We start from the raw sequence: 144,179 nt of genomic DNA, 5'->3' as shown, positions 1-144,179 counted from the left end.
AACAGACACCGCTCATTCTAGAAACAGTGTGCACTGCCATCAATTATTCCTGACCCATTGGCATTTCTTTCATCAATTACAGCTTCCGTGTTCTCCATTTATATGCTCGCTTTATACAGTAAAGTACACAAGAAGAATTTTCCTGCATGTGTTTAAGCACAAAAGAAATGATCAAAGGAAACGATGCTTTATGACTGGACAAGTTTAAATAATTAGAAAGCACCGTAATAAAGCACAGTATCACCAAATGCTTGACATATTTGCTCTGAATTCATTTTTTCACACATATATTTTATTCATTGAAAATAACAGTGCAACTTGTACAATGTCCTAAATAGTCTGCTTTTGTTTTACCCTAGACTTTTTATTGCCTGGCTCTGTTCATATACTTGGAAGCTGAATAGGCTTTAATACAATATTGATAATAAAACCCACCTCAATGAATTCACTTTCTAGGGTGTTTATGAGTCTCCTTTTTTCATTTTAAACACATTCCTGCCGTTCCTTCCTTCTCCAGCGTCCTGTCTATCACAATTCCACTTGTCACGCTTAAGGCTTCATGTAATGTCTTTCATTTGAAACCTGTCATTGACAAAGCAGAGCTCGGGTGCCATCTGCCTTATGTGACAAATTTGAACCAAACAGCTTCACTAAGGTATCACCTGCCCCTGAACATTTATTATTTTCACCAGGTGACCTTGAAAATGTCCCAGGTGGCATCTACATATTTCTACTAGCTATCCAAGTTGTGTAAATGAGTCTACTCTTATGCTAAACCATCTCACACACTAAACACAGGTGATAAATTGAATGAAAACACACTGCACCCCAAATAGCTTCATTCTCCATCATATTCCCTAATCCTTTTGTGTGGGTAGGGTCTGGGATGAGTCTATCCAAAGGGCTGGCAGTAAAGCAGACAGGTGAAGCTTCTGGGCAGAGATATAAAAGCATCTCCCCGGCTATGTTGGCTCCGAAGTGGTTTCACTTTGAGATGGTGAAACTCCACCATCCTGGAGCCCTGAGTGTCTGCTTGGAGTCAGGTCCCACCTGCCACATGGGCGTGAGTGAGAAATAAATGTCTATTCTTTCAAACAAAATGAAAAAGGGTTATTAAGATTAACAAATACACTGTCAGTTTAGTAATTCTCTGTTTCTTTGCATAGATCTTTAGTAGGCATGTGGAGTGTGTATATATATGTAGGTGTAGGTGTGTGTGTGTGTGTGTGTGTGTGTGTGTGTGTGAGATCTGGTAAGTAGGAGCTATTTACTTCTTGTACGGAAGAAGTTTAAGTGTTTGAGCTTTATCACTTTATTCCTGAACTGAAGCAAAGGTCCTTTACTGCCATAAACAATATCAATAAAGAAAAATTAATAGAAGATTATTGTATTTAAATTCCAACTTTTTTCATTCAGTAAACGTTTATCAAGTGACCATCAGCAATGCACTGTCTAGAATACAGAGAGATACAGAAAGAACGAGAGAGAGGATAGTCTCCAGCTATAAGAACATATATCAAATACAAAATATATAAGCTACCAGGTAGAAATAAACGTCTCTCATAATCACGGTGAAACCGTAACTGTAGAAGCAACACTTCTTAATAACTTTCTTCTCTAGACTAATTTAATAAGAATATTTTCCACTAATTCTGTCTACACATGGAAATGGAGATGGAAACAGCAAGAAGCAACAGAAGTAATCATGCTATATTAGAGAATTATTTTCTAGTTCTGACATGAGGCCCCAAATTCACTCCTATTTCCAACTGTACCAAAAGTTATAATCGTGAAAGACCCCTATTAAATGGCACACAAAAGTGGGATAAAGTTATAATTTGCTGGAGGAAAAAGCACCACTGCGAAGATAACAATGTGTGTGAAATTTTCCATTTTGACCAACCATCATTTGTACAGAGGACACACTGAATCATTTCTCCCTTGGTTGTGAACCCAAAAACATTAATTTTTGGAAGCTGGGTACAGACAGATGTAGACATCTATAGTAAATGTTGGTAATATTGCAAACTGGACAGTTTCTTAAACAGTCACAGGGATACACTACAAGGGACTATATTTAGTTGTCTTTTTCAGTAATTATGTAATAATATTATTTAAAAAAATAGTCTCCTAGATGAATGTGATATTAAGCATATGGATAAACATAGAGGCTTATAATTTATTCCTCCATATTTAATATTAACTAAAGGTCTATATCCCCCTTGCTCTTCCTGTAAAAGTATTATAATGCCAAATACTTCACTAGGACTTTTAAAAGGTTTCTTGGAATAAATAAAAAATAATAGTAAATCAAAGTATTTAGAGTTTGATATTTTAGAGGAAATATTTCTCCAAAGGATTGAAGTATTCTTGAGTGCGCATCATGCTTCTAAAAAATATGAAATGGGACTTTCTGATTTATGTAAATATTTGGGAAATACATAATTTGGAATAAATGTCCATTTTGCTAGACAAATCTGGAAAAATCAATATATTTACAATTTATATTTCTACTTTTTAAAGCTAAAATATGAGACTCCCATTCTACTTTTAAGAAAACTAACTTGACCACATAAACTGGGACATGTCGGGAAAGGGAAGCTATGGGTGGAGGATTAAACTATTCTAGGAAACAGACTCAGTCAGGGTGTGAGAAGCAAGAAGACTCGAGGGAGGGAGCATGACAGGCACAAGCAAGAGGACTGAGCACCAGCTGGGCCCGGGAATGGATCCAGAAGAGGAAGCGAAGGAAAATGACACAGCTGACGTTTCTGATAACTGAGCAGAGGAAAACAGAAGTACTGAGTTTTTTAAAAGGAGATACAAAGGAAAAACTCGTTTACGGTAAAGATAAAGTGATTTTTTAAATGAAAAATGACAAGTAAATTCCTCAGGTTGAAATAGTCAGCAGGCCTTGAGAAATGTGGGACCGGAAGTTAGGATTCACTGCTAGAGGCGTGATATCCAGAGAGGGGAGGGTTAATGTCCAGAGATGGTGAGATTTTCCCAAAGATACTGGGGGGGGGGAGGGGGTGAGGGGAGAGGAGGGAGGGGGGAGAGGACGGGGGAGGGGAGAGGGGAGGGTATGGCAGTGCTTACATTATGCCCTACAAACAGGGTGAGAGAAGGGACCCAAAACAGAAAAGGGTCCAGGAAGAATCCTTAGAAGTAGGGAGCAAATATGGGGCCATTTTGATCCTGACAAGGCAGAGGAAGACCTGTCAATACAGAGCGGCTGGTGAAGCTGAGTGAAGAAGGTAAAAGTAAGACTGACAAAAGGATCTGAAAACTAGGAAAATATTTACAGCTTTTAAAAATGCAGTTTGGGGAGAAGGGTTAAGATTAAAAAAGAAAAGGCAAGGTGTCAGGAGTGAATAAAAGACAAGTGATATAGAGTATAGAGTATCTTTTTGAGAAATTTCATAATAAAGAGAAGGAAATAATTAGAAAAGTATCTACAAAACTCAGTAGAATTATAGGAAAACTTCATTTTTGAAAGAAGTTTTACATATTTTTACAGACAGAAATAAAAGATTAAAATTAAAAGTATCAATAATTGATGGCATAAGATCCAGGGGAACCCCCCAATTAACCTTTCCCTGGAGGACAAAAAATGGACAGGCTAGAATGGTTTACTGTGTATTGCCTGACTCTCCATCGTGAAACACTGGAATAACTGAGAAAGTAACTGGTAGAAAGCAAGGACTAAAGTTTGAGACTTTGCGTTTAGCACTATCATTGAGAATTTACATCATACAAACAGGCTGTGACTCCAGGTAATTAATACCCTCCATTAAACATTTCTCTTAAAACAAAGAATAAATTATATCAGAATTTCTACTCAACTTTCATATATGAACCTTCTAGGAAAATCAGGGCTGAAGAAAATACAATTTCTCTGATGTCGTGCATTGTTATTTTTAAAGACAATGGTTGAGAAACAACTGTGTCCCTCCTGTCACAGTCACCTCCACACTGAAATAAGCTTTCAAACACTACACTGAAATCCCTAGATTAAGTTTTTACTAAATTGGTAACAACTGATGATTGTCTGAGGTTAACCGGCGATTACCACGGGCTATAAACTTACTCAGCAAATCATCAAAAGCAAGAAATTGCCTTGAGAATCGATCATTATTGTTTGGACATTGAAAATTCGTTTCTAGGTTAATGATGTTCGATATTTTTTAAAGCCTGAGAAGAAAAGGCAGTGAAGGTTAGGGAAAATACTTGGCAGATGGGCAATATCCGCCCCTGACCCCGAAGCAGAGATGCCAACCATACACGATTCCTGCAGCGGATACAGCAGCTCACTGGCCCTGGTTTTACCTCGCAGAGGAAAGCTGAGGGACAGGAAAGGAGGGGACCACGGGCTTGAGGGGCTGACCCCACGGGAAATAAGAACAGCGAGAGGAGAAAACGCAGCTGAGACCCAGAGGGACTTCATACTTTGGTTCTGATTTCCTACTGGTGGAAGCATCTACTAGGTCACTTTTTCCAGTGCAGTTAAAGCTCTTATAAATTAATTCTGCATTTGCGCACCAGTAAAGTACATGTGAAAATAACAAACTTTACCCTGGAACACCCTTGGTACCAGAAAATAGAAACTTATCTTTCCTAGATAGTAAAAAGAGCAAGATAAAGGAGGTTCTGTATCACCTAAGGTGCTGCAAAGCACATTTAAAGTAAGTTTCTCAACAGAACTGTTTTCCCTAAAAGAAATCCATGTCTTGAGCTTCAACTAACTGTCACTGAGTGATGATAGCCTAGTATGAAAGTATACTTTAATTTTTATTACTGCCTGAGTAATTAGCTGTTACTTTTTAAGGTAACAATAACGTAATATCTTACAATGTATATTGAGGAGGGGGTTCCAGTGCATTATAAGTTAGTGGCAAGCAAATTATGTTTACTATTGTACGATCCAAAATATTCTGAAGTATCTCATAAGTACAAATATTTCTTTATCCAAGGCAACCAAATTATCAGATATATTTCTAGAGGCTGAGTTCATGTAACTGAATGGAAGAAACTAATTATAATTTTCTGCTTACATGAAATATGTAAAATAATCAACTAGAAATTTGAGATTAGATATCCACTTTAGTACTTGAATTATTTAATGTAATAAACTGAATGGAGGACAAAAGAGAAAATCTCTCTCCAGTTCAATTAGACGTTTCAGGTTGCTTTTTATGACCAAAATATCATTATGCACCATGTGAAGTGTATAGAAATAAGTAAACTGCTGTAACCTGCCGAACAAGGACTCACTTATGTGCTAGAGAGACATGTGTACATCAAGAAAGGCAGTGAGAAGTATGATTAAGAGAACGAGCTCTGAACCATGCTTCCTGGGTTCAAATACGGGCACAAAGCAGGTTCCAATGAATGTTCCTTGAATGAATGAATTACCTGAACCGTTGGAACGGAAAGGAGCGTATGTAACAGTTACTGGCTAGTACGTAGACATCAGTAAATATATATAATTTTGACATAAAGTTTGATTCACTGTTTTATCTGAGACATCTTGAGTCTGCCCCCTTTAACCAGTAGGTCCTTTTTGCCAACATCTTATACAAGACCAAAGAGTTCAATTTCCTCTTACTTGCTTCTCACTTACCTTTCTTTTACACTTTTGATCCTTGAGAGATGAGGAAAGATAATGAAAGTGAGACCAATGACCTTGTATTTAAGCATATGCTACAGAGTGGTATGGGGAATAGAAGAAAAAGAAATGAGCTTAACCTTAAAAAGATGAAATCATCCCAGAATCTAGGGAGGACACTTTTGCGTGGACCCATCATCCAATCCTGGAAGTAATAAAAGTCTGCAGGCTGTGGGGTCAGAGCGAGACTGGGAAGATTTGAGCAAATAAACTGTTCCTCCTGAGAGATATTTGCAGAGGAGATTTCCACTTCGGTCTGTAAACTACATTTTAGAAGTACTGGATGGTGTCCTATTTCGTGTTATCAAGTCTTTCTCGTTCCATTAATGCTGTTATTTTGTTGATTACTTTTTAGTTACTTCTATGTGATGTTCACCAAAATAGGTACAGAAACTGCTAGAGTGTTGTCTTCTCAATTTACACTGATGGCATGCAAACATTTTACTATTAATGTTTATTTTTTACCCAAGATTTACCCTGGCTCCTGGGGATAATTAACAAATATGTTTTATCTCATCAGGACAAGGATCATTTACCAGCATGAAATGTCAAAAAAATCTATAATGTTCCAGAAAGAGGGAAAAGAGAAGACAACACTTCAGCACCAGTAATCAGACCATCACACATCTGGCAGCAAGGTAAACACCCTTCCAGGGGGAGGGGCAGCACTGATGAACCACCTTCACTGAGCAGAGTCTTTGTGTCTGTCATTCCACTGAGTAATTTCATGGATTATCCATTTTAAACATGACAACAGCCCTGTGAGGGAATTTGTATCAAATTTCCCATTTAAAGGAGAAAATATTTGCAAATGACACAACAGACAAGGGATTAATCTCCAAAATACACAAACAGCTCATACAACTCAACAACAACAAAAAAACCACAAACAACCCAGTTGAAAAATGGGCAGAAGACCTTAATAGACATATCTCCAAAGAAGAGATACAGATGGCCAGTAGGCACATGAAAAGATGCTCAACATCGGTAATTATCAGAGAAATGCAAATCAAAACCACAATGAGGTGTCACCTCACACCAGTCAAAGTGGCCATCATCAAAAAATCCACAAACAATAACTGCTAGAGAGGGTGTGGAGAAAAGGGAACCCTCCTACACTGTTGGTGGGAATGTAAGTTGGTGCAGCCACTATGGAGAACAGTATGAAGGTTCCTTAAAAAACTAATAGAGCTACCATGTGATCCAGCAATCCCACTCCTGGGCAAATATCCAAAGAAATCAATAATTTGAAAATATATATGCACCCTAGTGTTCATTGCAGCACTATTTACGATAGCCAGGACATGGAAGCAACCTAAATGTCCATCAACAGAAGAATGGATAAAGAAGATGTGGCACATATATACAATGGAATATTACTCAGCCATAAGAAATGAAATAATGCCACTTGCAGCAACGTGGATGGACCTAGAGATTATCATACTGAGTGAAGTAAGTCAGACACAGAAAGACAAATATATGAAATCACTTATATGTAGAATCTAAAAAAAAGGATATAAATGAACTTATTTACAAAACAGAAGTAGAGTCATGGATGTAGAAAACAAACTTATGGTTACCAGGGGATAAGGGTGGGAGGGAGAAATTGGGAGACTGGGACTGACATATACACACTACTATATATAAAATAGATAACTAATAAGGACCTACTGTATAGCACAGGGAACTCTACTCAATACTCAGTAATGACCTATATGGGAAAAGAATCTAAAAAAGAGTGGATATATGTATATGTATAACTGATTCACTTTGCTGTACACCTGAAACTAACATGACATTGTAAATCAGCTATACTCCAATAAAAATTTTTTTTTAATTTTTTTAATTTAAAAAAATAAATGGCTGTAAAATTATAAACCCATTTAAAAATCATTCTATTTTCATTGTTACTCCCCTATTGCTATTGCAATGATAAGTGTCATGTCCAGAAGGTTGAAAATAAATAACTTGGTATTTATTGATAAAGGGAAAAACCTCACAGATTAAGACAATGAAAAAACAAGTCACATACTTGCAGAAAATATTTGCAAAGCACATAGCTGATAAAGGACTTGTATCCAATATATTTTTTTAAAAAACACTTAAAACTTAACAATAAGAAAACAAACAACACAATTAAAAAGTGGGCAATGACTATGGAGAACAATATGGAAGTTCTTTAAAAAACTAAAAATAGAGCTCCCATATGATCCAGCAATCCCAGCCCTGGGCATATATCTGAAAAAAAACATAATTCAAAAAGATACATACATGCCCAAGGTTCACTGCAGCACTATTTACAATAGCCCAGACATGGAAGCAACCAAAGTGTCCATCAACAGAGGAATGGATAAAGAAGATGTGGTACACATATACCATGGAATACTACTCAGCCATAAAAAAGAACGAAATAATGCCATTTGTAGCAACAAGGATGCAACTAGAGATTATCATACTAAGTGAAGTCAGAAAGAGAAAGACAAACACCATATGATGCCACTTATATGTGGAATCTAAAATATGACACAAATGAACTTATTTACAAAACAGGAACAGACTTACAGATGTAGAAGACAAACTTATGGTTACCGAAGGGGAAAGAGAGGGGGAGGGATAAATTAGGAGGTTGAGATTAACATATACACACTACTGCATATAAAATAAATAATAATTTCCTACTGTATAGCACAGTAAACTATATTCACTATCTGGTAATAACCTACAATAGAAAAGAATCTGATATATATATATATATAGTCTGAATCACTGTGCTGTACACCTGAAACTAACACAACATTGTACATCAACTATGCTTCAATTTTTAAAAAATGGGCATTGATATGAACAGACACCTCACTAAAGAAGATATACAGATAGAAATAAGCATTTGAAAAGATGCTTCACATTGTATGTTATTAGATAATTGCAAATTAAAATGAGATACCACTGCACACCTATTAGAATGGCTAAAATCCAAAACACTGACAACACGAAATGCTGGAGAGTATGTGGAGCAATAGGAACTCTCATTCAGTGCTGGTGGGAACGCAAAATGGTCCACTCACTTTGGAAGACAGTTTGGCAGTATCTCACAAAGTTAAACATAATCTTATATGCAATCCAGCCATCGTTATCCTAAGTATTTACCCAAGTGAGCTGAAAACTTATTTTCACACAAAACCTACACACCAATGTTTACAGCAGCTATATTGATAATTTATTCATGATTCAGGCAGAAACTGGAAGCAACCGAGGTGTCCTTCAACAGGTGAAAAGAGAAACAAATTGTGTCCAGACAATGGAATATTACTCAGAGATAAAAGGGAATGAGCTATCGACCCCCACCCCTCCAAAACGGGGGCTACTCTTCATTGCGGTGTGTGGGCTTCTCACTGCGGTGGCTTCTCTTGTTGCGGAGCACGGGCTCTAGGCACGCGGGCTCAGTAGTTGTGGCTCATAAGCTCTAGAGTGCAGGCTCAGTAGTTGTGGCGCACGGGCTCTAGGCACACGGGCTCAGTAGTTGTGACTCGTGGGCTCCAGAGCGCAGGCTCAGTAGCTGTGGCGCACGGGCTTAGTTGCTCTGTGGCATGTCGGATCTTCCCGGACCAGGGCTCGAACCCATGTCCCCTGCATTGGCAGGCAGATTCTTAACCACTGTGCCACCAGGGAAGTCCCTACAATACAAATGGTCTTCTAAATCTCGGTGAAAGGACCTGGGAGGGCCCCGGTGCCATGGTCTCCTCTGAGAGATCAAAGGCGCATCAGTATATTAAACACTGGGAAGACCTGAAGGAAAGAAACATGTTTGAGTCCCATGTTTCCTGGCTTTTTATTATTGAACTCCACTTTCTACCAATAATATCTATCAACAAGCTGCACGGCGCATTTTAGGAGAGGCTGGACTGGACCTTTTAAGGTCCCCTTAAACTGCCTTCCAAAGATTGTCTCCCCTGTGTGCATCTAAACCCACTCAAGCGAAGGAAAATTATCACCCGGGCTCTCCGCTTCCCAGACTACGCTCACAACGGAACCCGCCGCTGTCTTCCTCACCACCGCTCCTTTGAAAGAAGGACTGAAATCAGCATCGACCCTCATATGCCGAATGAGAAAGTCACCTTCTAGCTTCATTGACCGATTTCTCCTCCAGTGCTCTATTCCTTTGTTTCCCCTGATTTTCCTCCCAACTCTGGGGCAGCTCTTTCTCCACATCCTTTACCAACCCTCCTGTATTTAGCCTTTGACTGTTGAAACTACTCAGACCTTTGTGATAAGCTCCCTTATCCTCACCATCTCACTGTATCCTTTCACATAAGTAATCTTGCACACGTTCATAGCTTTTCTTACCATAGCTCTGCCCGTGGCATCCAAATGTACCCCCTCCAGGCACCTCAAACCCAATACGTGCAAAGAAATTCTAATGAACTTCACCTCTAAACGTGGTTCTTCTCCAGGAACTCCTCCTTCAGCAAATGCTCCCACCGTTTCTCCAGTTCCATAAGTGAAATCCAGAACACTGGGAGTCGTGCTCCATACCTCCCCCCGTGGCCCTGTCCAGGGCTCTGTGCTTCTTACCCTCCCACCCACTGCTCCTGTGAAGCCCCTCCCCTGTCACCCTCATCCCAGGGAACACCCCCATTTTTCTCTGGCTTTTACACGGTAGCTTCCTAACAAGTCTTTAGGAATTCTAACCCCAACCTTCACACTTCACAAAGTAGTCTTTTAAAAACATACACTTGAACAAATAAACTCTCTCTTTAAAACATGCATCCTGTACTTTTTCTCAGACTTGCCAATGACTCATTTATGATTATCTGATTAATGTTTCTTTTCACCATTACCTTAGAATCCATCCGAAAAGGGTACATATAGCATTTTATGTGTTTACCTTGCTTAAAGCAGAGTTGCCCGGCTCCCAGTATGTTTGCAGTTAATATACAATGAATTAATTAATAAAAATATACTCTTTAAATTCAGTACATATGTGTGTACCGATCAACTTGAGAAATAAGATTGGTTTCAAAAGGGCCCACCAAAGTGTAGGCAAAGAGCAGAAGCTAAACTAGTAACTATCCTCTCGATAAAGCTGGAAAGGGCAGGCCAGCCACACAAGCATTAGAAAAAAACGAAGAATCTAAGTAGGAAAATCACAGGTATGTAAGTGCTAGAAGGTAAAACAGGCCTTCTTCCTTTTTTGCAAATATCTCTGGTAGCATAAGATATTTATAATAACTGATAACGATTGAAGACTACAGTATTACTACACGGGTGGTAATAATAGCATCGAACATGGAAGGCTGTTGCAAAGATTAAATCATCACAAGTGAAGCACTTAGAACACTGCCTGTCAAACAAAAAGCCTACGCTACAGAGGAGCGGAATTAGAAGGGTCCGCTCGTAGCAGGGAGGCCACTACACTGATTTCACCGCAACCTCAGGAAGCTGACTTTACCTACAAAACAAAAGGAGGGAGATGTTTGCATGGAGAAACATATTTGGCATGAATAAGGAAGTGCTTTTTAGATGTTTTCCTTTAACCAACCCATAATCCTGTGAGGTAGTTTAGTCATCCCCATTTTTCAGGTGAGGAAACTGAGAGTGAATCCAAAGATTAATTATTTTTCCCCAATTCAGGAAAGCAGTGAGCGGAGGAGCTCCACAAAATAGAAAATATGTGTTTCTGCTCCAGAGCCCAGGTTTCCACCTTGGGAATGAGCCCTCCGGTCTGAGTGGCCCCCTTCCCACTGGTGGGTTTCTGCGGCCACGTGACTGCCACCCACAGAGCGACCACTCGGAGGATTTGCAGATCGGAGAACAGTTTATTTTCTCAAGGATTTCTGTTTCCTGATGAAGAAAATGGATGTTATGTTATCAATACTTAAGCCAAAGGCATTCTCTCCTCATTATTAATGAGGCAACAAACTAAACAGTCTTGGAGAGAGAAGAGGCCAGAATTGTTATCTCTCTTAGCATTTAACATAAAGTCACGTTTTGCTCCTAGATTAAAAACAAAGACTCTAGGACCGGTCTACCTGCACTCGCGTCCCAGTTCTGTCATATCAGGCTGTGCGATACTGGATGTTTAAGATATAAATAGCAAGTTCTCATAAGTATTAGCAGGTATCGATGTTATATTTAGCACATGTCACGTTTTCCTGACAGCATGACCTTCTTAAAAGGGACAGAATCTGGATGCTGAGGCAAAGCCGGTGGCTACCATGTAGGTTGCTTTGTAAAAGGTAAAAATACCTGGTTAAAAGCGGAAATCTATGTAAAAGGGCATTTTCCTTTGGCAGATGTAACCCTTTTCATTCTCCCAGTCCCATCACATATCCCCCCACAAAGTGACACATACTCTCCCCAAAAATGACACTTTATTGCTTAGCGCACATGCAACAGCTTATCTTTTTAAAATGCTTTGACCGAGTGAGTATCCATGCTTCCCTAAGATGTAACTCAATTTACATTTGGGAAAAAGTGAGAATTGTGGGACTGAATTCTGAAAACGATGCTCACCCTTCTACTGATCATCTCATGTAATATTTAATTATATGCTAGTTAAATTAATATTTCAATGAACTGAAAAATAATTCCTCCTCTGAAATCTGAAAATACAATAAAAACTAGATATACTCTAATAAAAAAATGTTGTGTTAAACAGTTAAAAACCTCGATATTTATTATTAATTTTCTGCTTTACCCAACAAGAATTATCCTAATGAAATAAATTGGTGCAAGACTGTCATGTGTTCTTCAATGATTTTTTGATTAATGATAATTAATGCATCATTAAAACCTGTAACATCAATTTGAGTTAAATTGTCAGACATTATTAATTAATCTAGTATTCACTACACTTGCATTTAGTCATGTTATTTTGGAGGTAAAATGTTCTTTTGGAGATAATCATTGGTAAATCTGAATTACTTGAAATACTTTAAAATCTCCATTCTATAAAGGTTCATAATTAACAGTTTTTCTTCATTTGGATACATATGCACATCAATGAATGAGCATGTATCTTTTATTACACTGTATCTCTCTAAGTAGTCTTAGGACAGTAGAGCTAATGTCATTAACATTCATTAACACACAGTCATTCTTTGTAATGGTCCTGCTGAGAATGAAACTTTCCTTCAACATTTCAGATGGAATTTGCTATTCTTTCTTTGGAAGATGTGACTGCTCCCTAAATGTGTTTTCAGCACTTCATCGTGATTGGCAATAAGCATAAAGCCATGCTTAAAATGTGTTACATGTGGCTTAACTATCCTTCTATGTATGCGTTTTTGTACTTCATGATGTTTTTAATCATTATAATAGGAGATGATTTTTTGTGTCCACAAATTCGGAGGTTAAACCACCACATGATTTCAACCCTATAGCTTTGTGAATTTTTTATTTCAAATTCATTTTTTACATCAGAAACTCAGCATCAACTTACATTGTATAATTATTATTGAAAGAAACTATGTGAATGTATTTTTATTATAAATTATTAAATTTATTTAAACTAAAAAAATAAAAAAACAGTTCACCCGTTTCTCCCACCCTCATTCCCTGCTTTTGGCAATCACCAAACTGTTCTCTGTGTCTATGAGTTTGGGTTTTTGTTTATTTGTTTCTCGGTTTTTTTGATACACATATAAGAGATACTGTACGGTACTTGTTTTTCTCAGTCTGACTTATTTTATTTAGCTTAATACCCTCTAGGTCCATCCATGGTGTCGCAAATGGCAATATTTCATTTTTTTATGACTGAGTAATATTTCATCGTATATATATATATATATACCACATCTTCTTTATCCATTCATGTATGGATGGACACTTAGGTGGCTTCCACATCTTGGCTACTGTAAGTAATGCTGCTATGAACATTGGGGGTGTATGTATCTCTTCTAGTTAGTGTTTTCATTTGCCTTGGATAAACACCCAAAGTAAGATTGCTGGATCATATGGTAGTCCTATTTTTAATTTCTTGAGGAACCTCCATACTGTTCTCCATAGTGGCTCCACCAATTTACACTCCCACCAACAGTGTAGAAGGGTTCTCTTTTCTCCACATCCTTGCCAACACTTGTTATTTCTTATCTTTTTGATAATAGTCATTCTAACATGGCTGTACAATTGTAAATGGGATTCTTTTCTTAAATTCTCTTCCTGATAGCTCTTTAGTAGTATGTAGAAATGCAACAGATTTTTGTTTGATTTTGTATCCTGCAACTTCACTGAATTCATTTATTAGTTCTAATGGTTTTTTGATGAAGCATTTAAAGTTTTCTATATATACTACCATGTTATCTGCAAGTAGTGACAGCTTTACTTCTTTTCCGATCTGGATGCCTTTTATTTATTTTTCTTGACTAATTTCTCTGGCTAGAACTTCAAATACTATGTTCAATAAAAGTGGGGAGAGTGGGCATCCTTGCCTCCTTCCTGATCTTAGAGAAAAAGCGTTTAGCTCTTCACCATTGAGTAAGATGTTAGCTGTGGGCCTGTCAGTATTGGCTTTATTATGTTGAGGTATGTTCCCTCTATTCCAGCTTTGTTGAGAGTTTTTATCATAAAGAAATGTTGAATTTTGTCAAATGCTTTTTCTGCATCAATTGAGATGATCATATTAAGGTCAAGAGTTTGTAATATTGATGAAGCTTCCGTCATCATTTTCCCACTTTTTGTTTATGGTTTTAGTGTCCTATCTTCGAACTCAGGTTTTAAAGATTTTCTCTTACATTTTTCCTAAAATTTAATAATTTTACCTCTTACCTTTAGGCCAAGAATCCACTGTGAGTTACTTTTAGGTGAGTGTGTATTTTATGGAATTAGGTCTAAATTCAACTTTGTGTGTGTGGATATCTAACTGTCCCAGCACTATTTGTGGAAAGCACTATCCTTTGTATTGAATTCCCTTGGTTCCCTGGTTGGCAATCAATTGGCCATACAGATAAAAATTTTTCTATACAATTCTATTCCATAGATCTAAATGTTTATGTTGATGGTAGTACCACACTGTTTCCATTACTGTAGCTTTATAATAAATTTTGAAACCACAATTTTGTTGTGGCTATCTGAATATTTTTCATTTACACATAAATTTTAGGATTAGCACATCAATTTCTGCAAAATGCCTGTTGGGATTTTTATGGAGATAGACATTCTTAACAATATTGAATCTTCCAATTCATGAACATGGAATATGTCTCAATTTACTTAGATCTCCAATTTCTCTTAACCATGTTTTGTAGTTTTCAGTGTACAAGTCTTGCACATTTTTCTGAAATTTATTCCTATTCAATTTACTCTTTTTGATGCTAATGTGAATGGAATTCTTGGTGTTATTTCAGTATTGTTCATTGATAGCATGGAAATGTAACTGATTTTTGTACATACTGGGACCTTGCAGAATTTGTTTATTAGCTCTACAAGTGGTTTTGTGGATTCCTTAGGACTTTCTACATATACAGTCATGTCATCTGTAAGTAAAGACAATTTTATTATTTCCTTCCCAGTCTAGATGCCTTTGGTCTCTTTTTCTCCCATTGTTGTTCAAGGAGAACCCCAATTTCAATGTTGAATAGGAGTGATAAGAGTGAGTATCTCTCCCTTGTTCCCAATCTTAAGGGGAAACATTCATTCTTTCACCACAGAATATGATTTTAATTGTAGTTTTTCCATAGATGCCTATTATCAGGTTGAGAAGGGTCCTCTGTATCCCCAGTTTGTTAACAGTTCTTTATCACGAATAGATGTTGAATACTGTCAAATTATTTTTCCATTTCTACTGACGTGATCCTGTAGTTTTGTACTTTATTCTACTAATATGATATATTACATTAAGTGATGTTCTGATGATAAACCAATCTTGAATTTCCAAAATAAATCCTGCTTGGTCGTGGTATATAATCTTTTTTATATGTTGCTGAATTTGGTTTGCTAATACTTTGTTAAGAAATTTTTCATCTATATTCATGAATGATGTTGGTCCATAGTTCTCTTATGATACCTTTGTCTGGCTTTGGAATTACTGGCCTCATAAATTAAGTTGAGAGTGGTTTCTCCCTCTGTTTTGTGCTTCTTTTTTTAATTCTTCTCAAATATTGCTGTTCCCCAGGGATCTGCTCCAGTTCTGTTCTCCTACTGTTTTATATGCCCTCCTTCAATATCTAACCCACACCCATACTATCAGCTTGCAATTTGTAGGCTGAGGACTTTCAAATCTGTTTCTCCAATTCAAATTTTGCTCTCAGGTTCTCTATTTCTCTTTCCAACTGCCTACAGGTTATTTGCATCTAAATGTTCACTGGCAATTCAAATACCCAATTGCCCTTTGTTAATGGAATAAAAGCCACCTATTTGTACACAGAGCCAGAGACTTACTCACCACCACATAGTCAGTGAGCCCACCACTTAGAGACACTACTTCCAAAATATCTCTTGAACTTTTCTTCTATTTCTCTCCTCTGGCACAGTCATTATTTCTCATTTGGATTAAACTATTCCCTCAACTGCTTTCTTTGTTCCTGTTTTTGGACCATTTTCAATACGTGTTTTAGCCAGGAGGCATCATTTGGAATATTAGAGGATGTAACTAGAATTTCCCTTAATTTCTAGATGAAATCTTGAATCAACAGAAAGGTACTGTCCTCCAAAGCAACCTGGCTTTTACAGCCCCCAATGTCATACTCATAAAGAGTAATAGCAGGTACCCTATTGGTATTTACCCTTTTTCACCTTATCCCTTGATAAGGTAAAAGCTCTGCCTAAGGTTAATACTGACCTTTTTTCCATTAAGAACGTATCCTCTCCTTAGTTACTTCCTGCAACTGTGGCACAAAATTTAAGGCTTTTCACCCAAACCCTTAGATCCACAGGAAAGTTATCAGGTATATAATAATGTCAGATTCATAACTGTAAATAACCTTATTGCAAGATAAGTTTCTTTAATTTGTTCATTTGAATGTGTGCTCATACCATTTTCCTAAAATCTAATATAATGTGTAGAAACAAATAATTTTAAAAGAAAAATTGAAGAGCCAAATACAAATATATATATATAATATATATATAATATATATATCTGGGGGGAAAGAGAAACATGGCAAATAAGGAAATTATTTTCACACCTATAACCCTCAGAAATCCAAGTGCAATACATTTGCTAGATAAATAGATATTGTAGTTAAAATCATATAAGGCAAATTACGGTGACATTTTCAGCCATCTGCATGTACAATGCCAACAGCACTGAGCTATATATTTAAAGTAACTGCTGTTAATAAAAGTGCCTGTTAGAAAAAAATCAGCTCCCTTTACAAATGAAAACAACAGTTAATACCAACTACCAGTTGTCAAGGTAACAGCTGAATACTAAACGGAGGGTATTTTGCTCCTTTGGCTTCTACAATCTGCTTCCTGGATTGGGGCACAGGGTACAAAGTCAAACGTCTATGAGGTTACAAGGCTGAGGTGAGATATGCTTCCTTTGGCATTTACACACCACCACTACAGTTATACTGCAACACTATTAATTATGTTCGATTGCCTCCTTGTCTAGTTTTTAAAGCAAATAATTACATAGCATTTATATCTTGAAACAATCCTATACTGCTAGTTAGAAAAATATGCTTTCCAATATCGCAAGACTTCTCCTCCTTTCAAAAGAAGTCACTTTGTTTAAAAATTTGAAAAGGTTTTCTAAATCCATTTCACTTCCCTATAAATCACATATAAAATTTTAAAAATCAACACTAATGTTATATATAGGACCTAAAAAGAATCACTTTATGGTGCTTTTTCTGATTTATGATTTTCTAAACTTTAAAAATACAATTACAAAAGAATTTTTGTGTAACCTACTTTTCTTTGGTGTTATTTCGTCTGTAGAATCTTAAATTTTATTTTTATTTATTTATTTATTTTTAAAGGGAAGGAGAAAATATTTACTGTGCACCTACTGTGCACCAGACACTAGGCTTGGTACTTCACAGGTATTATCCTGATCCTCATAACAAAACTACAAGGCTTGAGTTATCTCCATTTTTCAATTGAAAAAACTGAGACTCAGATAAAGTAATATGACCCCAGTCGTGCAGTTGGTAAGATGTGGGACTAAAATTTAAATGTAAGCCTAATCAACTCCAATTCTGCATACTAGAGCTGACAGCTTCTTTCTCAACTAACTGACATTCTAGATTCCTGTCTGTCCAGCCTTAGCTCTCATTATCACTAACTGGTAATTATTAGATGTCCACCTGTACAAAGTGCTTCCTGAACATACAGGTAAAGAGTTACACTGATAAAGATGGAGCCATTTTGTGTAAACTTAAAGTCTGGAATACACTGACATTCTCATGCTATGAAAAAAGTACTTCTGGTTCTTTTTTTTTTTTTTTTTTGACTTGAATAATTTTTTTTTTTTTTATACAGCAGGTTCTTATTAGTCATCAATTTTATACACATCACTGTATACATGTCAATCCCAATCGCCCAATTCATCACACCACCAGCACCACCACCCCGCCGCTTTCCCCGCTTGGTGTCCGTGCGTTTGTTCTCTACATCTGTGTCTCTATTTCTGCCCTGCAAACCAGTTCATCTGTACTGTTAGAATCTTAAATTTTAATTGTGTAAATACGGCACACTTTGTAGCACTTGTTTACCGACGAGTAACATTTAGGCTCCGATTTTCTTATATTAACTATACAAGTTGAATACATTATATAAATTGGCTTTTAAAATCTTGATGTTTGAAAATCTTTAGTAGGTAGAAAATATATCATATTTATTCATAACAATGTTGGCTATGTCTCTATGATGTGCTCATGATTAGTTACCAAAGAATCAGGACAATATACAAGTTTGTAGAGTATGGGTATTAGAAATTATGTAGGGTGGTTCTCTAAGAGTGGTCCCTGGGCAAGTAGCATCACCAGGTAACATGTCAGAAATGCAAACATCAGGCCCCCATCCGGAACTTTGGCATCAGATCTTCTGTTGGTGGGACCCAGCAATCCCTTTGAACTAGTACTTCTGGTCATGCTGAGGCGTGCTTAAGTGTAAGAACTAGTGAACGAGACTAGTGCTTCCAGACGCCTGTCCACCGAGTAACACTGATTCGTGGAAAAATCTCACCAGCTAGCATCACAGAAAAGAATTACAGCCAGGAGCAATTCCTTAGAAAATATTAAACTTTAAGATGATATCTGATTGGAATTTTCTGGTTATAAGAATGCAATCTCTTTATTAAAACAATGGTGACAGCAAGTCTCTTTTTAAGGTCCCTTTGTAGCAAAATTAAAAACCAGGAACTCCGTATTCATTCTTAACATTTCTTATCTGTTGGAGGGAGGGGCAGCTATTGGGTTTGTGGTGAGTAAAGTACAGTCACTGTCAAGTGTTTTTATTCATAGATGCAGAACTGACCCAGCGTGATGAAGGGGCTGCTCTACGTCACACACCAAGTCCATGCAGAGCTGGACAGAACCCCCGACCTCTGCACCCTGAACCCAGCGCCACTGTATCACTGGGCTCTCTAGGACCACAGATGGCAGGACCAAATTTACAGGCATATCATTTGACAGGTTCTAGAAACACAAAGAAGTAGAAGTGATGAATAATGTATACAGTGAGGAACAGAAGGAAGGGTGACGGGTTAGCAAGTCCTCATGGACCAGGCAAGGCCGTGCCGGAAAATGAGACTGGTGGACTGGTGCGGGGATGGCGTACCACTGCGTGGACACCCCGCATACCCCGGCTCCCACCTTCCCTTCACACCGCAGTGAGCCCTCCTTCACGCGCAGCCCCCTCTCCTCACACTGTGGTATAAAGACCACAGAATTCACAGGAAGTGCCTTTTCTTTCACCCTTAGCAGCGAGCATACAGTTTCACCTGAGGTGCAGGAAATCAAGTTGGCTCTACTCACAAAGGCTGAGTATCTCGCAGCACAGTCACTACTGTGCCCCTGGTTTATGTCATGACTAGGTTTTACTTTTAGCCTCCCAAGCACTCCACTTGCTTGCTCCCCCTCCCCTCTGGTCTTTCATCAACCCAACAGAGTCATGAGTTAGAAGGTAAGTCAGATCATGTCACTGCTCTGGACAAAACCTGCACTGTCTTCCGATTCCTCCTAGAACAAGAGCCAAAGGCTCCCTCCTGCCTGCGAGTCCCCGGGGGGGTCTGCCCCCTGCCTCCCCACCTCCACCCTACATCTCCCTGCATCACACATGCCAGCCCTCATGTTGTTAAACACACCTGCAACACTTTACACTTAGAGCCTTCGGCCTTAGCCTACCCTGCGCCTGGAACACATTTCTCCCGAATATCTTCAAGTCATGCTCCCTCACCTCCTGTAAGGCTTTGCCCAGAAGTCATTTTCTGCCACTTTCTCAAAATCCCACCCTATTTATTTATCTATCTATCTATCTATCATCTTAACATCTTTATTGGAGTATACTTGCTTTACAATGATGTGTTAGTTTCTGCTGTATGGAAACTTCCTCAACCACGGCACCCCCTATTCCTCTTTCCTGCTGTGTTTCTCTCTACCGCACGTACACCATCTAACATTCTTTACATTTTAAATTTTAACTTTTGTCAGTCTTCCTCTTCTAGAATTTAACCTTGTGACAGTGGTGATTTCTGTCTGCTTTGTTTGTTCACAGCTGTAAGTTTAGCACCCAAAACAGTGTGTGGCACCTAGGAAGTAGAAAACACTTGAATTCATTATTGAATAAATTATCAAGATGTTTTTGTAAAAGAAAATTCTGCAACGATCTGCCTTAGAAAGCGAAGAAGGGGACATCTTTGTGCAGCTGGATTCAAAGACTTAGAGTCCTCTGTACCCCCTACTGTGCCAGCAATAGGAATATTTTTAGTAACACTATCAGAATTCCTCATCCTATGCAAAACTCATTTAAAATCCTTTCAAGGCATTAACCTCTTATACATGAACATCATTTTAGTTTGTTTCCAATAAGGGTTGGTCAATGACAATGTGTCTACTGCTTGCTTTGAATATGCTACATACAATATACACTCACCATTTTTCCTGCCTCTGTCTCTCTTCCTCCCTCTTTTTCTCTTTCTCTCACCTCCTTCCTTCCTTCCTTCCTCAGGAGCTCCTGTAACATTGCACCAAGTCTAGACACACAGAGAAATGTATCTTTTCAATGATCCTTCCCTTATGCACCAGGGCATCACTCATCCCTAACTGCTCTTAATCACAACTATGTTGCGGTGATTCTTGTTATGGGGCTTCTTGTTTTATTCTAACGTAAAGAGGTTGATCTCTGAGACAGAAGTATACCCCCATGTGTAATCCTCCACGAAGTCTCAAAGGGCATCAGCTGGTCAGGTATCTGTGAGTGAGAACCCTTGAAGTCTCGCCTGCATGGACCACCACTGCTTTAATCTATGAGGAGTGTCAGGTATACAGGATGAACATTTCCAGCAGATGTGAGGATTTAGAGCTTTAAGATGTACTCATTTTTCAATTGATTCTTCATGGACTGGTCTTGGAAGCATAATGAAGAGATCCCTGTGGAGTCTGCAGAAGGATCCTGGTATTAGTTTGCTCAGGCCGCCATAACCAAAGCCCTCGGACTGGGTAACTTAAACAGCAGGAATGAATTTTCTCAGTCTGGAAGCTAGGAGCTCAAGACCGAGGCGCGGGCAGGTGTCACTCCTGATGAAGCCTCAGGCAGCCACCTCCTCACTGTGTCCTCACCGGGTCTTCCCCTGCGCACATGCCCGCGGTGTCTCTGGGGGTCCTAACCTCCTCTCCCTCTAAGGGCACCATCCTGTCGGGCTGGGGCCCACCTACCGGCCTCATTTTAATTCAGCCATCTGTGTAAAGACCCCGTCTCCAAATACAGTCACATTCTGAGGTACCGGGGGTCAGGACTTCCACATGGGAACTTGAGGAAGACACAATTCAGCCCATCACCATCCTGAGGAAGATTTGCCTGTAACTTTCACACGTTTTTCCTTAAAACAATAGACATGCATTCACAGCAGCCAGAGAGAGACCCTTAGCCTTCGTGAAGAAAGTGCATGAATTATATGAGAAGCAGCCTGAACCCTCTCTTGTCTGCAGGTCATTATAAAGATGCTGGTTAGGACCCCTTAGACATTCCACTACCTTCCTCAGAATGGACACTTGGCAATGAGTCAGAATTTAGTCATGCAAATAAGGATTTTTAAAGGACCTTCAGACTCCGTGCCCTTGGCCTGAACTAATCTCTCAGCCCCGCTCCCTCTGCCGCATGCTGGACGTTCTCTCTCACCCATCATGGGAAATGAGCTTTGCTCCAGATGAGCATTATGTCGACTCTCGAACATGCACATACGTAATGTGAATTCACTACTTAGACTTTATCGCTCTTGCTCTTTTACCCTAAAATAGTAACACATGTGCTAAGAGCTCACACACTGAAAATTAAATTAACATGCATCACATTAAAATATTCACTCATTTGAAAATATGTATTCATTAATATGAAAATATCCATGGCACGCCAACTTTGTTTAGCACTGTGCTAGGAAGGATAAAACAGGTGAAAATGTAGTAAGCAAAAATTATAACAAAGACATAAACTCACCGAAAGATGGGTCTGGACTTCGCGCAGCTGCTGGGAGGGACTCTGCCCTCAGAGGGTCCTGCCCGGTGCGGGTGTCCTTGTTCACCTGCAGCAGCCATGGGACGGCCTGCCAGGATGATCTGTGGCTGGAGCTTCACATCCCATGGTACCTGCTCGACCTCTGGACGGGCTGCGACCACAGATCGGTGATGCACTCAACAGACTCCAGCGAAGCCTCCAGACAGCAAGGCTCAGGTGAGGGTCTCTGCTGGCGACACTCCATGTATGTTGTCACAGCCAACAGGAGAGGAGCGAGGCTGTCCTGACTCCACGGAGACCCGACAGGTGGACGCTCCAGGTGTGGCCCTCCCTGCACTCCGTCCCGTGCAGCTTTTCCCTTGGCTGGTTTCAATTTTTGCCTTTAGCTCTAATCAACCTTAACTGGGAGTGGAACAGCTTTCCGGGAACTCTGGTCCCGGCAGATTATCCAGTCAGAGTGGTCTCCTGGCCGATGTTCTCTCTGACTTCACTATGATGTAAAAGTAATAAAGGAATTTAAGTGGCATTTACAAAAGAGGAAGAATACAACAGGTAGGCACAGGGTGAGGATGTGCTAGTTACCTAAGAGAGTTAGAGCTTCCCAGAAGAGAGCGGGGCTAATAGGGAAGCTGTATGGGGAACAATGGAAGGAAGGTCCTTTCTAGCATACGGGATGGGATGCACACAGGCGGTGGCAAAAAGGGGAGAGCCTGTGTGTGCTTTGAGATGGGACAGCAGTGTGTCACACGTGGTAGGAACCTGCCCAATTTAGATGGATGTAATGTAACTACCCGGGGGTGTGACTTCAGTCCAGTGGTACTGATTTTTTCTTTCTCTTTCTTTTTTCTTTCTTTCTTTCTTTTTCTTTCTTTTCCTCCTTCTTTTCTTTACTTCTTTTCTTTCTTTTTTCTTTCTTTCTTTTCTTTCTCTTTCTCTTCCTTCCTTCCTTCCTTCCTTTCTTTCTTTCCATATAGTTCATTTACAAAGTTGTGTTAGTTTCAGGTATACAGCAAAGTGGTTCAGTTATACATATATATACACACATATATATGTATTCTTTTCCAGATTCCTTTCCCATACAAGTTGTTACAAAATATTGAGTGTAGTTGTCTGTGCTGATTTTAGACTTCTGGCCTCCAGAACTGTGAGAGAATACATTTCTATTGTTTACAGCCATTAAGTGTGTAGTGATTTGTTACAGCCGTAGGAAACTAAACAGAGTCCAAGAAATGTACCTAGGATCCTCCTAAAGTCCTTGTCTGAAGACTGAGCTGCACAAGCACAGGATGAAAATGCCCAAGGGTGGGCAAAGGAGAACTGCCAGCAAGTTGTAAGCTGAGAAATTCCTAGAGGTCAGAGAGGGATGGCAGGGGATGGATGTCCAACCTGTCAAAGTAGAGAGATCTGGGTGAATACCTGGGCCATTTGGTAGAGACTCCAAAATGACAACTACTAGGATTGACGAATCGGGCAAATAAAAATACAGGATAGTCTACTTGAATTTTAGATAAATTTTAGATAAATAACATTTTTTTATAATATAAGTATGTCTCAAATATTGCAATTGAAGTTTCACTTTAATGTCCCATTTTCTATTTTTAGTGTTGCACAGGACATACTTTTCCTGAAATAAATGCTTTGTTGTTTATCTGAATTACAAATGTAATTGGACTTTCTAAATTTTAATATGCCATCTCTTCAAACCCATCCTACAAAAGTTTAAGAACAAGCCAGAAACAGGCAATTTGACTACCTGCCAAATCAAAGCCCAAAATTCTATAAAGACAAGAAAATACAGATATTCAACAATATAATAAATGCAATACCAGCATCTGATGAAAAATAATCCTGTAACCCCCCCCATCCAAAAAAAAATACAAACAAAATCTGATCTATAAACTGGATAAAAATTAGTTAATAAAAACAGACAAAAAATGGTAGAAATCTTGAAAGGAGCAGACAAGTTCCTTAAAACAGGTATTGCAAAAATACTCAGGAAACTGAAAGGAATAACGAAAATAAAGAAGAAAAAGATGGGAAATAAAGAGGAAAAATATACAGACATATATACATTAGTAGGCAGACAAATGAACTTGAAAAGCATAATATGAAATGAAAAAATGTGCTGGTTGAGATTAAAAGCAAATTAAACTATAGAAAGAAAGACCAGTGCACTTGAGGACAAAATAATATCAACTATACAAACTGAAACACAGGAAGAAAAAACGGCAGCTAACAATTAGAGTCTGAGTCATTTATGGGATTATATCACCCTGTTTAACAGACATATAGTTGGAGTTCCAGAAAAGAGAAGAGAGAAGCCAAAAACTAGAAAACATATTTCAATAAAAGTGGCCAAATTTTTCCAAATAAACAAAAACTATAGACCCACAGATTCGAAAAGCTCAACAAACTCCAAGCAAAATAAATACGAAGAAAACATTAAGGCATCATAATCAAATTGTTGTGTCAGTGATATGTGTATTATATAAAAACATATTGCAATGTGTAATATTTACTATATATATTTAAATATTTCAGGCCTACAGCAGTTTAGAAAAAAAGTGAAAAAAATCTAGCAGTCTATATAAGAAAAAATTAAGTACAAATTAGGTATGAAGAAAATTTCTCCCTTCATTATTTGTCCCTTTTCTATTTATTTTAGAATAGTCAGTGATCAACAGAACAGCAAGAATCTCACTTTCAGTTTGCAAAGTATAGAAATTGCATATCATTAACTTGTCATCACAAATATTTTATTGTCACCAAAGAATAAGAGTTACAACCACAAATGTAAGGTTGGGAAATATTCAGGAGTCTGTATAAGATACTAAAGCTCATTAGTACACTTGTAATAATTCGATAGTCATATAGAACAATTCAATATTTTATCAATATTATTTTTAATAACTTTGTTCCATGCATTATAATAAATAATAATAATAATTCCGTTAGAGAAGGTCAGTGTAGTGGTTTAGTGAACAGACTGAAATAAATTGCCCAGACATATTCCAGTACCATCATTAATAAACCTCTTGACTTTGATCAATTCCTTGGTGCCTTAGTTTCCTCCTCTGTGAAACGAAAGAAATAATCATACCCATCTCATTGGGTTGCATGAAGATTAGCAGAATATTTAAATCTCTGTCTCTCTGTATGAAGCTGAAAACACCCATGCTGGTCATGATTCTCACATACGGATATTAGTCAATTGTATACACCATGGTCACTGTGACTGACTCGGTGGGAGCCAAGAACTCCTCCCCTCCCCTCCCTCCCCCTCTCCCCTCCCCTCCCCTCCCCCATTCCCTCCCCTCCACTCCCCTCCCCTTCCCCCCCTGCCCTTCCCCTCCCCCTCCCCTCACCCCCTCCCCTCCTCTCCCCTCCTCTCCCCGCTCTTCCCCTCCCTCCCCCCTCCCCTCCCCTCCCCCTTCCCCCCTCTCTGCCCCTCCCCTCCCCCCTCCCCTCCCCTCCCCTCCCCTTCTCTTCCCTCACCTCCCCTCCTCTCCCCACAGCCTGGTTAGGACAAATGGTCTTTAACCTCCTCCAGTCAGTGTCATCATATTTTAATCATGATTTAATACACCTTTTCATGATCTCAAATCCATGTGTGGATCAATGGAAAATACCACCAAGGTGTTGCATTTGTTGTCATAAATGGAAAAGAAAGGTTTTCCTTGCCATCTAATAGGGTTAAATATGATGATTACAAATATTCTAAACAGGACTCTCTCCTGCCCGCAATCCCAGACCCACCTCTGCAGAATGGAAGGACAAGAAAGAACTCAAACGCATGCTGGGTGACCTAATGGCAAAAATGAGCATCTTATTCACTAGCAACTCTCTTACAACAGATTTATTCGGTGCAGTGGCATAAATTACACTATTGGTGTGTATTACATATAGAACCCCTTCAGATTTGCAAGAAATATGTGAAGAAAAATGGGCTAAGCATATGAACTATTCATACAAGGGTAAAAATCAATTAATGTGAAAGTGGAAAATTGACATACACAATATAATTTCAAAATGCAAATTAAAAGTGTAATGAGATACAGTTCAATGCATATTTAATTAGAAAGAAACTAATCCATATTAGCAAGAGTGTCTTGAAAGAATATAGATTCAGTTTATTAATCATAAGATGGCAAAAACTTCAAAAATAATATAAAAATGTTTTATCTTACACAAATAAAAAGTATACTCTTTGACTTAGTATCATACGTCTAAGAATTTAACCCAAGGAACTAATATAAAAGGAAATAAAGTTTATTAAAAGTAATATAAAAGGAAATAAAGCTTAGTTTATTAAAATAATATTTATCATAGAAAGCAAATTGGGAAAAAGAAAATAGTCTAGACATTAAACTAAGGTACAGTCATTTGATAGAATATTATTCAGCCATTAAAATAATAAATATAAAACTTCCTTTGGAGCATGAAAAGTGTGTGTGTCATATGTTAAGTAAAAATATAAAATATAAACTTTTCACTAATTACCACTATACATACAGAATAATATATATTTAACAAGAACAAAACAGGGGCAAAATATATTGTGATTTGATTAGGAAGAAAGATAATGAATAAATGTTATTTTATTCCTTTAAATCCACAAGTAAACAAAAATAAACAAAATATTTGTTCATGAGGACCTTCCATGACAGTTTAATTCTCTGAGGTCTGCCTGCACTGTGGCCAGACCGTCCATGCTCAGGCTGCCTGTGTAAAATAGAGTTATTTTAGGCTTACCCCCTCTATGCTTATCTCGGGGTCACCTGGAAGCCTGGAACTGACTCTTGATCAAGGTAAGGGGAGGCGGTGTTATAACTAATACTTTGTAATGTGCTATTTAAAGTTGAAAACTTCCCTGGTGGCGACAAACTGTTCAAGTTGTTTCTGGCTTACACCTGCTAGTTCCTGTTACACAGCCTTGTTGATTATGTGATCAGGGGTGTAAACCATCCCCCTGGAGACTTTAGGGACGTCTTCCCAAACTAAAGTTCATCACACAATCGTGGGGGTTCAACCTGCAGATGAAGTGTGTCCTGGGCAAACGAGAAGGCTTTGCGAGGCTGCACCTGGACCAGGACCTCACACTTTCCCGTACGCTCTCCACTGCGCTGCTCGTGCCTTGAGTAAAACCTTTTGTTTCTGTTTCATAGACGGTTTCACAAACAGAAACAGACTCCCAAACATAGAGAACAGACTGGAGGTTGCCAAGGGGGAGGGGGTGGGGGAGGGATGGAGTGGGAGCTTAGGGTCAGCAGATATAAGCTTTTATACATGGAATGGATAAACAACGAGGTCCTCCTGTAGAGCACAGGGAACCATATTCAAAATCGTCTGATAAACTATAATGGAAAAGAATATAAACAAAATAATATATTGTATATATATGTATAACTGAATCACTTTGCTGTTCAGCAGTAATTAACAAGAGCATTGTGAATCGGCTATACTTCAGTTAAAAAATAAAATAGATAAATAAAATAAAAAATAAAACCTTTTGGGTGTGTGTTCCATGCACTCTTGTGAGTCCTTTCAATTACGTAACTGGTTGCAATCTGTGAAGGTGGCAGACTGAATAATTCAAATAATGGCGAAGCCTCTGTTTGGCAGAATAAGCAATGAAGAAGGATTGGGGGGTTCAGGAACCCGACGCCTCCCCCCATCCCTGGCAGGAACTCGCACAAATGCTGCGCCCATGGTGGGAGGGTGCATGCCTATCAGTGATGTGGGAGAGGAAGATCCCAACCCCAGGGCAAACAGCTAAACGAACTTGCGAGTCGACCCAGCTCTGCACCTTGGCTGCCTCTGTCTCTTGGGGAGAAAATGACAGAGAAGAGAAGCAGCGGGTGGGTTCCAAGGCCATAGACCGTGGCACGCGGCTCAGCCTGTAACGCCCAAGGGGACGGGGGAGATAACTGTTTTGTCAAAATATGTCCCCTGCATGAACAAAAGTCAGTAACTGTTTACAACGGGGGAGGGGATCAAGAGACTACAGAAACACTAGGATATTCAGCTGCACAGGTTAAGCCACATTGGAGATAGTCACAAACTCACTTCCGAACCTCTACTGAGATCAAATGTTTTGCGTGGAAATCAAAGAGCCGCTTCCCCTGCATGGAGTACCGTCAAACGGACAAGCATGTTAGTTTGTACTCAGGACCCTCACTTCTGGCAGCTTTGGCCATAGTGTAGATACAGGGGCCAACGCCCAATCTGTTAACCTCTGCAAAGGGAAAGGTAAATAACACAAACCAAAAAGGAGAATTGTCCAAACCCACCCTCAGATATTCAGTGGAATACTTCTTTCTGAGGCCACTGAAGTGTGCTGAATACAAGTCACTTTGATTAGTTTTAATAGTCCTAAACTTTCTCCTAACTCCGTATTTTTGATCAAGATATGGTCAGTGCTGTGCTGTAAGAGGCCCCTGCTGCTCTGGCTCCTTGTAAGGCTTTATTGCTGCAGGGACGAGCTTGGGTGTGGGAAACTGGGAGGCTCTTTGCCCAGTTACTGCAAGGGGGGTGGGGGGATAATGACGAGAGAAGATTAGGGTTATTCTAAAGAAAGGAAATAAGGATAAAAGGGGTAAAAAGTACCTCAGAACATTTAAACTGAATCTTAAGTATTCAGTAGGTTGATCACAGGCACAGAAAACAAATTTATGGTTAAGGGGCAAGGGGGGGAGGGATAAATTAGGAGTTTGGGATTAGCAGATACAAACTACTATATGTAAAACAGATAACCAACAAGGACCTACTGTAGAGCACAGGGGACTCTACTCAGTGTCTTGTAATAACCTACATGGGTAAAGAATCTAAAAAAGAAAAAATATATATACATAAATAAATATATGTATATACATATATATATATATAACTGAATCACTTTGCTGTATGCCGGAAACTAACACAACATTGTAAATCAACTATATTTTAATTAAAAACTAATTTTAATTAATTTAAAAAATTCTTAAATAGCATTAAAAGGACACAATACATGGTGTAAGTACTAAATTTTTAATGACTCACTACACATCTCATTTTAATGATGAGATGATCTTACTGCATCACCAACTCTTCAAGCTCTGAAAAGACTGGGACAGATTTGCTCATGTTACCCTAGCCTGAATGAATTTTCTAAAATCTGATTATAATACAAAAAGGAATTTATAATTCCTGGAGTAAAGGCCAATTAGAATTGTGTGGAAAAAAGGTAAAGAAAGAATCTGAATGACAGAAGGGCCAAGGTCGCAAGGCTCAGCCACCAGTGAGGGGCCCGAGGCTGTGCACAGTGATGTGGGGAGAGCAGGCTGAGGACACAAGAGGCTTTGGTTAGACGGCCGGACACCGGTGCCCGACACGATGCCACACTAGAACCTGATGAAAAGTTCGCAGGCAACTATAATTACATCAGGAAAGGTGGTGAGCCAGTGTAAAGAATTTGATGCTGAAAACGGCCTCTGTGCACCAGAGCCAAATCAAATCTCAGAGACAGTTTTGGGTGAAGTAGAAAAGAAGAGCTTTATTGCTTTGTGAGGCAAAGGGGGCCACAGCGGGCTCCTGCCCTGAAAAACTCTGTGCCGCAACCTGGGGGGATTTGGGGAGGAGTTCTATAGCAATGTCAAGGGCAGGGTTCCCAGTAAGGATCAGGGTGTGGGCAGGGCCTGTGTTCTTTTAATCTGGCCTCGGGTGGTCTCCTGATGAACTTCTCAAGGTTATCAAACCGTGACCCTCTCTGGAATGAAGAATTCTAACATCTTCCATTTGGTGGGGGCTTTAGTTCTGCAGAAGAGCTCAAAGATATGGTTCTGTGTATCCCTTGAGGGGGAACCAGGATCCTGCCCCAAGCCTGCACTATTGTTTCCTGACTGTTCCTCCCTTGTCTCTGCAACCCCTCCCTTCCCTGATTAGCAGCTGTTTGAACCTGCCCTTTAGAACTCGGGGAAGGTCATGGAGGCTGCAGTCTATTCCCTACAAACAAGAAACAGGGTACAGAAAGGCTTCCATGCCCAGGAGCCCCACAGGGTCCTGCTCGGTTTCAGATAAAGGTAAAAGTGTGGCTTAAAATGTAGGGATTTATGAACAAAAGGTGTGTGTGTGTCTGTGTGCTGTCTCACCCCACCAGACTGCATTATTGGGATGGACATGATGTTCGAATGGAAGGTCTTATCTCACCCGAATCATTGGGGAAGAGGCTGTCCTGCAAATCTTTTCTTTGTTCTCTTTTAATGGAGCATGGTAATGGGAACTTTGACAATTATCTAAGCCCACTCAAGTGGCTAATTTAAAACAATTAGGAGAGACCAGGGTTGGACACCTGAGGTGCAAAAAGAAATTTTGATTAAAGTTCTTTTAGAGGCAGGGATATCAATACCCACAAATTCCTTGTTTAATGGTCTGTGAGAAAAGCTGAAGAATCCTGGAGACCCACTGTAGATGATAAAAATCTTAAAAAACAATGGCCCCCAGGCCACAAGTAGTGCATCAATACCCACAAATTCCTTGTTTAATGGTCTGTGAGAAAAGCTGAAGAATCCTGGAGACTAGCTGGAGATGATGAAAATCTTAAAAAACAATGGCCTCCAGGCCACAAGGAGTGCACAGTGTGACATTAAATATTCAGACAGGGGGACAAGCTAAGGGAGACCGCAGGTCTGGGATCAATTTGGCTAATGCTTTCCCTCCATTTCTACTCAAGAAGAAATTCAAAGCCAATTTGCATTCATGTGAGATGGATGGAAAAATACACTTTTACTGTGTTTTCATGAAGATATTTAAATTTTCCTGCTCTTGCCAGAAATTATTCACCTTACAGCTGGAAGTTTGAAGTTTGTACCCTTGACCAACATCTCCCCATTTCCCCACCCCCAGCCCTGGTAATCCCCATCCTACCCTCTGTTTCAGTGAGCTCAGCTTTTTAAGATTCCACACATGAGATCATGCAGTATTTGACTTTCTCTGTCATACTTCACTTAGCATAATGCTCTCAAGGTCCATCCACGTTGCCAAAAATGGCAGGGTTTCCTTCTTTCTTGTGGCTGAATAATGATATTCCATATCACATCTTCTTTATGCATTCATCCATGGACAGACGCTCAGGTTGTTTCCACACCCTGACTATTGTGAATAATGCTGCAGTGAACATGGGGGAGAAGATATCTCTTCAATATCCCATTTTTATTTCCTTTCTATACACACCCAGGAGGGGAATTGCTGGATCATATGGCAACGCTTAGTTTTTTAAGGAGCCTCCATACTGTTCTCCATAGTGGCTGCACCAATTTACATTCCCACCAACAGTGTAGGAGGGTTCCCTTTTCTCCACACCCTCTGCAGCATTTATTGTTTATAGACTTTTTGATGATGGCCATTCTGACAGGTGTGAGGTGATATCTCACTGTGATTTTGATTTGCATTTCCCTGATGATTAGTGATGTTGAACACTTTTTCATGTACCTCTTGACCATCTGTATAATTAAGTCTTTGGGGAAATGTCTATTCAGTTCCTCTTTCCATTTTTTAATCACTTTGTTTGGTTTTTTCTTCTACTGAGTTGTATGAGTTCTTTACATATTTTGGCCATTAGAGATAAAGATTCAGTTGGAAAGTACAGTTATTTATTACATTATTGATGTGTGTATTTCTCAATCTGGTCCCTAAGCTAAAACTGAATTCGAAGGATTGATACTTGTTAGCCATATGACACCAGAAGACACTGATTAAACCAACTGAAGTTCAGGGCTCAGCAAAAACCGTGAAATGCCCTGACATCTCTTGGACAGGGGTGCCTAGGGCATCCTTCCGACAACCAAAAATGAGTTATTGGTCCTGTCATTTCCAAAATCAAAGCAAGGAGCACTAAAATTGATTAGGTTGGTTGGTTTCTAGAGAAACCACATGTAACATCTAAGAAATTTATTAGCCCCTATTCATAAAATTACCAAGGAAAAAAAGTCTAAATTTGAGTGGGGCTTTGAGAAACAGCAGTTTTGTTCTTTTTCAGGCCCTCAAAGAACCATAGCACAGGGACTTCCCTGGTGGCGCAGTGGTTGAGAATCCGCCTGCCAATGCAGGGGACACGGGTTCGAGCCCTGGTCCGGGAAGATCCCACATGCCGCAGAGCAGCTAAGCCCGTGAGCCACAACTACTGAGCCTGCGCTCTAGAGCCTGAGAGCCACAACTACTGAGCCCGTGTGCCACAACTACTGAAGCCTGGGCACCTAGAGCCCATGCTCCACAACAAGAGAAGCCACCGCAATGAGAAGCCCACACACTGCAACGAAGAGTAGCCCCCGCTCGCCGCAACTAGAGAAAGCCCGCACGCAGCAACGAAGACCCAACGCAGCCAAAAATAAATAAATAAATAAGAAAGAACCATAGCACAATCAAGCCTTTGTACCCCCCTCTCCCACTGTCCCTTAAAAGCTGGCTGGAGCATTTGGCAAAAGCCTGTTGCTGCCACCCAGTGGCACCCGCTGGTATTCAGACTAGAAAGTAACCTGATGCAAGTTCCCGGACACCATGTGAAAACGACTGGGCTTGTTATTGTTACTGGGGACTTAATTGAAATTGTTCCCATTATAAAGGACATAAATTTGAGACTTGATATACCTATCATTGTGGGTTATGTCATATCATCAAACTACACGGAGGGAAATGGAGGGAAGAATTTAATGAAATTCATTATCTTTAAAAGAAATAGTGCATTCAAGAACATCCAATGGGGGGACCACTGGGGTCCTCACCATGTGTATGAACAGGAGGCTGGCATCCCTTTGGGTCCTACATCTCCCTGTGGACTTATGGAAGGATGTGACAGAGTGATCCCCTCCCTGTAACACATTATCAATGGGTGCCAAGCAGCATGGATTGTAGATGGTCATCAACGATCTAGATGACCAACCTACATTCCATCTAGAGAACAGGGGCTCTGTTGACGCACTGATGATGCTACATTAACTCAAGAGGTAAAAGAAAAACCTGCCCAGTGGGCAGAATTAAGTGGTGTTCCTCACAACATCAGGGGACACAGACAACAACAAAAGTGACTTTTGCCAGTTCTTGGGTACTAGCCAATGAGGTTGCGATACAGTCCAGAAAACAGGCTTGACATACCTGGAAGGTAAAGAACCCCAATGCAGAGCGCTGTATTATGAAATTCCTTTCAGAATCGTGGGTGGGTATCAAAATGCAGCACTTCCAAAATAACCCTCAAATAACTCCCACAATAACCCCAGAACTGCTGGTACTGGTTAGTCAGCCTGGCTTGGCTACATAACCAGAGAGACATACAGATCTCACCAGGAACTTTTAGCAAAATCTCCCAAAGCAAGATACATTGCACAAACGATGGTTCCACCTGGAGATGTCACATCCTCACAAAGGAGGAGGCCCTTGATGAGCAGGCCTGTTGTTTCCCTGAACCCTCTCCCCTGCCACTCTGGGTCCTTGTCTTCACTAAAAGCCTTACACGAGGACGCTCCGTGCACTCTTGTGAGTTGATTATCTGAATCCAGTTTTCAGTCTATTCAACCCCAACTATGTTATGGACTAATAATAATGCCTACTTCATAGCATTGTTTTTAGGAGTAAATTAAACTGTTTGAAGAGTTTAGAAGAAAGCTGGCACATTAGGTGCTCAAAAGTATTCTCTTTTATCACTGAAACAATGGCATCACTGCCATTGTATACGTATAATCTCCCAAGGTCAAGGACCACACACACTTGGATATATACACTCTAGCATGTCTATTTTTTAAATACTTCATAGTCACACATCAAAATGAAATCTCTTGTTTTACCAAAAATATATTTCTTATTTCAATGGATAAGATTAGCGTATGTATGTTAAAAACAGAGTATTTTCATCCGACGGTATGAGCCTTATTTACTGATTTCAAGAAGAGTTAAATCAAGTTTACGGCTCTACCTTGGCCACATTTGCTCCATGAGAGCTCATGCTCCTCCCTATGACCAGGTGAAACATGTCATACTGGAATAAGACGCATCATGTGTTTTCATTTCAAACAAAAGAAAAGGTATTGATAAACTAAAAGGTAAATATGATCCAGAAACATGTGATACCACTTTTTAATATGCCTTGCTTTTAGTATTAATTTCAGATGAGGCCAATTTAGCATCATAAATATTTCTTCTTCTTTAATGATAATGATTCTCTGACTCCTAAGCTCTGTGAAATATATGAAAATTATTATACCAGAAATGTGAACTTTGTTTCAAATTAATATACACAACTGATGTGCTAGAAACTAATTTTCAAAGTGATGAAAGTAATTTTATAGTATGTTACTTTTTTCTTTGACTTTTAATTAAATTTCTTCATATAAGGATTTGGAGATCTAATTTGAAAAATAATTTAAAATGGGTTATTGTTATTCGTGAATTCTATTGCAACAAAATGGAAAGGGTCAGTGCAAATTTCCAATTAAAGTGAGCCTTAACTGGGCTTTCAAATATCAGCCTATGTCCAAAGTGCAGAGATAAAGAGAATTTTTACAATCAAGTTTTGTTCATTTAACATAACACGGATACCTATTGCGTATTCTATGTGAATTTACAGGAAAAATTGCTTTAGATTTCAACAGCAATTCTCTTCGTCAATATATGAAATTGACAATGCCATTTTGAGCAGGACGAGTGTGGTATATGCAATAAAAATTTGTTGTAATTGATAAGCCACACAATTCAGGAAAGGTTACCTTTCCTATTTTGCTTCGGAAAGAATCTTGAGATTTACAAAGAGAGAGGTTACGGAGATTGCTAGCTAGGCTGACCAATAATAACATTTCTAAAGTCCTGGAAAAGAGTATTTGTGAAAAGTAGATGAATTCGGATGACGTATAACTTTGGTCTTTAAATTAACAGATAGTCTGTATGTATGTTTCAGGGTGAGAGCACTGCCACAGCCCCACCAACATGACTGACAGCCTTGCTCTCAGCACCAAATTCTTAGAAAATCAAATGCATTCATTCAAAAATTATTTTGGATGCTGTATATACTTTATACACTATGTTACGTTCTGTGAGTATGGTGTGAACAAGACCAAGAAATGTTCTAGCCTCAAAGAGTTTATTTTAATGGTAGAGACACATTTTAAAAAATAAAGGAAAAACTATCATTCCCACTACAGAAGATGTGAAGAAGAAAACAGAATAAAGGTAGACATAGTGATGCAAGAGGAAGGGTCTATGAAAAACAGGTTGGCCTAAAGGGGACAGGGTGGGGGAGGGATGGAGTGGGAGTTTGGGGTTAGCAGATGCAAACTATTATATGTAGGATGGATAAACAACAAGGTCCTACTGTACAGCACAGGGAACTATATCCAATATCCTGTGATAAACCATAATGGAAAAGAATATTTTAAAAAAGAACGTGTATATATATATATGTACACCTGAATAACTTTGCTGTACAGCAGTATTTAACACAACACCGTAAATCAACTATACTTCAATAAAAAAAAAATTTTTTTTTAAAGACAGGTTGGGGCTTCCCTGGTGGCGCAGTGGTTGAGAATCTGCCTGCCAGTGCAGGGGACACGGGTTCGAGCCCTGGTCTGGGAAGATCCCACATGCCGCGGAGCAACTAGGTCCGTGATCCACAATTACTGAGCCTGCGCGTCTGGAGCCTGTGCTCCACAACAAGAGAGGCCGCGACAGTGAGAGGCCCGCGCACCGCGATGAAGAGTGGCCCCCGCTCGCCGCAACTAGAGAAAGCCCTCGCACAGAAACGAAGACCCAACACAGCCATAAATAAATAAATAAACAAATACTTTAAAAAAAAAAAAAAAAAAAAAGACAGGTTGGCCAGGTAAGATATTTTTCTAAGGAAGCAATATTTAAGCAGAGCTCTAGGTAAGAAGAAAGAGCCACCCTGGTCAAAACATGCAGACAGGGAAGGGTCTACGTAAATGAAGAGCAACTTTAAATGTCCTGTGTTAAGGTTCTGAGTAAGTGGTGAGCGTGGTGTCTGCAGGACCTCAGGGAAATGGCCTTTAGTCTGGGAAGAATGAACTGTGGGAGAAGAGGCGGACAAGAGGGCAGAAAGGCAGTCAGGGCCAGGCCTCGTACAGCCTTGCATGACTGGGGAAGAAGTCCGGGTTTTATCTGAAATGTCAGAATGCAGTGAAGGATTCTGAAGGGATGAGCGATGGGTCTGACTCACTCTGGGTCCTGTGTGGAGAATGGACCCTGTACAGTAAAGCACAGCATCAAAGCAGCTCTGGGAGGTGGTGTGTGCAGAAGTCTAGCTGGGATTAGGTGGCCATGGTGGACGAGGATACAATGATCCTATTCAGGGTGCATCGTAAAGGCAGAGCCAACAGGACCTGCGGGTGACTCGAGGTAGACACAGGCTTCGAAGGGTGAGACGGAGATTCTCGGCTTGAGCAGCTCGGTGGGTTGTGGGTGGATCATGGTGGCCCTGACTCACGTGGAAGGGCAGGTCTGCAGTGATGTGAAGAAAAGGTACGGTCCTATTTGATACATTTTAGACGGTCAAATGAGGGTGCTGAATAAACATTTTGGAGCTCAGGGACAAGATGTAAAATTGGGATTCCTAAGTAGAGGATGGCTTTCAAGCTCAGGGATTAAATGTGACCATTTAGAACAAGTGTTTACATAGAAACAGAAAAGGAACAAAGACTAATCCTGGGAACATTTCCAAATACAGAAGTTGGGAAGAGAAGGAATTTCCAGAACAGGAGACTGAGAAAGTGCAACCAGTGCAGAGTCAGAGTAAAACCAGGAGACAGTGGCCCTCCAAGAGCAAGAGAAGAACAGGCGTCCAAAAGGGTTGGTAAGGCAACCATTCCCAATAGATGAGAAGACAGACCAGGCCACTAGCTTTGCAAAGAGGACCACTGTTCACGACAAGGGCAGCTTCACGGTTGGGGGCAGGGGCTGACTGAAATGAGAGGAAAGAGGAAAGAGGGGGATGGAGGACCCTGGGAAGGAGCTTCCCAACTTTGGGGGAAGGAAAACGGAGATGTGGCTGGAGGGGAACGGGGAGTCAAGGGAAGCTGTTTTCTGTTTGGTTGGTCGCTTGCTTTCTAAAATGAGAGTTGCTATAACGTGTTTTGCAGCTGATGGAAATATTAAGAGAATAAAATGATGATGTTGAGCAGAAATGGGATAATTTCCAGATTAAAGACCTCGTGTAAGTGAGAAAGAAGGTACGAGTCAAGTGCTTGGATACAGATGTGGAAAGGTCCCAGGTCAGGAGCAGTGAGCATCGCTAAGGGGGTGGGGAAGACACAGGGTAGGGCTGCGCATGGCGAATGGATGAAAAAGTTCTTATCTATTTGCATTAATGGGTGTTTCCTCAATGAAACAACAAGAGCAGTTTCAGCTAAAACTGGAAGAAGGGTGGAGAGTGTAGGGCAGGGGCTGGATGGAATGAAGATGTGAAATAGGCCTTAAAAAGAGTGGCTTTTCAGAGCTGGTCCCCACACTCCCGAGGTTCCCTGTCACATGTTTGTGTTGTACCCCATCAATCCAGTGCTTCTATTCTGTGTATGTCTCCTTATTCATTGTGACTCTTCACATACAAGTTTCAACCACATATTTATTAGGTTTAGATCAACATAACAGAAACATGTGAATTTTATAGGAAACAAATTCACTTAGCAATAATTATTACCATGACTTGTAATCCCGGAACTTTTCAATGACCCAGTAGTTACTCACATCCTTATTATCAATGTCTGCAAAGTACAGAGACCTTCATTTTAAGAATATCAACTTATGTACAGATATAGGGCAAAATATCCCTCACTGCAGTCTGGGACTAATGCCTAGGAATTTTGAAAACCAGCTTCATCAGATTAAGGTTAATTACTTTCTTGCAGATGTTCACTGCTGTTCTAATTCTGTGAAAGTGTAAATTATAAACTTAATTATTTTCAAACATGACATTTAGCGACTAATACATCTAATACTTCTACAGTGTCTGACTTCTGTCAATTTGTCTAGTCTTTTCAAGGGACTTAAAGATAACCAAGAAAACTGAACATTGGTATAAATATATAGGTCTTTGATACGAGGTGACAGAAGCAATTTGACTAAAAATTTTCCTGTTTACAGAGTTGCCTTTCCCCAGTTATGTTTAATTTTAACTCTGACAACAAGATATATCTAAGAAAGTACTAAGAGCAAAATTAATAGTCATTAGAGAGGTCTTGCTTTTTGGTGTATTTACTAGAAATTGAGATGAATGATTATAAAGATTGAAGAGCAAATCCTTCTGAACCAAATTTGTCAACTAATAAACTGATAAATATTTTGGTGATACATCACAATGTTCATATTAATCAGAGCTTCACAGAATTGAATTATATTCTTGTAAAAAAAACTTCTCCCACTCCTACCAAAATACTTATCTGAATATGCTTTGCAAAGCTTACACTTATTTTTAAAAAACCAGAATGTATGCTATTACTCTCTCATTCCAGCCACCAGTAACATTCACTCATGGGGACTTGAGAAAATAATTTATCTCATTATATTACAATATACTTGAAAATATTTATGTTTTTCACAAATTGTGCACTATTACTCTAAGGAAATCTCCTTAAAGAAGAAACAATTTTAATACTTAAAGGATTACATTCATAGGATTTTTAATAATTAAATTTCAATGCATAAAGAGAGAACTTCCAGGAATGGTGTCCCAGTAAAAGGGTTGTGTAGACTCAACCACGTTAGATAAAAATTATAATAGATAACAATTATAGAACCGGATGAAATAAAAATTCAACAATGTAAAGGCAGTAGAAATTATCCAAAATCAGACAGAGGCTGCAGGAAATTTTGCTCTGAAAAAACAGCTCTTAAAATAGTAAGAAATGTGTGAGTTTGAGGCTTTCAGTCCTGAATTTGTGGCTTTTGGATTACAGATCTTCTCAAACCCCCTTCAATGATGCAAATCAGCAGAAGAAAATTATATGATATCACTTATATGTGGAATCTAAAATATGATACAAATGAACTTATTTACAAAATAGAAACAGACTCACAGACATAGAAAACAAATTTATGGTTACCAAAGGGGAAAGGGGGTGGGGAAGGGGTAAATTAAGAGTTTGAGATTAACAGATACACCCAACTGCATATAAAACAGATTAACAACAAGGACCTACTGTATAGCACAGGGAACTATATTCAGTATCCTGTAATAAACCATAACGGAAAAGAATATGAAAAAGAATACACACACACACACACACAAACTGAATCACTGTACTGTATGCGTGAAACTAACACAACATTGTAAATCAACTATACCTCAATAAAAACAAAAACAAACAAACAAACAAAACATAGTTTTACACGGGCAAAGTACCAGAAATGAGAGTTTATGATTGGAATAGCAGCTGGAAATTTTTAAAAATTTTTTAGCCATTCCAAGAAACAGCAAAGTATGACACAAATCCAGGAAGAGAGTCAATAGAAACTGATTCTAAGTGGGCCCACACATGAATTTAGGGAAAAAGACTCCAAATCCCCTATTATAAACATTTGAACATAAAAAAAAATAGAAATTTGAATAGCTATTAACATTGTATCTATAAAAAAATAAACTTTACCAAGAATTCCAGACAAGTTGGGCTTCACAGATGAAATCAATCAAATATTAAAGAAATAATGTTAATATTACACAAATGGTATTAAAATTCTGTTGAAAATAGAAGAAAAAGAAATCCTTCCCATCACATTTTATGAGGCCACTATTACTCTGATAACAAAACTAGACAAAGCATTATAAAAAAGATACAAATATCATATCCTTTATGAATATTAGATGTAGTTTTTTAAAGAAAATATTAGCAAATTCAACAATATATTAAAAATATAATGTATAATGGCCAAGCAGAGGTTTTTCCAGGAATACATGTTAATTTAGCATTCAAAATTAATTAATATAACTCACCAAACTAATAAGATAAAAGACAATCCATAAAACTCCTAGAAGAGAGCATAGGCAACACATTCTCTGACATAAATCGCACCAATGTTTTCTTAGGTCAGTCTCCCAAGGCAATAGAAATAAAAACAAAAATAAACAAATAGGACCTCATCAAACTTACAAGCTTTTGTACAGCAAAGGAAACCATAAAACAAACAAAAAAATCTAAAAGACAACCTATGGAATGGGAGAAAGTACTTGGAAATGATGTGACCGACAAGGACTTAATCTCCAAAATATACAAACAGCTCATATAACTCGACAACAAAAAAACAAACAACCCAACTGAAAAATGGGCAGAAGACCTAAATAGACATTTCTCCAAAGAAGACATACACATGGCCAGTAGGCACATGAAAAGATGCTCAACATCACTAACTATTAGAGAAAGGCACATCAAAACTACAGTGAGGTACCACCCACGAGTCAGAATGGGCATCATTAAAAGTCTACAAATAACAAATATTATGTTCTCAATGGTGAAAAACCAAAACCATTTCCTCTAAGATCAGGAAAAAGACAAGGTTGTCCACTCTCATCACTATTATTCAACATAGTACTGGAAGTTTTAGCCACAGCAATCAGAGAAGAAAAAGAAATGAAAGGAATCCAAATCGGAAAAGAAGATGTAAAGCTGTCACTGTTTGCAGATGACATGATACTACACATAGAGAATCCTAGAGACTACCAGAAAACTACTAGAGCTAATCAATGAATTTGGTAAAGTAGCAGGATACAAAATTAATGCACAGAAATCACTTGCATTCCTATACACTAATGAAAAATCTGAAAGAGAAATTAAGGAAACACTCCCATTTACCACTGCAACAAAAAGAATAAAATACCTAGGAATAAACCTACCTAAGGAGACAAAAGACCTGTATGCAGAAAACTATAAGACACTGATAAAAGAAATTAAAGGTGATACAAACAGATGGAGAGATATACCATGTTCTTGGATTGGAAGAATCAATATTGTGAAAATGACTATACTACCCAAAGCAATCTACAGATTCAGGGCAATCCCTATCAAACTACCAATGGCATTTTTCACAGAACTAGAACAAAAAATTTCACAATTTGTATGGAAACACAAAAGACCCCGAATAGCCAAAGCAATCTTGAGAACGAAAAATGGAGCTGGAGGAATCAGGCTCCCAGACTTCAGACTATACTACAAAGCTACAGTAATCAAGACAGTATGGTACTAGCACAAAAACAGAAATACAGATCAATGGAACAGGATAGAAAGCCCAGAGCTAAACCCATGCACATATCGTCACCTTATTTTTGATAAAGGAGACAAGAATATACAATGGAGAAAAGACAGCCTCTTCAATAAGTGGTGCTGGGAAAACTGGACAGCTACATGGAAAAGAATGAAATTAGAACACTCCCTAACACCATACACAAAAATAAACTCAAAATGGATTAAAGACCTAAATGTAAGGCCAGACACTATCAAATTCTTAGAGGAAAACATAGGCAGAACACTCTATGACATACATCACAGCAAGATCCTTTTTGACCCACCTCCTAGAGAAATGGAAATAAAAACAAAAATAAACAAATGGGACCTAATGAAACTTAAAAGCTTTTGCACCACAAAGGAAAACATAAACAAGATGAAAAGACAACCCTCAGAATGGGAAAAAATATTTGCAAATGAAGCAACTGACAGAGGATTAATCTCCAAAATTTATAAGCAACTCATGCAGCTCAGTATCAAAAAAACAAACAACCCAATCCAAAAATGGGCAGAAGACCTAAACAGACATCTCTCCAAAGAAGATACACAGGTTGCCAACAAACACATGAAAGGATGCTCAACATCACTCATCATTAGAGAAATGCAAATCAAAACTACAATGAGGTATCAACTCACACCAGTCAGAATGGCCATCATCAAAAAATCTACAAACAATAAATGCTGCAGAGGGTGTGGAGAAAAGGGAACCCTCTTGCACTGTTGGTGGGAATGTAAATTGATACAGCCACTATGGAGAACAGTATGGAGCTTCCTTAAAAAACTAAAAACAGAACTACCACACGACCCAGCAATCCCACTACTGGGCATATACCGTAAGAAAACCGTAATTCAAAAAGAGTCGTGTACCACAGTGTTTACTGCAGCACTATTTACAATAGCCAGGACATGGAAGCAACCTAAGTGTCCATCGACAGATGAATGGATAAAGAAGATGTGGCACATATATACAATGGAATATTAACCATAAAAAGAAATGAAATTGAGTTATTTGTAGTGAGGTGGATGGACCTAGAGTCTGTCATACAGAGTGAAGTAAGTCAGAGAAAAACAAATACCATATGTTAACACATATATATGGAATCTAAAAAAAAAAAAAAAGGTTCTGAAGAACATAGGGGCAGGACAGGAATAAAGACACAGATGTAGAGAATGGACTTGAGGACAGGGGGATAGGGAAGGGTAAGCCGGGACAAAGTGAGAGAGTGGAATGGACTTATATATACTACCAAATGTAAAATAGATAGCTAGTGGGAAGCAGCTGCATAGCACAGGGAGACCAGCTTGGTGCTTTGTGACCACCTAGAGGGGTGGGGTAGGGAGGGTGGGAGGGAGACGCAAGAGGGAAGAGATATGGGGATATATGTATATGGATAGCTGATTCACTTTGTTATAAAGCAGCAACTAACACACCATTGTAAAGCAATTATACTCCAATAAAGATGTTAAAAAAAAAAAAAGGGAACCCACCTACACTGTTGGTGGGTATGTAAGTTGGTGCAGCCACTATGGAGAACAGTATGGAGGTTCCTCAGAAAACTAAAAATAGAGCTACCATATGATCCAGCTATCCCACTACTGGGCATATATCTGGACAAAACTGTAATTCAAAAATAAACATGCACCCTAATGTTCATAGCAGCACTATTCACAATAGCCAAAACATGGAAACAACATAAATGTCCATCAACAGATGAATGGGTAAAGAAGATGTGGTATGTATATACGATGGAATACTACTCAGCCATAAAAAAGAATGAAATAATGCCATTTTCAGCAACATAAGTGCAACTAGAGATTATCATGCTAAGTGAAGTACGTCAGACAGAGAAAGACAAATACCATATGATATCACTTATATGTGGAATCTAAAATAGGACAAAAATGAAGCTATCTACGAAACAGAAACAGACTCACAGACATAGAGATCAGACTTGTGGTTGCCAGGGGGGAGGGGAGGGATGGACTGGGAGTTTGGGATTAGCAGATGCAAACTATTACATATAGAATGGAAAAACAACAAAGTCCAATTGTAGAGCACAGGGAACTGTATCCAATCTCCTGGGATAAACCATAAAGGAAAAGAATATTTAAAAAAGAGTGTATATATGTGTATAACTGAGTCACTTTGCTGCACAGCAGATAGGCACAACATTGTAAATAAACTACACTGCAATTTTAAAAAAAAGAAACAATCCATTTGATTATCTTAATAGTTTGTTTCAGAAAAAGAAATTTTAAAAATCCACTAATCATTCTTGCTTAAAAAAAGAATCTGCTAGTAAACTATGACTAGAAAGAGACTTCCTCAAATTAAAAAGAAATCTATTAAAGACCAATAAGCTAATAATGTATTTAATGAAGAAAAACTGAGTGCTTCCCTCTAAGACTCATGAACAGTTAGGATGCCAGCTCTCTCATTTATTCCACATTATACTAAATTCCTACCCAATAAAATAACAAAAACAAATTTTTTAAAAGACACACAGACTGGAGAGGAAGGGGTGAAACTATTTTTTCTTTCAAATTGGCCTGACTGTATTTGTAGAACACCCTAAAAAATTTACAAAAGAGCTGCAAAAACTAACAAGTCAGCTTAGCAAAGTCACAGAGTTAAATGTAAATATCACAAATCAGTAGTATACCCAATTATTATTACTAAATAATTGTAAATTTAAATAACAAATACAATATGATTTTCATGGAATTATAAAATGTGTTATTTCAGAAAAATTTAAAATAAATGCAGAGAAAACAATAAATACTCATGAAATAAAGTAGAGTTTAATAAATTGAGAAATACACTACGTTCATGAATCAGAAGATTACATATTTTTAAAGAAACTATTTTTCCTCCAAATGAATCTATTGTGTTGGCCAAAAAATGCCTTCGGTTTTTAAGTAAAAATAAAAAACACATTTTTCATTTTCACCAAGAACTTTATTGAACATCATATTCACCCTTTTTTCCACTACCTTCTGCCATTTTTCAGGCAACTTCATAATTCCATATTCGAAAACTTTTTATTGTTTTGAGCAAAGAACTGTTCCAGGTGCCATTTACAGTCTTCCAGGGAATTGAAATTTTTTCTATTAAGACAAATTTATACAGAGGGCAGACAGCAGAAGCAAGAAGAACTAAAAGCCTGCAGCCTATGGAACAAAAACCACATTCACAGAAAGACAGACAAGATGAAAAGGCAGAAGGCTATGTACCAGATGAAGGAACAAGATAAAACCCCAAAAAAACAATTAAGTGAAGTGGAGATAGGCAACCTTCCAGAAAAAGAATTCAGAATAATGACAGTGAAGATGACCCAGGACCTCGGAAAAAGAATGCAGGCAAAGATCGAGAAGATGAAAGAAATGTTTAACAAAGACCCAGAAGAAGTAAAGAACAAACAAACAGAGATGAACAATACAATAACTGAAATGAAAACTACACTAGAAGGAATCAATAGCAGAATAACTGAGGCAGAAGAACGGATAAGTGACCTGGAAGACAGAATGCTGGAATTCACTGCTGCGGAATAGAATAAAGAAAAAAGAATGAAAAGAAATGAAGGCAGCCTAAGAGACCTCTGGGACAACATTAAACACAACATTCACATTATAGGAGTCCCAGAAGGAGGAGAGAGAGAGAAAGGACCAGAGAAAATTTCTGAAGAGATTATAGTCGAAAACTTCCTTAACATGGGAAAGGAAATAGCCACCCAAGTCCAGGAAGCACAGAGAGTCCCATACAGGATAAACCCAAGGAGAAAAACGCTGAGACACATAGTAATCAAATTGGTAAAAATTAAAGATAAAGAAAAATTCTTGAAAGCAGGAGGGAAAATAACAAATAACATACAAGGGAACTCCCATAAGGTTAACAGCTGATTTCTCAGCAGAAACTCTACAAGCCAGAAGGGAGTGGCATGATATACTTAAAGTGATGAAAGGGAAGAGCCTACAACCAAGATTACTCTACCCAGCAAGGATCTCATTCAGATTCGATGGAGAAATCAAAAGCTTTACAGACAAGCCAAAGCTAACAGAATTCAGCACCACCAAACCAGCTCTACAACAAATGCTAAAGGAACTTCTCTAAGTGGGAAACACAAGAGAAGAAAAGGACCTACAAAAACAAACCCAAAACAATTAAGAAAATGGTCATAGGAACATACATATCGATAATTACCTTAAACGTGAATGGATTAATGCTCCAGCCAAAAGACACAGGCTTGCTGAACGGATACAAACACAAGACCCATCGATATGCTGTCTACAAGAGACCCACTTCAGACCTAGGGACACATACAGACTGAAAGTGAGGGGATGGAAAAAGATATTCCATGCAAATGGAATTCAAAAGAAAGCTAGAGTAGCAATACTCATATCAGATAAAATAGACTTTAAAATAAAGAAAGTTACAAGAGACAAGGAACGACACTACATAATGATCAAGGGATCAATCCAAGAAGAAGATATAACAATTATAAATATATATGCACCCAACATAGGCACACCTCAATACATAAGGCAACTGCTAACAGCTATAAAAGAGGAAATCGATAGTAACACAGTAATAGTGGGGGACTTTAACACCTCACTTACACCAATGGACAGATCATCCAAACAGAAAATAAATAAGGAAACACAAGCTTTAAATGACACAATAGATCAGATAGATTTAATTGATATTTATATGACATTCCATCCAAAACCAGCAGATTACACTTTCTTCTCAAGTGCGCATGGAACATTCTCCACGATAGATCACATCTTGGGCCACAAATCAAGCCTCAATAAATTTAAGAAAATTGAAATCATATCAAGCATCTTTTCTGACCACAACGCTATGAGATTGGAAATCAATTACAGGGGAAAAAATGTAAAAAACACAAACACATGGAGCCTAAAAAATACATTACTAAATAACCAAGAGATCACGGAAGAAATCAAAGAGGAAATCAAAAAATACCTAGAGACAAATGACAACAAAAACACAATGATCCAAAACCTATGGGATGCAGCAAAAGCAGTTCTAAGAGGGAAGTTTATAGCTATACAAGCCTACCTCAAGAAACAAGAAAAATCTCAAATAAACAATCTAACCTTACACCTAAAGGAACTAGAGAAAGAAGAACAAACAAAACCCAAAGTAAGCAGAAGGAAAGAAATCACAAAGATCAGAGTAGAAATAAATGAAATGGAAACAAAGAAAAAAATAGCAAAGATCAATAAAACTAAAAGCTGGTTCTTTGAGAAGATAAACAAAATTGATAAACCATTAGCCAGACTCATCAAGAAAAAGAGGGAGATGACTCAAATCAATAAAATTAGAAATGAAAAAGGAGAAGTTACAACAGACACCACAGAAATACAAAGCATCCTAACAGACTACTACAAGCAACTCTATGCCAATAAAATGGACAACCTGGAAGGAAGGGACAAATTCTTAGAAAGGTACAACCTTCCAAGACTGAACCAGGAAGAAATAGAAAATATGAACAGACCAATCACAAGTAATGAAATGGAAACTGTGATTAAAAATTTTCCAACAAACAAAAGTACACGACCAGATGGCTTCACAGGTGAATTCTGTCAAACATTTAGAGAAGAGCTAACACCCATCCTTCTCAAACTCTTCCAAAAAATGGCAGAGGAAGGAACACTCCCAAACTCATTCTATGAGGCCACCATCACCCTGATACCAAAACCAGACAAAGACACTGCAAAAAAAGAAAATTACAGACCAATATCACTCATGAATATAGATGCAAAAATCCTCAACAAAATACTAGCAAACAGAATCCATCAACACATTAAAAGGATCATACACCATGATCAAGTGGGATTTATCCCAGGGATGCAAGGATTCTACAATATATGCAAATCAATCAATGTGATATACCATATTAACAAACTGAAGAATAAAAACCATATGATCATCTCAATAGATGCAGAAAAAGCTTTTGACAAAATTCAACACCCATTTATGATAAAAACTCTCCAGAAAGTGGGCATAGAGGGAACCTACCTCAACATAATAAAGGCCATATAAGACAAACCCACAGCAAACATCATTCTCAATGGTGAAAAACTGAAAGCATTTACTCTAAGATCAGGAACAAGACAAGGATGTCCACTCTCACCACTATTATTCAACATAGTTTTGGAAGTCCTAGCCATGGCAATCAGAGAAGAAAAAGAAAGAAAAGGAATACAAATTGGAAAAGAAGAAGTAAAACTGTCACTGTTTGCAGAAGACATGATACTGTACATAGAGAATCCTAAAAATGCCACCAGAAAACTACTAGAGCTAATCAATGAATTTGGTAAAGTTGCAGGATACAAAATTAATGCCCAGAAATCTCTTGCATTCCTATACACTAATGATGAAAAATCTGAAAGAGAAATTAAGGAAACACTCCCATTTACCATTGCAACAAAAAGAATAAAATACCTAGGAATAAACCTACCTCGGGAGACAAAAGACCTGTATGCAGAAAACTATAAGACACTGATGAAAGAAATTAAAGATGATACCAACAGACGGAGAGGTATACCATGTTCTTGGATTGGAAGACTCAATATTGTGAAAATGACTATACTACCCAAAGCAATCAGCAGATTCAATGCAATCCCTATCAAATTACCAATGGCATTTTTTACAGAACTAGAACAAAAAATCTTAAAATTTGTATGGAGACACAAAAGACCCCGAATAGCCAAAGCAGTCTTGAGGGAAAAAAACGGAGGTGGAGGTATCAGACTCCTTGACTTCAGACTATCCTACAAAGCTACAGTAATCAAGACAATACGGTACTGGCACAAAAACAGAAACACAGATCAATGGAACAAGATAGAAAGCCCAGAGATAAACCCACGCACCTATGGTCAACTAATCTACGACAAAGGAGGCAAGAATATACAATGGAGAAAAGACAGTCTCTTCAATAAGTGGTGCTGCGAAAACTGGACAGCTACATGGAAAGGAATGAAATTAGAACACTCCCTAACACCATACACAAAAATAAACTGAAAATGGATTCAAGACCTAAATGTAAGACCGGACACTATAAAACTCTTAGAGGAAAACACAGGAAGAACACTCTTTGACACAAATCACAGCAAGATCTTTTTTGATCCACCTCCTAGAGTAATGGAAATAAAAACAAAAATAAACAAATGAGACCTAATGAAACTTAAAAGCTTTTGCACAGCAAAGGAGACCATAAACAAGACGAAAAGACAACCCTCAAAATGGGAGAAAATATTTGCAAATGAATCAACGGACAAAGGATTAATCTCCAAAATATATAAACAGCTCATGCAGCTCAATATTAAAGAAACAAACAACCCAATCCAAAAATGGGCAGAAAACCTAAATAGACATTTCTCCAAAGAAGACATACAGATGGCCAAAAAGTACATGAAAGGCTGCTCAACATCACTAATTATTAGAGAAATGCAAATCAAAACTACAATGAGTAGTTTCAGTTGCGTTTTCACCTTTCTTGAAATAATCAAGCATAATATGCCGAAAATGTTACTTTTTTCTTCCATCTTCAATATTAAAATGGCTACACAAAAATTCACCAATTTTGATAAGTCTTTTTTTAAATGCACGCTGATGTGACAGCTGTCACATACAATCTAACGAAATTGTTTCGAATGAAGTTAAAGACAACTAACTGCTACTAGAGCCATTCTACTGGAAAAAACCTTTTGGCCCACCCAATATAAGTTCAGTGCAATCTCAATCAAGCTTCCAGCAGGCTTTTTTGAAGAAATTGACAAGCTGTTTTAAAACTCATAAAATAACGGAAATAACTTACAGAAGCCAAAGCAATTAAAGAAGGATGAAGAGGACGAGGAGGAGAAGGAAGGGGTGGCGGAGGGGGACACCAGTAAAGTTGGAGAACTCACATTGCTTGATTTCCACACTTATTATAGAGTACAGTTATTCATTAAGACAGTGTGGTACTGGTGAAAGATCACTGATTTAGAGCAATGGAGCATAATATAGAGTCAATACTAGACCCACACATATATGGTAAAATAATGTTTGACCAAAGTGCCAGGATAAATCAATGGGGAAAAGAAAATCTTTTAAACAAATTGTGCTGTAACAACTGAGTTTCCCTATGGGGAAAAAGATGAGACATGACTTCTACTTTATACCATACAAATTTGAGTACTCATCATGTGTATCGTAAGAGATATAACTATAAACTTCTAAAAGAAACCTTGTGACATTGGAGTAGGCAAAAATCTTTGAGTAAAAAAATATGAGTTAAAAATTATTAATTGGACTTTTTCCAATTATTAAAAATAAACAAAGAAGTCTTTCCTATCGTAAGACACCATTTCACAAATGAAAAGACAAGGCATACACTGAGAGCAAGAATTTGTAAATCACAGCTGATAAGGAATGTGTATTTAGAATGTACAAAGATCTCTTGAAACTCAACACTAAAACCATCAACTCAGTTGGAAAATGGATATAAGATCTGAACAATTTATATAAGAAGATGTAAAAATGGCCATTTAGCATATGAAAAGATATTCTGTATTCTTAGTCAAAAAGAATTTGCACATTAGAATCACAATGTGATATAACTACACAATTAGATGACTAAAATTTTAAAAGATGATAATGTCAAGTGTTGGCATGAAGGCATTTTTATTTATAACAGCAGATAATTATCAGGTAAGTGGGTAGATAATATGTAGTATATCCATACAATGGAATATTACTCAGCAATAAATAAATAGAAAGGAGCTCTTGATATAAACACAATATAAATGAATCTCAAAAATATGCTGAAAAAATGAATACATATCATACGATTCTATTTATATGAAATTCTAGGTAAAGCAAACTAATCTATAGCTGCAGAAGACAGACCAGTGGTTTCCTGGGGCAAGAGGTTTCCTGGATGAGGGGAGAAACTTCAGGAGGGAGGTGGGAAAACATCACGGCTGGTGGAAATGACCTGAACCTTGATTGTGGATTTAGTTTCACAGATGCGTACACCTTCAAAACCCACCAAATAATACACTTTAAACGGATACAGTTACTTGTAGATAATTTATATTAAAGTTACTTATGAAAATTAGCAAAGATTCGTGGAAAAGAGCCAGTGGCTTCCAGATGTAAATAAAAATAGAAATCATTACAGGCAAGATTAGAGAAAAAAATGTATATACATAATTTGTAAATAAATGATAAGGTGACCTCAAAAGATATTCAAAAGATATTCAAACATAAATCACCTCATGATAAACATAAGGGAAACAAAATGGAAATAGGGGTTCAGAGAGAGAGAGGGAAGATGCTAAATATTCAACTGTTAAACACGGTCTTGTAGCACATTTTTATGTGAATGATTGTGGGCGTTGAATTGCTCTCGGTTTTGGATCTCACTGAATGCTTTTGGAGGACTAAAAACCAAACTGCAACTATCTCATCTTGAATTAAAGTGTTTATATGCCACATTTTTAAAAGGATAAAGAGGTACATAGTTTTTCAAAATTCACTGATGCCAAATGGTTTGAAGACCACTGCCTAACGGGAAGGAAATCTGTGCTATTTAGAGCTGCCTTCTTATAATGTTGCCGGCAGTTAGTACTGCTCAAGGGGGAGCATCATTATACACGAGTGTGCATAAGCCTGCATCAAACAACATACATTAATTACACTTTTTTGAATCACATATAAAATAAAAATACCAAATTATTCATTAATAAATAAAAGCACCACAAGGCAGGGATCTTTGTCTTGTTCAATGAAGTACCCAAGCACCCCGTGCATCTCCAGGCACACGTTAGCTGCCTAATAAATATTTGCTAATAAACTGAACGAATAATATGAAATTAGACACTCAGGAGGATTAAATGCTTGTTTGGTATGGCGCACTACATAGGCATTCAAATTTCATCTAGAAGATCGCTGCTGAATAGTTATCAGAAGATAAAAATCGTAAAGTTAATGTTGAGACTAGGACGACTATTGCCAAAACTGAGACTGCGTTAGTTAGTTAAGGCAGATCTAAGAGGCTGCTCCCCTGGCCTCTCATTTAAGCTTCTTCTATTCTGGCACACACTATTTTTGCAAAGAGGGACAGAAAGTTACAACGTGTCTAAAAGTTTGTGCTCAGATGTACTATAAAATTGCCTGCTCATATTCCACTGGCTGAAGCAGGGCACATGACCAAACCCCAAATCGAAGGGGCGTAAAAATAATACACACCATATAACAGAAGTGAAGAGAGTGAATCATTGTGAACAATAATGCAATCTACCACAAGCATAAGTGCATTTGCACTTAGCAAAAGACCCCACATGCCTGGTACTTGGGCCGATGTGCCATCTAAGTATGTAATTATTACATGGGTGCCACCAATCCTTGCCCCACTTGTCTATGCTTTACTAACTGACCCACCTGCCTTTGGATTCATCCACATTATTTTTTTAAACAAATTATTAACTTTGATAGGTTAGGATAATGTCTTCTTGGCCTAGAAGTCATTCTGTATTTTTAGACTGATTTGGCTAAAATGATGTGATCCTCTCTGATCCAGGATGTATTGATTTATGACCAGGGGACATATTCATTCCAAGATATTGGATGCTGCTAGTACTTCTCCTTTGAGCCTATCACGTTGAATTTTAACTCCAAAAAATGAAGCAGAAAAAAATGCATTTTATTGTTGGCCATATATAACTAACTATTCAGGGTCAGATTTAGAACTGATACAATGACAGTACACATTTCATGACCTCCACCTCCCTACCCTATCCGTGTGAGTGCTAGTTTCTGGGTTTCCCTACCTGGAAGGCTCTCCTTCCATCTCTAAGCTACATTTCAAATGCTACTTCATCTGGGAAGGCTTCTGGATTTACTTGCAGCCTAAAAGGACTTGCCTCTCATGGAATTGTCCATAACGTCTTATGTAACTTGCTCATGGCACCTACTGCTTCTCATCTTGTATTCTATTAATTTTATCCACCTATCAAAATATAAATCCTTTGAATCAAGAAATGTGCTTTTTAAATTTTTTTCTTTTTAATTGTCTTGCTTTATTCACAGAGTACCTGCACAGCACAGAGATTGAGGTTCACAGAGTACCTGCACAGCATACAGGCTGAGGCTATAAGTCCTGACACTGGACTGTCAAGGCTGAAATTTCTACTCCTTTTTAGAGTGTGATCTTCGGCACATTTTCTGACTACACAGTACCTCAGTGCTCTCCCCACTAAAATATGGGTGATAATAGTACCTAGCCCGTAGAGTCGTTGTGAGGATTAAATTTATTTATACAGGTAAATTCAAGTGAAACAGTGTCTCATAGAGACACTGTTTCACTTGAATTTACCTGTATAAATAAATTCATACAGGTAAAAATAAATTTATACAGGTGTCTCTATATATAGAGACACAATATATTATATTGTTTGCATTTATTCCTTTTCATACAGCAGATACTCAAAGCATAGTTAAATATGAGTAAATAAGTTAAATGCAAAATGTTTAAAATTTTACTATGAAAATGTTCAAATGCATAAAAAATAGAATTATCTAATGGGCTTCTATCTTCTGAACAGTTTTCAAGATTTTTCCAAACGGGATTAATATCTCCCAAACCTTTATTTGCAGGAACTATTACAAAACAAATCCCAGACATTATAGTTTAAACTGGGCACATTTTTTTTTAAAGAAAGATAAATCATAAAATAATGATGAATAAAAATAAACAGTAAGTAATAATTGTTTGGCAGGAAATTAGGGAATATTATCAAATCTCTTTTCTCTCAATTATCTGATATTTAAAGAACATATGTTTGCTTCAAATTTTTTGACAATTTTTATTTCACATTGTCACACTGAGTCTATAATTAAAGCCATAAATCAGACAACCTTTGAAAATAATCATAAATTTGTTTTAAAATTCTGAATCCTATACATATAACTATTATTTAGTAATTACCATATGCTCTCTAAATCTACACAGAAAGAACACAAGAATCAAATTCAGACACAAATACAGATGTGCATACACACACATACATGTACATAGTATGACTTACTAGATTTTAACTTCCTTGAAAGCAGGCATGCTTCTTTACATCTTTCATAGTACTAAGTATATTATTAAGTTAATCATATTCTATTATACATTGAACTCTGCAGAAATCAGACATTTTTCTGTTCATAATATATATATTAAATTAAAACATCCTGCTTGGGGCTTCCCTGGTGGTGCAGTGGTTGAGAATCTGCCTGCCAATGCAGGGGACACGGGTTCAAGCCCTGGTTTGGGAAGATCCCACATGCCGCGGAGCAACTAGGCCCGTGAGCCACAATTACTGAGCCTGCGCGTCTGCAGCCTGTGCTCCGTAACAAGAGAGGCCACGATAGTGAGAGGCCCGCGCACCGCGATGAAGAGTGGCCCCCACTTACGGCAACTAGAGAAAGCCCTCGCACAGAAACGAAGACCCAACACAACCAATAATAAATAAATAAATAAATAAAAACATCCTGCTTAATGATTTTTTCATATTTTAACATCAGATTTATTTGGGGGAAAGTGGTCCTAGAGTTATGGATGATCAGTTAATACTTATAATTCTCTGTTCTTTCAACCAAGAATTATTTATCCCTAATTTGTCTTCAAAATCTTTTAAAAATTTTATAGACTAAATGAACACTGTATTGTTCTCTAAACGGCAAGTAGCAGTAAAATGATATAATACACATTTATCGTGTGATTTTTGGAATAATGTATGAAACTTATGACTATAGATATTTCCTAACAATATATTGGGTGTTGAAGGTATTTTTAAATTTTATTTCCTTAAAAAGTAATAAAGTTAAATATTAAAATAATATATATATGAAAGTGTGAAAATGATGGTGCATATATGACTTCTCCAAAGACTTTTCCTGCTGGGTAATCATTTCTGTCCTAAATCAATTACTTTTTAACATATGACGGGATACATAATAGTTCAAAATATTTAGAGAATGGTATAGATGCACATAAAATCTACCAACTTCAAGTATGAAGCTAGGGGCTTGAATACCTGAAAGAGTCTAGGTGTTAAAAAACGACAAAGCAGAAAATAAATCATTAACTTCGTGGTTAATCAACCTACTTTCCATAAGTCACTAGCTTTCTCAAAAGATTACACTTCTTTCATTGGTTCGCTAATTTATGTTTCTTATATCAACATGGGGCCAGGGGCTAGGCTACTGGTTCTATTTGTTTTGTGCACAAATTCTGCCTACTCACCTGTGACTGGTAGCTAAGTATAAATGCTGTGTCTCGAGACCTGCTGTGTCCAGAACTGACCCTTCGTTTTCTTGCCTGAGAAACTGAGGTGGACAGTGGACATATTTAAATTGGATTGAACAGTGAACTTCACTTTGTTCTAGCGACACAGTGAAACAAGTCTATTCATCTGACCACATACCAAAGACCTTTTGAACTGCTCTGAAGTTAACCACTATCAGCAACATGTTCTGTGAAGACTATGTAAGTACAATGACTATTTCTGTAAAACTTTCCAGTCCTTTGAGATTTGAACCTTGTTTATAAAATTTCATTTGCAGGACTTGACATTTTCAACAGGAAATATTGGTGTTCTAATTTATCTTCATTAAAGTTTTAATTAGTAGATGCTCAGTGTAACCATTAAACAAAGTTAATACTATTAAATGTCAAATTCGTGCTAATTTTGAAGTAATGTATTGTTCTGTAGAGGCAATTTAGTGACGCCTACTTTCTTAAGTAACCTGACTCAGAATTCTAACTGAAGTTATAACAAGATTTTTTTGTCTTCATACTTATTTTCTATAAGGAACTAAAAATAAACTTGGTTGTTAATTTTTATTTTAAATCTATGATATCTTCAGAAAGTACAGTTCATTTTTGACTGATTATCTGTTGAATTTAAGCATTTGACCCAATTGCTCTAATAGTCCATGAACTTTGGAAGAGCCTACATAGACAGTTATCTAAATATACATTGTTTGAAAAGATATCCATTTCACATGGTCTTGGAAATTCCACATAAATGTGTTGTGTGTTGATGACGATATTTTAGAAATCTGTATTATGAAATATGCTTTCAGGAAGCCTTTCATTTTTAATGCAAAATTTTTATGCAAAAAATACAGCATAACTATTTGGTTAAACTTTGGCACAAAAATAATGTTACTCATTTACAAAGTATTAATTCCTAGAAAATTTTATTTACTTATATTGTTTTTCAAATATTGAATGAGGACCTAAAATGCGGCTACTTTCCATCACTGTTGGCTCAAGAATCTTAATTTTATCTTGAGATTTCAGGATCTCATTTGCAGTTGAAACTTACTTTTTTGTCTTATTAATTGTGAGGCAGTTACATTTCATTACAGAAATAAAAGTCATTAGGTAATTTAGGCCAGTACTATAAATGATTTAGTTTGTAACAATCAGGTTGCTTTCTCCCAATTATTACTTCCAAATAATTGTACTTGAATGAATAGAAATTTTCTCCCTTTCTATTCATTCAAGTACAATTATTTGGAAGTAATTAATACTATATTCTGTGTGCCATGTATGGTTTTTATATTAACATTTATATGCCAATGTATCGAAATAAACATTTATAGAATATTTAAATTATATTTCAGGGATTATTAAAAGTTACCAATGATAACAAGCTTTTAAAGAAATGCAATGATTTGCCATGCTTCTGGAGCAGATAAAGAATACCAGAGATTAAAAAAGAAAAAAACATCAGAGATTAAAAAGCTGGATTGGAGCAAACCTGAAAATTCACTTTAAGTATTTTGATCAGCTATTTCAGGGACAGATGTTAGGTTTTATGTATTATCTCAGCAAGTTTTGATGATAAAATGGTTTTACATAATCAATATTATTATATTTTAGACCAATCATTTATATTCTTAAGATATATGGTCCAATTGGTAAAAATTTGGTATTAAAGAGACCAATATTTGAGGTTAAGTTCGTCTGTTTAATCTCCATTCTGGGTCTGGCGTCCTTAAGCAAAAGATAAGCTCTTCCATGGGCAGGAAAGCAAAAGTCCTCATATCATAGTGCAGATAATTACTGACTGGGTGGCTTCTTAAAAATAGACTCCCAGGCCCTCTGCTCAGCAGTTCTGATTCAATATACATGACATCTGAATTTACCCCCTTGGTATAAATGCATGACTATTTTTGAGAACACCAAAGTAATGTGTTATGTCAGTTACAAAATCTAGAAAATTTAAATATAAATCAAGCAAGAGGCAAGAATTATAGAAAGGTAGTTATATTTCTATAAGAAATAAGCATATGCACTCCTTTAAAATTACTTTCTAGAATTATGGAGTTAGATGACCCTCAATGATTAAGGTAATTTAAGTGAGTTAGTTACATTGGGATGGTAAATTTACCCTTGACGCACGCAAGTATTTTACCATGTGCTTAGCTGTAAAACTGTCTATTGAAAGCAAGACTTAATTAAATGATTTAGGCAAGCCTGGAATTGTTTTGATTTATTTATTAGCCAGATATAAATCCCCCTTCAGGAAGATGTTATTATAATTTACTTCTTGGAGCGGAGGAAATTTCACTGCAGTGTTAAAAAAACTTGCCCAAGCCAGGATCTAAACCAGGTATCTCTCTGTCATTGTAACTCAAGCTCTTAGCCACTAAAATATACTGCCTCTTCCAAATATATTTCCCTGATTCTTCTAGTGAAATTGTTGGCTGCTGTTGTCCTATTTTGTCATCAACTGATCCCCCCTTTTTTGTACAGAAGCATTATATTTACTATAGACTTCTTTATTGGGTTACACCCTTCCTTTTTTGCCTCTAAGGAAACTTTAGTCCTATTCCTTTTCCTTTCCTTTTGACAGCTTTCCTATTTCTACCATATTTATTGACTAACAGAAAAAAGTTAAGCAGAGGCGTATCACAAGCAATATAACATATGGAATGCATATTCAGAACGTGAATTAACATTCTCTATTACATAGAGAGAAACTATTACTATTAAAATTTCCTGAGTCTCTACTAAACTTCAGGAGTTTTGCGTGCCTTGTCTAATTTAATAGTCACAGAAAATCTTTTTACAAAAATACCATTGAACATGCAAGGGTTTTGCCATTCTTCTTGGAGGCTCCAGATACTCTCTGCTCAGTGGTTTTACATGTATTATTTTTAGGCTTCACAATCTTCAAGGAAAGTATTATCATCCCCATTTTCCATATGAATATACTGAGGCTTAGAGAAGTTAAATAATTTTCCCAGCAGAAAGAGGTCAAACACGCCTAAGTGTGATTATCCTACCTAATATAGACTTTATGTTATGAAGGAAAGAGCAGATCCTTTGTGAGCCCGATTAAGAGAGAAAATGAGCACCAGTATCTTCACAAAGATGCTCTTACTCATAAATGTGCCCCCAGAATGACTCAAGAACAGTCCAACATCAGCAACTGAGGCAACATCCAGCATGGGCAGCAAGACATCCTGCATTTTAGCCCAACTAATATGAAGTAACTGCGCTGCTGCTTAGGTGTGAATGGCAGGTGATGAAGGCAGACACTCAGTAAATCAGAAGCAAATTCCGGGCTTTCAATCCAGGAGGGACTGCAGGCTGAGCAGGCCTCCCATGGAGGCAGAAGCTGTTGAGAGGCAAGATCTTTACTTTTTTAATTTTTATTGGAGTATAGCTGATTTAAAAGCAAGATCATTTTTAAAGCAGGTTTTTCCTATTGAAAGGGATTCCTGGGAGAAACATTCCAACCAAGAAATCTGATTTTGATTGCTTATCTGCAATACGACTTACTGAACAAATATTAATAAAAGGTTATTCATACTGTAGATTGCTTTTTACTATCACAAGACTGCATTGTCTGAACTTTACACGCTAGGATTCAACAAAAGTTATGAATCATACTGGTTAGGGCCTCCACTTTAACTGAAGCTTCTGTTGAACTAATACATACTAGATTGGAAAATTAAATGCAGTCACTTTTTCCTAGTTGTGATATGTAAGCATGTTTGTTAAAATTTTATAACTCCCCTTTAACAGCTATAGATTGCTTTTGTGGTAAGGGCTGGGCAAACATGGCTGTAGAATAATAATTTAACAAGCACTCAGGGCCAGCTTTACCCTGAGGATCCATGACTGAGGACAATGTACTCAATCTTTCTGCATCTCAACTTTCCTACCTGTAAAATGGGTGTTATCATAGCACCTGTATTAGAAGAGTCTCTTGAGAATTAAGTGGCAGGTAAAACACCAAGAAGACCAGGAGCATAAATAGCACCTGGAAAGGTGAACTATTATTAACAGCTTTATTAAGTAGTGCCAAAGCGTGAACCCAACTAATGCAAAAGCCCTGGCTTTCAACAGCCCGATACACTGCTTCCGGAAGGGAGGTTGAGTTTGCACCCATTACACATATTCATAGATACATATATATGTGTATTCATATATATGTGTGTGATTGTTCCTACACATGTTCACAGAGACACATATATATGTATATACATATATGTGTGTGTGATTATTTGTAACAGTTATGCATAAATTTGAATAACATCAAAAGTTTCATGGGTGGAAATATATTCTCTTAAACTCAGCATAACATTTACTTATAAATAGTTTCTACCATGCTAAAAAATTTCACAATCCTACTTCCCGCCTCAGTTATCGCCGAATTCTCTTTTTTATGGCAAAAGGCCTCATTACAACATATTGAACTCATTGTATCCAATTCCTTTCCTCCAAATCTCTCTGCCTCCATCCTAACTGGGCTTTCACCCAAAGCCCCTCCGCCTGAAGGGTCCGACAGAGGTAAGCAGCGACCTCCACGTTCCTGACCCCATACCCGACTCTCATGCCTTTTCTTGCTAGATATGAGTGTGGTCTGACACAGTCTCCTTTGCCAGGAAAGCCCCGGGGCTAAATTCTGGAAACTTTTCTCTTTCCAACTTATAGCCACTCCTTTGGTCATTGCGCCCAATCTGACGGTTTTAATTACAACATACACACAGAGTCTTCTTTGAATACGTACCTCAACCCAGCATCTAAGCCCAAACCCCAGATTCGTATAACCAGGTGTCTACATAGGAAGTGAAAACTCTATCCTCCTTTTAGGTCAAAGGGGGGGAAAAAAAAGTAAAAACTTAAAAATCGGAGTTATCCCTGATTCCTCTGTCTCTCTCATACCTTACAAATGATCCATCAGCAAAACCTTTTGGCTCTACACATTCACAGTATTCATTATATGACCACCTCTCATCACTCCCTCTCCAACTGCCCTGGTCCACGCCAGCAATATCATCACTTGCCGACTTCATGCAATACCCTCCTACCTGGTCCCCTACTCCTATCTTTGCTCTAGCTTCTATGTCTTGGGGACACAACAGTGAGAATGATAGTCAAAAACATGCATTCTATTGACACATTGATGATGGTGTAGGAGCCATCATCATCCTGGAGTGAGTGAGAGTAGGAGGTAAAAACATTAAAGAGGAGCTTGTGAACAAGCTTTTGGTCCTGGTTTACCAGTTCTTAGAGTATTTACCATGATAGGAAGAAGAAGAAGGAGGCTTCAATGTGTAAGGTCATTTCCATTTTCCAAAGTGCTTACAGTATACGGATCACAGGGTCTATGGAAGATACGACACCTTTCTAACATACCTCTCTGGAAATGCTGACTTCTTTTAAATGCTAGGGGTTTCCAGATTTTGACGTTATAAGTCTACTCACATTAATACATTGTGCTCATTTCAATAAGCATTATGGCAAAGCCAGAACCCGCTGCAAATGTAAACAGCACTGAGGGTTGTAAAACCCAAGGAACAGAAAAAATATGGTTGATGATATTTTAATTTTTTCGAATTAATCAACCCATTTAAACAGTACAAGAAGAATGTCATTGGATTATCACAAATCACTTTCAAAAACTGTACTTCTTTTGTTAAGTCACGAGGTTAAAGACTGAAGAAATGATGTTGCAGCAATGAGGCTCAGAGTGATTTTAATGAGTCACGCGCTCCTGGGATGAGGGGAAATGGGGAAAGCAGACAGAGAGACACCATTTAGAGGGCGTTACTTGCTGATTTTTCATTACTGGAGCACCACCTCTAGACCAACACCCAGCCCTCTATCTACCACAGATTTCTGCTATCAGTACAAATTCCTTGTAATCATTCACCAAAAAAGAAAGGATCATGGGAATATTTTCAAGTCTTTCAGAGTTCACGCTGTCAATCTCCCTGCCTCAGCCTCTTTCGAATTGCCTCCAGGAATTCCTAAAACTCTGCTTATAGTTTGCGGACATGCCTTTCTCATCCAGGCAGTAGAAAAGACTGCTTCTTAAGACCCATCTTCTTCGCCAGCATCCCATCTTATCACAACACGGAGTTGTGACTATATTCTTTCTCAATTATACTTTGATGTGTATCCTTCAGACATTCTGGTAATTATGCTCAAAGGAACCAGGAAAATAAAATGTTAACAGACCGTGACATGTATCATGTACAAAACACAAAAGTAATTCTAGGCTATTTGTGCATAAGATACCGTGTTTTACATTGTCCTGTTACGGAGAAAGTGGGAATCAATTTCACTCACAGGCTACTTTGGATTGTCTTTTCATCTTTATTTTGTGGCAGTCTGTAATAAAGCAACTGAATATCAATGTATTTTATCATCCTATCTCTCAATTGCAATGTTTGTACTACTTTATTTTTAAATGAGTGAGAATTGATAGCATGGCAGAAATATTTTTTCAAGTTACTAACAAAAAGCACTTTAACCCCAGCAGACACATTGTTCTTAGAAATGTGCATTAGTAATGGTTTTAAAAATATATGAATCCTATTGTATTTTATTGTTGGATGACTCTTGTGTTCTTGTCATCACTACAATATTAATCTGCTTGAATTATTGTTCAGTTCTTGAGAGATATTGAATATATGTACACATTCTGCTAAGCTATCATTTAGTTGCCAGTCTCAAAATGTTGTTTTAAAGGGTAAATAAAAAAGCAGACAAGGGTGCTGAAAGATAGAGACACTGGCACCTGGGGCCACACACCTTCTGTGTACCTTTCATCACCTGTTTACCGACTACTGTGTGTTTAATCAAGCATGTAACTCATATAAAAAAAAAAAAAGCAAATATTCATAGTGAGTACAGTAGTCCTTTCAAAGCAAAAAAGGGTCAGATTTGTGAACCCTCAATGACATGTCAATTACTGGTTTTGAAATGGGAATTTTTGGTGCAACCGTGGTCACAACTGAATATACAGCAACTTAATTGCCAGTAGAAGCTCCTGGAGATCTCAGTCCCCTGCAGCCCTTATTCTGTGTTATTCCAGACACTGCATGATAGGGTGACCATGTACAGATATGCCAAGTCTTCCTTCAAGGAGCTGATTTCTTGATTTAGTGGACTTGGTCTTTTTCTTATGTATAATAATATTGATTTGGAGTAATTTGAATGCTTCAAAGATGGAAATGGTTTTGGAAAATGTTAGTTTAGTTATTTAGCAGAGGGGAATAAGTACAAATAGTAACCCTGTCAGGGAGGAAGAAATTTTCCTCTATCCATCTAGGTTCTTCTGGCTGGTCTAAGAATTAAACGGACATGAGACAGATGAACAGGAGAAAATCACACAAAAGTTGAAAAGCATGTATACATGGGAGAGACCCAGGAAAACTGAGTCACTTGCCAAAATGGCTGAAACCCTCAGCTTAAACAACATCTTCAAAGATAAAAGAGAATGTTGGGGGGTAGTGGTTGGGACCTCAAAGGGGAGGAAGGCAATTCACATGGAGACAGAAAAGCACACGTTTGATAAACACGTGTCTGCTGGGCCAGCAGAGACAAGGGGCACAGAAGGGATTTTAACAGACTTTGCAGGTCCCTCCCTGTCTACACACCTGGTTCATATTAAAGTTACCTATGGTGATGGTTCTCTCTCTCTCCCTCTCTCTCTAGCTACTTATCATCTACCTTCATACTGATACATCCAATCTAATTCAGCCCCACATTTTAACCTTCACCATTATTTACAAATTCTTTCTCACACGATAAAAACGGTAACTATCAATATCTAAAATACATGTGCTCATTTGTTTAACTCTATCGTACATGTACATGTAGTTTAGAGTGTGCTAAGCCATAGCCCTGTGAGAAAGGAGAGGACATTGTCTGGGTTCTTCCCATCCTCAGCTTTACAGTCTCCCGACAAACACTATTTTGTGAAGTTACTTAGGGCGCGTCCCTTCTCCCAGCCCACTTAACTGTGGCGACAAGGTTCGTGTGTAATTTAGACAGATTTGTTTGCTACAATCTGCATTCCCTGTCGGGTTCCCTCACTTCATAGTTGATTTTGTTAAATTTAAATTTACGTGTGGTAAAATGCGTTCTTTGTGGTGCATACACTTGTAAGAGTTTTGAGTCACGTATCCGATCCACTTCCTTATAGAGACTTCCATCACCCGAAACATCCTCCACACTCCCGGTTTGCAGCCAACCAACACCCCAGCCCTCAAACCTGGCAAACACTGAGCTGTCTACCTTTTCTCTAGTTCTACCTTTTCCAGACTGTCATATAAATGGAACCACAGACTATAAACCCGTCTGGAAACGGCTTCTTTCACTTGGTGGGGTGCATTTAACAGTTATCCAAGTTGCTGCATGAATCACTAGCTGTCTTTTTATGGCTGAAAAGCAGTCTTGAATGAGTATACCACCGTCTGTTTATCCATTCAGCTTGAAGGACAAATGGCTTGTTTCCAACTTTTGATAATTACAAGCAAAGCTTCTAAGAACACTCAAGTTAAGGTTTTTGAGTAAAGTTCCTATTGCTTTAGACAAATATCTAGGGGTCGGATTGCCAGGTTATATGCTAAGACTGTGTTTAAACTTTATAAGAAATTGCCCAATTGTTATTCCAAAGTGGCCCACAATTTTGCATTCCGACCAGCAATGTATGTAGCAGTATCTCGCTGTAGTTTTACTTTGCATTTTTTAATGTAAATGATATCCGTAGTTTTTCATATGTTTATTTATTATACCTTCATTGGAAATGTGTCTGTTTATAATGCTTACTTATTTTCTAAATTGGTTTTTTTGTTTGTTTATTTTTTATTGGTCTTTATATATTTTGGATAAAAGGGCTTCATGAAAAATGTGATTTACAAATATTTTCTCCCATTCTGCGACTTGTCTTTTCATTTTTTAACAACATTTTTCATAGAGCCAAAGTTTTCAATTGTGGTGAAGTTCAATTTATCTTTTTTTCTTTATAGATTGTATTTTTGTTGTCATGTCTAAAAATTTTTGACTAACCCAAAGTCATGCAGATTTTCTCCTATATTTTCTTCCAGATATTTCACACAGTTAACATTTCTATTTAGGTCTATGATCAATTTGGGGTTAATTTTTGTATAAGGTATGAGGTATAGGTCAAGCTTAATTTTTTTTTTCATATGGATGTTCAGTTTTTATAGCACCATTTCTTGGAAAAACTATTCTTTCTCCATTGAATTGCTTTTATAACTTTGTCAAAAATTATGTATTTATATGGATCTATTGCTAGATTCTCTATTCTGTTCCACTGATCTTATTTTCTAGAACATTAGCCAATACCACAATCTCATTATTACTGTGACTTCATAATAATTCTTAAAATCAATTAGCATTATTCCTTTAATTTTGTTTTTCTTTTTCAAATCTGTTTCAGCTGTTCTAATTCCTTTGACTTCCAGTATGATGAAATAAATTGATTGATTTTTGAATGTCAAATCAGCCTTGCATTCTTGGAATAAACCTCACTTGGTCATGCTACTTATTCTTTTTATATGTTGCTGCATTGGAATTTCTTATATTAGATTGGGCATTTTTGCATCTATGTTAATAAGTGTTACTGTTCTGTAATTTTCTTTTCCTGTAACAGTTTTGCTTTGGTATTAGTGCAATTTTGGCTCCATGAAATGAGTTAGAAAGTGTTCTCTTCTATTTCTTATGAGACTTTGTAAAATTGGTTATTATTTATTCCTTGAATGGTTGGTAAAAATCTCCAGTGAAACTAAGTACCTGAAATACTTCCTGTTGATGTAATGCTAACTATGAATTCAATTTCCTCAAGAGATATGAGGCTATTCGGGTTATTTGTTTTTCTTGAGTGAATCTTGATAGTTTCTGTCTGCCAAGGAATTTAAATTGTCATATTTATGGGCATAGAATTGTTCTTAGCATTCCTTTTGGTAGGGATGTGTCAGCTATTTTCATATTTACGGTTTGTATCTTCTCTGTTTTTCTTTGTCAGTCTGGCTGGAGTTTTATCAGTTTTATTGTTGTTCAAAAAGCAAACTTATGATTTCCTTTATTTTATTTTTCTCTTTTTAATTTTATTGATTTCTACTCTTGTCTTTATCACCTCCTACCTTCTGCTTGGAGTGTAATTTTCCATTATTTTTCTAATTTCTTATGGTGAAAGGTTAAATTTTTAATGTGAGAACTTTTTTCTAATATATGCATTTAATGCTATAATTGTTCCTTTAAGCACTGAAAGAAACTGAGTATCATAAATGCCAGACTTTCATACTGAATGTAGATGGTTGACCATTTCTCTTGCCTGGTTTTGATCAGAAAAAGTCCGTAAAGTCTTGAAAACTGTTATACTCTGTGATCAACTTGTTAATGTTGCACAGTAGAAACAATTATAGATCAACAATTTTTAAAGCATTTATTATGAATTTCTAATATATATGAGAAACATAAAATAAATACAACTGTGAAAATTTAAAAGACTAAAAATTTTAATTTTACAACTCAATGAAATTAGCATTTCTAATTTTATAGAAAATTGATTCTTGAAAACAGTAGCATCCCCTGAAACTCTCAGAAGAAGAATCAAGACCTAAGTGGGGTTACAGGTTGAAGTTAATGGTGATAATGAGGAAGAAGAGGAATAGGATTAATAATACCTCACCATTCTTCATAAATAACTCAAGTAAACAAAGTACCTGTGTAACTCCACAATGCGTAAATTGGGAGTGCTTAAGTAACTTGCTACATTGTACAGCAAGGAACAAAGATGAGTTGAGACCCAACCAGCCTGACTCTAGCGAGATAGAAAAGTTCACCAACAAGGGAGGTGAGAGAAGTTCCTAACTTTTACTGGCTACCCTTTATTCTTCACAATGTCCAGAGAAGGTCACTATCAGATGTTTCCTGGGTACAGGCTACATGATATTTGTCACAGTTTTTCACAGACTTGATAGATGTTTCCTTTCATGCCCCTCATCTTTTAATCAGGAACATGGTAAACCATGGAGAATAAAGATGCTTCACATAGAGAGATGGAGAGGTTTTAGTCAGCGGCACAGAACGCGGACAATTTCATGGAGTTTCTAGGAAGAGTTAGTCCACGTTAGGTGGGGGGCCTCTTAACTCTTCCCTGAGGGGTCCTCAGAAAAACAAAGTTTACCATGAAATCATCGCCATATGAGTATCCCTTTCACATGGACCCCACTGGCGATGGTATAAGCAGATCAATCAAAGGGAAAAAGTATGGATTTACTTGATTACAAATCAAAGATTGAATAATTGAGTTTAATGTAAAATAAAAACAAAGACAAAACTTTATAATTTGTAGTCAAAATGACTCGCAGTTGGTTGCAGTTTCCATGGTTAGATAGTTCTTTGGGAATGAAATAAGTACGGATTGAGAAAATCGACAAAGCGGGTAACGGAGCAAAGCAGAATGAAGACTTTCAGTGAAAGATGGGGAGCAAGTCCTAAGAGGTTTTTTAAGTGAATCTCTGACACATTGTTAATTTAACTTTTCTGATTAGATAAATGAATGCACTATTATTTATACTTTATTTAACAGGTACTTTTGGAAAAAAACAATTTTTTTCAGGTAGTTAAATTAAACTTGGACTATTTATCAGAGAGAAAACAATATATACCTTTACTTGATTCCTACTTTGTCCGTTTAAACTCTACAGGGCTAGTTGCCCCTGGGTCCTGTCTTAGTCAGCTCCGGCTGCTGTAAGAAAATTTCATAGGCTGGGGTAGCTAAACCAACATTTGTTTCTCAGAGTTCGAAGGCCTACAATTCCAAGATCAAGGTGCCAGCAGATTCTGGGTCTGCTGAGGACCGTCTTCCCGGCTCACAGGCCTCCTTCCCACTGTGTCCTCACGCGACAGAGACACTCAGCTCTGGCCTCCTCTTCTTATCAGGATATGAATCCCATCATGGAGCCCCCGCCCTCATGACCTCATCCAAATCTAGTCACCTCCCAAAGGCTCCTTCAAACACCATCACACTGGGGATTAGGGCTTCATCGTATGAATTTGGGGGGCACAAACATTCTGCACATAAGAGATCTCATGACTTGGCTTTTGCTCTTAGGTACTTAAATGTTCATAAATCACTTCCACTCACAAAAATGTATAGAAATTAAAAATATCTAGATCTGTGCAAGGTAAAAATTTTGAACATTTCTTTTTTTAATTTTATTTATTTACTTTTTTATTGAAGTATAGTTGATTTACAGTGTTGTGTTAATTACTGCTGTACAGCAAAGTGATTCAGTTATACATATATATACAAATTCTTTGTTTTATATTCTTTTCCATTATGGTTTATCATAGGATATTGAATATAGTTCCCTGTGCTATACAGTAGGACCTTGTTTATCCATTCTATATATAAAAGCAACATTTCTTCTTAATTAAAGCATCTCTCCCTCACCTGCTCCTGCCAGCTTCAGGTCAAAACCCTGCATTAGTAAAGAGGGTGAGACTGAGTTTTTTATCCTTCTGTGGGTGGCCCCCTCCACCTGTGAGTCCCCTGACTGAGGCATCCAACACCCCCAGGACTGGGGAAGAGTGTGTACATGGGAGAAAAGTTCAGGAACGTCTTGGGTCTTACTTAACAGGTATTTTAGTCACTGATGCTCTGTGGCCATAGAAGATGCCTCTTTGGAACCACTGTGGGTTTATAGGACACCTCTCACTGGCAGGAATGTTCTCCTGAACTTTATTTATCCGTCTGTTCTCAGAGCTCCTATTACTCCCCCTGAAGAAAGATTTGGAGCCAGATCCCTTCAAAATGACTTGTGACGAACGTGTCCTACTTTGGGGCTCTCACTGGGTCCCCAGTAAACATGCACATGCCCTACATCCCCACTAGCTCTGGTATGGAATGAACACTTGGAGTTGAGGCATCCCCAGTAAAGCCGCCCTCCTCACATCGGGCAGCTGCTTAGCCAGAGTCTCGGCTTTAGCCTTATTTGCAGTGTGTGTCATTGGGTCCCCAGAACTCTGTGGACATATTCAAGTTCTCCAGGCAGCCCCCTTGTTGAAGATACCCCCGCCCTGTACCCTTCACCCCGGTTCCCATGGCAGCACAGGAAAGTCTCAGAACACCATCACCTCGACCCAAATACTCCCACCTATAATTTCAGAGCCGCTTCACCTCCTCCAGGTTGCTGAGTGGCTAAGAGTTACAAAACTGGTTTCTAGAACCTTCTTTGCAACCTCCACCCAGGTGGTCCACCCTTCACTTTGAAGTGTGGATGCCGTTGGCAGCCACTGTTTTGCCAGAAAATTAGAGCCTCAGGGAAACAGAACTATGAAGGGACCAAAGTTAAAATCCTACTACAGTGTTATATAAACATCTTGACTGTTTGCCACTTTTTCCCTATTGTTTGTCTATCAAATGAATCTCTCTACCAATCTTCATTTTCCAGAAAGAAGATTAATATATGTCTCATGTGGTGCAACCCATAACTGATTCCCATCTAACACACCCATATTTTATTTGGTAGAAATTTTCCCTTTAATATAAGATACCATATGAATGCTGACGGATTTCGGTCTCCTCAGCACGTGTTCTCAGGTTTTGTAAATTACCTGAATACTAGTACTGCTTTACCTCTTACGCTTACATTTCTGTAGCTATTACATTTTTTAAATGAAGAAAAGTAACATAAAAGTATGTCAAATGCAATTTAGAGCAGATTATGGCACTGTACTTAAGTGCATACTAGGAAAATTACAGGTGCATTACCAATGCTTCAAAGTGTAAAAGTAACCAATTGAGTATTACTTTAAAAAATTAAAGGACTGGATTCCCCCCTTGAGTAGGTAACTGTCATTTCCTGAATGTGTCCTGGTATCATTGTGGGGTTTGACAAATAGCTGACAAATTACTTTGAAGATTAAAAAAAGGGGGACACCTTTACCATATAATCAGATGACCATCAATATTTTCTGAATTTTTCCCTTCTTAAACATTTGATGACTTCTGAGATCTATTCTTCACAATGAGGTCACTTCTTAATTGCTATTTATCAGAACCTTCATCAACTTTTACAAGTAAAAGCATAACAAAATGTAAATCCAAGAACCCAGGTACTCTTGAGAAATTAAAAATTACCTTTAAATACTTTAAACAATTTAAAAGCATTTTATCTATTAGTAAAGTTAATTAATGTCTCCCTGATCTTGGATTCCTTACTATGATGCCATCAATGTATTTCATTAAGGAAATAGAAAGCTGTGAACCAATTGAGGTAAAACCAGTCAAGGTACAATGTGGTCCTCTGCCTCCTTCATCCCCAGAGCAAATGATGACCTGAGGCACAACTAATGTCTATAAAGAAATCTTCTAGTAACAAATGTGATTCCATATTTCCACCTTTATTATGATTCCATATTTTTTCCAGGTTTATTGTGACGCCATATTTTTTCTTCAGTATAATTCTTTGTTTTTGTTTTTTGTGTGTGTTTTTGGGTTTTGGTGTTTGGTTTTGCTTTGTTTTAGATTTATACATCTTCACTCACTGAATGAAATAGAAATGCTTTGCAAGATACTTATTTAAAACAGTTCAAAGCAAAAATTGCCCTAAACAAACTGGCCATTAGTCTAACTCTGTAAAATACATTAGTCATATGTCTATCAAAATTAATTGCAAAATTCTAAAACTTTTGTTAGGGTTAAATTTCCCTCAATAGAGAAATATAAAATTTCTTCGTTTTATAGCTAAACAACTTGATTTATGGATTATCCAGCCAAAATTTTATTTAGCTGAGAATTGTTTTTTTAAAAAAACCATATTCTCTGTGCTATGCGGCTGCTTCCCACTAGCTATCTATTTTACATTTGGTAGTATTTATAAGTCCATGCCTAGCACAGGGAGATCAGCTCGGTGCCTTGTGACCACCTAGAGGGGTGGGATAGGGAGGGTGAGAGGGAGATGCAAGAGGGAGGAGATATGGGGATATATGTATATGTATAGCTGATTCACTTTGTTATAAGGCAGAAACTAACACACCATTGTAAAGCAATTATACTCCAATAAAGATGTTAAAAAAAAACAAAAACAAAAACATAGGCCCTTCCTGAGACTATACAGATAATTCCAGAACAAAATTTACGATATCTAGAAAACAGGCCACACTGCTTAACACGGATGCTTAATTTGTATTTTCAACATATATTTATAGGTTAAAGCTTTACTGTGAACAGTATGTTCATCAGATCAAATGCATGGATGTAATTAAATTTCTGCTTGTTGAGACTTGTTTTATAGCTCTTATTAAAAGTAAATGTAAATAAAGCTTGTTTGGAGATTAAAAAAAAGAAAAACATATTCTCTTGCTTTAGTTTACATTAACTCAGAGAAAAGAAAAAATGTCAAACCAGCTAGAACCAAGCATTATTATAAAGGTAAAATCTGTTGGGAAAAGAACATCACGATTTTTTTCACAGTAGCCTTTCAGCGTTTTAAAAGGAAGTAAAATGGTAGGCCAAAGAAGCCATTCTTTTTCTCATTAACATCCCAAGAACATGTAGTTCACTAGATAACATTATCACTGATTTCTGTTACGCAAAGCTAAAGAATTCTTATCACCAGGAGGCTGTTTCTATTTGTGAAACAGATTATTGGGCTTTGAGAGTGCTGGTTACTAACCTCTAAAAATACCAAATTAGAGGAGAGTGGCTGAAATCACCATTCACCTAAGAGCTGCAACCTCATTTTGTAGAAATTGTTCTAATAAACCCATGAGATGCAATTCTTCACACATTAAATGTCAACATAATCTCTATCTTAAAAGTGAAATTCAGGACTGCATGTGTTCCTTGAGTTTGAGCTATAGATCCTATATTGAATTTGCTTCCTAGTTAACCTTTAAAAAGTTGAAGTTATGATATGCTTTATTCCTCTAGATTATGTTATGGGCATTAGGATATTTTAATCTTTTTATAAGGGACATAAACAAATATGAAAGTAGCATTAGGTTTTTGAAATATAAGAATAATAATCAACAAAGAGTAAAAAAGAAGAAGAATGAGAGGTAGGATATACGGGGAAAGCACTGGGTCTAAAGTCAAAACACTATTATTCTGGTCTGCCAATCATTAAGCCAATGGTGTTATATAAATATTGAGTCATCAGTTTTTATATGTAATGTAGAAATAAGAACACTTGCCTTGCCTGATACAGACTTGTTGATAACTTCAAATTAAACAAAGAACGTAAGGGCGCTGTTTAAACTGCAAAGTAGCTATACGGCAAGCAAGAAGTATAGACCCTCCCTCACCTCAGAAAACCAGGTTTGCAAAATACACTTACACATTGTCTTATTGGGGACGTGGATATGTTTATTAGATTTAAATGTGATTTCAGGTCTCTTTAAATAATATATTATGGATGAAAATTAAAAGAGTGTTAGGACCCATTATTAATTAGACTATTTATACGTAAGGTTGAGCAGTATTTTTAGATCTGCTGCACGATATTTTTATCTTCAAAGATAAGAAAAGAGCAGAAGAGACTTTAAGATATCTCCTACAGAGCGGTCCACTAGGAAAAGACAGGCTACCAAACATGTAACACATGATTCCATTTGGAAAAATACAATTATATGTAAAGATAGGAAAAGCACAAGAAGAGGATGTGGCAGATATTTCCTTTTGTTATAGACATTAAATATTTAGCAATAATTTGTAGACAATGAGATCATAAATGATGTTTTAACTTTTTGTCAGAGATGTTCTTATTTGCTAACTCGATTATATTGAGTGTAGGTTTATTATTTAATGATAAAAAATTCCCACTTGAATTCCTTCGATGTTCAGAAGGGAGTCTAGCAGTTAAGAACACAGGGGTTGGTTTTCGAAGTCTGTGAGTCTGTTTCTGTTCTGTAAATAAGTTCATTTGTATCTTTTTTTTTTTTTTTTTTTAGATTCAGCATATAAGTGATGTCATGTGATATTTGTCTCTCTCTGTCTGGCTTAGTTCACTTCGTATGATAATCTCTAGGACCGTCCATGTTGCTGCAAATGGCATTATTTCATTCTTTTTTTGGCTGAGTAATATTCCACTGTATATATGTACCACATCTTCAAAAACAAACCTATGGTTACCAAAGGGGAAACATTGGGGGGAGGGATAAATTAGGAGTTTGGGATTAACATATACACACTACTATATATAAAATAGATAATCAACAAGGATGTACTGTATAGCACAGGGAACTATACTCAATATTCTGTAATAATCTATATGGGGAAAGAACTAAAAAAGAATGGATACATGTATATGTATAACTGAATCACTTTGCTGTACACCTGAAAGTAACACAACATTGTATATCAACTATACTCCAATATAAACTAAAAAATTAAATAAAAAAAAGAACACGGGGGCTGGAATCAGACTGAGCTGGGTCTGAATCTGGGCACCACCGCTCACTAAATATGTGATCTACAAACAGAAATTGACCTCTCTAAACCTCGTTTCATCTGTAGCAATAGTACCAACCTGGCTTGTGTGTATTTTTGATTGTCTGTTTAATTCCTTGGAGTTCAGTAGCGTAAATTAACACGATTTTGGGGACATACTGGAAACTCAATGGGTGCTGACTATTGGATTGAGGTACTAATAGTATTGAACTACTTCTGTTCTTCACTTGACTTCCTTGCACTGATTCAGCTTCATTGGGCTGAATCATTCTTATCATGATCTGAAAAGGGTATGTAGGTGGTATCTTCTTCTTTTGCCCTTTCTTTTAAATTACAGTTTGCTGGGTTTAAAACTTTTGAATCCTAAATTGTTTCCTCTGAATTCTGGAAAGACTGATCAAATGCCTTCTAACATTTAATTCTGTGGAAGAGAATTCTGATTCCAGTTTGATTATTTCCTTTGTAAGCAAACTTGAATATGTTGTCTCTTAAGTGTTGACTTTTTCATTAATATTCCCCAATACAGATGGTCCCTTTTCATCACATCACAAGAATGTGATTCTTTCATTGCCTGAATTTTTTCTACTTTTTCTTTTATTATTGTTTTTCTTCCATTCTCTCTCCCAGCTGTATACACATTAAATATAATGTCCTAAATTATGTCTCCATATTTTATTGTTTCTTCCATAATTTATAATCTCATCGCCATGTCTTTTTTCCGTTTATTCTGAAAGACCCTAGACAGAATTATCAAGTAGCAATAATCTCCTTACAATCCTCCTTAGGTGGCATCAGTCACATGAAATTCTTCTATGATCTTTTACACTATGAAACATATTCTTTCTGGTAACTTCAGTGACTTCCTTGATTTACTTATAGAACAGTAATACCCATTGCCTTTTACTTATCCAGACAGAATGTTACTTCAGATTTCCTCATTATATCTTATCAAATGCTAACTTCCCCAAAACAGCACCAAAACACTCCAAGGACGAAGCACATCTAAGGGGAAGGTCTACCTTGATGATCTTAATAGCATCTCAGAGTGGAGGGGGAACAGCAGGATATTTATGAGGTTTGGGGGGTTTGGTTTAAGTGTACCTTTTGATGGGGGGGGCCTTACTGGGAATAGCAAGTTTGTGATGTAAGAGTTTAGGATGGGAGGACACGTGGAAACAAGGATTCCAAGGTGACTGTTAATTTTCTGTTGCTGCTATAACAAATTACCACAAGGTAGTGGCTTAAAACAAATGTATTCTCTTACAGTTCTGGAGGTCAGGAATCTGAAAACAGTTTTACCAGGCAAAAGTGGGGCTGTCAGCAGGGCTGGCTCCCCCTGGAGGCTCTGGGAAGGATGGCCTCTTCGGCTTTTCGAGCTGCCAGAAGTCACCCACATCCCTGGACCATGTGTCCTTCTTTCATCTTCACAGCCAGTATTGTGGCATCTTGCTTTCGGCTTCCTGTCACCTTCTTCTCCTGTAGTCAAATCTCCCCCTGCCCCCCTCTCATAAGGGCAGTTGGGATTATATTTACAGCCTCCCAGGTTAATCCAGGATAATCTCTCCATCTCAAAATCCTTCACTTAATCACACCAGCAAAGTCCCCTTTGGCAGGTGAGGTAACATTCGCAGATTCCAGGGTTTAGGAATCGAATATCTTGAGCCCTCAAGAGTAAGCAGTCATTTGATGCCATCGATTTTACTCTAATGAGGTTAAGTTTTATAGTCTTCTACTACATATTACTAAGATAAAGTTTACAGTACCTGTTATTAAGATAAAGTTATCATCAATTTCATCTTCCTACACAATTGTTTCCTCAAAACATACAGTCACATGAGTGAAGATGCTCTTGGATGGTAATCATAAGAGGCTGTGTGGGTGAATCCAGGTTTCTCCATGCTTTTCTTAAACTCCTTGACATCCATCTACTAAGCTGTAAAGATTTTACAGCAACTAATTTAGTAATTGATTCATAGTCATAAACATTTCTGCATCAATCTGAAAATATAACTCAGCCTATCTTAATATTAGTAGCTGTGGTAGACATCAGATCATTCAGCTTTATTTTGATTATATGATAGATACATATTTCCTTTGCAAGTGTAACCCAGATGTAAGCTGCAGTCATCCTGTCCTTTACGACTCGAATTAAGTTCACAAAAGTTCTTCTCCCGGTTACTCTTTCTCCCTAAAGATTCTTATCTGAGGCCAGAGGAACACAGGGAATAAAGATCAGTGGTTCTCTCACTCACTTTAAGTGATGTTTCCATTTCTTTTTGTTCGTGTGGGAGACGTCCAGCCAGCCCATGTATGCTGTCCCTTCTCAGTGGCTGGTGACCCATCATGGGACAACCCTAATTCCTTCCCTCCTGCAAAATACCTTCAAGAGAAAGCCATCCCCACCAACACTGTGCCTGGCCCCCTGCCACGTCCCATGCCAGCCCCGCTCCCCGTGGCCGGCAGCAGGCTGGCAGAACCCCGGGGGCTGCCACTCTGTGTGCCCAAAAGCGCCACCACGAGGGAGGGGTGGGACGTGCAGGCAGCAGCTCAGACCCTCAGAGGGACTGGCCCACACATACGAGCTGGACAGCCGGCCTCCTGCCCGCTCGAGGACATGGTCTGGGTGGCCTGCATCTGGAGCTGGAGCTGGACATGCCAACTGCCCTGCCAGGTGCCGGGCCAGGGTGTCTGCTCTGCCTGGCACCGTTCTTGTCCATAGCGGTCACCAAAAGAGACAGAAAACAACGGGGGTTCATGATAACAGGGGGGGTCTATACTGGGGTTCTACTGAAGTTAAATATTAGACATTCTGTTCTTAAATGCACTTTGGTGACCCAGCTAATGGGAAGCTATTTTTGGCTGTCTTTCTCTAATTTCCTCAATCCCTCCTTCACACACACACACACAAACACACGCCCCTTTCTTTTTCTCTTAGAATTGGTATAAGAAGAAGAACTTATGCTTTTAGAGTTTTGGTTTTACCCACAAGATCCTTTGCAAATACAGATATTTTTCAGTTGCAAAGATGAATAAAGGGCCTCAATTGTACATGTTATTTTACATCAGTTTCAGCTCTAAGGGAAAGGGCTCCAGCCAGGGAGTTAAATCTGGATTTGAGTGTCAGCTTCACGACACACGACCCGCATGGCTTCAGACAACTTAGCCTCAGAATCTCCTCATCTGTGAAATAAGCTTAATATCACCAGCTTCACAAGACTGCTGAGGTGATTACCCAGGAAATGCAGGTGAAAATGCCCAGAGCACAGCCTGCTTGTATGAATAATGAATTTTTAAGCTGCTGGATGAGAGCAGATGTCTCTGGGTCCATGTATTTTTCTATTTAGTATTTTATAAACATTCTTAGAGCCCACTTTCTACCTAAGGTGCTGCCCTAAATGCTTTGAAAAGCAAGAGAAGAAGTGTCCCTGCCCTTCAGAAATTGAAAATTTAGGGGAAAAGGCAAATGAAAAAAATGAAAGGCCGTGGTCAACAGAGATGCAAAGTAAACCATAGGTAATACTCGATAAAACCTGGAAAGACTCCACATAACAGGTGGAATTTGAGTTGAGTCCAGAGTTTGGCTGGAATGAGAGTAATTCTGCATCACTATCCATTCGTGTTACTTGTCATACCTCGTCCCAAACTGTTTCCTGGAAATCCAAATATTCTTCCTTTATTCACGAGAACAGTCCAATCTCTAAATTTGCACAACACTCACATTCAGGTCTGTGTTCCACAAAACAAAGGACGCCCAGTTAATGAGACTTACTACTCTTAGAAACCTGGTAGAACTAGGAATGGATATTTTCTGCTGTGCTCCTGGCACTCGAGCAGGATGTCCTGCAGCTCTGGCACCAGGAAGAGGGTAGACAATTCCTGGGGCGGCAGGTGGTAGGGTGGTGTCAGGAAGGACTCCCTGCACAGAGAGCCCTGGAGCCATCAGTTAAATCCTGAACAGATGTTCACGGTGGAGTCAGAGGATGCGAGTGTGTGTGGAGATGGGCACGGGTGGAGAACAATCCAAACAGAAGGGACAGAGGGACAAGGCCACAGAGTCATTCAGGGCTGGGGTGTGGGCTGTATGTCGTGTATAGGAGCCGAGACGTTCAGGGCGAGAAAGTAAGACACGAACCCACGCAGACGGTCAGAGACCAGTCCTGAAGAGCACTGTTCACACTGCTAAAATATCCGATTGAGTCCCACAGTCATCTATTCTCAGTCATGGGAACGAGTTGCCGCGAACACTGAAAATACTCCCATCAAGACCAAAGAGCCAAAGCTCGAACGTCTTTTTCTATTCTATACACTCACGTTTTGCCCAATATATGATATTCTCACCCCGACCTATGACCATATACTCTGTTGAGTGGACGACACTGCAGTGTCCTCAAGGCTAGCACACTGAGATGTGTTTGTAAACCTAGGTGCTCCCAGGGATGTTTCTTTCATGTGAAAATCAACCACCCCGTGGGCCAGAGCGGAAAACAAATACCGAGAAGCACTGCTCTGGGCAGGAAGGACTTAGGCAGAGAAGGACACAGGATGTGTCTGATCTTGGGAAGGACCATTCTGGCTATGGGAACAGCTCATTGGGTGCGACTCGGGGGACGGGGTAAAGGGGGCAGTAGCAGAGGTAAAGACAAGGGGGCCCTGTGGAAGGTACTGTGGGGAGAGGACGGACGGGACTGGACTGAAGGACACACTCGTGGAAGATGAGAGAGGGTGGGTTAAAGCACTCATTAATCAACCCCCAGGGCTGGTCATGCTGAAGCCACTGAAACTGTTCAGGAAGCTCTTGTCAGACAGAAGTCAAAGGAGAGTGGGGTTCAGGGCGTCTGGAGATCCAGGGACCAGTGCCCCAAAGGTGAGTATGTGCCCTATGGAAACGGAGGCCCAGGACTTCTGTAGGATTTCCTCACAGGGCTCCAAAAACCCTCAGTTCACTGGAAATCTAAGAATCTCTGTTACACCGAAACAAAGCTGAATTATTCACTGAAACCCACATGCTGGCAGGTGCCCAGTCAGTCCAGCTGATATTTCAGAGTCCAAACTCTTTAGGTTCTCAGGTTGTCGGGATGAGGGTGACTTAAAAGCCAGATGAGAGAAAGGACTACAATGTGGGTGTTGAATAAGAAGCAACATGGGTTTATGGACCCCGGGCCCCTGGGTCACTATGAATAAATGAAATATGCATTATCAATGTACCTATTGACATGAGATGATGAACATACTTTTATCAACTTCATGAGCCATCTATATGTGACTTTTCCAGTCTGTATTCAGTTCCAGACAATAATTTTGAAATTCTTCTGTCAGTTAAAGAAATCCGTTCATTACTTACTCAGGAGGTAGATTCTGGAACCAATTTTAAATCTACAAATCACTCATGATCTCCTGCATAGTGAGTTCATGAGGCAGTTTATTCTGTCGTTTAAAATGGGAGTGTTTTTTATTCCTCTGTCAAAACCTAAATTCACAAATGACTAGAAGCAAAGATTATATTTTGATTACCTTGTGGTGAGAATTCAAATGGAAATGACAGACACTGGAACTTATTTTGCCTGCGACAAGTGATACTATTTCTAAATCTGACCATTTTCAAGGTAAAAAAATAATTTTACCATATACACATTATTTTCATGTCACATTGGAAAGTGTCCACTTTTTCAAAATTTCCATTTTGCTCTAAGATGTGAACAAATTAGGAACACGTACATTAAAAAGGACTTTGCTTTAAAAGGTATACACGCTGAGAAATACCTGACACAACAGTCTCTTACTCTTTCAAAAGGTTAAACTAACGTGACTGAGTTAACTTAAAATACACCTCAAAAATTAGTAAGTTAAATTACACTCGGTCAACAGGCAAACTGCATTCATCAAGAACACACAGCTTGCTTCAGTTCAGGTGTACATTATACCTGCTAGAGGTTCTGAATTAGCCATGCCTACAACCTCTATCACTTCTTTTGGTTTCTTTCTTTACGTGGCTGTAGAGTGGAACTCCAATCAGATTATTTCACTCTCTTGCTTAAAAAAACACTCAATGTCCCTTGCTAATCATGTGACAGCTCACCTCTATCTTTGCTTCTCACCCGAGTCACTGTCAAGCCAGACGTGCCCCATTAACTAGGACTGTCTCTCACCCCACACCCTTTTCTCCAGGTCAGTTCTCATTTGTCTGATTTGCTTGTCTCTCTTCAGTTTTCCTAATACAAACAATAAATACGATCAGTATAATGATTTCAAGAATCTGCTTAATTCACGTACATTCTGTATTTGTTAAAAAAAAACAAAAAAAAAAAGTTTATCATATTAATTATATATAAAGCCAGGTCATTTGGCCAAAAATCTCATTAATGAATTTTTTTAAAGCAATCATTTAACTTAAGTGACATCACCAGTGAATGAGAACATTTTAAAAAGCTGTCTCACTGCATAGAAAATCATGTATAGTTTTTATGTACCCTCTGCAGACAAGGGACATAAAATATAATTAGAAGGATAAGGAATGAAACCACAGAACAACTACTTGTACGGCAGCAAATTATAAAACAATACTGTACTTGACATAGGCAAAGCCCCAACTTTAAGAACTGTATCAAAACTTATCTACGAAATAAAAACCGACTCACAGACACAGGGAACAGACTTGTGGTTACCAAAGGGGAGGGGGAAGGGGAGGGATGGACTGGGGGTTTGGGGTTAGCAGACGCAAACTAGTATATACGGGATGGATAGACAACAAGGTCCTACTGCAGAGCACAGGGAACTCTATTCAACATCCTGAGATGAACCATAATGGAAAAGAATATAAAAAAGAATGTATATATATGTATAACTGAGTTACTTTGCTGTACAGCAGAAATCAACACAACATTGTAAATCAACAGTACTTCAATAATAAAAAAAAAAAAGAACTGTATCAAATAGAAAAATGTAAGATACTAATGAAAAATAAAAGGGCCGTGAGTGGTAGGGAAGTTTAAGAAGCTCTCAGTGTAGACTGACGTCATCAGGGAGCCTGGTGTTGGGTGTGAGGATGCATAGAATGTGGCCGAGCACAAATACTGGAAAACAGTCCAAAGAAAATAGAGGAATACATACCTACAGGTATATTGTAATCACTTGAAAAAAGTTTTATGGCCCAAAGCAATTAATCAATCAATTAATTTTTTCAAATAATTGTTTAATTCAGGGGACAAACTTAAAACTGGTAACTGAACTGCTTCCATAGCTTAACTGGTCAGTTCAGTCAAAATGGTCCCTGATGGATGGTGATTGTCAGGGACGATGTTGGTCAGAGGTACAAACTCCCGGTTTTGAGGTGAACAAGTCCTGGGGTGTCATGTGCAGCACGGTGACTCCAGTTTTCTTTTCTTTTTTTTTTTGAATTTTCTTTTATTTATTTTTTTATACAGCACGTTCTTATTAGGTATCCATTTTATACATATTAGTGTACATATGTCAATCCCAATCTCCCAATTCATCACATCCAGTTTTCAACACTGTCTTGTATACAGGAAAGCTGCTAGGAGCGTAGGTCTCAAATGTCCTCATCAGAACAAAAGGGACACGCAAGGTGAGGGGTGTATTCACTCACCTTACCGCAGGGATCACTTCACAGTGTACATGTGGATCAAGTCACATTGTACACCTTAAACTTGCACAATGTTACATGTCAATTATATCCCAATGAAACTGGAAAAATATGACCATTAAAAGACAAAGTCAGCATCCCAATGAGAAAATAAGTAAAAGGAACACTAAATACGTGTCTTACATGGAATAACGTTGCTCACTTGAGCTTAACTGAAGTATAATTGACATAATTGACATAAAATGAATATAATGATTTAATACGCTATATAAATGGGCATGAATGACAAATACTATAAAACTATTTCCTGAATTACTAAACATTCACAATTTTTTTTTTAAAAAAACATTTTTAGTGTATTCGTTTAAGGCCAATTGATAAGGAGATAATTTTAAGTGGCAAAGGATATTGGAACTGTAATAAATAAATAAATGAATAAATAATTTTTGCATTATACTGTAAAAATATATTGTACTAGTAGTCTATATAAGGATTAAAAAAACTGAAGAAGAAACTGTGGACTCTTATTTCACATACAAATTGTGCCTGATAAATCACTATAGACAGTTCTAACTTTATGTATAACTTTCAGAGCTTTTTTTTCTTCTTTTTTCTATCTTTCATTTGTTTTTTTGTGCAAAAGATAAACAGTTTCATTTTGTAGCACATACTCCAGTAGAAAACTGGGGGATCCTAGCCTGGCCAGGAATGAAATGTTCTGTTTTGTGATGGACATTTCCATACTCGGTGCTGAAATTGCCTAGATAACTTACACGTATTTAACAGTATGTCCCATTGTTTTCAAATACATTTTCTCTTTTATACTTTAAAACAGTCCTTTGGTTGAGAGCACACAGCAAGACTAAGGTCACCAGGCATTGAATGGTACTGCCCCTCCAGACTTGTCCAAACAAGCCTTCTAACTCCTGACACAGGGAACTAAAGTATCTCTTTTCCATGCCTCAAAAAACCTTTAATATTTCCAATGGAAAAAAAAAAACAGAAAAAGCTACACAGACAAAAAGGATTTAGTAAAAGGCAGTGACAAATAGCAGAAAAGAAATTTTACATTTAAAGGCATGGCTCTTCTTTCAAAAGTTTAAATCTTAAATTTCTCTAGGGTTATAAGATTCAAAACAAAATGAGGTGAGGAGAACTCAATCAGGAAATTTATTTTAGAATCTGATCTCTGAACTCAATTTAGTAAATATAAGAAGAATCATAGTCTATTTTCCTAATAGAATCTCAGCCAATGGGACTGGCTAGTGAATAAGGGAGATAAAATTTATGATGTCTCCTAATAAATAGCTTCTAGAATCAAGGGTTGACTCAAGAGAACTTAGTTTCTGCATCATTGCCCAATAAGCTTGAAATATTAGAAGGAAATTGGACATTGGTTTGTAAACACAGGCACGGGCATCATAAGATGCAAACTGTGTTCATATTTTAATTACATATTTCCGTCCGTCTAGGATTTAAGAAGAATGTTTCACTAACTTGGTTGTACTTCTACGTACGAAAATATGTCCATATTACAACTACTATATGGTTTCCAGTCTACTTCAAACAGGCAGCTTCCTGTTTATTAACATCAGTCAAGTGGAATACAAATGGAATTGAATTCTTAGTTTTAACTCAAGTGAACAGTTTTCTTAATCCCCCAAAAATCTTTTCATAAATATTTTGGCGTTGGTATATGCATATTTCTTGGACTAGAAGTTAGGTCCAGTCTTTGGCTCATCAATTAATTAATTTTCTGCTGTTAGACGATGGGCCCCGGAAAACTTCACCTTCTGCAAAAGAGCTCGGTGAACCTGCCTGCTGAAGGCCTGGAGACCCGTTTTCTACAGGAAGACATTTTTCCCAGTGTTTCTGGGCAAACTCATGACAAACAGGGGAGAGCGCCCCTTTTTAATACACTTTGGTGGTCTGAGTGTCATACTACACAGCCCAGTCCTGCTGGCTCTGTCTCAGATAAGCGACTCAAAGCCTCACCTACGTCTTCTGCCATTTTATTATTAGCACGAGGGAGAACTTAAACAGAGAATCATCACGAGTTCACATCTTCCTCTGCAGCTGCAGGCTTTGCCAAAAATCTCTGCCCCATCTTCATCATGAACCCCTAATCCAAATTCAAATGTTTCAATTTCCTCTAATATGATTTCAGGGCCCCTGAATTGTTAAAAAAAAAAAAAAAAAAAAAAGCTGTGGTGGTTAACTGCCACTTATAACTCATTTAAATGGGATGAATCCCCACAATTCACCTCTTTTCAGTTTCTATAAAATAGTCTCCAATTCCTAAGAAAATGCTTCGTGTTTACTAAGAAGACATGTATTTATCTGATTCTTACACTTTTCTACTATTAGTTCTAGTTCCTCAGTTTCCTAGATGGACAATAGATGCCAATGCAGGAGAAGCCAATAGACTAAAAAGAACACAATTAAGTCTCTGCAATTGACATACAATTAACACATTTGTTTAATAGACCCGTGTGTATGTCTTAGAGTAATTCAAACATATAGAATGTACTTTTGTTTTTATTTATCTAAAAAAATGTTGAAACCTTTGGTGTGCATTGCTGCAATCCCTTTCTCTCTGACTCTCCCCACCAGGTGCAGGGAACCATCTTCCCGGCTCCCAATTTCAACCCCATGATGGACGCCCAAATGCTGGGGGGAGCACTCCAGGGATTTGGTAAGCCTGGTGATTTCTAGCACCTTTCTTGGTCATTTTTTTCCTGTGCTTTACCTTGTCTTAAGACTGTAACATGGGTGTAAACAGCTGATGTCTAACGGAAGGCAAACACAGATTCAAACAAAAAGCTGGGCAAAAAAGTAGAACAAGAAAAATAATAGAAAAGATCAACAGAATTGCCTCTCGCAATTGCAGATCTGATCTTGACATGTTTTTGCCTTAGATTCTTAAATGCCTAACAACTAAATGAAATTCCAAACCAAAAAACTTAATCTGGGATAAACATCCTTTTTCGCCCTTGTTTGTTTTCTAGCCAGTTTCCTTTGAGACTTCCACGTCCGGCCAAATCCGACTTCCTGCTGCTCCCCCAGGGGATCTGCTTTTCCACATCCCTGCAAACTGGCCCAGTAATCCCCCTGCCTGGAAGGCTATATTCTTCTCCCATCTACTTGGAATTCAAATTCTCTTCCTTCAGGAATCCCTTCAATTGAGCCTTCCTCTTTGAACCCTTCTTTGCCCTCCAAAGAGTATCAGTCATCCCAAGCCCAGCACCTGCTTCTGCACTGTCCTGCCTCCGACCCCACCTCCACCAGGCCTGTCCCCCACCCCCCACCTCCCCGTCACCTACTGACTGGCCTCTGAGCTCCCAGGGCGGGAGGCTGGGTCAGGTGCTTGTAAGTGCATGTCCAGTGAATGAACTAGAGTTTAGGAAAGAAATGTAGAGAGAAGCGGGAAATTGTTGAGTTCTTTTAAAAAAGATTTAATCTTTAAGATACGATATGGAGCTGTTAAACATCCAACCTGTCATAAGGAGACTTCTGGTGAGCACGAAGATAAACACTGACAACAGAAAGGGAACCTTTGCATGAAACATACAAAGCCTTTCATGGGAAAGCAAGCTCTCAGCTTTGAAGACAAGGTCGTCTTTACACGAGCTATACTGTGTGTGTGTGTGTGTGTGTGTGTCCACTAGCAGGACCCTGGAGGAAAACAATAAAGGACTTTGAATATGCTCTAAAGTCAACTTTAAGAGTCCACAATGCTTATGCCTTTTAAGATATTAATCATCGTTAGAAAAATCTGGAGACAGGGTAACGAACAGTTATGGATTAACTTTTTCTTCAGGAGAATAATTTTTGCTTTAAAACTATAAATCAGAGCAATCTATTCACTGAAAAATTTTCTTTGTGCCAGTTTCAATTTTCCTGTCATCGCAATTTTAGGTCAGAATTCGGATTCATTTTGACCCTTGTAGGTTTTTGCTTGTCAGTGTTTTAGCTGAAGAATTTCAGGAGGTTTTGGGTTTGACGGCACACCTCTGCTGTAGTATGACAGAGCAAGAACACAGGTCAAGATGCTGTGAAAGTCTATGCATCCTGATGCCCCTGGCAAAGGGCAATCGAAAACGACAATTGCAAATGTTTTCCTTGGCTACTGTGGGTTTTTCCAGCTTTGCTGAGACACAAATGACCTATAACATCGTGTAAGTTTAAGGTGTACCATGTGATGATTTCATAGATGTATATTTTGCTAAATGGTCAACACAGTAAGGTTAGTTTACGCATCCTTCTTCTCACAGAATTACCATTTTGTCGTTATTGTTGTGGTGAGAACATTTACTCTCTACTCTCTTAGCCACTTTCAAGTATGCAACACAGTATTGTTAACTGTAGTCACCATGACAGATGTTAGATCCCCAGAACTTATTCCTCTTATAACTGGAAGCTTGTACACTTTGACCGTCATATCCTCCTTTCCTCCATCCCCCAGCCCCTGGTTGTTTCTATGAATTCAGCTATTTTGGATTCCCTGTATGTGAAATCATACAGTATCTGCATTTCTCTGTCTTATTTCACTTAGTGTAATGCCTTCAAGATTCATCCATGTTGTCACAAATAGCAGGATTTCCTTTTTGTGGCTGAGTAATATTCCATTGTGTGTATATCATATTTTCTGTATTCATTCCTTTGTTGATGGACACCTAAGTGGTTTCCGTGTCTCAGCAATTGTGAATAATGCTGTAATGAGCATGGGGATGGAGATAACTCTTCAAGATAGCAATTTCATTTCCTGTGGATAAATACCCAGGAGTGGAACTACTGGATCATATGGTAGCTCTATTTTTAATTTTTTGAGGAATCTGCGTAATGTTTTCCATAGTGGTTGCACCAATTTAGATTCCCACCAACAGTGCAGGAGGGTTCCCTTTTCTCCACATCCTTGCCAACACTTTTTATCTCTTGTCTTTCAGATGATAGCCATTCTGACAGGTGTGAGGTGGTACCTCATTGTGGTTTTGATTGCATTTCCCTGATGATTAGTGATGTTGAGCATCTTTTTGTGTACTTCTTGGCCATTTGTACATCTTCTTGGGAAAAATGTCTATTCAGGTCCTTTGCCCATTTTTTCAATCAGATTATTATTATTATTTTTTTTACTATTGAGTTGTATGAGTTCCTGATACATTGCAGATATCAACTCCTTATCAGGTATATGATTTGCAAATATTTTCTCCCATTCTGTAGGTTGCCTTTTCACTTTGTTGATTGTTGATTGTTGAAGCTTTTGAGTTTAATGTAGTCCCACTTGTTGGTTTTTGACTTGGCTACTGTGTTTTACATAGAAAAATCAGAAAGCAAAAATATTCTCTGACGCAAATGGAAATGAGTAGTTTTAACAAAAATTGTCTTAAGTTGTATAACAATTCACCAAGGAAAAGCAGTACCTCTCAGGTAACAATCTCTAACAGTGCAGTCCACTTGCCAAGTCCTAACTACGACAAGCTACTTCCCCTACCCACACACTCTTAGAACAACTGTGTTTATTTTGTCTCAGTTAACACATATAATTTCCAGATCATGCCTATGAGATCCTGGGCAAGGGGAACTATTTTTAACCTATATGCCTAACTCATGGTAAAGCCGCATACAAGACAAAATGAATCTTTGTGAAACACTGGGTGCTATTTAGACTAGGCCTCCTCACCTGCCCCGGGCCTTACTCACCACCAATATGATGTGAGCTGTAGGGTGTGTGTAGACCTTCCTTACAGAAGTGGAGGGAGTTTCCCTCTATTCCTAGCAGCTGAGCTTTCCTATATTTCCCCTAGAAGCAGTCGTTCAGCATTTACTAATTCATGCTCACGGTGACTTTGTAGAAACCTTTCACTAATAACAAGAATCAACTGTACATCATAAAAACATATAAGACTGCTATGGTTCACCATGTCACATTTTTCTGTTAAACCATAGGATAGGAATTATCTAGAAATTCCTGCCCCTAATACAATAGGACAAGAAAGAGAAATAGATACGATGATTCTAAAAAACAAATCAAAATTCTCTGAATTTGCAGAGGACATTATTAATATATCTCAAAATTCAAGGTAATCAAGCAAAAGCATTATTAAAAATTATGAGAGTTCACTAATTTTTCTGGATACAAAGTCAACATAAAATTCAACATCATTTACTTCATTCAGCAATTATGTGTTAAAAAACAAAGTAAAAATAATATAGCTTGAAATATCAATAGAAATGCAAATACGAGTAATTTCAACAAAATCAAGTTTCTTGTCATTTGCCAAAACTCTACAAATCTTTACTAAGTCCTTTAGAAAAGAAAAACACATAAATAATTCAACAGATACATCATGTTAGTGACAGAAAGACAATTTCTCTAAATTGATTCCTAAGTTTACAGTTATTTTAATTGAAATTTTAATAATACTTTTGAGAACCATATGAAATTACTCTGAAGTATCTCTAGAAGGATAAATGAGCCAGAATTGCTATGAACTTTGAAAAATGGAGAGTAATTCAGAGAGGTAGGTTGTGGATAATCCCAACAGAACAACAACGAAAACCAGAAGGCTACAAACATTACAGAAGTGTGACGATAGCAAAATCAACAAAGGATCCAACTGAAAAACTTTCTATTTATTATTAAAAATACGTTCACCTGGATCACCCATGACGCAGTCAGCAGACCCCTTCAGAACCACCTAATGTCCCTTGGCTCCAGCGCTTAACCTGGGGCCCCGTGCACCTGCTGCTCTGTGCCTTTCTCTACAGGCTGCCTTTGCTCCCAAACCCGAAATCCCAGGCTCTGCAGCTGATCCTCTGCCTCCCTCCCTCCATTTTGCGGCTGCCGGACCATTTCTCTCACCTGCATAAATACCTCGCTCCCCCTGTGGGTTCTTCCAGGCACGGTCATCCGTGTATATCCAGTCCCTTGCCCTCATTCACTGGATGCTTTCACATGCAGCTCATCACTTTCCCATGATCCGAACACATCCAGGATGGCTTTAACTTCCAAAAAGATGATCTGCTTAACATCCTACCGCTTCAACTCGTTTTTCTCCTCGTCTCCATAATTTGTCAAAGAAAAAGTATACCACACAGAATTCAACAGGCAGGGAAGCCTTCATGAAAGAGGAGAGAGACTGAACTCAGCTCCTCTGAAACAAAAGGCAGGTGAGGTCTGAGCCCTGGGATGTTCTAGAGGTCACAGGGGTGGGGGCCTTGGTCAACACAATGAGGACTTCTGAGACTGCTCATTGGTACTTAGGGTCCTGCCTGCCACAGAGGCTGGGAGACAGTGGCTCTATCTTTCCTGGCAATTATATTTCAAAGGGATGCATCCCAAGTCCTTGAGAAAGGCATTTCTGGGCATTAAAACTGGCAGGTGGTTGAGAGAAGATTTATGTCTTGAGGAGAAAAGAAAGAATTTACAGCTGCAAGTTTTCTGAAGTAAATGCTCTCAGAAAAAAAGAAAGAAAGAAGGAAGGAAGGAAGAAAAGAAAAGAAAAGAAAAGAAGGAAAGAAAGAAAGAAAAGAAAAGAAAAGGAAAGAAAGGAAATAAAGAAAGAAAGAAAGAAAGAAAGAAAGAAAGAAAGAAAGAAAGAAGAGAAAGAAAGAAAGAAAGAAAGAAAGAAAGAAAGAAAGAAAGAAAGAAAGAAAGAAAGAAAGAAAGAAAGAAAGAAAGAAAGAAAGGAAGGAAGGAAGGAAGGAAGGAAGGAAGAAAGGAAGAAAGGAAAGAGGTCAAGGGCTTCTAATCGGGAGAAGTTTGTCTGAATTTTGGTCAAGCTGAGGGGATGCTAACACCTTCTTGGTTACTCTACCACCACTAACGTTGCAGCTAAATTTCCCAGAAGCAGCTGTGCATTCAGGCGTTTTTTCAGGTTCATGGGTTGGTGCAGGAGGAAGCGGGGGCCTCAGAGCCCAGGAGCAGAGCCTCTGTTATGGGGAGGGGCCGCCCACCCCTGGGCAGGGGCATGGCCCCCCCTCTCACAGCCCCTTCCCCAGGACTCTTCCTTCTGTTGGGGTCTGGACTGAGGTATGAGGCAGATGCGCCCCTGGGCTGAACAGCTGGGGTTTGTCAAGCAGACTGAACTGGAGCTCTGTTTTCCCCTGACACTCCAAGGACAAAGTTGATGGCAGGAGCTGAGCTCTGCTGAAGAGGTGAGATGACCACATCTATCACATCTCCTGAGGTCAGGGAAACCTCTCCAAGTGCACATGCACAGAGAGGCTCCTCGGGGGTCAAAAAGGGAGGGGGCACTACCCCATAATATGCGTTGTCAAACCTCCCGTTAGCCTCAGCGCTGGAATCCATCTTGGCAAAAAGATGTGCACACATATCGGGAGGGCCCTGAGACAGGTCAGATGAGGGAAAAGAAGGGAGATAATTGGCCAGAGGAGAACAGAGACCTGGAAGAACTGTCCCATATAAGTGATTTAAATCACCTCTCCTCATTCAGGACTCCTGCACTCTTCTCTGGGTGTGTATTTGTGCTTTGCTTCTACTCTAATAAATGGCTTCTTTTTTCTCTTTGCACATACTATGCTTCCAGTAAACTCTGTGCCTGCTTTACAATGTCTCTTTGTGGAATTCTTTCTCCAAAGAAGACAAGGACCGGGATCCTCTCACCTGCTGACATCAGGACCATAGCAGTTACTTTTGTCTTAATGTACATTTGTTGTAAGTCATATTGAACCATACAGTAAGAAAGACACGGGGCCGATTCAAACAGGAATCAGCTTGGCGTTCAGAGAAGCCTTTTGTTGGTGGGGTAGGAGGGGTGGTGGAAGAAAGACCACATTCTTCACTCCTCTGTATTTTTATTGACTCCTTTTAAAGAAAAATCTGTAGTTGTAGCATCAAGAGGAGAGACAGGAGGTACCTCGCCATGTCAGGGGCTGCCCTGTGACTTCCATTTGAGTTGGAACTGTTCCCTGCCTGCTGGGAGCACCACGGGGACAAGCTTCCATGCTGGCTTTGATCCCTGGACGCTGAGTTCTTCCTACCTACAGGGTAGCAGCCTCACGACTCTCCAAATACGCCTCTTTTCCAGGCTGTGACAAGGACCTGCTGATCGACATCCTGACCCAGCGCTGCAACGCCCAGAGGCTGGTGATCGCCGAGGCCTACCTGAGCACCTTTGGCCGGGTGAGTCCCTCCGTCCCCACCCTCTTCCAAGGAAATTCCTGAGAAGCCTCAGAACTGGTACTGTTACCCTTTTCAGCCTCTGATTACAAAGGCTTCTGACTTCACCAAACATCAGAAACAGTTCTTCTGCCCCAAATGTGTTGCACAGAATGTGGGAAAGAGACACATCAAACATGCCTGTGATCCCACCAGCCCTTTCTCAGAAATTGTTCAGCTTCATAAAGTAAAAGTTCTGACAGCCCGACACCACCAGTTGGTCCAGTTAGGCTAAAAACACCCCTGCGTCAAGCTCCAGGGAAGGTGCACAAGGGGCTGATAATCCAAGGCCCCAAAATAAGATCTTTTCCTGCAGTTCTCCAGAGGTCCTCACCCACCTCTCAACCCAAGCAAATTCCGCACTAGCTTTTCTTCCCACAGCTGCAGTTAGAGCCCATTAGAAGAGAACGGCACTTAAAAATAATTTCAGGCAATAAAACTACCCACAGTGTTTTAAAGTAATCACACCCAATTTCAAAGCAAGTGCCATTAAAGCTTTCTTTTGTTATGCAGTTAAACCACAGATTCAGAACAAAAACTCTTCAGGCCAAAAGGACCTGGAATAGCAATTTCTTTGTCAACTGAGCATTATCGATGAAACACCATCATAAATCTTATTCTGTAACGTTAGTCCTTAAAAACTTACTCAACCCCCAAACCTCAGTCTGAACAACTACAGTGCACAAAACAAAGGTGTACCTCTGCTTTAGAATGAATGACGAGTCCAAAAAGCCACCACTACTCGTGAAAATAGCTGAATTAAGCCGTAGTTGGAAACCAGTTTTGCTTTTTTTCCGGGTAAAACTGTTACTTTTCTTATGTTCCTATGACACCAGTGCTAGTTTTCTTTCGAAAGAGAATGTAAAAGCTATACAAGTTGCAGTATTAGTAATCCAATATTGTTTTAATATGCATACTGCCATAAGAGAGGTCATTTTTCAGTAAATTTTTAACCCAAAACTTTGCATACATCTGTGCTTTTCATAGATCAGGTTAACTTAGGTCACAGCATTACTTTATCACTCTCTACAAAATTACCCTAAAACGGATTAAAATAATTAAGGAATGAGGTGCTTACAACTCATCAAACAACGGATCCTCCAGGGGACAGCACTCACCACACGCCCAAGGTCTCAGAGTGGTCAGACCCCCTGTGCTGAGGTCCCTGGGCACCGGGGAACTTAGGGACCCTTAGACGAGCTGATAGGGGCCTCTCTGCTCTGAAATGCCCCGTCAGACATCAGTTACCGGGTCTCATAGTCACTTTTCCTGTCGCGTGTCCCTGGCTCACACTGTCCTCATTTGGGCCTTCACCATGTGGTACCCAGATGGATGTGGAAATGGCCCTCATCCCCAGAGCTGCTGTCCCCCAGCCCTTCCCCTGGGTACACCCCAAATTGAAGCCAGAAAGAGTCCAAATCTAAAACTCCACTTTCCTGCTTTAATCCCTGAGCGTTAATCTCAATTCCCCTCACAAATATCCGTCTGGGCACCGAATTCAACCCACCTGCCAACAGGCTCACCAAGTCCCCCAGCCCCTCTCTGCTCCACACCTCAAGCCGGCTCACCACCTCCTGCTTCATCCACCGCATCAAAAGCAGGCCCTGCGGTCTGCAAACTGACAGCGGGCTGCCCGGCCTGCCTGGTGCTCCATGTACTCCAGGGCCCGGACCTGCACAGCCAGGCTACCCCAGACACGCATCCCTGACACCTGACACCGTTGCACCACAATCTCTCCAGCTGCTGCCCCATCCTCTCCTGCAGGCGCCCAGGTCAGGTGGCCATGCTGTCCTCCTCCCCGCCAGGTGTTCGGGTTTACTTACCTCCTGACCCCTCGACCATCACCTCCTGGAAATCAGGGACCAGGTTACTGGCTACCATCCTTCCCTCCAGAGTCCTGCCTGGGTCTGACACAGAACAGGCACTGTGTTTATAGAATTCCACTCTGCCTCTAAAAAAAAAGGAGAAAAAGAAAAACATCACTTTAGAATCCAATAGTTAAAAAGAACACTCACAAATTGCCTAAATTTCCCTTTTCCCTCATTCCCTGCTCTGGCTGCCCTGGGGTCACCCTGCCTGACCTTGGTGAGGGCTTCTTGACCTCCCCCACTGCTCATGTGCAGAATGATTTCTTCCACCTGGACAAGGTGTGTCTTCTGCTAGCTTTCCCTTTCTGCGGGAGAGTTTATAGATTTCTTGTATGTTAATCATTGATATTCTTATATTTTTATTAACATGAATAATCAAGATTAGAGGGAATTATTTTCTTAGCTACTGAGTAAGGTACAATTCTAGGCATGTTCCATAAATATCTATTATTATATACTTGACTCCTGTCTAACAGCTCCCAAGTTCAAAAAGGAGGTAATAAAAATGCTAAAGGAATTTTTAAAAATTTCGATAGAAATGCAGATCACTGTAACAAGCAACTAGAAACTATAAAGAGGAGCCAATCAAAATTAGACAGCTCAATTGCTGAGACAAAAACTGAGCTAAAAGCAATGAATAGCAGACTAAATAATGCAGAAGAACAAATAAGTTATCTGGAAGATAAAATAATGGAAATCACCCAATCAGAACAGCAGACAAAAAGACAAATAAAAAAAAGCAACATATGAGATGTATGGGATAATATAAAGTACGCCAACCTATGCTAAATAGGCATCCCAGAAGGAGAAAAAAGAAGAAAGGGGATTGAAAATGTATTTGAAGAAATTATGGCTGAAAACTTCCCAAACCTAAAGAAGGAAATAGATATCCAGGAACAGGAAGCACAGAGGGTCCCAAACAAGATGAATGCAAAAAGACTCACACCAAGGAATATCATAATTGAAATGGCAAAAGTGAAAGACAAAGAGAGGATTCTAAAGGCAGCAAAAGAAAAACAAAGAGTCGTACACAAGGGAACTCCCATAAGGCTATCAGCTGATTTCTCTGCAGAAACTTTGCATGCCAGAGGGAGTGGCAATATATATTCAAAGTCCTGAAAGGGAAAAATCTGCAAACTTGGATACTCTACCCAGCATGATTATCATTTAGAATAGAAGGAAAGATAAAGAATTTCTCAGACAAGAAAAAGCTAAAAGAATATAGCAATGTTAAATCTATCCTAAAAGAAATATTGCAAGGTTTTCTCAAAATAGAAAAGAAACAACAATCTTTTCAGGAAAGGCAAATATATAAAAGGACCGAAGATCACTTAAATAGGCCAATACATAGATTAAAAACAATCAAAAATTTTTGTAAAAGTGATTATAACTAAAATTAACAGCAAAAGAATAAACATGAAGATAAAAATAGGATGTCAAAATTACAAAATGTGGGAAGGCGAGTAAGAAAATGTAGATCTTTTAGAATGTGTTTGAGCTTATATGACTATCGGTCTAAAGCAAGTAGGTATGGTTAAGGGTTAACATACTTGAAAATCAGGATAATTACAAATCAAAAACGTACAAGAGATTCACAAAAACCAAAAAGAAAGGAGCTCAAGCATAATAAAAAAGCAAATCATCAAATCGCAAAAGGAAAAACAAAAAGAAGAAGAAACAAAAAAGAAATACAAAATCAACTGGAAAACAAGGTTTGAAATGGCAATAAATACATACTTATCAAAAATTACTTTAAATGTCTATAAACTAAATGCTCTGTTAAAAAGACACAGAGTAGCAGATTGGACAAAAACAAGAACCTAAAATATGCTGCCTACAAGGACTCACTTTAGGGCACAAGTCACACAGATTACAAGTGAGGGGATGGAAAAGATATTTCATGCAAATGGGAATGACAAGAAAGCAGTGGTAGCTATACTCATGTCAGACAAAATAGACTTTAAAACAAAGGCCATAAAGAAAGACAACGAAGGACACTATATAATGATAAGAGAATCAATACAAAAAGAAGATATTCCACTCATTAACATATATGCACCCAATATAGGAGCACCTAAATACATAAAACAAATGCTAACAGATATGAAGGGAGAAACTGACAAAAATACAATATAGTAGGAGACTTTAACACCCCACTGACATCAATGGACAGATCTTCCAGAGAGAAAATCAATAAAGCAACAGAGACCCTAAATGACACAATGGAACAGTTTAACTTAATTTACATCTACAGGACACTACATCCAAAAAAATACCAGAATACACATTCTCTAGTATACTTCATATACTAGGATACAAAACAAGCCTCAAGAAATTTAAGAGGACAGAAATTATTTCAAGCCTCTTTTCTGACCACAACGGCATAAAACTAGAAATCAACCACAGAAAGAATGGGGGAAAATGATCACATGGAGACTAAACAACATGCTACTGAAAAACCAATGGGTCAATGATGAAATCAAAGAGGAAATCAGAAAATACCTCAAGACAAATGGCAATGAAAACACAGCCTTACAAAATCTATGGGATGCAGCAAAGGCAGTTACAAGAAAGAAGTTCACAGTGATACAGGCCTTCCTCAAGAAACAAGAAAAATCTTAAATTAACAACTTAACCTACCACCTAAAAGAACTAGAAAAAGAAGAAAAAACAAAACCCAAAGTTAGCAAAAGGGATGAAATATTAAAGATCAGAGAGGAAATAAATAGAGATAATCAATAGAAAAAAAAATCAATAAAACCAAGAGCTGGTTTTTTGAAAGGATAAAAAAAATCAACAAACCTCTAGTCAGGCTCACCAAGAAGAAAAGAGAGAGAACCCAAATAAACAAAATAAGAAATGAAAGCAGAGAAATATCAACTGATACCACAGAAATACAAAAAAAAAATTGTAAGAAAATACTTTGAACAGTTATATACCAACAAATTGGACAACCTAGAAGAAATAGGCAAGTTTCTAAAAACATACAACCTGCCAAAATTGAGCCAATAAAAAACAGATAATTTGAACAGACTGATACTAGAAGTGAAATAGAATCTGCAATTAAATAAAAAAAAAAAAAAAAACTCCCTGCAAACAAAGTCCAGGACTGGATAGCTTCTCTGGGGGATTCTACCAAACATACAAAGAACTTATATCTATCCTTCTCAAACTCTTCCAAAAGATTGAAGAGGAGGGAACACTCCCAAAGTCATTCTATGAAGCCACCATCACCCTGATACCAAAACCAGACAAAGTCACTACAAAAAAAAACAGAATTACAGGCCAATATCTTTGATGAATATAGATGAAAAATTCCTCAAAAAATATTAGCAAACCGGATCCAACAGCATATAAAAAGTAGGATTTATTCCAAGGTCACAACAATGGTTCAACATATACAAATCTATTAATGTGATGCACCATATTAAGAAAAGAAAGGACAAAGTCTCAATAGACACAGAAAAAGCATTTGATAAAATTCAACATCCATTTGTGATAAAAACTCTCACCAAAGTGGGTATAGAGGGAACATGTCTCAAGATGATAAAAGCCATTTATGACAAACCCACAGCCAACATAATAATCAGTGGTGAAAAGGTGAAACCTTCCCACTAAATTCTGAAGCAAGACAAAGATGCCCACTCTCACCACTTCTATTCAACATAATATTGGAAGTCCTAGCCACAGCAATCAGACAAGAAAAAGAAATAAAAAGTATCCAAATTCAAAGGGAAGAGGTAAAATTGTCATTATATGCACATGACATGATACTATATATAGAAAACTGTAAAGACCCCACACAAAAACTATTCAGCAAAGTAGCAGGATACAAAATTAACATACAGAAATCTGCTGCATTTCTTTACACTAACAATGAAATATCAGAAAGAGAAAATTAAGAAATCAATCCCATTTAAAATTGCTTCAGAATAAAGAAGATACCTAGGCATAAACCTAACCAGGGAGGTGAAAGACCTATATGTTGAGAACTATAAAATGTTGATAAAGAAAACTGAAGATGATTCAAAGAAATGTAAAGATAACCCATGCTCTTGGAAGAATTTATATTGTTAAAATGGCCATACTCCCCAAAGCAATCCCTATTTAATGTGATCCCTGTCAAATTACTGATAACATTTTTCACAGAACTAGAACAAATAATCTTAAAATTTATATGGAACCACGAAAGACCCAGAATTGCCAAAGCAATCCTGAGAAAAAAGAACAAAACTGGAGGCATAACCCTCCCAGACTTTGGACAATACTACAAAGCTACAGTAATCAAAACAGTGTGATATTGGCACATAAACAGATATATGGATCAATGCAACAGAAGAGAGAGCCCAAAAATAAATCCACACACCTACGGTCAATTAATATTCAACAAAGGAGGCAAGAATATACAGTGGAGAAAAGACAGTCTCTTTAACAAGTGGTGTTGGGAAAGCTGGACAGCCACATATAAATCAATGAAGTTAGAACACTCCCTCCCACCATACATAAAAATAAACTCCAAATGACATAAAGCTTATATATAAGCATGGTACCATAAAACTCCTAGAAGAGAACATAGGCAAAATATTCTCTGACATAAATCCTAGCAATATTTTCTTAAATCAGTCTCCCAAGGCAAAGAAATAAAAGCAAAAATAAACAAATGGGACCTAATCAAACTTAAAAGCTTTTGTGCAGCAAAGGAAATCACAAACAAAACAAAAAGACAACCTATGGACAGGGAGAAAATATTTGCAAATGATGCAACAGATAAGGGCTTAATTTCCAAAATATACAAACAGCTCATAGAGCTCAATATCAAAAAAAAAAAACCAACCCAATCAAAAAATAGGCAGAATATCTAAATAAACATTTCTCAAAAGAAGACATACAAATGGCCAATATGTATATGAAAAGATGCTCAACATCACTAATTATCAGAGAAATGCAAATAAAAACCACAATGAGGTATCACCACACACCAGTCAGAATAGCCATCAATAAAAATTTACAAATAACAAATGCTGGAGAGAGTGTGGAGAAAAGGGAATGTAAATTGTTGCAGCCACTATGGAAAACAGTATGGAGGTTCCTCAAAAAACTAAAAATAGAGTTACCATATAATCCTGCAATCCCATTCCTGGGCATATATCTGGAAAACATGAAAACTTTAATTTGAAAAGATACATGCACCCCAATGTTCATTGCAGCACTGTTTACAATAGCCAGGACATGGAAATAACCTAAATGTCCAATAACAGATGAATGGATAAAGATGTGGTACATATATACAATGGAATATTACTCAGCCATAAAAAAGAATGAAATTATGTCATTTGCAGCAACATGGATGGACCTAGAGATGATCATACTAAGTGAAGTAAGTCAGACGGAGAAAGACAAATGTCATATGATATCACTTACATGTGGAATCTAAAAAATAATACAAATGAATCTATATAGAAAACAGACTCACAGAATAGAAAACAAACTTATGGTTACCAAAGGGGAAAGGGAGTGGGGGGAAGGGATAAATTAGGAGTTTGGGATTAACAGAAAACACACTGAATATATAAAATAAACAACAAGGGTTTACTGTACAGCACAGGGAACTATATTCAACATCTTGTAGTAACCTATAACTGAATCACTTTGCTGTATACTTGAAACTAACACAATATAATAAATCAATTATACTTCAATATAAATAAATAAATTTTTAAAAAATTTACTTACCACTGCACAGTGACAAAGCAGCTTGCACAAGTGTTTTTATAATATAACATAAAATTGCCCAAGTATTTACACAATGAATATCAGTGGGGGTAGAATTAAGACAACTTCTAAGTTACACTTTGTACAGGCCTACATCACAGAGTGTTTCAACAGCAAGTATTTTTTTTGATAATAGAAAAGGCATGGATGTTAAAAGCATATAAAACTATGCCCCTGAGCATATTCAGACAAAAAGAGTGCTAGTCATCCTTCTATGTCTTGCCCCTGAGTGCACACAATTAGATAAAGGTAAAAAGAAGAAAGGAAAAGGAACCGCCATGTTACTTTCAGTTTAAATGGAGCTGTCGGAATTGCTACGGCGTGGCCCACCTGCAGCCACCAGGAGCTCAGAGCAGCTCGGTTTGAGCAGCACGTACTCATTAGCCTAATGCAGGGCCAAGCTGTGAGGTCCATAGCGTCCCTTTAGGGCAAACAAGAAAGCAGAGGCAGTCCGGCTGGGGAAAGGCACACTCCAAAGGTTGCATCGGCAAAGCTATTTCTATCCCTCCCAGAGAGAATTTAAGACTCTAACTAGAGAATGTGTTCGAAGGCTCCTCTTTGAACTTGCAAAGTTTAGCTACTTAAACATATTATTCAATATGTATCTTCGCAAATGAAAGTGATATGTTCTTCTGATGTCCTGCAAAACCACTGTAGCACTCTTTGCCCATTTGCAGTGCAAGGGCACTGTAATTCCTGAGTTCCAGCCCCTCCATGAAATCAAAGTACGTGCAGATGGGGACCGCTGCTTGTTTTTCCTTGAGCAGCCAATGCCTCCAAACAAACAACTGAGGAAATACGAGTGGACCCATCTGTTCATTATTTTATACCAATGCTGTGTAGCCGGCACCGTGCTACGGCTGGGGAAACTGCCATGAATAAAACAGACCAAAAGCCCTGCAAGGGTCTTTACCTGGTGAGACAGAGAAAAATTAGTCAAACGTGTCCTGTTAGAAGGGACTAGTGCTCTGGAGAAAAGATGAAGCCTGGTGAGAAGGACAGGGGGTGTTGGCGGACCAAGCGCACAGTAAGTCCCCCACGTGCGAACGAGTTCCGTTCCCAGAGCGCGTTCGCAAGTCCAATTTGTTCGTAAGTCCAGCAAGGTTAGCCTAGGTACCCCACTGACACAGTCGGCTATATAGTATGTACTGTCATAGGTTTATAATACTCTTCACACAAAGAATACATAAAAAACAAAGAAACACAAAAAATAGAGAAACGCTTTTTAATCTTATAGTACAGTCCCTTGAAAAGTACAGTAGTCCAGTACAACAGCTGGCATCCAGGCGCTGGCATCGAGGGATCAGGCAAGAAGAGTTACTGACTGGAGGAGGGAGAGGAGGTGGGAGATGGCAGAGCTGAAGGATGGTCAGCAATAGGAGACGGAGGGCAAGCTGCAGTTTCACTCACGCCTGATGCTGATGGCACAGGTTCAGGTTCCTTGCTGGATTCAGTTCTATCTACTCTCTTGAAAAAACGATCCAGTGATGTCTGGGTAGTAGCTCTTTTTTTCTCGTCATAGATGACACGGTAGCACTGGATTGCATGCTGAACGGCTGCTGCAACCTTCGTGTACCGTTCTACGTTCAGGTTCTGTGCCTCAGAAACAGTGCCTCCTCAGATGAAGAAAATCCCCTTGCCGTTTCCTGCGTCGTGAATCTCTTCGGTTCTTCAGTTACTTCTTCTTCTCTCTCTCTTTGTCCTTTCTCTGGGCACATTTGCATCTCTGAAAGTTCACAACGTGAAGGTTCGTATGTAGAGGACTTACTGTCATTGTAAACAGCCTGACGATGGCAGGCTCTGTGAAGAAGTCCGAGGGGGGAGGCACGTGCTCGGCTAGAGAAGGAACATTCAAGCTACAGGGAGGAGAAAGCAATGGCCCTGAGGGGGCAGGTCTGCTGTGCCAGGAGCCACCGGAAGCCCAGGGGGTGGAGGGGGGTCGGGAGCAGGGAGCGGAGTGGCAGGAGGTGACGGCACAGATTGGCCAAGGGGACATCGTTTGCCTTGGTGACCATCGCATGAAACACCTGCATGTTTGCTTATCCCGAGCTCAGCTGCACAAAAGTAGCTGTAACTCATCCTGGAGTTTGGAGTGGGAAACGGTGTTTCTGCAGAGGAGTGACTAACTGATCGGCATTTTTCCAGGAGCACCTGTCAGGTGTGTGTGGGGAGGACAGGTGTAAGGGCAGAAGGGGACTCACTCGGAGGCTGTTGCATTGACGTAAGGAGCCTTGACGGTGCCGAAGCCAGAGTTATGGCGGTAAAAGTGGGACAAAATCGTCAGTTTCTGGATGTAAGTTAGAGACCCTAGAATTTACTGACAATGGAGATTGGTAACGTGTGAGAAATGCAGTGTACCAGGCAAACTTCTGGGGTGCAGAGAGAGAAAGAGACAGAAAGAGGGGAGAGAGGAAACAGCTAGTATCAGCCATTTTTAATCTGCAGCAAATTACCTAATATTTGAGGGGGGGAAAGACATTTTGACTGCCTCATACCTCCCAGAAAATATTTTAAGAATTCCACCACCTGAGTTAAATATTTTCTGGTAAGCCCAATGCTATGAGGTGGGTGCTGTTAGAATTCTCACTGTACAGGCGGGAAGCAGACACAGAAGTAAGGGCACCTACCTGTCACCTCACAGCTGACGCTCCGCCAGGACCGGAACCACACGCCATCCCCAGGCCTGGGCGCGACCGGTTGGGATGACGCCTGGCACTGCCTGTTCCACCAAAATTCTCTGACTTCCTTGAGGTACCTTATGAAATCAGTTTGCTAGAGCCACGTACACACGCACGCACGCACACGCATGCGCACACGCACAGACGCACACGCATGCGCACACGCACAGACGCACGCACGCACACCAGCGCTCCAAAGCAAAGCTCCCCCGCGCCATCTAGCGGCCGCGCTGATCCCTATCAGCAGTGGAAACCGCGCAGGTGTTCAGGGTCAGAGCTCAAAGCGATCATAAAGTGAAGTAAGGGAAGATGCTGTTATGAATGTTTGGGAGGGATACGGACCCAAAAAGTGACTGAATATCAAATGGAAGATTTTTCAGTGCCCAAGCCATTGCCTTTATCTTTTACGTTTAATCAGTAAATTCAGGGCTTTCTCCTCCCACACTTATTCCTTTATTCTCGCACTTGTTCACACGTTCATTTATACATTATATATCACGTACTCTGCACATTTGAGTACTCAGCACTGTGCCAGAGCGAGATAATGGATTTGGGAACATTTGTGAGAAAGTCCGTGTCTGATAGACGTTGGGGGGACATAAATGCATATAATATGGTCATTAAATCTAGTGTAGTAAGTGCGAGGGTGGAGCAGCGGTGGCAAAGAAATAATCAGCTTCCCCGAGGGTCAGAGGAAGGCTCGCAAAAGTGATGATAATTCTAACGTTTCCATCTGTTCATCAGCTGCCAGGACCCTTTACTCTCTACATAAAAGTCTATTCCATTGGTCTGTTTGCATTTAAACCTTCAAGGCACTGTGCTGGATTTAATTTTTTTGTTTGTTTTTTGTTTGTTTGCTTTGGGTTTTTTTTTTTTTTTTGGTATTAGGACAGCACTAGTCACATAAAATAAATTGAGAAGTCTTCTTTCATCCGCTGCTTTCTACAAGATTTTGTGTAGAGTTTACTTCCACCTTAAATGTTTCATAGATTTTATCAAGTGATTTCACCTGGCTCTAGAGATTAAGCGTGTGGGTTAATTGTGAATCCAGTTTTTCAAAATAAATATAAGGAAATTTCGACTGAGTTTGAAATTCTCCTTGAGTTTATTCTGGTAATTTGTGTCTGTCAAGGAACTGATCCATTTCAACTAAATTTTAAAATATAGTGGTGTATCTTTGAATTATGGTTCTCTGCAGATATATGCTGAGGAATGGGTTTGCTGGGTCATACGGTAACTCTATTTTTGTTTTTTAAGGAACCTCCATACTGTTCTCCATAGTGGCTGCACCAGTTTACATTCCCACCAACAGTGTAGGAGGGTTCCCTTTTCTCCACACCCTCTCCAGCAAATCAAGCCTTGGCTTCTGCTTGGCTGTTTCTGTGATGCAGCCACAGGCAGCTTCTAGGGATGCACCAGCAAGGCGATAGGCATAACCTATAGGTGGTGAGCAGCCTCTCCAGCAGTTATTATTTGTAGACTTTTTGATGATGGCATAATTCAAAAAGATACATGCACCCCAATGTTCACTGCAGCACTATTTACAATAGCCAAAACATGGAAGTAACCTAAATGTCCATCAACAGATGAATGGATAAAGAAGATGTGGTACATATATACAATGGAATATTACTCAGCCATGAAAACGAATGAAATAATGCCATTTGCAGCAACATGGATGGACCTAGAAATAATCATGCTAAGTGAAGTAAAACAGAAAGAGAAAGACAAATATCATATGATGTCACTTATATGTGGAATCTAAAATATGACACAAATGAACTTATTTACAAAACAGAAACAGACTGACAGCATAGAGAATAGACCTGTGATTGCCAAGGTGGGGGAAGGAGGGATAAATTAGGAGTATGGGATTAACAGACACACACTACTATATATAGAATAGATAAACAACAAGGACCTACTGTATAGCACAGGGAACTCTACTCAATATTTTGTAATAACCTATAAGGGAAAAGAATCTGGAAAAAATTAAAATATATATATGTATAACTGAATCACTTTGCTATGCACTTGAAACTAACACAACATTGTAAATCAGCTATATTTCACTTACATATATAGTGTTATAAATGTGTTCATAATATTCTTTTTTCCTTTAATGTCTGTAGTATTTGTATATGTCACTCTTACTTTGCCAATATTTTTGTATTTTCTTTTTTTCTTGTCAGTCTAATTAGAATTTTATTAACATTACTCATCTTTTCAGAAAATTACATTTTGATTTCATTCACAGTTTCTAGTATTTATTTTCTGTTTCATTGATTTCTGATCTTATTCTTATTTCCTTCCTTCTTATCCTGTACTTAATTTACTCTTCCTTTTTCTAGATTTTTTGAGGTGGAAGATTAGGTCATTGATTGTATGTTTCTCTTCTAACATAAATATTTAAAGCTAAAAGTGTATCTTCAATCACTATCTTCACTGCATCTCACAAATTTTGACATGCTGCATTTTCACCTTCATTAAATTAAAAGTATTTTCTAACTCCCTTGTGATATATTCTTTGAGATTTGGATCATACAAAAGTGCATTTTAAAATTTCCAAACATTTGGGATTCTCCAGATATATTTTTATTGTTAGTTTGAAGTTAATTTTGTTGTAGTGGGAGAATAAACACCTGTTAGAGGCACATTACGAGCCATATTGAAGGAAACATCTCAACCACATGCTGTTCCAACTATGCAAGGTCCTCACTGTTGGGAACGATGTCAACAGATGTCTAGAGAGAGAAAGATTTTGAGGAATTAGCTCACATGATTGCAGAGGCCTGCAAGCCCAAATACACACGGCAGGCCAGCAGAGACTATGGCAGGCTAGAGCCTCAGAGAGGGTAGCTGCTCAGTTCCAAAGGCCATCTGCTGGTAGAATTCTTGAAGGAAAATCAATCTTTTTTTATAAAGTCTTCAACTGACTGAATGAGACCCACCCACATTGTGGAGAGTAATCTGCTTTACTGGAAGTCCACTGAATTAAATGTTAATCATCTAAAAAATACCTTCACAGGATGTGGTACATATATACAATGGAATACTGCTCAGCCATAAAAAAGAATGAAATCATGCCATTTGCAGCAACATGATATGATAGAGATGATCATACTAAGTGAAGTAAGTCAGAAAGAGAAAGACAAACACCATATGATATCACTTATATGTGGAATCTAAAATACAACACAAATGACATTATCTATTAAACAGAAACAGACTCACAGACATAGAGAACAGACTTGTAGTTGCCAAGTGGGAGGGGGGTGGAGGAGGGATGGAGTGGGAGTTAGGGATTAGCGGATGCAAATTATTATATATAGAATGGATAAACAACAAGGTCCTACTGTAGAGCACAGGGAACTATGTTCAATATCCTGGGATAAACCATAATGGAAAAAAACAGGAAAAAAGAATGTATATACATGTATAACTGAGTCACTTTGCTGTACAGCAGTAACTAACACAACATTGTAAATCAGCTATACTTCAATTTAAAAAAAAATTTTTTTTAAATACCTTCACAGAAACATCTAGAAGAATGTTTGACCAAATATCCGGGTGCTGTGGCCCATCCAAGCTGACATAAAATTAACCATCACAAATGGCATCTGAACTCCTATCTCCATGCCACTTGTCCTTCCTTGTGTAACTGTGTCTTCTGTCCTCTGATCCTGTAAGGCCATTCTGATATCTTATCTGAATTCTTAGAACTCTCTTGAACTACTGCTTTAGGATCTTATAAAGTGAAAAATGAAGATCAGAGCCTTCGAAAGCATTAGCTCACATTTTTACTTATGCTACGTCTGGGTTTATGGGATGTTGGTCCTCTTGAAAACAGAGACCCTGTGTTATTTTTCTCCAGCTCCTACCACCATGTCTGGGAAAGAGTAGAAATAAAAACCCATTGAATACACTGCCATCTTTCCTTCAAAAAAGATGTATTGAGCACGTGTGAGCATGAGAACAAAGGCTTCACAAGCTCAGATGTTCATGTCAGCTTTATCCATTGCTATCACCTGTCTCCTAATAGCACCTTCAGGACTATTTGGTGAAGGGATTAGATACAGTCGATGGTGAACAACGAGGGAACTAACTAGACTACCAGCTCCATGAGGAAGCAATCTTATAAGTCTTATATCTACTCCAAGCACCTGCCACAACTCCAGACACATATTAACCGCTCATTAAACAAATTGCATTGACCTGGGCGAAAATTCAATAGCTTCTCTCTGTTACCAATTATCACCTTGTGGATGATGCTTTTATTTGTTAAAAAAGAAAACCCACAGTATAGGAAACGTGCTGCCAGATTATACTAAATAAAATGAAAATTATGACTATTTCGTTTTTATTGTAACAAAGCTTATTTACTATGCCGTATTGAATTATATTATTGAACCAAGTCAGAACTAAAATGTTGTGTATTTCAACATAAAACTGAATATACACTATACATTTTAGCAAGAAATGGTAAATTTTAAACATCTTTCAGATATCTTTGTAACCCTACAAAAAATAAATTGAGCATATATGTTTTTAAACATCCACTCTACATGAGTAAAAGGAAAGTCACATTAAAACGATCAATTTCATGCTCTTGTACCTGTATTTCAAGGCCAAAAATCCAGCACACTTATTTTTCTTTTTAAGCATTTAATTTTCAATATTTTCAGTAAGTGTATTCATGTGACTATTTGAAGAAAGTTCTAAGACTACTTAATTCATTTATACAAGCTTTTTTGCAATAGTGTAACCAGAAACTCTTTGCTAAAAGACATTGCTATAATGATAAAATAAAATGCATATTTTCTTTAAGGACTTTCTTTCATTAATTCCACACAAGAAAACTAAGCACTCCCAACTAAAATGCTTTCAGGTTTCAAATTTTTTTATTTTCATAATGAGATGAGAAGAGGGGTCGGGTTGGGATTAGGGAAGGAGTTATCCTTCTGTGTTTACGTGACTAGAATATCCATACAGATGATGTTTCATGCAGAGATGTCATCACATCAGTCATTTTCAAACCCTCAAGTCCACGATCTCGTGTAATCCACGTACACACGTGTGAACTGAAACCAGACTAGTTATTATGTGAAGTGACGTGGAAAAGGAAATCGTACTAGAAGACTTTCTGCAATTACCCCATTTCTCTCATAAAATTGGTAAGCGATGTAATGAAGGTATTTGTTTTTCCCTCCACAGGACCTGGTTAGTGACCTGAAGGAGAAGCTTTCCAATCACTTCAAGGCAGTCATGGTGGGCCTCATGTACCCACCGCCCTCCTACGATGCCCACGAGCTCTGGCACGCCATGAAGGTAGAGGTCGGATGCGAAAATATTTCCCTAGTGCGGGACCTGCCCTGTGATGCTGCTATGTGTGATCAGGGAGGGGAGGGAACTTCTGCACAAAGAAGAAACAAAAGAAATGCTGGGGGGGTTGTCAGGAATGGGGGGACCTCCAGAGCCCAGCGGCGGGATCAGTCGATTCTCCTGTTGTGCAAACTCAGACCCACCAACCCTGCTCTGTGCCAACCTGCCAAAAGGAAAGCTTCCGGGGCTGTTTGGATTTGTCTCTCCCCAGTATATCTTCATACATTAAGAGGAAATATTATAATTCATGTGAATCTCTTTACACTGTGGTATAAATTGGGCTCATAAAGTAATGACTCAGCAGTAATACTGAGTCAGAGACAAAATATAGATGACATCTTTATTTTTGTGACTCTAAATCAATCCTTTACAAAAACTATTGCTCAAATGTAGCAAAATGTTACTTCTGAAGGATTAGAACAATTCTTTCATACAGGAAAGAAATTAACGACAGATTTGTTAGAGGTTTGTTGGCTAGGGATGGGGGACAAACGGCTTTTCACATCTTTCCAAATGCTGATATGAAACACCTGCAGAGCTGCTGCAATCATTACAATACAATGCCTGCCAATGACCTGATTACCATGGTCTAGGAACAGTGTGTGACTCTAAAAGGGAAAGGGAAAAAAATTGCGGAATCTGGATCTTGGCCATCATTTTTGTAGATCAGAATAAGCCTTAGGTAAAATATGAATTTCAACTAATTTTTTTTTTACAATTCCATATGTGGAATTTACTCAATTAAAATTCAGTGAGTAGATATGAATCTCAAAAGTATTGAATTTTTTTTTACTATTTAAAAAAAAATTTTATTGGAGTATAGTTGATTTACACTGTTGTGTTAGTTTCAGGTGTACAGCAAAGTGAATCAGTTATACATGTGCATATATCCACTCCACTCTTATTTGTTTTTTTAGATTCGTTTCCCATATAGGCCATTACAGAGTATTGAGTGTTGCATGATGTCAATCCCTACCTCTTGCAAAATGATGTGACTAAAAACTATAAGGAGAAAGTCCTATGTTACTGTTTAGATGAAACTGTTACATTGTATCAATGTCTTATAGAATGGAAAGGATTTCTGAAGCTTTCTGCAAAAGATGTGTTGTCTTTAAAATCACCATCAGAGAAGAGTTCATGCCTATGGCTGAAAGAGACTACAGAAAGTACCCAGTCCAAATGTTTAAGCAAACGGTGCAGAAGTCCACATCAGGGAGAGGCAGGGAGACGTCTCTGAAACATCTTTGCAAAATTAGAGACCCAGGATCAAATTCGAGCTTGCCCAAGAATTGATATTCTAGCAGGAAAAAAATCAGTGTCATGAGCATTGTTTAAACATCTTTTCCCACATTATTTAGAAATGCCCAGGCTGTTTTACTCTATGAAGGAACAGAGTTTCAGATAATATTATCTTCTTGGGACCAAACAGCTAGTAAGTAGCAGAGGCAAACTGGACTGGGCCTGTCTTTATCCCAAACATACTTCCTTGCCCTCTGCCACCTCTCAGAACACCAGGGAGGCTGTATCCCTTTACTGAACAGACTGCACTGGTATTTCCAGCACAGATCCCTTTATATTTCTCTCGCTCTGTCTTTCTAGGGAGCAGGCATTGATGAGAATTGCCTCATTGATATATTAGCTTCAAGAACTAACGGAGAAATTTTCCAGATGCGAGAAGCCTACTACTTGCGTAAGGAAATACACATTTGTACATATGTTTTACACTCATATAAACTTTATATTTTTCAAATAACACGTAAAATATTCCAGTTTATGTATTTTAAAGAATTTTCTAAGACACTCATATGTGAAATACCACTCACTCAAGACTAATTAATTCACTAGGTAGAATCGATGATTAGGGTACTAAAAATGAAACAATTCCCTAGACAATCAAGTTAAGCGGACTTTCCGGGAAAATAATTACTAGTTTCTATAAGGTGGGTGTTTACATTAGGACAGCAAGTACCTGGCACAGTGGCTCAGGGAGCATTGTATCTCTTACCTAGGAGGGACCAGGTATAAAGACAGAACAAAGCAAAGCGCGATGATCGCTCAGCGAATTCTACAAATATGGGCAACTACTTCAATTTACATAAACCTCATAATCACTGCGATCCACCTCAGAATCAGATTTTTACACATTTTAAAAGTGGAAAGATTAACTCTTTTCATTTTTAAAAAGGCTTAATGCCTTAAGTTCCATTGCATCTTGTATTATGTGACATTGAACTGTCAAGAAAATGTTCCAGACAATCAGTTCTATTGCATTCAAACAAAAACAAGACTTTCCCAAGGGGAGTGAAGTAAGACCCTTCACTGAAAATATTAAGACAGGACAAAGACTTGGGGAGAGCTGGGCTGGGCAGTGCGCTAAGGAAAGAGAAGGCAGAATTCTGAATTTTAAAGATTACAGAATTCGAAATGATTCTCAATGTTGTTTTGCAGTTTGGGAATAGACATAGGATTTTTTTTTAAGAAAACAGACCTGGGCCTATGTTACCATTGCTGTCAAATTACTTGGGTGGACTGTTTATTGGCTTCATGTGAGTAGAATGTGGTAAAAGAAAAAGAAACGTCAGCAGATTAGATGTCTCCTCACTTTCCACTCATACGGGGGAAGTAGCGCTGACCTAGGCAAGCACAGCAATACGTGGTTCTATCATAAACCAACCCTCCAACATGGGCATTCTCGTACCCAGAATACAGCCGCGACCTGCAGGAGGACATTTACTCAGAGACCTCGGGACACTTCAGAGATACGCTGGTGAACTTGGTCCAGGTATGAAATTCCAAAATTCACACCATTTTGCACTATTAAAAAAAATAGGTATGTTTCGTTTTCAAAAATAGGACAGAAAATTCCAGTTTAACAGTGAATTCTGTACAATAACAAGTACTGAATGCCAGCTAAATTCAAGGCACTGTGATAGAAACTTGGGTTGGATATAGAAACAAACAAATATGAATAAGACACCATCTCTGTTCTCAAAGCAATCTACTATAAGTAAAATGATTATAATTATCAATAAATGCATAAATAATTATATATTACAAGGGTGTTAACAGATTAAAAATATTACGGTTACAATTAGTAGAATGAGAACATCGCCTAAGGCCCCAGGGACCCAGGACCACACCAATAGGTGAATAGTCAGAATCACCAGATGAGAGTACAATATACAGAGGGATCCAGGAGCCTCACTTATGACTTTAAATTAGGAGAATCTGGATTATTGAAAATAAAAACTAGTTTTCCCTTCTTACCATCTCTTTATTTCTGTAATTCCATCTTCCCCTTGAGTTTGTGTTGACCAAATCAATCAGACACACCCTCAGTACCTGATGAAGTGATGCAGGAAACGGGAGAGGATTCAGCAGGAAACAAGGGGCTTGAATTTAGGCAAGAAAAGCTATTTCGGTTCCTCTGTGTTATCACTCAGATTGTTGACTAGCCATCTTCTAGCAGGGAGAGCAGTGGATGGAACTCTTGATGTTCCAGCCCAGGTTATAGAACTTATAGAATGAAAGAAAACAAGGGAACATCAGGTCAGGAAAAAAATACAGAAAATCTCCCAACCACTCCAGAAAATAGACCCACAGCCATATGCTAATTTTTCTTTCTGAAATTGCAGGTTCAAACTTTTACCTAGAGAGAGTTCTTTTTTTTTTTTTTAATTCTACAAAGTTTTTTTTACAAAAATGAACAACTTTATTTCTCAAGTTAAAGTATTGTATTACTTTACACAAGAAAGATAAAAATTAAGAATTCTTTCTACCCTGTCTAGAACTAGTCTATATACAGAAAATAGTTAAAATGAGAAAATGACTATTGATCATGATTTTTTTTCCTTTAAAATATCAATGGCAGTGTGCAAATTTAAATGACTACTTCATTTTCCTTCTTTTCTGATTGGGCAATTTTGCTATCTTCCTCATTCAGGGTGTATTAACACATCCAATCAAACACAGGAGGTGTGGTTTCTTTAATGTGTGTTTATTGTGATTAAAAACTTTATACTGTACTTCACAATAGTCTCTATAATTTAAGAATGAATAAATATATCAGCCAGATTAGAACACAAGCTAACAATTCCATTCATTGCCAGGCAACAAGGATTTTAAATTTTTTTTACCCTTTTTTTTTGTGCCCAAGTTATTGTTAGTTTTGAATTAGGAATAAAGAAATCCAAAAGGAAAGACTCCAGAGGAAGCAAGTATTAGCTGCCCCAGACGGAGGAGAGATTGGTGACTAGGGCTGGTTGGATTTCTTCAAATTGTTCAACTGAAAAAAATGGCATAGTACTGAGCAAATCCACTGACCTTTCAATTAAAGTAAAAATTCTATTTGTAAAAACAAAATCAAGAATTTGCTTTCTTGTTTAATTTGGTTTGCTGTGGTTTAATTTGGATGTGCATGGCATGGCTGCATAGTTCATAAAACTGCCTGTATCAATTCATCAAGTCCTATTCTGAAGATTCTAATCTCTGGGATGAGAACATCGATAGAGAATAGATATCGTCCAACTTGAGACTTCTGTGTAAGGTGTTGTAGAAGTAAGCTTCTTTAAATTTGTGACAGAAGTTGAGTCATTATAGGAAAAAAAGTTTTTAATAATCATTATTAATATTAAAAATAATCTTACTTGGCAACATGTCAATTGAATATTTTCTAACTTTTCAACGTTGTAAGATTCATTAAAACATTCTCTCAATTTAGAAGGGTCTTCATCTTTTGGTTTTCTAGGACTGATGCTCCATAATGTAAATTAAAACAACAGTTTCCAGTCAGAAATTCGTGTTGGCATTAGTACTGCCCCTAATAAAACCAAAAGTCCTATTATAAATCCACGAGTTGCATCTTAATAGCAAACGCGTTTTTACTTTCTTAGCATCCAAAAAGAAATTTATTTCAATTTATTAAAGAAATATATAAGCTTTCTAGTAAGACAAAAAATATATTTCATTTGGACTATTTTGCATTCCACTAGGCCTATATCACAGCCCAGCCTCTCCTTCCAAATTCGGCTTCTTTTCTCTCCCATCCACAGTTGATCCCCAGCACATCCCATAATAACAAGAATCTGTTTTGTAAATAAGTTCATTTGTATCATGTTTTAGATTCTACCTATAAGCGATATCATATGGTATTTCTCTTTCTCTGTCTGACTTACTTCACTTAGTATGATCATCTCTAGGTCCATCCATGTTACTGCAAATGGCATTATTTCATTCTTTTTTATGGCTGAGTAATATTCCATTGTATATATGGACCACATCTTTCTCCATTCATCTGCTGATGGACATTTAGGTTGCTTCCATGTCCTGGCTATTGTAAACAGTGCTGCTATGAACATAGGGGTGCAGGTATCTTTTCAATATGTGTACGTGTATAACTGAATCACTTTGCTATACACTTGAAACTAACCCAACATCGTAAATCAATTATACTTCAATAAATTTTTTTTTAAACAGGCAAAAAAATATAACAAGATACCTGCTGGTCTCTATCTCAGAGTCAGCTCCCCAGGGGAGCCGAATGGCTGCACCCCGTCCCTGGGAGCTCAGATGGGCTCCGTGGCTGGCCTGACGTTTCACGTCTGCTGAGTGAGAGACTAACCTGAAAAGAGCCCCAAGACACCATACCTCCACCTCCACTGTTAAATGTGATTGCTCCCACCTCCAACCCCATCTGACTGTACTCCAGTTCTACTTCTATTTGGTAAAATTCCAATGATCAAGTACTCAAATAACCTCTCAGAATCTCTGCACCTCGTCAAAGGTTATGCTACAAACCCCCTAAAAGTAACTGACAGCCAAGAATCAGGATCGCAGTGTGTTTTTATAAAGCAAAGCTCTTATATTTCAGGAAAAAAACACACAGTTCTGAAAACTAAACTTGAGAGAAAATAAATCACAAGGGTAAAAAATCAGTGAACGATATTTTCCCTTGATGTAATAGGGCTATCTATCTTATGCACAATTGCAGTTCCTTTTTCCTGAAATTAAACAATAATGCTTTATTTTTGATAGAGTATACATGTGAGGATGTGTATTTGTACATATAATATTATTTGTATAGACACACATATTTTAAAATAATACACAATTTATTTTATCACTGGGTTTCACCTAATTTGGATTATGACTTTACAGGATAAAGTATTACTTCTTAAGTTCAATTTCTAGAGTTGGAACTTCAGTGTGTGTGTGTGTTTAACCTTGAAATAGCTCTTCAGAGCACTAAAATTGTCCTTTCAACATAGAATATAAAAATTGATGGTGACAGTTCCACATTGTCTTGATTACTGGAGCTTTATAGTAAGCTTTAAGTTGGGTAGTGACAGTCTTCTGACTTTGTTCTTCTCCTTCAATATTGTGTTGGCTATCCTAGGCCTCTCCATATAAACTTTAGAATCAATTTATTGATATCTACAAGATAACTTGCTGAGATTTTGATTGAGACTGTGTTGAACCTACAGATTAAGTTAAGAACTGACATCTTGACAATATTGAGTATTCCTATCAATAAACATGGAATGTACCTCTTAAAAAAAAAAATTGATGGTGAAGCAAGAGCTAGATTTTATAAGAAGCCAAGGGAAATTAATGAGGTTTACTTAAATATTATGTATTTATAAGGTTTCATAGTATATTCCCCTTAAAATGTAAAACACAATTTACAAGTATAAGATAATACATATTTCAAAGAAAGCACTTAACTCATAATTGAAAATGGAAGTAAAAAACTTATATTTCAAGATCAGGAGTCCCATGTAATGCTTAGTAAAATGTATAATTTCTCATAGATGTTTAAATATTTTGAAGTCTGACTACTGACTTCTGACTTCTACATTAATGGCTCTTCCTTTTGGACCTACTGGTTTAGGCTTTGGATCAGTAAATTTCCAAGAGTGGAAAAAGATGTAACGTTAACTAGAGAATTGAAGAAGTCCATCACTTCTGACCACTATCTGTGGTGTACACCATTTCAGAGACTCTGTCTAGACATCTTACAAAAATAGGTGATGAGTTCCAGCCAAATAACTGAGGGGCACTGTCACGTGACCAGGTTCCTTCTACCCTCCAGCTGGGATCCTTATTCTCTCTGCCCCTATCTCTCTCTATAGATAGATGTTTGATAGATGGTAGATGATAGATACATACATACACATATACATAGAGAGATGACAGATACATAGATAGATAGATAATAGATACATAGGTAGATAGATACGTAGATGGATGATAGATACATAGATAGATAGATAGATAGAGATATAGATAGGTAGACAGGTAGATAGATGATGGATAGATAATAGATGGACAGACAGATAGATAGATACTCTGTGTAAAACAACCAGGTATATATCTATGTATCTTTTGCTCTTGGCTCTAAATCAGTTGTGTGTCCTTGGGTTTATCATTTTGCTTTCTTGAGATTCCAGACATTTACCCTGCAAATTAAAGGAAGTGAACCCATTCTGCTCCATTCCCTCCCAGGACCCATATTCTAAAATTCTTCAGCAATTATAATCACATCCTCCTCCTCCCTCTGCATCTTCACTTTCAGAATCAAAGGAAACACCGCCCATGGCTTTCATCTTTTTGACATCATGAACATTCAGATACACCTCCTTTTTGTGCATTAATAGAGATTGAGGGAATTGGAAGCTTTAAGGTATTCATGAAACATGAAGTGTTTAAATTACTGTCATATTTTCTGGGGAAAAAAAGAGCTTTTAATCTATAAAGAATTTTCCAACAGGCCTATTTCTAATAAGAAAACCACTCAACCAGAACACGTTCTTCTTGAAAACTAATGCCAATCACTGAACCGACTCACAGCACTTCCTGTGCTTTTATTAAACCAGATTTACAGATCTAATTATCTGTCAAATAATGAAAAGTTCGTCACTTAAAGATTAATCCATATGTGCAAATCACACTGCAGATGATAAATGTTTCCACAGACAGAAAAAATGGAAACTGTCCTCATCTTGGCTGTCAGGAGTCTCCCGGTGATGCTTCCTCAGACTCATGCCCTGAGGCCTCTGGGGATCATCTGTAGCCACTTTGCTCCAAATACTTCCAGCCAGATTTTAATTCCTTTAATTTCTTCCTTTCACATTTTTATTTTGCCCCTAACCCCAATTCTCATTTATGCCTTTTCTCTGGCATTTACATCACCTACCAGTCTACTGTCTTAGGCTTTTTATATGACAAAATCCACTTGCTGGGAAAAGCTAAATCACACAGTAACTGATCCACATTTTTTTAATCTACCGGTCTGCTTAAAGTGCTTTTGGCAAATAACTGCACAAAGAAGTAAACAGATGGGCACCATCTCAAGTTAAATGTCCAAAAATCAAATCTCTCACAAAAATTTCAGAACTGCAGAAAATTCTTAAATATTTCTCACAAACTTTGCATGCGTAGGTGTTTACTTAGCTACATCGTTTGATTGGAAATCACAAAAAACACTTCAATGATCCAGAAAATCTTCCCGTTTCTACTAACTGCTGTTTCAATTCTGCCATCTAAAAGGTATTTCTTTAACTTTCCTTCCTTCGTTTAGTATTGATTCAGTGAATATTTCTCAAAACCTACAACGTGCCAAGGGCAATTGGGAATTATCAAAAGGGACAAAGACCCCAGTCTTAAGAAGCTTGCATTCTAGTCGGGGGATGCAGACAGCTAAGGAGAAATCTAATAAATTGGTGCATTTCACAGCATGTTAGGTGATGAAGGATACGGCAGGGCAGGGGAGGGGATGGTGGGTAGGTTACGATGTTGCACAGCTTGGTCAGGGCAAATCCCATTGAGAAGACGAGACTTGACCAGTTAAGCTAGTTAACTTATATCGCTTTTTCCATCTCAGTTTGATCAGAACCAAGTAACCTTTCAGGATGGTTCGGCCTCACCCGTGCTCTCTCCGGAGCCTAAGACTCCCACTAGTGTCCGGCTGTGTTCCCCACAGGGTTCCAGCCAGCGCAGTCTGTCTCACAGCCCTGGCCTGCTGGAAGGGTCTGCCCTACTGCGGCCATAAACCACTCCATCCGTCAGGCTCCGCTGCCGGCTTGTCAGCCAGCAGGCAAGTTCCTCCATCAGGAGCAGATGAGAGAGTTGGGGCCCATTCGTGTTGCTTCGGGACTGAGATGAACTCAGGAAGGTGTCTTCGGGGCCTCCGCTGCCCTGTCTTGCTCTGTCACTGAGTTCATTTCCAGAGTCCGAAAAGACAACAGGAGCAGAAAGCAGTGTACTCTGTGTTCTTCCAGCAAAGTCAAAAAAGAAAACAAAAGCATTTCCTCCAGATCTGGACCCAGAGGAAAGGAAGGGTTAAATAAACTGCCTCATCCCATGTCTCTCCTACCTCTTTCTGCCCTCTTGTCCTCATAACCCTCAGGGACCGGAGTGTCCTGCATTAGTGAGCTCGCCTTCCCTCCTGTTTGAAAGGACTTCTCTTAGGGCAGCTTGGCCATGTCTGTTCTTTCTTCATATGATAAAGAGGCAGGAGTGAAACAAATTTACAAAATACTCTCACTGCACACATTCTGGATTTCATGGTTATTTTACTGTTGCCTATATGAGATGTTACAAGTCAGAGGCCGAGCATTAACTCACGCTTTCTCTCTGCCTTTTCCTTCCGACGACGTTAAAATCCCGTCTCTACCAGCCGGCCAGGCAGTGGGCGCTGTTTGAAGGGGTGGGCGGCGGAGATACCGCCCGGGGAATTGGAAAAGCAAAAAACTTGTCAACTCCTTTGAAAGATTACCTCGGCTACAAAGAAAAAATGAAAAGTGCCCACATTTTTAAAAAGACCTGCATTGCATAAAGTACCCAAGAAATGTAGACTAACTCCGACTAATGATAGAACTTTCTTAGGAGTCTCCAGTGTGTTTGGTGGCTCAAAGATTTGTGTCCCGGTAACCCTACTAAGTTGTCAATTCAGAGCACTTACAGAGGGAACCCTGTGCTTACTTCACAGGGAACCAGGGAAGAAGGGTACACGGACCCTGCCACGGCTGCCCAGGACGCCATGGTAACGGGCCAGCCCTGGGGCGACCGCGGGACCTTGGGCACGCCAGCCTGGGGCCGCGGTGCTACCTGGCGGCCTGTGATGTTTCAGGTGCTGTGGGAGACCTGCCAGCAGAGGACAGGGGAGCACAAAACGCTGTTGCAAATGATCCTGTGTAACAAGAGCTACCAGCAGCTGTGGCTGGGTAACTGCCCTCTGTTCTTTACAGCTACCCCCTGATTAGAGAATAAAAAGCAAGTAGGTAATTGGGAAAGGGGGGTGTTACATATGAAGAGAGGAAAGCCAGTTATCTCAAAGGTACCTCTTTGGGGTTATGTTTATACAGACGTGCCTCGTCTAATAACATTGCTAAGGATGAAGTTCCTCTAGAATTTTATTTTGCCAATAATTGAATCACATAACCTTTCAATACTAAACTTTTTAAAACCACCTGTTTCTGATGGAGAACTTACCTATATTACCTATCTCCTGTTAGGTGCATCATATGTTGTCTTAAAAAGAATATGGTGAACACAGGTTAACCAGTCCGTAATGAACCAAGGTCATTATTACTGAAGTCGTGATTTGTGTGAAGCTGCCTTATTGGTCTTACAGGCGCTTTGTTCGACTTTCCCCAAACTGCTGTACCTTTCTGTCTCCCTTATTTTTTAAAATACTTGTTTTTTTCTACTATATATAACACACAAAAGTCCATAAAAACATTTTAAAAGATGGCCTACTGCAACCCAACACCCACCCCTATACTTTACTTACCTTCACTGTGTATAAGCAATCAAATCCATGTTTGCATTTTAAATTTATAATATTCATAAAATCTCCTTTGAATTATATCGATTTGTTGAAGTTTTCCAGGAATTTCAAACTATTTCTGGGCAAGACATAGTAGATGCCATTAATGAATGTTATGATGGATCCTTTCAAGAGCTGCTAGTTGCAATTGGTGAGTAATAATGTGTTTGGTACAATGAATGCTGATTAGCTCTGATTGAATTAAAGACGCATGAGCAAGCTCTTGATTGAGTCACTTTCCCCTGAATTTAATTATTTAGACAGAATGTTAACTCTGTAGAGGAAACATGCATCAGCTACTGATACAATGCACTAAACTGGCAAGCTAATAACTTTCATGAACCCATACCCTTCCTAACAGCTGTCAACTTTCACACTAGGAAACCTTGAATTCTCAGGTAATTGGGATCTCCCACCTTTAAATTCATCTTGTACATACTAACTTCCTTTCCCTTGTAAAGAAGGTTATGGTTTTACTGCTATTCTAAATGTTGACATTTTAATACAATGTACAATGAGGGATCTCCCACAGAGAACTCACAAAATATCAGTCTTCCAGGATTGTAACTGGAAAAAAAAAAAGCGCGTTCTCATTGTTTCCCAAATTTTGAAGAAAATATGTGCTGTCACTCCCAAACTTTCTTCTCTCTCTGATTTTTCCTAGTTCTCTGTGTTCGAGACAAACCAGCCTATTTTGCTTACAGATTATATAGTGCAATCCATGTAAGTATGAGCCACGTATTTTTAAAATTTCTCCAGAAATCATGTCTACTTTCTCAAAGGACTAGTTTTACTTCAATTATTTAAATATTGATTCCCATATTTGAATTTGTATGCAAATATATTAATTTCAAAGAAAATATGCTCCAGTGAAGAAATATATTATACACCAAAATGAGACCCAACAAATAAAGATAATGCTCTGCTTTCTGTATCAAACAGAGGTACCTAAGAAGTATTCCTTGGGGCCTCTCCCCCCAAGGAGAAGTGCTTTAGCATTTCTTAGCGTCTGGAGAAACTGGTAGGTCCAAATGCTTTTACCACATATGAAGACCACCCCCTCATACTCAGGCAATTACACAACATATGGCATCAAGCAGAAAATGTCAAAACATTACAAACTCTCAGAAAGAAATGGCTGCATTCCTGAACTTTAAAAACACAACACGTGAGTGGTTATTTTTAAACATAAAGTATTATTTTAAAAAACACTTAAAAGGAGACAGCTAGACAACAATAAACTCTAAAGCTATTTTTGTAATTAAGTGAGAATGTTTTTTAGTTTTGGGTGATAGTCAACTGCATATCTTTGGTGCATTCATTTTCAAAGAAACAAACACTTATGTGCATGAGACAATGCATATCTCATCCACAATGTGCACGAAAATATTTAGAAAATGAAAAAGTCTCATACAAATCACTATACATGTCATAGCCCTGAAAACTCAAAGAAAATCATTAAAAACAATTCAGTGGTACAATAATTTTAAGGGAGTGTTTTATCCTCAAAGTAACTGTTATAGACCAACTTCTTAGAGGTAGCCAGCAAGCTTGGATAATATGCTAATCATCAAGAATATTTTATTTATTGATTTTTATTGATGTACAAGTATTTTTTATTAGGTACAAGAACCCATGTATCCTCAGAACGCAGGATGAAGATCAGTGCCCACTGTCCTCTGCTTCTTTTTTATTCTATTTCCAAGAATAAAGGTGGATTTGATTAACTGTATATTTAAAAGTGTATTGGGCAAGGATATTGGATGACATCAACCGTTTCCTTCTCCAGCAAAAAGAGTAAAGCTTCACTTGTGAATGACCTTGGGAAAATAATCACATTACTCTGATTCCAATTATGCCCAAAGTGAGGGCCAATTATCCTAACAATAAATAAAAACTCTACCCTTGCTGTGTGTGTCAATGCAAAAAGGAAGGTATGTGTACTCACGAACAGTTTGCAGGTACAGCAGAGGAGTGTATATTCCAGTAATCAGAGTGTTCATATACAAGGCCTCCTGCCAATGTCAAGTATTGTTCAAAAGCTGTTTTCACCAGCTCTCACCAAAGAAAATCTCTGTTTTTCTCCAGTGTATTCTAAGTGAATGATACACAACTTAAATATGGGAAGTTGGTTGGATCATTCATTTTCATCACTTCAAATTATGTAAAAGTTTGTTAGTAGGTCTATATCCAAAACACTCAGACATCAAAAATTAGCTGCTGCTTCCTGGCCAGTGGATGTCACCAGTACTCCATTTGAACAGACAAGTTGAAATTGCTTTGTGAAGCGGTATTCGTTCTGGACCTAGTACACAGAAAGGGATGGCTGTGTATTTTTCAGTATTGGAGGTTAAATCAGCAAATATTTTGAGTACCTGGAATTCTTACTTTTACAGTTTTCCACAATAAGCAGACGATAAAATAAAAATATAATTGCCGTCTCAGAAACGCTGACGTTCATCTAACAGAGTTGGGACCCACCTCCCAACCCAGGAAGAATTTTTACCTAGAAAGAGCACATGATCAGATTTGCATCTTAAAATGCAGCGTTCAGAAGACAGTGGGGAGGTTGACCAGGTTAAAAAGGGAGAATTATAGAGTCTCAGACATAGAAAACAAACTTACGGTCACCAGGCGGTAAGGGGAGAGGGATAAATTAGGAGATTGGGACTGACATATACACACTACTATGTATAAAACAGATAACTAATAAGGCCCTACTGTGTAGCTCAGAGGACTCTACTCAACACTCTGTAATGGGCTATATGGGAAAAGAATCTAAAAAAGAGTGGATATATATATATATATATATATGTACATGTATAACTGAATCACTTTGCTGTACAGCAGAAGCTAACACAACATTGTAAATCAACTACACTCCAATTAAAAAAAAATTTTTTTTTAAATAAAAGTGAGGATTATTGCAGAGTCAGGTGAAGTGATGAGGGCCAGCATCAAGGCTGTGACCCTGGAAATAGAGATTAGAGGGCATTTAAGAAGCAGAGTAGATGGACCACTTCACTGTGTGTGTACAGTGCGGGGGTGGGGGGTGCGGGTCACAGAGGGGAGGCAGAGTCTGAGTCAATGCTCGTGGGTGGGGATGCCAGGGCTTGAGGGATACAGGACCAGGAGCACAGGGCCACAGAAAAGAGGATGAGTCGATTTTAGAGAGACTGACTTTAAGGTGCTGTTTCCTTATTGTTTTTCTCCCCTTGGCTGTGTCTTTTAGGACTTCGGTTTCCATAATAAAACCGTGATCAGGATTCTAATTGCCAGAAGTGAAATAGACCTGATGACCATAAGGAAACGATACAAAGAGAGATATGGGAAGTCCCTCTTCCATGATATCAAAGTAAGTCTCCTATTCGTGATTTATTTGCACCCATATTTGATCCTTTTCGAAACTGAAACAAGAGCTGTAATTTAAGTAACTTCACGGTGGAATCTAAAAAGTTAAATATTCTGGCTGGGATCATCTACATTAGTAGGTCAGGCAGCCTTAGTGCACCAACAGGTGAGAAAAATCCCTTCACCTCGGTGACAAAACTTATTCCTCTTTGATGTGTTTTAAGCAAAAGTCATTGGTTTGTCATGTAAACTATTCATCCCATGATCATGTGATGAGGCTCTACAAGCTAAATGCCCAAGAATGATCAGCACCAGGAAGAAAACGTTTTGCAAGAAGAGCCCATTAATTGTGAAGAGCTTTCTGAGATCAGCTCTCCTGTGTTGTCATAGGAGGGGGCAGCCAGTCAGATCCCATCACATGGGCGCAAAATTCTGCACATTGCCATCCCATGAGCCCTTGAAGCTCATGCCAAGAAGCAATGACTCAGAAGTCAACAGGCCGGTGGTTTCTTCACTCTGATACACCTAAGCTTTAGCCTGGATTTTGATAAAACCTAGCAAAGAATTATCAGAATATGTAGGACCATCTATGTAATTTGGGGCACCCCATGGAAAATGAAAACATTTGACCCCTCATTCAAAAAAGTATAAAGAACTTCAAGATGGCACCCTCAGAGCAGTAACCCAAGCACAGGGGCCTAGAACATATCTTAATGTATATTTTGCACATAGCTAAGTCCTGTTACCTTGTCCACATTGTTTCCATTGAAATTTTCAATTGCATAAAATAGCTTTTTAGTTTATTGAAAGATACGGAAGAAACTTGACAACCCAAGGAGCAAGAGATCACACAACCCAGAAGACCTTGTAGGCCCTCAGGAAGCTAAAGTGGTTTCCAAGAGGAAGGGTTAATGGAGCATTTAAGAGACATCTTCCTCCTTCGTCTTTGATAAAACTCTCCTTACAGCCACCTTCAAAACCTTAAACTTTTAGTGGTGCTAAACATTTCTCATTGAGAAATGCGTGTCATAACTCATTTTCTAAATGAATAAACTAGTTCTAATACCTATACAGCAATTAACGACAGCCACCTCAAAATCTACTAATATTCACATATGATTAATGCCACTTTACTATGTGCATTTAAGGCAGTGAATTATAATTACACAACTTTGTGTAAGAGAACATGGATGTGAGAGTTGACTTTTTTTTTTTACTATTTCAGCTTTTTTTTTTTTTTTAAACTTTGTGTTTATTTATTTTATTTATTTATTTATTTATGGCTGTGTTGGGTCTTCGTTTCTGTGCGAGGGCTTTCTCTAGTTGTGGGGAGTGGGGGCCACTCTTCATCGCGGTGCTCGGGCTTCTCACTATCGCGGCCTCTCGTTGCGGAGCACAGGCTCCAGACGCGCAGGCTCAGTAATTGTGGCTCACGGGCCTAGCCACTCCGCGGCATGTGGGATCCTCCCAGTCCAGGGCTCGAACCCATGTCCCCTGCATTGGCAGGCAGACTCTCAACCACTGCGCCACCAGGGAAGCCCAAGAGAGTTGACTTTTAACAAAGATAAGTTTTATAATTCCTTCTATTTATTACTGTCATTTTTTTTGAAAAACTTGGAAACTACGGAAGCATGATAAAAGGATTAAAATGGCCCTAATTCTCCACCACAGATAACCAATAACAAAATTTTTTTGTACATGTTTTCTTTCAAAAAATGTTTTACTACTTAAAGAAATATTTTTATTAAATCATGGATCCCACTGTAAAAGTTCTAAAGTACATAAACTACCCCACATTATTATTTATTGCTTTTTACTTTTTCACTATTATACATAATATTATGGTGTATATTTTGGAGCATAAGTCTTGGGCTCATCAATAATTGATCATTATTTCCTTAAGATAGATTTCTTGAAGTAGAATTTCTGCATTAATGAGTATAAACGTTTTTAAGCCATCTGAGGCATATTGCCCAATCTGCCCTCCAGACTCTACACTGATTTACAACAATAAATGAGGACACCTCTTTCAAGTTGAGGAGAAGATTTGATTCTACTGGAAGTTATTCTTCTTATAAAAACACACTAGGGTTCCATCAACTTTATATAAACTTCGTTCTATTGATTATAACCATGGTATTATTTTTCAGTAACTTCCAGGTAATAGTTCTCAGGGCATATTAAATATTTAGATGAAAAAAATAAATAATTTTTGAGATGCTAACGGCCCATGGTCTTTCATTCTATAGTTCAGAGGAATTATGCTTCTTTTTAGAAATACTATGACACTATATTTCAAATACATTACATTTTCTTCTTTTCAGCATTTCGCTTCAGGGCATTACGAGAAGGCTCTGCTTGCCATCTGTGCCGGTGATGCTGACGATTACTAAATAAAAAGAAGGATTTGGAGGATGCACTCATTTTCAGAGACACGTCAAAATATAGATTCTGTGATTAATATGCATTGTTAGTAGCATTATTACAAAACTATAGAATCATATTTTCTTTTCTCTCTTTAAAATTATTCCAAGAATAATTATTATCAATAGGTCATTCAAGAAAAACCTATTGACAAAAGTGTATGAGATTGGATTTGCACATAGCTAAATCAGAAATTCGTTAGATTGCGTGTAACAGAATAATAAAAGACATTATTGCATTGAAATATGTTATTTAATGTGAACCGTCAATTCCCTACAAGGAGTGGATCTGCTTACAGCTGTCCCAGCATGCTGTGGGAGATGAGGGAAACGGGGTGCATGGCCATCCCCTTCCCCACTCAAGACTCTGGACAAACGCAATAAAGCCAAAGTGAACATCTCAGGTCCCTTTAAATGAAAATAAAGATATAAAACAGCAGAATACAGCCAGATATATACTTGTCAAGCTTAGCTGTGTAAGAAACTTAGATGGAAAAATAGGCATGTGTGTGCACACATGTGTGCGTGAGTGCTGTGTATTTGACAACCACTCTGGTAAAGGCAACATCTCTAGCTATTGCTGTTCTTGGCGTTAGTGCCTAGCCAGCCACTTGCCCAGGCAATGTCAGCAAAGTCCTGGCTCCTTGTTTGTCTTCACTGCTTAACATCAGCATCAAAGCCTATCTGGGAAGTAACTGTATGATTTGTGCCATTAGTCAAGGCTGTTCCCTTCTGTGTCTGAAAATTTGGTAAATTAGGAGCAGCAAAGAAAAAGTACTCACTGAGTCACATTTGGGGGAGAATCTAGTTTGACGCCACAGTCTAGCCAAGAGCAAAAGCAGGGACAGAGATGGGTGAGCCCACGACAGAGGGATAAGCTCCCAGGATATGCAGGGGGGACACACAAATGAGGTCACAGAAAGCAGCAGTTAAGGAAGGCAAGCAAGGCAAATGTGGACACGCAGGCAATAAATCTGGACGTACTGGTGACGCTGGCGGATGTGCTTTATTCCACGTGGAACGCTCTCAATGGCTCACAGCCTAGTCTCTGTAGATGTGTCCCCACTGGTCTCAGGGACATGGAAAATGTGCTCAGAACCTGGGGTCTGCCTGGGGGAAGAACGCAGGACATTTAGAAACATGCAATAATTAGACATCTGAAACTACTTTCAAGAGTTCAGCTCACTGCTACAGTGTATAATGTATAATTTTAACTTGGGTTTTATTTCTGTCTTTAAAAAAAATCGTTAGCATTTCAAGCCAAAGTAGTAATTGTTTGAGACATTTAGCATAGCTATTACACAAGCTAAAACTCTTAAAAGAAAAATGTTAGAATTCCTAATGAGAACTTGGACGTCTAACGAAAAACTTTCCACCCTAAGATATCTTTATATAAGTTGTTCAATAAATTGTGGAATCTATACTTTAGTTAAGTAATATCTTTTACATCTCTAGCGCAGCATGAAAATCAAATCAAAAACAAATCTGGGGAAAAAAAAAAAAAACAAATCTGGGGCTTCCCTGGTGGCGCAGTGGTTAAGAATCCGCCTCCCAATGCAGGGGACAAGGGTTCAAGCCCTGGTCCGGGAAGTTCCCACACGCCGCGGAGCAATGAAGCCCGTGCGCCACAACTACTGAGTCTGCGCTCTAGAGCCCAAAAGCCACAACTACTGAGTCCTCGTGCCCCAATTACTGAAGCCCGCGCGCCTAGAGCCTGTGCGCCGCAACAAGAGAAGCCACCGCAATGAGAAGCCCACGCACTGCAACGAAGAGTAGCCCCCACTCGCCACAACTGGAGAAAGCACGCATGCAGCAAGGAAGACCCAACGCAGCCAAAAATAAATAAATAAATAAATAAAAAACAAAAAAAAACAAATCTGGACTTAGGTAAGAAGAGATTTACTGGAAAAGACCATTGCAGTAAGTGGAAAAGCCTACTGCAAAGGGAAAACACTCTGACCGTGGGATGTGCAGGGGTCTCAAAAGTCAGCAGAAAAAGATCTTCAATTTATAGGGATTAGTAAACAAGGCTGGAAATGATCAGGTGCAGGGGAATGGGTGTGTGTGGTGTGATTGCACAGTTGACCTCACAGTGACCTGGGGTTGGGGCAGGGACAGGTGATCTGGGGACCCCTCCGGGCAGCTTTCAGGAGGAGCCTAAGGGTGGATTAAAGTTCAGGGACTTGTGGGGCAGATGGGAGAAGCCTGACTAATATTTGGTCAAGTTAGCAGGTATTTTGTCCAGTTGGTCAGCAGGAGAAATCAGTTCAGCTAATCCTTTATGAGACAAAGCATGAGAATTTGGAGGGTGTGTTGAGGATGGTCATAGGGAACAAGGGGTTGTTTGCAAGCCTCCTCTTTGTCATGCAGGAAGGGGCAGTGATCCATGTCCTGAAACACAAAGGGTGGCATTCTGGCTATCTCTGTCTCCTAGGCGCACAGGACTCAGGAAAATTGGACACGGTCAGGGTCGTTCTTTTCTCCCAAGTTTTCTGTTGAATGCTTCACTTAGTTGTTTAAATGCCAACACAACGTTGTCATCTTTGTCATCACATAATTCACTTAGTGAGATCCTGTATGAGATGAAGTGTTTCAATTATTATCATGGTTTTTTGTACTTAAAGACGTTCAGCTGCTTATAGGAGTTTCACATGCAGGGGCATTTACTCTACCTGATGGTCTGAGTGACAAGCACAAAATCTGTTATTAACTTAAATGCATCGCCCATGTTTAACCTATAGAAGAAAGGAGAGTAACATTACAGGAATACATTTTGTTTTGATGGGTTCTCAATCTACAGCCAAGGAAAAGATAAATTACCACTGAATTGCTGGCCCTTCCAGAGACAAAATAAAGCCAGACGTGGAGATACCTCAGGACATACCCCTGTGCTTTGCATCCAGAGCCTTACTCTGTTCCGTGTAGCCCTAAATTGACCAAACTAGTAAAGAGGCTAATCGTTTGGCTAAGAAAGCATGACTTTTAGTGCTCTTATAGAGTAGCCCATTATTATGACCAGAGTTGTTATTTTACATGTTAAAACAGTGCCAAATGTGAGTGATGTCACCAAAGACGGCAGAGCAGGCAGAAGGAGGGACCATCCCTGCACAGAAACATCAAAAACTCAAGCAAAAGCTGCCAGAAGGGTGGAAAATAAGCCAAGGTATAACTCAGAGTCAAGAACAGGTTAGAAAAGTAGGAAAGCGCTGAGACATTTTTATTCACCCTTTCCCCACCCTCCTTCTAGCTTAGCATCAGCCTCGTTTCCCAGTCCCCGATTCCCCAGGGAGCAGAGCCGGCCTTGTTCACCTGTCTGTCCTAACCTGTCTGGGAGCTGCAGGAAGGACTGAGGTGAGGTGCTTGTCTTTGTTCGGCCGAGCTCAGAGCTCAGAGCTCAGTCAGGGAGGGAGATAGCGAGGCAGCTGCCGAGGGTGAAAGATGACAGTCGAGACTGTCAACTGTAAAAAACACACAGCGTGAGAGTTGTGAGTTAAGTTTTATTTGGGGCAAAATGAGGACTAGAGCCTGGGAGACAGCGTTTCAGAGAGCTCTGAGAAACAGCTCTGAAGAGGAGGAAGGGAGGAGGACAGTATAGATGTGATTTTGGTGAAGGGGGAGTACATGCAATCAAGCACATATTTTTTGCAGAAGGCTTCCACTAGTCTCATGAAGGTTACTGTTGGCCACGAGGAGCAGACTTCACCATGAAGGATTTTAGTACTTTTCTAGATACGAGGAGATGCAAGAATTGGGCTCATAAAATCTTCTCCTCAAAATATCTATCTGAAGACCTGTTCTGCCTGTTTTCCCCAGAGCCCAGAGTGTCTCATTTCTGCTCTCCACCCTGAACTCCTTTCAGGGGGTGCTGAAGGTCAGCAGCTGCTGCAGCACATGATTTGATCCTTGCAGAGGGAGATGGCAAGTGCCAATTTGTAGGTGACAAGACAAAACAGCTGAGTAACGAAAACCTCTGAGGAAAATCTGGGCGAACCCACATACATCGGGGAATTCAGACAGCCATGCAGATGCCTAGGGCAGGACACATGCTTAGAAAAGACCTGAGAAGACCCCAAGCCTTCATTACTGCTGCTCCAGGATGAGTGCAAGCAGGACATGGGGGTAGGGTGAGTCATAAAAGGGTTCAGTGTTGAAGGAGATCCCAGCACAGAGCCAATCTGCAAAGAACGGAAGGAAGATTTTTCTTTCCTTTTCTTCTTCTCCTTCTCCTTCTTCTTCTCCTTCTCCTACTTCTTCTCCGTCTTCTCCTTCTCCTCCTTCTCATTTTCTTCCCGTTTCTCCTTCTCCTGCTCTTCCTCCTTCTTCTTCTTTCTCTTCTTCCTCTCCCTGTCTCTCCCACCTCCTCTCTCTCCCCCCCCCCCCGTCTCTCCCACTCCCGCTTGTGTTCAAAAAAATCTCTGTCCAAACACTAGCTGAATACAGTCTAAGGAAACAAGGACTTCAGGGACTTCCCTGGTGGTCCAGTAGGTAAGACTCTGCACTCCCAATGAAGGGGGCCCAGGTTCGATCCCTGGTCAGGGAACTAGATCCCGCACACATGCCACAACTAAGAAATCCGCATGCCACAACTAAGAAGTCTGCATGCCGCAACTAAGACCCGGCACAGCCAAAATAAATAAATAAATAAACAAATATTTTTTTTTTAATTAAAAAAATAAAGAAACAAGGACTTCAGAGGCCATACATGATGAACAATTTACACAGATTTTTATAAAAATAGTTTAGAAAAGTCATTAAACCAAACAACGCCACAGCGGACCCCTAGAAACATAAACCCTGAGAAGGGAGACAATTCCAGAATTACCACATTATTGTATTCAAAATGTATAGTGCTCAACAAAAACTTATGATGCATACAGAGAAACTAGAAAGTATACCCATTGACAGATAAAATTGCCAGAAACTATCCCTGAGAAACAAAAAAGAGCATAAGACTTATTAAAAAAAATATCAAAATGGCAAAAGTAAGTCCTTCCTTATCAGTAATTACTTTAAATGTAAGTGGATTAAATTCTCCAATCAAAAGATTGGCAGAATGAATTAAAAACTACATAATCCAACAATTTACTGTCTATAAGAGACTAATTTTGGATACAAAGATACAAAGATGTTGAAAAGTGAAAGAACAGAAAAAGATACTCCATGCAAATAGTAAATAGAAGAGAGCTGGGGTGGCTGTACTAATATCAGAAAAAAATAGACTTTAAGTACAAACTGTTACAAGAGACAAAAAAGACATTATATGTGGATAAAAGGGTTGATTCATGTAGAAGATATAACACTTATCTAGAAGATACAATAAACATATAGACCCCAAATAACAGATTCCCCAAATATATGAGGCAAAACACTGACAGAATTGAAGAGAGAAAGTGACAGTTCTAAAATAGTAGTTGAAGGGGACTCTGGGAGGGCTCACGCCAAGGAGTACTTCCCGGAACTTCTGCTGCCAGTGTCCTTGTCCCCACAGTGAGCCACAGCCACCCCCCGCCTCTGCAGGAGACCCTCCAACACTAGCAGGGAATCCTACTAGACAAGTCCAGTGGCTCCAGCAGTCACATAGAAGATGTCTGCTCATCATTCACTTGCCTAAGAAAATTTCATCTCATGTATTGTCTCCCTGACTGGAATGCCAACTCCCTGACAGCAAAGGCTCTTTTCACCTCTGTGCCTCTAGACTAGTCCTTAGAGGAGTGCCTGGTATATAGGAGGTATGCTTGGCACATGGAAAACTCAATGCTCACTGAATTGCTGCATTCTGAAGAGACAGATTTTCCAAAAATAACTAGAGTCTAAATGGCAGCTACTCAATAATGAAACTGGGTCATCAGTAGCCATCTACAATTTGGCAGAAAATATGTTTAAAAATTAATCTAAGATAGCAGAAAACTTGCTCAAGCCTCTTAGATAGCCTCAGCCACCAGAGGGCAGACAGCAGAAGAAGAACTATAATCCTGCAGCCTGTGGAACAAAAACCACATTCACAGAAAGACAGACAAGATGAAAAGGCAGAGGGCTATGTACCAGATGAAGGAACAAGATAAAACCCCAGAAAAACAACTAAATGGAGATAGGCAACCTTCCAGAAAAAGAATTCAGCATAATGATAGTGAAGATGATCCAGGACCTCGGAATAAGAATGGAGGCAAAGATTGAGAAGATGCAAGAAATGTTTAACAAAAACCTAGAAGAATTAAAGAACAAACAAATAGAGATGAACAAGACAACAACTGAAATGAAAACTACACTAGAAGGAATCAATAGCAGAATAACTGAGGCAGAAGAACAGATAAGTGACCTGGAAGACAGAATGGTGGAATTCACTGCTGCAGAACAGAATAAAGAAAAAAGAATGAAAAGAAATGAAGACAGCCTAAGAGACCTCTGGGACAACATTAAACGCAACAACATTCGCATTATAGGGGTCCCAGAAAGAGAAGAGAGAGAGAAAGGATCAGAGAAAATATTTGAAGAGATTATAGTTGAAAACTTCCCCAACATGGGAAAGGAAATAACCACCCAAGTCCAGGAAGCACAGAGAGTCCCATACAGGATAAACCCAAGGAGAAACACGCTGAGACACATAGTAATCAAACTGGCAAAAATTAAAGACAAAGAAAAATTATTGAAAGCAGCAAGGGAAAAACGACAAATAACATACAAGGGAACTCCCATAAGGTTAACGGCTGATTTCTCAGCAGAAACTCTACAAGCCAGAAGGGAGTGGCACAATATATTTAAAGTGATGAAAAGGAAGAAGCTACAACCAAGATTACTCTACCCAGCAAGGATCTCATTCAGATTCGATGGAGAAATCAAAAGCTTTACAGACAAGCAAAAGCTAAGAGAATTCAGCACCACCAAACCAGCTCTACAACAAATGCTAAAGGAACTTCTCTAAGTGGGAAACACAAGAGATGAAAAGGACCTACAAAAACAAACCCAAAACAATTAAGAAAATGGTCATAGGAACATACATATCGATAATTACCTTAAACGTGAATGGATTAAATGCTACAACCAAAAGACACAGGCTTGCTGAATGGATACAAAAACAAGACCCATATATATGCTGTCTACAAGAGACCCACTTCAAACCTAGGGATACATACAGACTGAAAGTGAGGGGATGGAAAAAGATATTCCATGCAAATGGAAATCAAAAGAAAGCTGGAGTAGCAATACTCATATCAGATAAAATAGACTTTAAAATAACGAATGTTACAAGAGACAAGGAAGGACACTACATAATGATCAAGGGATCAATCCAAGAAGAAGATATAACAATTATAAATATATATGCACCCAACATAGGAGCACCTCAATACATAAGGTAACTGCTAACAGCTATAAAAGAGGAAATCGATAGTAACACAATAATAGTGGGGGACTTTAACACCTCACTTACACCAACGGACAGATCATCCAAAATGAAAATAAATAAGGGAACAGAAGCTTTAAATGACACAATAGATCAGATAGATTTAATTGATATTTATAGGACATTCCAACCAAAAACAGCAGATTACACTTTCTTCTCAAGTGCGCACAGAACATTCTCCAGGATAGATCACATCTTGGGTCACAAATCAAGCCTCAATAAATTTAAGAAAATTGAAATCATATCAAGCATCTTTTCTGACCACAACGCTATGAGATTAGAAATGAATTACAGGGGAAAAAAACGTAAAAAACACAAACACATGGAGGCTAAACTAGTAGTTGAAGACTTCAATACCCCACTTTCAATAATGGATAGAACATCTAGACACAAAATCAATAAGGAAAGGAACGACTTAACACCATAAACCAACTAAACATAACAGACGTATTTCAAAGACCACACCCAACAACAGCAGAAGATTACACTCCTCACAAGCGTATCAAACGTTCTCCAGAAGAGACCATAAGTTAGGCTACAAAACAAGTTTCAATACATTTAAAATTATAGAAGTCACACAAAGTCTTTTCAGACACATTTCAGAGCACAGTGGAATGAAGTTAGAAATCATTAACAGAAGGAAAATAGGAAAATTGACAACTCTATGGAAATTAAACAGCACACAGACAATGAGTCAAAGAAGAAATCACAGGTAAGTTAGAAAACAAAGACATATGACAGCAAAAGCAAAGCATACCAAAACTTATGGGATACAGAGAAGCTGCTCAGAAGGAAATTTATACCAGTTAATGCCCAAATTAAAAAAGATGGAAGATCTCAAATCAGCAACCTAATTTTACACTTACGGAACTAGAGGAAGAAGTGTGATCTAAAACCTAAGCTAGCAGAAGGAAGGAAATAACAAAGATTAGTGTGGTGGGAAATGAAATAAATAATAGAAAAATAGAATCAGTGAAACAAAAGTTGGATCTCAGAAAAGATCAACAAAATTGACAAAATCTTTAGCTAGATTGACAAAGAAGAAGAAAGAAGATGCAAATAAACAAAATCAGAAATGAACATAGGGAAAGATGCTACAGAAATAAAAAGGATTATATGAGGTTATTATCAACAAATAACATTACAACAAAAAATTAGATAGTCTAGGTTAAATGGATAAATTTCTAGAAATATACATATTACCAATACTGACTCAAAAAAATAGAAAATCTAATAAAGCCTATAGTAATTAAATAAACTGAGTCAGTTATCAAAACCCTCCTAACAGAGAAAAGTCCAGATCAGCTGGTAGTGAATTTTACCAAACACTTAAAGAAGAATTAACACCAATCTTTTTCAAACTGTTCCAAAAAAACAGAAGAGGAAGAAATGCTTCCTAACTCATTCTATGAGGCCCATTTTACCCTAATACCAAAACCAGACTAAGACATCACAGGAAAAGACCAACTTCTCTTATGAACATAGATGCAAAAATCCTCAGCAAAGTACCAACAAACTGAGTCCAAAAGTATATTTAAAAGATTACACACTATGACTCAGTGAGATTTACCCCAGGAATGCATGGATGATTCAACATGAGAAAACCAATCAATGTAACACACCACATTAATAGAATAAAAGAAAAAAGCCACGAGATCACCTCAGTTAGTGCAGAATAAGCATTTGAAAAAAAGTCCTTTCATAAAAATACTCAGCAAACTAAGAATATAAGGGCACTCTCTCATCATGATAAAGAACATTTATGAAAAGCTCACAGCTAAGGTCAGATTCAATGATAGAAGACTGAAATATCCTCCCTAAGATCAGGAACAAAACAAGGATGTCTGCTTTCACCATTGCTAATCAACATTTTACTGGAAGTACTAGCCAGAGCCCTTAGGTAAGAGGAAGAAAAAGAAGGCATTCAAATTGGAAAGGAACAAGTAAAACTCCTTTTTTCACAGATGGCATGATCCCATATGTAGAAAATGCTGAAGAATCCACAAAATAACTATCAGAGCTAATAAACAAATTTGGCAAAGTCATTTTGAGTACAAGATCATTTTGAGTACAAGATCAATACTCAAAAACCATTTGTGTTTCTACATGAAAGCGAGGTACTTTCTGAAAATAAGATTAAGGGAAAAGTTCCAACTGCAATAGCATGCATAAGAATAAAATACCTAGGAATAAATTTAACAAAGGAGGTCAAAGACTTGTACACTGAAAGCTACAACATTGCAGAAAGAAATCAAGGATGACCTAAAAATGTAAAGATATCCTGTGTTTATGGATTGAAAGACTTAATATTGTTAAGATTCCAATAGCACTCAAAGTGATCTACAGATCATTGCAATCCTTATCCAAATTCCTACAGCCTTTTTTGCCTTTTTTGCAGAAGTGGAAAAGACAATCCTCAAATTCATATGGAATTACAAAGGACCCTGAATAGCCAAAACAGTATTAAACACAAAGAGAGTTGGAAGACCCACACATTTCACAAGCTATAGTTATCAAAACAGGGTGGTACTGGCATGAGAATAGACAGACTAACGGAATAGAACTGAGAATTCAAAAATAAACCCACATATCTGTCAGCTGAGGTTTGACGAGTTACCAACCCCATTCGGTGGAGAAAGAATTCAACAAATGGTTCTGGGGCAACTGTAAATCCACATGCAGATGAATGAAGTTGGAAACTTATACCATACGCCAAATCTATTCAAAATGGATCAACAATCTAAATATAAGAGCTCTTAGAAGAAAACATAGGGAGAAATCTTCATGACCTTGGATTTGGGAATGGATTCTTGGATATGACACCAAAAGGATGAGTAACAAAAGAAGAATTAGGTAGGTTGGATTTCCTCAAAATTAAAAATTTTGTGCATCAAAGGACATTATCAAGAAAATAAAAGATAACTTACAGAGTAGGAGAAAATATTTGCAAATCATGTATCTGACAAGAGGCTAGTATTAGAATATCTAAAGAACTTCTACAACTCAACAACAAAAGATAAACAACATAATTGTAGAGTGGGCAAAGGACTTGAATAGACATTTTCCCAAAGACTATATACATCTCTTTCATAACATAAAATTAAGCTCAAAATATTTAGTGTTTAGGGAAATGTACAGTAAAACCACAGTGAGATATGGATCACTTCACACACACTAGAATGGCTATAATTTTTTTAAAAAAGGAAAATAACAAGTGTGGTGAGGTTGTGGAGAAAGTAGAACCCTTGTACAGTGCAGTTGGTTGTGTAAAACTGTTGCTGTGGAAAATATTTCAGCGGTTCTACAGAAGTTGAACAAGGAGTTACTACAGGACCCAACAATTCTACTCCTAGGTTTATACACAAAAGAATTGAAAACAGGCACTGAAACAAATACATGTGCATGCTTGTTCACTGCAGCACCATTCACAGTAGCCAAAAGCTGAAGCAACCCAAATGTTCATTCATTGGATAAACAAATTGTATATATACAAACAATGGAATAATATCCAGCTATAAAAAGGAGTCAAGTACTGCTATCACTACAACATGGGCGAACCTCGAAATATCCTAGTGAAAGAAGTCAGACACAGAAAGTCACATAATTGTATGATTCCATTCATTAATTACCCAGACTAGTTAAATCCACAAGATGGAGAACAGACAGACACAGAACAGTAGGTGCCAGAGTTGAGGGAGGGGAGGGGAGTCACTGCTTCAGGGGTCCAGACTTTCCCCTTGGGCCAATGACAATGTTTAATACCTGGATAGAGGCGGTGGTTGTTCATTATGAATGCATCAACTGTCCCTGAATTGTTCACTTTCAAATGGTCAATTTGATGTTATGTGAGCTTCACCACAATCATAATTTGAAAAGGTGTTTTTTAAACTGTTTGAAATAAATTGCATCTTAATGACTCAAATTATTGCATCTTGAAATTATTCTCGTAAGTCATAATGTAACAGTATTCATTACACAAACACACACGCCTGTCTATAAAGAATGTTAAAACAGAAAAGGTCATACCAGTTATCCTTGGTCAGTGCTGACAGGGAGCCGTGTTTGTAGAAGTCCAATATGTAACTGTTCAAAGGGCATCCCCTTCCACTCTTATCATATTTATTCAAGCAAAGGAGAGGAATATTTTTTGCATCCACATCAATCGTTTGTAACATAGCCTGACGATATGCAGAGATTTTAGATTGTTAGCGTCTTTCTTTTGAGATGTGCCTTAGTCTATTATAAAATGTGATCATTCTGGTTCTTTACATCTAGCTCACTAAAACAATAACTCATTATATTTTAATGAAGTATTGTCAAACATGCAAACAGTGTATTAAGGTTTTCTCCACTTTAATATAAATGACCAAATAAAATCAGTTAAAAAAATCAATACTCAAAATATTGACTCTTTGAAATCATAGAAACAATGTCTCTAATTTACTAGAAATGTGACGTCACAGTCACTTTTATCATCCCCGAATTATACTACAAAAATTTTTTTGAAATCCATTTTTCCTGAAAAAATATTCATGGCTTTACAAACTTATATTGTATCAGCTACATATAACAGGAATAGCATTCTCCTTTCCATATACATCTATTTTTTCTTAAACTGCTTTTCAGAATATAATTAACTGACTTTGGCCAATGACGTCCTCACAGTCATTTAGAACGTACTGGCCATCGAACCCTCCTACACTGTTGGTGGGAAGTTGGTGCAGCCACTATGGAGAGGAGTATGGAGGTTCCTCAGAAAACTAAAAATAGAGCTACCATATGATCCTGCAATCCCATTCTGGACAAAACTCTAATTCGAAAAGGTACATACACCCCTATGTTCACAGCAGCACTATTCACAATAGCCAAGACATGGAAGCAACCTAAATGTCCATCGACAGATGAATGGATAAAGAAGAAGTGGTACATATAGACAGCGGAATATTACTCAGCCATAAAAAGAATGAAATAATGCCATTTGCAGCAACATGGATGGACTTGGAGATTATCACACTAAATAAGTCAGACAGAGAAAGACAAATACCATATGATATCACTTATATGTGGAATCTAAAATACGACAAAAATGAACCTATCTATGAAACAGAAACAGAATCACGGACATAGAGAACAGACTTATGGTTGCCAAGGGGGAGGGAGGTGGAGGAGAGATAGATTGGGAGTTTGGGGTTGTAGATATAAGTTTTTACATATAGAATGGATAAACAACAAGGTCCTACTATATAGCACAGAGAACACTATTCAATAGCCTATGATAAACCATAATGGAAAAGAATATATAAAAAAGGAATGCATATATATGTATAACTGAATCACTTTGCTGTACAGCAGTAATTAACACAACATTGTAAATCAACTATACTTCAATAAAAAAAAAAGAACGAGGAAGTATTTCCTAGAACCTTCCATCCAAAAATAAAAAAGGAATGTATTGCCCGTCCACATGCTGTGGGTAAGTCACCAGGGCCCCAGGCAAGGCTGGCTGGCAGACTCATTACCCCCAATCACATGTGACAGGAAACAGTGGCTCATGTGTTCATCTTAAAAATTAAAGTGCGCGTTATATATTTGTTGGTTCTACTCTGTATATCACACACCTTCTTCTTTAGGTGCAAGGATCACAAAAATAGGACAAACACACACTGCCTATCGCAGGGGTGCCCAATGTTGATGTGCATCGGAACTCAGTGGTTATAGGACGGCATCTCCAGCAGGTAATGCTAGTGACGCTAGTGGTGCTGGTCTCTGGTCCACACGTGAGCAGCCAGGGCCTCTGGCGTAATGATCCCCACAGTAAGGCATAATCCGTACATGATGATTAACTGAGAATGTAACATTCTCTTCCTTACCTAATTTAATTTTCTATTTTAAAACCACTCAGGTATTTTAAAAAAAGATTTGTTCTTCCACTTCAGTGAAAAGCTGGAATTCTTATTCTGGAATACGAGTAACATGGCTTTGGTAGAGTGGACACTTTGCTACTACTATCATCGTGTAAAAATTATTTCTCTTAAATGAATAAACATGATAAAAGAAAGCTGCACCCATACATTCACGTACACATTTTACCACACTGATATCAAACAAATCTTGATCGGTTATGTTGGACAGACAGGCAAACGGAGAGACTGCTGTCCTGCTGTCTGCCCCAGGGCATCAGATGACAGACCAGCTCAGAGTCTACACATTCTTTACCTGAAAAGTCTAGTAAGAAACAAGTAGAAAATCGAAGAAGAAATGAATTGAAAATTGTTCTCCTGTTAAACATGAATTATTTAAAACAAATCAGACTTGTTTATACCATTATTACTAAGCAAATGATTAAAGTTTTTTAGAAAGGAAAATATTTAAGATGAAAATTTAAGAAGTATACTGCCGGACCATCACTGGGAAGGCTTTCTTTTTAAACTAAACTCATTCTGGCATCTGTTAGAGGTGCTATTATTTGTCCTCATCGACTGGTCCAGCAGGGTAACTCTGTGTCTATCACCCAGAAATGGGATGAACACCATTTACAAAACAGAAAATGCACTTCATTGGACCCTAGTGATCTGAGGATCTCAGGCCAAAGTCCAGCACCATCCCCCTGTCCTTTAAAACGCATTTCATTATCAGTTCATTGCTTTGAAGATGCTAACACAACATTGTAAATCACTGTATTTCAATAATTTTTTTTTTTAAAGATGCTCTGGAGCTACAAAAACTGCAAGATTTCCCATAACAGAGTGAAAATTGGCATCGCTGCCCACTTAGGCTATCTCTCCCCTTCATATCCCAGCAGAAGGGAGGAAACTCCTACCTCCCTCTCCACGGGCTCTGGTTGAGCCCCCCAGGCCTGAGAGGTGAACTTGGGAGGAGAAGCTACTGCCACGGCTCACGTGGTCTCCCTGTGTCTGTATCCCCCCTGCATCCCCTCCTTCCTCTCAACTTGTTCTCTAACAGCATCACAGAGAAATCCTTTGGCTACATCACATGCTCACAGGGTCCCAGGATCAGGACCCAGACCCCTTCGTGGGGAGGAGGCATTATTATGCCTACACACATTGGCCCAGAGAAAAACAAAAGAAAGATAAATGTATTCACCCCTCTAAGTCCCAAATGTAGGCGATTTCCTGGAAGCACATAAATTCTTTCCTATGAAGTTGGCTCATTGCTAGCTAATTTTGTATTCCATGATTGAATGAACCGGTCCTTTTCTCTCTGTCCCTCATAAGCCTTCCACATTCCAGTGTAATAATCTATCCAGAAATATGAATAAACCCAAGCAGCCCTTACTGCTCCATTTTTTCCTCCTTGCTTCTTCTGGAATTGAGGGAGAGAATTCCGCCCCCTTCTCATTTTCCTCTTAGGCGTCTCTTCTTCTTTTCATCCTGGGGCGGTGAGTGTATTCTCTGCTTCCAAAGCCTTTACTTCATCTGGCACAGATTAGTGCATTTTCCTTATATTTTTGTCATTTTCTTTTCCTTTACTCTGTCCTTTCCTCAAAGGCACGGGCAATGCCTCAACTTCCTTGTTGCCCCCTCCCGTAGTACTCAAGAAAGTACTAACATACTGATGAACCCCATAAATATGCCAATAGTCCTTTTCTTATATTTCCAAAGTTATTCAGATTTGAAAGCTTAACTAGTGAAGAACATCAATATTGACCAAAAGACAAATGCCATCAAGAGGAAAGGGGAGATTCTGGACTAAATTTAGAAAACTGCATGGTCTGTTAGCTTATAATGACACTAGAAAACGTAAAATTATTTTAAGCATTTAGTGTCAAATCAAATCCATGGTGGCTTAGCTAATTCCAAATAATATATTTCAGTATAACTTTTGCACAGCATAGATCTGAAGGATTATGTTCGTTTCCTAAGCGTTCTTTTTGCAAGAGTTTTCTCCTTATATTCTAAAGTTTAATTTTATTGAATATCTCAAAATATTGACATTTATTTTCCGTTATTGACTACACAGTCTGTTCATGGATGTTCTCAACCTTACCAATTTCTGAGAGAGGCAGTTGGTATTCTTTTCTCATGTCAGCCAGCTTAGAAATTGTTAGGAGGAAGGAAGCAAAATTCTTTTGAATTCTGTCATTGTGTTCCTCTACCACAGCAGCAAAGTCCTTGGGAAGGTCCTTCAGAATTACCTGGGGAATGTGTAACTAGTTAAAGCCCAAGTAGAGGATACCAAGTCTGGGAGACACAGGGTCACAATATTTTTTAAAAGCCTGCATGGAAATATAGTTCTAAGTACAAATTTATAGTATAAATACTACAGTAAAGAATATTGGTAAAGGATCCATCTAAGTACAATCCTATCAACATAACCGTTCGTTGTAATCTTTGCCAGATTAACAAGTGAACTGCAGTATCTTGTTAATTCCCATTTTCTACTATTGGGGAGATTATGTCACACTTTATTTTCTTCATCACTTTAGTGTATGGGAAAGCTATACATTTCATTAAATCTATTTTGCATCTGAATACTTATTTTTCTGCTGATTCTTTTGCCTTTTACAGGGGCCATTTTGTCCGTAAATAATGACAATTATGAAAATAAGATCTAACACGTATTGTTTCCTATATGCCAAGCACTGCTCTAAGCCCACTGCATATATTCATTGATTCAATCCTCACAGCAATCCTTTGAAGTAGGTACTGGTATGATGCCCAGTTGACAATAAAGAAATTTGAGGGGCTTCCCTGGTGGCGCAGTGGTTGAGAATCTGCCTGCTAATGCAGGGGACACGGGTTCGAGCCCCGGTCTGGGAAGATCCCACATGCCGCGGAGCAGCTGGGCCCGTGCGTCACAGCTGCTGAGCCTGCGCGTCTGGAGCCTGTGCTCCGCAACAAGAGAGGCCGCGATAGTGAGAGGCCCGCGCACCGCGATGAAGAGTGGCCCCCGCTTGCCGCAACTAGAGAAAGCCCTCGCGCAGAAACGAAGACCCAACACAGCCAAAAATAAATAAATAAATAAATAAAGTAGCTATAAAGAAATTTGATTACGGCCACCTACGTGCTCAGTAGCAGGGCTGGGATGGAATCCGGGCTTACATCACTCTACCCTGCTCCCTGCTTGCTCTGCTCACTTATCCAATGCTACTATCATATTTTTTTCTTGCAATGAGTAAAATTCCCAGAACAAAATTTTCAAATTACCGTTAAACTGACCATTCATGTCTTCTCGTTTCAAATATACAGTAAGTCCCTTACATACAAACCTTCAAGTTGCAAACTTTCAAAGATGCGAACGTGCGCTTGCATGTCCAATCACGTAAGTTAGTTCACGTGTCTGGCATACACTGTCACGTGCGTGCATCCTGTACAAGTGGTTGTGCTTTTGTGTACTTTACTGTACAGTACTATATAGAGTACAGGAGTACAGTATCTTTGTTTCGAGCCCAGGACGTCCGGAAGCAAGCGTAAAAGCAGCAGTGATGTAGCTGGTACAGTACTACCCAGACATCACTGGATCATTTTTTTAAGAGGGTGGATAGAATTGAATACAGCAAGCAACAGAACCTGTGCCATCAGCGTCAGGCGTGAGTGAAACTGCAGCTTGCCCTCCGTCTCCTATTGCTGACCATCCTTCAGCTCTACCATCTCCCACCTCCTCTCCCCACTCTAGTCAGTAACTCTGCTTGCCTATTCACTCGATGCCAGCCCCTGGATGCCAGCTGTTGTACTGGACTACTGTACTTTTCAAGGTACTATGCTGTAAGATTAAAAAGCTTTTCTTTATTTTTTGTGTTTGCTTGTTTTTTATGTATTATTTGTGTGAGAAGTATTATAAACCTATTACAGTACAGTACTATACAGCCGACTGTGTTAGTCGGGTACCTAGGCTAACTTTGTTGGACTTATCAACAAATTGGACTTATGAACGTGCTCTCAGAACGGAACTCGTTCATATGTAGGGGACTCACTGTACTTCAATCGTGGTCTAAAACCAGTCAGTCTGGAATTTCCTGGTCAGCAATGGTGAGGCAATCCGTCTGATAGACCCCTTCCATCGCCCAAAGAAAGATGAGGTCATCTGCTCTTCTCTTATCTCGCCCCTTTACGTCTATAAAAACCTTCCATTTTGCACAGCTCCTTGGAGCTCCTTTCTACTTGCTGGATGGGATGGTACCTGATTCATGAATCTTTGAATAAAGCCAATTAGACCTTCAAATCTACTCAGTTGAATTTTGTTTTTTAACATCATCAAAATGCATCACTGTGATACTGCCAATGCAGTAAGTGGGCAATCATTTGACCTCTCTGGGCTGCAGTTTCCTTTTCTTTAAAATAGCAGTAAAAATATACTTCCCTCACAAAGCATAAAAGCATAAATATAATGTGAGAAGAAGTAAAAGTGTTGACCATTCTGCCGCATTTCCAACCCTTCCTGTTTCTGGCTTTTTTCAGCAAATGCAATTGCCCATAAATATACTTTCACTTTGATGAATGTTCATTTCATTCATTCATTAATCCACTCAATCATCTTTTATTGGGCATTTAATATAATATTAGATATTATTCTAGGCAATATTCTCAACGCCGCTAGCATCTAGAAGAACCCAGTCTAGAGAAAGCCAGAGACAAGTTCGCAGGCTAAGAAATGACGTGATGAGGGCTGCACTGCAGCTGGTAAACAAACTCTTTAGAGCAGAATCACCAGGGGGTAGTGCCCGGGAGAAGTGAATAAGGCTTCTCAGGGGAGAGGATGCTTCAGCTTGAGCTCGAAGGGGTTTGTCAGATAAAGACTGGGTAGGAGCATTCTGGAGAAACAGGGCAGCAGCAGCTCTGAGGAAGGTAGCCCCACCCTGGACTCGCCCCAGGTATGCTGCTCACAGAGCATCAGGGTCTTCCCTGGTCCCCAGACAGAATATGTGTAAACATTATTTGATTAAGCCCACCGGCCAATCGTATCAAGAAATAGCTGCAAGCACATCCTAGACAATCATGCTTGTCTTAATGCTGAGCACAAATGACATTTTTTCCTCCCATGCTTCCCCTGAAATACCCAACAGCACAGGATCTGGGGAAACATCTAACAGCAGCCCTAGCAAGCACACAATCTCATTGATGTCTCATTCTTTACTTTTTTTAGTAAAAATGCATATAAATGTTGCATTCTACCACATAATATATCAGTATTTTTAATATAAAAGTAGGTGTTTCTCTGAAAAGTCTTTTCCAGACATTCTCCCAGAGCCCTCTGAATAATTTCGTATTGTTGGAGTTATTATCTCTAATTTTAGAGATGAGTCATCAGAGGATCGGAGAGGTTTTGTAAAAGCTTGCAAATAAGTTGAAGCAGTGAGTGTGTCTGATGCCACACCCCATCTTTCCCAGGAGACTAACCGTGCTGCTGAGGTCCCAGGCAGGTACGCAGCTGCTCCAGGGAGCCGCACAGCTGGACTTGAAGAGCAACTACAGACAAGAACTGACTTTGCCCTTGATTTCCAGTTTCACTGAAATGTTGCAAGTACACTTTGCTGTTCAGAGAACCCCAATTTAGTTGAGTCACAAATCACCCCCTACCTTAAAGTGAAAGACAATTCTTAGCTATTAAACATAGAAATACACTCAAGAAAACTAGGCTGACAGTATTTTAAAATCCAAGTTTACAAACCACCATTTAAGGTAGATTTCTCACTTGTTAATGCCATTATTTCTCTATCAATCCTGCCAAGCTCCTCATTGATACAAACACACACACGCACAGATACACACACATATACACACACGTACACACACACACTCACACAAATGCTTGTGTCCTTCACATGTCTGTCAGTCACATTAAGCTATAAACAATGCAAAATTGTGTATCACGTTTTTTAAAATAATCAAGCTGGTACCAAGTCTTACTATGTTTAAAAAATATGAATTCAATCCAAAGGGGACATTTGAACTTAATTTATTTTCAAGTAAGTGACTTAGTCTTGGGACTGAAAGCAGCACCATTCTGCCCCCCCAAGTCTAACATTCAAGTTTATCTCAGCTATTAGCAGTCACTTCTTTCCTTAAACAATCCCCAAACACATGCGCTCATTTTTCTCACCGCCTCACCTGTGCACGAGGCACCAAACCCCCTCCTACCTGTGGTCTGTGGTTCCCTCCTCACACCCAACAGCCGGCAGCTGCTACAGGATGCGGTCAGGTGTCCTGGGAGGCCCTGGGAAGACCTGGAACAGAGCCCGCTGCTGCTCCGACCGAGGCCCTGGCAGTGCCCTCTCTACACCAGCCAAGTCTCCTGCCTTAGGCTTCGATTCCTGGAGAGGCTGAGGGAAGAGGAAGAGCAAGTAGGGTATCACAGCTTCTCTGCTTCATCCCATTTCCTCGGCCACACCCTCTGTGAAAGTGCATTTATAGGACACTGAAGGCAAAGGTCAAGTGTGTGCACACACCTGCCTCGGGCCAGCTGCAGTCTGCACACGCCCCTACCAGCCTCTCCCAGCCACCCCGCACACTACACGTACCTTCCCCCACCTCCTTCTGCTGTCCACCTTGTAAAGTCTACAAGAATTACAGCAAGGACACATGAAATCTTGGGGCAATTAATTGGAGCCTTGAGCCTTGAGATCCACTGAACATTCTTCCTCATCAACTCACAAGTCCTGATCAGTGTAGACTAGAACTGAAAACCTCGTAGGGGCTCAGAAATACTCTGCCGGTCCAATGGAGGGTAAGACCACACAGTGCAGAGCTTTTGTTCAGTAACAAAATGCAGAGAACTAGCCCAATGAACCTCCCTCAAGGTTTTAATGGGACAGAGAAATACTACACCACTGACCTAGGCACATTTCTTCATATTTTTCATGTTACAGGTATCAAGGAGGTCAGAGAAAATTTGAACAAGGGTATTAATTAAAAACCTTTCTCTTACTCTATATAAAATAGATAACTAATAAGCACCTGCTGTACAGCACAGGCAACTACTCAATACTCTGTAATAACCGATATGGGAAAAGAATCTAAAAAAGAGTGGATATATGTATATGTATAACTCATTCACTTTGCTGTACACCTGAAACTAACATGACATTGTATATCAACTATATTCCAATAAAAAAAATTTTTAAAAACCTATCTCTGACTGCTATGACTCCTAATACAGAATACATTCTACTCAAGTAAATAAGGAACATGTTTGAAATATATTAAATAACAAAGTAAGTCTACAAAATTCAAAGTATAGTGTCTTAGAGACCATGTTCCCTAACCACATAATCAATAATGGAAGATAAATAAGAAAAATAAAACAAAATGTCTTACATGTGCAAGTTAATAAGAGCACTTCTAATTAATTTTGCAGGGCAAAAAGAATTAATGGGAAAATTTTTAAATACTTGAATTTAAATAACACCAAAAATATTCATAAAAATGTACTGAATGCCTCTAAAATTGTGAATAGACAGAAATTTATATCATTAAGTGCTTATATTAGAAAAGAAGTTAGAATAAAAGTTAGTGAGCTAAGCATGAAACTTAGCTAAAGAAGTTAAAAGCAGAACATTTTTAAAGAAAGTGATAGAAATTATCAAGATTAACATTTTAGTGACATGTAAAAAAGAAGAAAGGATTGATAAAGCCAAAACTAATTATTTGAAAATAATAAAATCAACAAAGTCTGTCATCATTTGTCAGGAAAAAAAAAGAGGTAACAAAAATAAATAATTTTAGGAATAAAAGGGGGATCAGAACTACAAAAATGGCAGCAATTTTACAAATTAGAAAAAGTACTATCAACAGGTATATCATAAGAAATTTGAATATTTAGATAAAACAGAAATTTTCGTATGATATGCCGACCTAAATAAGAAATAGAAAACTTTAGGGCTTCCCTGGTGGTGCAGTGGTTAAGAATCCACCTGCCAATGCAGGGGACACGGGTTCGAGCCCTGGTCCAGGAAGATCCCACATACCACGGCAACAAAGCCCATGAGCCACAACTACTGAGCCTGCGCTCTAGAGCCTGCGTGCCACAACTACTGAAGCCCGCGTACCTACAGCCCATGCTCCACAACAAGAGAAGCCACTGCAATGAGAAGCCCACGCACCGCAATGAAGAGTAGCCCTGAATCGCCACAACTAGAGAAAGCCCGCGCACAGCAACAAAGACCCAATGCAGCCAAAAATAAATAAAATAAATAAATTTATTCAAAAAAAAGAAAACTTTAATAGACCGATAAACAAACATTTAAAATTTACCCCAATCCTCTTCTCCAATTAAAAAAATAAAAATCATCATTCAAGGAACATATTATTCCAATCCCATCAAACAGTTCATAAATAGAAGATAAATAAAAAAGAAAGAATGCTCCACAAATTATTTTGAGTCTAAAATAAACTTTTCAATCAAAAAAAATCAAACATAGGAAAGGAAATTTTCAAGTCTGTGTCATTAATTTATATAGAAATAAAAATCCTAAGCAAAATATCTGAAAGAAAAATCCTAAACAAAATCCTAAAAAAAATAATAGCAAACCTTATCCAGCAAGGTATAAAGAAATAAAACATAGTTTATAAAACCCTTCCAAAATAAGTTCACATCTTTTCTTGGCAATTTCCTAACTCTGTGAAGACCTCAAATGTCTCTAACCTGCTTCTTCAGCCCCAAAATTGGAATAATGCCTTTCTCTTTGCAGGAATTAAATAACAAAATAATACCCTGTATGTGAGTCAGTGTTTTGTAATCAAAGGAAAAAGAGATTTGGAGCCAGACAGATCTAGGTTCACATCACAGCTTGTGAGTTCTTCTGAGCCTCAGTTTTCTCATCTTTAAAACAAAGCTGATAAGAATAACTACTTTTCAAAGTTGTTTATAGAATTAAAAAATAACTTATTAGAGACTAGAGTCCAGATCAGGATGGCAGAGTTGGAAGACCCTGAGCCCCACTCCCCCAACGGGCACACCAAAACCACAAGTACCCATAGAACAACTCTCTGAGGACAACCTGAAAACCAGCAGGACAGGTTTTCTATGACTAAGGATATGAAGAAGGGCCACATGGAGACGGGCTGGAGGGGCAGAGATGCAGTCCAGTCAGAACCCACAGCCCCACGTAAGTGACCCACAACCGCAATGTTCCCCTGAGGAGCGAGGGGTCTGACCAGCTCCAGGAGGACAAGCCCCCATAGCGTCTGGCTTGGAAAATCAGTGGGGCTTCTATCCGGGAAGGCTGGGGGGCTGTGGGGAACTGAGACTCCACTCTTGAAGTAGATTCATTGACTAATATTAAGGTGGATGCCAGGCAGGCAGGGACCTGGAGAAACTTTCTCCAAGGACAGAAGTACTGGCTGGAGACCTTTTTTTTCCTTTTTTTACTCTCCTTCCAACTAGCAGGCCTGGTGCTGGTGGGGCCGTT

The 144,179-nt window shown here is 38.5% G+C and overlaps 1 protein-coding gene across 1 annotated transcript; it reads left to right on the top strand.

The window, feature by feature from the left end:
• The first annotated feature begins 55,014 nt into the window (after nucleotides 1-55,014).
• Nucleotides 55,015-121,424, top strand: ANXA10 (annexin A10). The gene is made up of 12 exons (XM_061199506.1): nucleotides 55,015-55,076; nucleotides 82,544-82,625; nucleotides 88,981-89,075; nucleotides 104,644-104,757; nucleotides 106,411-106,501; nucleotides 107,514-107,593; nucleotides 114,800-114,853; nucleotides 114,941-115,034; nucleotides 115,695-115,790; nucleotides 116,304-116,362; nucleotides 118,872-118,994; nucleotides 121,315-121,424. Exons 1-12 carry the CDS (start codon nucleotides 55,059-55,061, stop codon nucleotides 121,381-121,383), a joined length of 975 nt encoding a protein of 324 aa, XP_061055489.1. The 5' UTR covers nucleotides 55,015-55,058; the 3' UTR covers nucleotides 121,384-121,424.
• Nucleotides 121,425-144,179: the final 22,755 nt, after the last annotated feature.

Source organism: Eubalaena glacialis, chromosome 9 (assembly GCF_028564815.1).
Source record: "Eubalaena glacialis isolate mEubGla1 chromosome 9, mEubGla1.1.hap2.+ XY, whole genome shotgun sequence".
In the NCBI taxonomy this organism is placed as follows: Eukaryota; Metazoa; Chordata; class Mammalia; order Artiodactyla; family Balaenidae; genus Eubalaena; species Eubalaena glacialis.
The sequence above is the reverse complement of the archived record's forward strand: the minus strand, read 5'-3'. Positions and strand labels throughout refer to the sequence as shown.

Coding starts and splice junctions, on each gene's coding strand:
- ANXA10 (XM_061199506.1), top strand. Junction 115,035..115,694: donor CTACCAGCAGCTGTGGCTGG/GTAACTGCCCTC, acceptor GATTTGTTGAAG/TTTTCCAGGAATTTCAAACT. Junction 116,363..118,871: donor GATTATATAGTGCAATCCAT/GTAAGTATGAGC, acceptor TGTGTCTTTTAG/GACTTCGGTTTCCATAATAA.